This window comes from Rhinopithecus roxellana, chromosome 5 (genome assembly GCF_007565055.1).
Source record: "Rhinopithecus roxellana isolate Shanxi Qingling chromosome 5, ASM756505v1, whole genome shotgun sequence".
Lineage (NCBI taxonomy): Eukaryota > Metazoa > Chordata > Mammalia > Primates > Cercopithecidae > Rhinopithecus > Rhinopithecus roxellana.
In genome coordinates this window covers 102,697,863-102,842,041 of record NC_044553.1, presented here as the reverse complement: position 1 = coordinate 102,842,041, position 144,179 = coordinate 102,697,863, and the positions used below count along the sequence as shown (strand labels likewise).

Here is a 144,179-nt window from a genome sequence, read left to right as displayed (position 1 = left end):
ATTAAAAAAAAATCCTAAAATTCACAGGCAACCAAAAAGAATCTGAATAGCCAGAGCAATCCTAAGAAAAAAAAAATTCTGGAGGCATCAGACTACTTGACTTCAAATTATACTGCAAGGCTATAGGAAACAAAACAGCATGGTACTGGTATAAAAGTAGATACCTAGGCCAATGGAACAGACTAGAGAATCCACAAATAAAGACAAATACTTATAACTAACTTATCTTTGACAAAGCATACAAAAACATAAGTTGGGGAAAGGACACTCTATTCAACAAATAGTGCTGGGAAAATTGGATAGCCACATGTAGAAGAATGAAACTAGATTCCTATCTCTCACCATATACAAAAATTAACTAAAGGTGGACTAAAGACTTAAATATAAGACCTGAAACGTAAAAATTTTAGAAGAAAACCTAGAAAAATCTCTTCTGGCATTGGCTTCTGGCATTGGCCTAGGCAAATAATTTATGACTAAGACTCCAAAAGCAAATGCAACAAAAACAAAAATAAATAAATGATACCTAATTAAACTAAAAAGCTTCTGCACAGCAAAAGAGGTAATCACCAAACTAAACAGACAACCTACATAATGGGAAAAATATTTGCAAATTATGCATCCAACAAAGAACTCATATCCAGAATCTACAAGGAACTCAAACAAATCAGCAAAAAAAAACAAAAACAAAAACAAAAAAAATCCCATCAAAAAGTGGGCTAATGACATGAATAGACATTTCTCAAAAGAAGATATATACAAATGGCTAACAAACATATGACAAAATGCTCAACATCACTAATCATCAGACGAATGTAAATTAAAACCACAATGAGATACCACCTTACCTCAGTTAGAATGACCATTATTAAAAAGTCAGAAAACAATTGATGTTGGCATGGGTGCGATAAAAAGGGAACACTTATACACTACTGGTAAGAATGCAAATTAGTACAACCTCTATGGAAAACAGTATATAAATTTCTCAAAGAAGTAGAAGTAGATCTGCCATTTGATTTAGCAATCCCACTACTGGGTGTCTACCCAAAGGAAAGTCAGTCACTGTATAAAAAGACACCTGTGTGCATATGTTTATCATAGCACAATTACAGTTGCAAAGATATGGAATCAACATAAGGGCCCATCAATGGATAAATAAAGAAAATGTGGTTATCTGTCTGTCTATCTATCTATCCTGTCTGTCATCTGTATACAATTGAATACTACTCATCCATAAAAAGAATGAAATAATATCTTTTGTAGCAACTTGGATGAAACTGGAGGCCATTATTCTAAGTGAAGTAACTCAGGAATCAAAAACCAAATACCACATGTTTTCATTTATAAGTGTGAGCTAAGTTTATCCAAAGGTAAAATGGAGTGATATAATGGACATTGGAGACTCAGAAAGAGGGAGGTTGAGAGGGGGCTATGGGATGAAAAACTAGCTATTGGGTACAGTGTACACTATTTCGATGATGGGTGCACTAAAATCCCAGACTTAAGCACTATACAATTTATCCATGTAATGAAAACCCATGTGTACCCCTAACACTATTGAAATACATTTTTTTTTAAATTCTATTTTATGATCAGCATCCTAGGACCATTCTTGGTGCCATCTGTCTTAGATCAGGTTTCAGGAAATAGACTCTGAGACAAAGAGTTGCTTGCAGGATATTTATTGGAGATATTATTGAAACAACACCTGTAAGAAAGTGAGGGAAGCAGGATCGGGCAGAGGGAGAAGCTGAACTGCAGTGTGGTTGCAATAGAGACATCAGCCAATCCCATAAAAAATGCTGGTGCTGGGATGGCCCTTCTGAGTTATCCCAAACTGAGCCAAGGGGGCCATGTTTTTGTACCACTGCACTAGATGTGGACTGGACCTGGGGAGGGAGTGTGACATTGGGCAAGACAATGTCTTTGGTTAAATCAGGGTTTCTCTACAACAATACTATTGACATTTTGGACCAGACAGCTCTTTCTTGGAGGAGGGAGGCTGTCCTGTGCATTGTAGGACACATATCAGCATCTCAGCCTCTAAGTACTAAATTTCAGTAGCATTCCCCCTTGGTAATCAAAATGTCTGCAGATATCACCCCGTGTGTGTGTGTGTGTGTGTGTGTGTGTGTGTGTGTACATTTGTGTTTGTGTGTGTGTTTCCCTGCCACGTGAGGACACATAAAGAAGTATCCCTCTGCAAGTTAGGAAAAGGGCCCTCACCAGAATCATCCACCACCTTCATTTTGGACTTCCCAGTCTTCAGAATTGTGAGGCATACATTTCTGTTGTTTAAGCCACCCAGGCTGTGGTATTTGTTATAGCAGCCCAAACTGACTAAGGCAGACCTTCATCATTTTTCACCTTGATAACTGAAATAGCAGACACTCTCTACAGCTTCAGGAGACCACTCCCCATACATCTTCCTTATGTTCTCAGAGTATCTTTCATAAATGCAAGCATGAGCATGTCACTGCTGAACTAAACACCTCTCACCTGCTGTAACATTTTCCAAAATGGGGTGTGCATCTGGTATGCTTTTCAAAAATGCTGATTCCAAGTCCTAACTCATCAGGCTCAAAGTCTCTGGGCGTATGGCACTTAAAAATTACAGTTAGACAACCTTAACTCCTTTTTATTCTAAGTGCAAACTCCTTTTCATGGCACAGGGTACCCTTCAGAAACAGAAGAAATCTCAGCCTATCTTCTTGGCTTCATCTCCACCATTCACTCTCCTGTTTGTACTAAAAGCTGCGCCCAGCTGAACTACTTGTGTTTTGTTGAAACATGCCAAACATGTCCCCATATCTGCACCTCTTCACACATTACTGCCTTCTTTTCCTCTAACTGCTAAAATTCCTGTGTGTTTTAAAACTCAGCTTCTCCTTGAAGCCTTCCATGATTATGTTCTTCACCAGTGTCTTCCTTTCCTTGGGGCTTCCATAGCACTCACCCTGATATTCTGCATGTTATTCTGTTCCTAACCTCACCCCTGGGCTATTCCCCTGTAGATACCTGCCTCTCTCCTGGAATGGCAGCCCTCTGTGAGCACAGCCTGGGTCTTTATTCTAGCATGTTAGTCACTCGATAAATGCTGGCTGAGGGAATGAATGAGCATTATGATACTCACTCTGGGTCAGTACTGTGTAATTGAAGTATAATGTGAAACGTGTGTAATTTTAAATTTTCTGGCTGCCACATTAAAAAGAGAAAAAGAAACAAGTGAAATTAATTCTAATTATGTTTTTATTTAATCCAATCTATCCAAAATATTGTCATTTCAACATGCAGCTCATACAAAAAAGTATTGATATATTTTGCATTATCTTTTCCTACTAAGTCTTCAGAATTCTAGTATGCTTTCATACTGAACACATTTCAAACCAGACTGGCATAATTCACATGCTCAGTAGCCACATGTGGCTAGTGAGTACCGTATTGGAATCACTAAACAGCATGATTCTATACTAGAGAGGATGCTATTGAGATATCTGTGAGAGCTTTTGCCTATAAAGTAAGCAGTAGTCTAGTCCGGGGTTCGTACTTGGTGGTTACATGGCACTTGAATGGTTTTTACCAAGACTGTGTTAACCTTGGTCTCCTTTGTGTGCTGCATGTAGATGCAAGAGCAGGTCTGACTGAGAGAGTCCTGCGTGTGAGCTATGCACGGCCTACAGAAAGTCAGCAGGACTGTCAGCAGCTAAAAAACCTACTTCTCAACCAGGCAGTTGGAGCTGAAATGCACAACCTATTTTGGGAATATTAAAGGCATTAGATGAGAATGCGACATTCTTTGGCGTGCAAAGCCACACCCTTCAAAGCCATCATCACTGAGGTTCTACTTACCAAAAGAAAAAGCCACAGAAATGTAAATACAGTTCATTTGTAGATGCCTTGGTAGAGGTGTATCCGGGACATCATTCCATCTAAGGGAGGAGATAAAGAACATTTCTTAAGCAGGAAACTTAGGACCATTTCAAGATGTGAACTGTTTATCTTGCTCAGGCCTGTCTGCTGGTTCCATCTAACTCAGACGGCAGTGAGTGTTTGCTGGGCCCAACCTCTACTCTCTTGGAGTCAGAAATAAAAAAAGAAAGTGATTCTCCAACTCCCGGCCCCACACTCTGGTGACCTCAATTGAGAAGCCTGGTGCCAACTGGCACCAAGCATAGGGTGGAACTGAGAGACGACTTGGCACTCTCATCGTGGCACCCTCTTGGTGGGCAGAAACCCAAAGCAGCCTTTCCTTCTGCTTTTGCTCCCTTAGAGCAAGAGGCCTCATTTTCAATCAAAACAGTCAGATACACAAATTAGCCTCAGAAGCAAAATGGTTTCCTGGGAAACTAATGACAAAAATTCCAATTTTAAAACATTTTCTTTGCATCCTAGAGAGAGAAGCCATGTTTTTCACAAGGACAAAAGTCCTGTGCCAAAGAACTCCATCTCATATAAAGAAGTGTCATTGACCAAAGACTCTGGAATAGATGAAAAGTACTATTTGAGGCTTTCAGGACATGCTTTATGTATTTTTCTATACCTCGTTGCCATATAATCCTGACCCATTCACTCATGCCTGTTTTTACAGAAGTGAAACATTTCCTCATTAATTTCTTTTCCTAGCCATCCTTTGTCCTGTAAGAAATTGAACTTTTTAGCATGCAAGCAGCTGGAGAACAGGTCAGAGATTTTAAAAAATTATTAGTAGGTAGAGAAGACTTAGAATATCATACCTCTACCCATCAAAACCTATCCCTTGGAAATTATCTAAGAAAATAATTCACATTCCAATGATAATAATATACATTTGTAGAGTGGTTGATAGTTTTCAAAATGCCTTCACATATATTTCCTCAATTCAACAGTTTTCTACTCAATAGTTTGAGTAGAAATACAAGGTCTAGTCTTTATGTTCTGTCTCCTAGGAGCATTTATTCAACTGACAAACACATACTGAGAGCCCTCTCTGTGCCTGGCCTTGAGGAATGCGCTGGGGAACAGAGCCATCGGGCATCATACCTTCTGGGATGAGCTGAGTCTTGGGAAAATAGAAAGCAATTAAAATTCATTAAAAATCAGATGTATATACAGCATGCTGCAGGAACACATAAGAAGGGCCCTCAATGCAGCATTTTAATATTGAGAAATCTCTTAATCTAACTCCTTAAGGGTGCAATTTCTGGTATCCTAAAAAACCACTAAGGGGAGTATTGGCAGGGAAGCCTTCCCAAGGTCCTCTAAATCACGCAACACTGGCAGTGTCTTACCTGAGGGTATAACGATGGTATGTGTGTAATATGTGCATCAGGCACACCCCCCTTTTATTGTGCTTCACTTTAATGCATGTCACAGATATTGTGGTTTTCACAAATTGAAGGTTGTGGCAACCCTGCATCCAGGAAGTCTATTGGTGCCATTTTTCTAGTAGCATGTGCTCACTTCCAGTCTCTGTGTCCATTTTGGTAATTCTGTTAATATGTCAAACTTTTCCATTATTATATCTGTTATGGTGATCTATGATCAGTGATCTTTGATGTTAGTTACTATTGTAGTTGTTTTGGGGCACCATGAACCATGCCCATATAAAATGGTATTCTGACTGCTCCATCGACCAGCCTTTCCCCATCTCTCTCCCTCTCCTCAGGCATCCCTATTCCCTGGGACACAACAATATTGAAATTAGGCTGACTAATAACCCCTACAATGGCCTCTTAGTATTCAAGTATTCTCACTTTAAATTAGAAGTTAGGAATGATTAAGCTTAATGAGGAAAACATGTTGAAAGCTGAGATAGGCTGAAAGCTAGGCCTCTTGTACCAAACAGCCAAGCTGTGAATGCAAAGGAAAAGTTCTTGAAGGAAATTGAAAGTGTTACCCCAGTGAATGCATGAATGGTAAGAAAGTGAAACAGCCTATTGCTGATACGGAGAATGTTTCAGTGGTCTGGATAGAAGATCATACCAGCCACAATATTCATTTAAACCAAATCCTAATCAACAGCAAGGCCCTAATTCTCTTTAATTCTATGAAGGTAGAGAGAGGTTAGGAAGCTGCAGAAGAAAGTTGGAAGCTAGCCGAGGTTAGTTCAGGAGGTTTAAAGAAAGAAGCCATCTCTATAACATTAAAGTACAAGTGAAGCAGCAAGAGCTGACAGAGAAGCTATTGGAAGTTATCCAGAAGATCTAGCTAGGATCACTGAGGAAGGGGGCCACACTAAACAACAGATTTTCCATGTAGACAAAACAGCCTTATATCAGAATAAGATGCCATCTAGAATTTTTATCACTAGAGAGAAGTCAGTGCCTGGCTTCCAAGCTTCAAAGGACAGGCTGACACTCTTGTGAGGGGCCAGTGCAGCTGGTGACTTTAAGTTAAAGCCGATGTTTCTTTACCATTACGGAAATTTTAGAACTCTTAAGAATTATGCTAAATCGGCTTTGCCTACGCTCTATAAATGGAACAACAAAGCCTGGGTGATAGCACATCTATTTACAGTATGGTTTACTAAATATTTTAAGCCTACTCTTGAGACCTATTGCTTAGAAAAAAAATGATTTCCTTCAAAATATTACTTCTCATTGACATTGTACCTGGTCATTCAAGAACTCTGATGGAAATGTACAAGGAGATGAATGCTGTTTTCATGCCTACTAACACAACATTCATTCTGCAGCCCATGGATTGAGCAGCAATTTTGACCTCAAGTTTTATCATTTAAGATAGGGATATTACTGCCATAGATAATTATTCCTCTGATGGATCTGGGCAAAGTCAGTTGAAAACCTTCTGGATAGGATCCACCATTTTAGATGCCATTCATGATTCATGGGAGGAGGTCAAAATATCAATGTTGACAGTTTAGAAGAAGTCGATTACAATCTCATGGATGGTTTTTTTTTTTTTTGTGGTTCAATAGTTCAGTGGAGGAAGTCACTGCAAATGTCATGGAAATTGCAAGAGAACTATAATTAGAAGTGGAGCCTGAAGTTATACAATCCCGTGATAAAACTTGAACAAATGAATGGTTGCTTCTTATGGATGAGCAAATAAAGTGGTTTCTTGGGATGGAATCTATTCCTGGTGAAGATGCTGTGAACCTTACTGAAATTACCACAAAGGATTTAGAATATTCCATAAACTTAATTGATAGAGCAATGGCAGGGTTTTAGAGGAGTGACTCCAATTTTGAAAGAAGTTCTACTGTGGGGGAAAATGCTCTCCAACAGTATCACATGCTAAAGAGAAATCTTTGTGAAAGGAAGAGTCAATCGATGCAGCAAACTTCATTGTTGTCTTATTTTAAGGAATTGCCACAACCATCCCAACCTTTAGCAACCACGACCCTGATCAGTCAGCAGCCATCAACATCAAGGCAAGATTCTCCATCAGCAAAAAGATTACAGCTTGCTGAAGGCTCAGATGATCATTAGCTTTTTTTAATAGCAAAGTATTTTTTAATTAAGGTATGTACTTTTTTTAGATGTAATGCTACTGCATGCTTAATAAGCTATAGTATAGTATAAACATACCTTGGCCTTGGCCACTGAGCCCGGCCAAGCAACTACTTCTGAATGTAGATATTGCTTAAAACATTTTATAATACGCTTTTATTGGCATTCTCTTCAGAGTCTGGAAGTAGTCTTTCTCCTATTCTTTTTCTCTTGTTTTTTTTTTAATTGCACGAGTAATGCACATACTCATGTAGACAATTTATTATTACACAAATATACAATTTTAAAAACAAAAATCTCACAATCATCTCCCCAAAAACAATTAACAGTATGTGATATATCCTTTCAGGGTTTAAACATGTCTGTGTTTACACATATTTTTTAGGCCAGAATGGAACCACATTGCACAACTTCCTTAAGAGACATACAGCTCGATGCTTATCTTAAATATAGATATCTTTCTGTGTTGGTAAAGACATAGCATTCTTTTAGATGACTATATAGTCACTCAATATATAGATGCACCATAATATATTTAAGCAGTCTTCTACTGATGAACCCTAGGTTGTTTTTATAATTTTTCACTCTTATGAACAAAACTGACTAAAATCCTTATACATATTGATTTAGACATTAGTTTGAGTATTTCTAGAAAATAAATGTCTAGGACAAATTCCTAGCATATTATTTACAGATCCTCAGTGTGAGCAAAGCTTTAAATTTAAGACTAATAAGTCATTTAAAAGTATTTTTGGTCAAAATAAAACAACAGTAAGTGGGGTGACTAGGGACTAGGCATATTGAGCAGCTGAGATGCCTATACCTCTCATGCTGCTAGAAACTAGCATTATCTCATCACCGCTGGAAATTCTGACAATTGTGGCATTACTGTTCCCATTTTAGAGATGAAGAAATTGAGACACCGAGAGGCTAAGCTTTTCCAAGGTTATGCAGTTAGCAAGGGGCAGAGCCAAGACTGGACCTAGGTCTTTCCAATTCTTTTGACTATAGCACCTGCCTCTTAGTAGTATAAAGCCATGTTACTGGTTTCTTGGTTTAAATTCCAACTGTCTCTAAGGAAAATATCAAAAGTGTTTTAGTCAATTTCAGAAATGCTGAAATAAATGTGATCTTTCCAAACCTATGTATAAAAAATACTTTGCATTTGAATACATAAATTTTGCTATGTTAATTATAAAATGTCTCAAGTTTAGTCACGTCATCTCCCTTTTCTTACTAAATAACAGTGCTGTACTATAAAAGACAAGGCACCCAAATACATACATTTCTTTATTCTAAAATGTTTCAGGTCTGGATTTATACAAATTATATTATTCAAAATTGATAGTAAAGAAGCAAGCTCATTGCGAAGTCAATTTGGCTGCCAGCTTCATTGTACTTAGAACTAACCTGTCATCTGAGAGTCTGTTCCTTGCTGTTTAATTACCTCTTTCCTTTCAAGCCCCTTTTGAAAATTCACCAGCTCTCTAGTATTTTTCAGAGTTTCTCTCTAGGGACAGGCTCCTCTGGAAACAAAATACAGATACCGTGAGAAAAGATGGGTTAAAAAAAAATAGGGAAACTGGGAGGCCTAAAGAACAATATTCAAATGCTACTCTTCAGAATGATTGTGTTTCAGTTGCTTCATCTTGGATTGTCAACTCACAAGGCAATACTAATGTTTTCCAATGAAATGGTTTAATTGTATATTGTGTGCTCATTAGCACTGAGTTCCCTCTTTGTCCTAGTGTCTTTCCTGGTACCTCATGTGCTCCCATAGCACGCTGTGCATGCACTCATCATATCATTGACCACAGTTTCTCATCCTCCTTCCTCATTAGACTGAGAGTTTCTAGATAATATAAACCATGTTTCTGTTATCACTACGTTCTTAGTTCATAGCACAGCATCCAGCTCATGATAGCTGCTCATTTCATTTGTTGCTCAAAAAAAAGTCAGAAAATTTAAGGGCACCTTTCCCCAGATGCAGTCTTTGTTTCTACCTTTCACCAATATTAACACAAAGCTCAACACTTTTACATTCCCCCAAAAACAATTCATTCACACCACGACCATTAGTGAGCAATGTGGATTTTGCTGAAGATTTTGTAGGCATATTAGGTGAGGGTGAGCCATGTAAAACTCAGGATCTAACATATTTGTTTCCTGCAGTTGTTTTTCCCCATTGTACTTCAACCTCACAGGCTTCCTCCTTCTACTAGACAGAACAACTCAGTGCTTTGCCAGACTCTTCCTCCAAACTCGCATAGCCATGTCCAGCAGAGCCCATGGTAGACACATACCTTTAGAAGTGGTGGGTGGCTGTGTTTAAAAAAAAAAAAATTCCCCATTACATCAGCATTTGCAGCTATTAGTGCTTAGATTTTCTAAAAAACTTTATGATATCTAATGTAAGCAAAATCATGCCTCTTCCAGGCATACCATTTTGAAAGTCACCCTCCACCTCTCCAATCCAAAGAGGAACAAGTCATTATGAGTCAAGTGAGGTCCTTCCTGCTAGGCCCTCAGCTGTGTTCACATCCACTACCCCTGGTGCTTCATGGTTCCTGGTCTCCAAGGAAGAAGGCCTTCTCACCTGAGGGCCTGAGCTCACCATGCCAGCCGAGGCAGAAACCTCTCACCTTATGACTGATGTTTCCCTCTCTCTGACCTCTAGGAAATCTTCTTTTCTCTTATTAATTATAATTAATTAAATTGATACATAATTATATTAAATTATGTCATTTAATATATATAATTATTATATTAAATCCATTGCTATATTAAATACAATGAATAGATGTAATAATATATTATGCTGCAAATTTACTAATCTGCTGCTGTGTGCCAGACACTGTGTGCAGCACTTCTTTATAAGTTGCCTCATTTAGTTGCCAGGGCAAACCTGTAGATGGTTACTACTACTCCTATTTCAAAGATAACAAAACTTAGGTTAAGGAAAATTAAGTTATTTGCCTAAAGGTGTTTCACTTATGTGGAATTTGAACACAGTGTGTCTGCAACACCTGTGTATGCTTTGACCCCTCACTCCCTGTATAGACCCAGCATTACATCCCTGCTACAAGCACAATCTGAGTGTTCCCTTTCCTTTTACTATCTTTTGTGGATCTAAGAACCTTGCCCTGCCCTGCAGGCCACCTCTGCCATGGTCAACTGTCTTGCTGTTAACTCAGGCTGTGTCTCCCCTCAGGATGTGTTTTCCTCCCTAGTCATTGTCATAGCCAGTTCTGAACTCTTCTTTTTCCTTTTTTTTTTTTTTTTTTTTTTTTTTTTAATGCTATGGCCTTGGCTGATTTGCTCTCATCTTTTTTCTATCTCCTCTTCAGTATTTCTACCAGTTACTGGATACCTCCTGAGAAAGATTTCTGGCTCTATTCACATCCGGCCGAGCCCCAAGAAACTTCCCAATTTTCCTTTGTTATAGCATCTTGGAAAGTTCCCTGCAGTTCTTAAAGGTCTCCCAGTATTTAGTCTTAAGGTTCCTAAAGAAGAATAATTTTTATCAAAAGCATAGTAAATGAGAAAAGATCTCTAAGTCATATTACTAAGTGAGAAAGACAGAGTGCAGAAAAGTAACTATGATATGCTACCAACCACATACAAAGGACAGAAAAACTACCTGTTTTGGGTAGTTTTGGAGTGAGATGATTTTTACTGAGCAGATGAAGAATAGGAGCAGGAGGAGATTTCACTGTATATCTTTTACAGTTGACGTTTGAACCATATGAATATATTACCAATGTCAAAACTACATGACTGATTTCTTTTCCTAAAGAAATGCAAGTAATTTTCCTGATGGGGAGGAGAAGGCATTTTGCTACAGTAGTTTATGAAAAATAATAAATGAAAAAATAGTTTTGATAAGGAAGACAAACAACTTGTTCCAGAAGAATGTTCAGGTCAGTAAATATTTCACATAAATCTGGCAATCCAAAACACCCAGCATTATGGGTAATTTGGACAATGGTCTAAAAGCAATCAGTTGGTAATGCAAAGTACCAATCCAACTATATGTGTCCTGTTTCTTGCACTGTACATGCCTAGGGGTTAGGTGGTTTCCTCTCTCATACAGCTAGAACTCAGTGAGTGTTTAGTGGTAATAGGGAAAAATTGTCCCACAGAATCCCTTCAACACTAAGGGGAACAAGAAGCCATTTCAGTGTGATTTGTTGGGTCCTAAAAAACAACAGAAACTTTTAAGCACAATCAAGTTGATGTCAATTCAATCTCTGCTTAATAGCATAAAATAGAGGGCAGTTGAATAAGCAACTGTGCCCTCGCTCACATTCCTAACCCTAGTCTTGGAGAGTGCATAATAACCATGCTCTAGCCCAGTCCCACATAGTAACCAATACATGTGATTGAGGAAGCTAGGGTCAGTTCTCAAGAGCCTGAAGACTACTAGCATTCACTTCTTACCTCCAAATACTCTTGACCACATCTGAGGATAGAATAAATCCCCAAAGCCATCCCCCAAAATGACTGGACTTCTTAGTTTTCTTTGGTTTGGAGATGACCAAGGGTTGACCTCCACCCTGAGATTGGAATAGATTGGACATGACTCCAGGCCTTTTCTACATTTAGATCCATCTTCCTGGGAGCAGGATAAATGGTAACCAATTCCTGTCACATTATTCTTCTAGCAGATGGGATTTCATCCAGATAGTATTTTTTTTTTAAGCAAGAGAAAAAATTCCTACCTTTTTTCATACCATAGGTGCAATTAACACTAAATTGGAAAAGCACAGGGACGCCTCAGCCTTTTATTTTTAAAAAGTTTTAATTGACAAATAACAATTATCGTATATATTTATTGCATGCAACTGGTTGTTTTGAAGTATGTATACATTGTGAAATGGCTAAATTGAGCTAAATTAACATATGCATTACCTCAAATACTTATCATTTGTGTGGTGAGAGCACTTAAAATCTACTTTCAGCGATGTTCAAGAATACAATACATTGTTAGTAACTATAGTCATCATGTTGTATAATAGACCTCTTGAACTTATTATTCCTAACTGAAATTTGTATCCTTTGACTAACATCAAAGAGAGATGTTGGGCAGATAGTGTTAAGCCTTATTTTAGACATCTTGAAATGACTAAAAACAATAGAAGCTATGTGGGTAGAAAGCTGATTTTCAACTCTCCCTAATCCTAAGAGTTGTAGACAAAGTCTAATGAATTAATCGAGACCCAAGTCATTCCAGACTAGGAACACATGGGAAATTGCCAATGGATAGTTGGATCCTCTCATTACAGAAACCTAAATCTGAGATAATCATTGAAATGTCTAATCACCAATCTGAATTTTTTTAAAATAAGAAGACTTTAAAAATAAAACAATTCTACAAAATCTATATGTGGTTGTGTGCAGAGTTTATTGTAGGGATGCTGTCAGTAATAGTACTTATAAGGAAGTGAGGGAGACAGGATGGGGCAGAAGGAGATGTTGAACTATAATTCAGTCACAACGGAGACTTCATCTCATCCCTTGGGAGGCTCTGAACCTAAGATGACCCTTCAGAGCTTTCCAAAATTGAGATAAGGGGGTGTGCCTTGTACCACTCGATAGACCAATCACTGGATATGAGCTGCCAAAGAAAGTGGGTATAACCTTGTGTAAGGCAGCTCCCTTAGGCTGAAGGCAAATCCTGGGGAGGGACTCAGCTGCAGGTCTTCCCCAGGCAGTGCTCCTGGTGGCTGTGAGAGTAAGCTGGTAGCTTGGTCCTCACTGGGGATCTTGGCAGTGTGCAAGATCCACTCCATAATCAAATGCCAAAATGAATACCAAACAAAGGCATCCTGGTTTTGAAAGTTAGCCCAGAAAATACAGTAGTATGAAATTCGATGTAGTAGTGCCCTGGCTAAATATGTTAGTAAAATTCTTGAAGCCATAATTGTCTGTGTATGATTACCTTCTGACTGAAATTGCCAGTTCAGTAAGCAAAAGGAGGCTGATTAAAGTCATATCTATTCTAAAACCCTCAGAGGCAGGGCCTCTCAGGAACAATTCAAAAGGATCATTCTTACTACAGATTCTTCCACATTTTTTTCCAGTTCTGTGTATTCCGTGGGCAGGTGGTCACTACCTGCAGCTCATAATTACAGGCTTTCTGTATGCTGCATTATGAAAGGAACCTGTTTATGCTGCCAGGGCTGACAGGGAAGCATGCAGCATATGTTTGACCCTGTAAAAGGGGGGAGACTCTTCTTTTATTATGGGCCATAGGGTTTTCAAGGCTGCTATCCATGGCAAATGTTCACCATGTTCAAGGGCTAAGGGCCAAGCACATGACCTTTTAAGAGCTTGTCAGCAGAAATTCCTTTCACTGAAAGCCTTGGCTGTCCCACACAATCGGCTAGTAATCAGAGCTACATTGTGCACCCTCTTTGTAAGAAGGCAAAAGTTCTATAGCTTCCACCACTGAAAATATTTAATATTGCACCTTTAATTTTCAATAATAATAACAACAATAGATAAAATGCTGCCATGGACCTCGTAGATACAAATGGAGGTTTTGATCTTCAGTGAAACATTTCCTCTTCTAGAATGGAGCAAAGCAACCATTTTGACAATAACTAAGAAAATTACACAGAAGTTCTGGGCAAGAATGTTGTGAAAATGCCACTGAAGCTGGGCACGGTGACTCATGCCTATAATCCCAGCACTTTGGGAGGCCAAGTCAGGTGGATCACGAGGTCAGGAGTTCAAGACCAGCCTGGCCAACATGGTGAAACCCCATCTCTACTAAAAACTACAAAAATTAGCCGAGTGTGGTGGCAGGCACCTGTAATCACAGCTACTTGGGAGGCTGAGGCAGGAGAATCACTTGAACCCGGGCAGCAGAGGTTGTGGTGAGCCAAGATCTCATCACTATACTCCAGCCTGGGTGACAGAGCAAAACTCCATCTCAAAAAAAGAAAAAAAGAAAAGAAAGTGTCACTGAAGCTACAAGAACAGTTAAAGCACTGGTCCCAACCTGGGTAGTTATGTCTTCCCCTCTCACCCCACTCCCAATTCACATCCACTGATAGCCATCAAACTGACGTTTATTTATTATGTGTACTGAACAATATTGCATTATTGTGCTATTATGATTAGAGTGTTTTATTCAGTATTAATAATCAGATCATTTATAATAAGATGCTAAATTAGGTCACAAATTGATAATAGGGAAAAGTGGAGTGAGTGTTTTCTACTGTGACGGCAATAATTTTGTTCTTTCTGATTTCTAAAATGATTACTTGAAAATATGAGAATGTGCTGAAAAATCACATACTATTTATTCAATCATATGAATATTGGGGGGTTTAAGACAAAACTGTGAAATTTTAGACTTATAGGTTACCTTTGAGATTACTAGATACAAGTACATCTTTTACAAATGAGGAAAGAGGGTTTGAATTGCTCAGGTTTCTATTCTCAGGACAGTGATCCAGGCCTCTAGTTCCCTGGCAATCTTCTTTCCACTGGAAGAAACATTTGCTCTGGTTGTTAATATTATATGTACATGTTAGTGGAACATTCTCATTGGCTAAAAATAAAAAAAAAGGAAGGCTTAGATGCCTTTTGACTAGACTAGGTTCAGAGAAAATTCAGACAGTGTGAATCTCAGATTGATTTGACCCTTAGGCACACCTGATTACTACCTTGACTCAATGAAGCTCATTGACATGTGACTCCCAGCATACAGGCCAGAAATTTCAGCATTTCTGGCTTTCACATCCCAGTGACCAGAATCCTTGCGGACCTTAGAGGGTGATTATGACAGCAGCACCTAGTGAGACTTCTAAAACTTCTAATAGATACCAATGTATATGGAGATTCCTGTGTCTCGTTTTATTTGGATTCCCGCTTAATGGTAAGCATTCATTCTGCCATGGCTTGGATGGTTTCTTCTACCAAGATTCTATCATTCTGCTATCATTGTGTTCTGCTGAGGCTAACCCTACAGATCTGGCTCTGTATACTCCAATGTCTAGAATGGTGAAAAGACAGCCAGAAAGGTCAGGATGCAAGTAACTTGTATGAAAAAGCTCCCATCTTTAGTGTATAGCCTTGAAAGTGGTACAGAGACCTTCAAAATAAAGCACTAACCTTGAGAGCGTATTTCTTACTTTTTATTTCACAGGACTTTTCCATAACTGCTAAGTTCCCAGTTCTCTGTATGTCTTGAAAAATCCAGTTTGGGAGGTGAAGGTGAGCATGAGATTCAGGCATTTCCTCTAGAATGATATGCAGCTCATCCTAACTAATCCACCTGCTCTGCAATACCAGATGATAGTGCATGCTGATTAGTAAGCAATGTGCATATTTCTTTAAATGAAGGAGTTGCAGATTTGTGTTGCCAGAGACAGATGACAAAATCTAACGACTGATGACTGATGCAGTACCAGTTGAATTTGTGTTAAGTCTGCAAATACTAACTTAATGTGCCTGTATCTTCTGACAGTCTGCAGTTTTCACAAATATCCCTTCCTTTCCCTTTCCTTCTTGCTTGTTCCAGGGTCTCTATCAAGAAAAAGAGGGATCCCTGAGAGAGCCTTCTGACTTGTGAGTGTGAACTACAGCCAGAACATTTCAGCCATCCTGAGCTTCACATGAAGTTGGAATCTTGGCATTAGGATTTGTAGCAGGTTCCTAGTACTGCTGTAATAAAGTACCACAAATGCAGTGGCTTAAACAGAGAAATCACTTGTCTCACCATTCTGGAAGCTAGAAGTCCAAAATCAAAGTGTTGGCAGGATTGATTCCTTCCGAGAGCTGTAAGGGAGAAACTTTCATGTCCCTCTCCTAGTTTCTGGTGGTTTCCTGGTAATCTTTGACATTCTTGGCCTGTAGATACATCATCCCAATCTCTGCCTTCATCTTCACATGGCATTCTCCCTGTATGTGTGTCTGTTTCTGGGTCCAAATTCCCCCCCTTTTATAATGATACAGCCAATTGGATTAGGCCCAGTGCTAATCATCTCATTTGAACTTGATTATGTGCAAAGCCCTTATTTCCAAATAAGGTCACATTCACAGGTTGGGAGCTAGGACATTAAAATCTTTTGCGGGGACATAATTCAGCCCATAACAGGGCTTCTAATGGAGGTCCAAGGAAAATGATATAAGCCATTGGATTGTGCAGATCCAGCCTTAATCTCCCACTTTCGTGCCCTGCCAGCTGTTTCTTTCTCTACCCCCACCCAGCCATCCCATGGATGGGCTTTCCCAAATGAAGCCTCCTATTGGCTTAGGCTGGAGGGGAGCTTCCCTCTGTCTACTGAGGCCTTGGGCCTGTTGCCCAGATTCTAGGCCTGGATTCTAGCTCTGGTAATACCCAGCCTCTGCCTAGGCTGCTGACATGTAGTGGTGTGGATGAATTGTCTGTTCTCCTGGCCTTTTTCATCTAAACTTATCCATGACATAATATAACCTAGGAGCTAAGAACATGGACTCTGAATCCAGCATCTCAGCTCTGAAACTTCCTAGATGTGTGACCTTGGACAAGTTCCTTAAGCTGTTTGTCCTGCTTCCTCATCTGTAAACCCATCACCTCAAAGATTTGTTAGGATGATAAAATGAAATAATTCATGTAAAGCAGTTTGAACAATCCCTGGCACATAATAAGCACTCTCTAAAGTTAGCTGATATTATTATTAGCTTTTCCCTGACCCAGTGAATTAACACTGGTCCTTGGAAGGACAGGCCAGGCAAGGATGACAGGGGAAGTGGGATGAGCAATGAAGAAGATGAGCCCCTTTAGGACAAGCATCTACAGTGAGGATTAGAGGAGGCCAGGCCTTAGCAATGAAGGAGTAGAGAGGGCAGCAGGGCTCAGGGCCCTTCTGCGCAGTGGACTCCCAGAGGTAGCTAAGCAAAGAATCTGAGGAAAATCTCCAGGACTTCTTGTCTGCTTCCTTACCACAAACAGAATGACCTCAAGGTGTGGGCAAGCTTGGGCCTCAGCAGACACACATAGAGGTAGATCAGTAGCACAGGTATGTGTGTGTATGTGCATGTGCATGTGTGTGTGTGCAGAAGTCACCAGGAAGTTCTTTGTCCCATTACCCTATTACCTGAAGTGCTGTCCTATATTCTGTACTTACAGTTTAAGAAGACTTTGGGGACCATCCTCACCCTTTGAGCTTTCCTTTCACTCTCCTCAGTGTCAAACCCATGTCTTTCCCTCAGGACAGCTGCCACCCTGGGCTGCTGCTGCCAGCAGAGGTGCTGTGCTTGCAAAATCCTCTGTTTGGTTGTCACTGTTTGGTTATTACCCTACTGCAAAGGAACAACTCAACAAATGACTTTAAACTATTCACTTTTCAAATATTAGGTTAAGGCTATCTGAAGTTTGATCAAGATATGGTGGATAAGAAATCACTGCCCCTCCTAAAAATTTAGGTTATGATTCAAGTGCTCTTTTAAGAGACATTTCAGAACGTTGACTGTATGCATTATCCCAGTGCCCAGCAACCGTGGCATAGCTACATTTAGGCAGTCTTTTGTGATGAGACATATATATGGGTGAAGCATTTGGTCTTTCAAAAAAGCACCAAACTTCCCCTGACCCTGCTGTTACCTTAAGGTACCACCCTACCTCTTACTTTCCGTCTACTCCCCAAATTGTCAACTAGTGCATACTTGCTGTTTCCACTGCCTCCCCACCCACAATCACACTGGACTGTATAATTCTTAACTCTTTGCATCCTCATCACCCAGGTATAATTGCTCTTTGGAGGTGGTCTTTACCTGTCTCATCACCAAATCCAGTGGCTACACAATAATCTTTAGACTTCTTAACTACTCTTAAAATCCTCTCGTCCTGAGGCTTCAGTGACCCTGAGCCACCCTAGGCTTCCTGTCTTCCTGGCAGTTCCTTCCCTGGATCTTTCTTTAGCTATTCTTCCTTCTTCCTCCTAAATGCAGGTACATCCAATGGGTATGTCCTCATGACCTTCTTCCCTCTCCTTCTACCATCTTCCTAACTATGTTTAGTTTATTGGATATAGAAGCCCTCCCTCAACAGTGGGCTGTTGGAAACACAGACTATCCAAAGCCAGATACGTTTAGCCATGAGACTTTGCAGAATCTCCTACCAGGAAATGAGAGTAGGCACTGGCCCAAACACCAAAGCAGAAGAATCCAGCATAACAGTGCAGCCCTGGGACACCGTGCTGGATGCAGCTTAGGACAGGGGATGGGCATCAAGGGGTTTGACCATAGAATAAAGGAGAGGTCCAAAGCTGTAGGTCAGTCAGTGTGCTTGAAGAAGCTTATTTCTAATGGTTGTGTATAGTAGGTTTAAGTGTTTCCCAATCTTTTCACAGGGGTTGGGTATCCCTCTTGTACTTCTCCATCATGTCCTTTATCACACTGGATGCAGGGTATTGTATATTTGCTAGTCTGTATCCAGCTCTAGACTATAAGATTTGGAGGGCAAAGACCATAGATATCTTTATCATCATTATAGTTCCAACACCTAGGCTAGTGCTTGTCCCAGAGAGGGTGCTAAATGAATTTTTATTGGAAGAGTGAATGAACAGGATTTTTAAATTTGGAAATTAAGTTAGTGGGAAGTATGGGAAAGAAAACATACGTAAACCAAGATAAAATTTGTACAAAGTGCATACCATACAGTCATGTATTATTGTTAGAGGTAGACTGCAGATTTCACTCTGAATTGCCTACCAGTGAAAGCAAAGAAAAAATATCAGTGATAAAATTTATAGTGACTGTAGGATTTTAAAAGATAAGCTGCTCAGATGAAGTACAAGTATCACTGTGTTGACTTAAGAGAAATGTCTCCATGGATCCCAACAGAGTGTTACTGGCTTGGCCACAGACAATGTCTAACAGGCCATCTTTGTAATAGTGAATGCTATAGGGCTATTTTTTACAATGTCCTTCAATATAGGCTAATCACATACTATAAATTTAAAGTAATTCTATGAGAAGGGAGACCAGAGTAAAGTAATCAAGTGCCCAGAATGCTGATGACCTGGCATAAAATTTAGAATATCCAGTAGTATAAGGTGTGTCCTGAGGCACATGAGTATTTTTTTTCTTTCTTTCTTTCTTTCTTTCTTTCTTTCTTTTTTTTTTTTTTTTTTTTTTGAGATAGAGTCTTGCTCTGTCACCCAGGCTGGAGTGGTGCAGTGATGTGATCCCAGCTCACTGCAACCTCTACCTCCAGGTTCAAGCGATTCTCTTGCTCAGCCTCCTGAGTAGCTGGGATTATAGGTGTGTGCCACCATGCCCAGCTAATTTTTGTATTTTTAGTAGATACAGGGTTTCACCATGTTGGCCAGGCTGGTTTTGAACTCCTGACCTCAAGTAAGCTACCCGCTTCGACTTCCCAAAGTGTTGGGATTACAGGCATGAGCCACCATGCCCAGCCACACATACATATTTCTCATAATATTATCTAAGAGCTCTGTGATCAAGTAAATTTGAGAAATACTGCCTACTCAGATTCTTATTTCTTGGATGTTTACATGTACATTGACATATACTAATGTTTCAAGAAGTTCTTCAGTAAAGAAACTTTGTCTAATCTGGAGTGTTACCAAAACAATTTGATCATTTTATTATATACTACCTGTTTACATTTCAGGGAAATTTAAGGATGACACTTGGGGAAACAATCTTCTAGGGAAATTATGGACTGCATGTCTACAGACAACCCTGTGTGAATGTTGTTTCTCACAATTAAGTTCTTGATAAGAATCTGTCCACAGAGTGTTCCAAGTGACAGTCACTTGGCAAGAACTTGGAGTGCAGATAATCTGTGCTGTTATTTACAAATGGGCCTTTGACAGTTAACTGAATGGCAGGTCATCTGAGGAAATTAACAGCTTCTACTCAATCTTTGTTTCCATACCCTTCCCAGGGAGATCCCAAAGGAAGCTGAGTATTATGTTAGAAAACAGTCATGACTCCATTCTACTGAAACCCAGTGAAACCATCTCAGTAGAGAACAATCTGAAAATCTAAGCTAGTCTGAACCTCAGTAATAGTATTCTTCCCAAGAACTTCCACGTGCTTCTAGGAGTGGTGAAGAATACACTGCTGTTGTTATTGAAAATAACATCTATTGATTATCTTAATCAATGACTATTCTCTATGGGTTTATGTGCCAATAATTTAGGCTGCTCAGTTTTCTGCATTGAAACTTAAGATTTAAATCACTAGATCATAAAAAAATCATACAATGCATTGCCCCTTCTATCTGGGCAGGCATGCTTCAGATGAACAACAGTGGGAAAATATAATTTCTATGACAAGAGGGAGGAGAAACAAAGTTTATGTCCTGGTATATTCCTTCCTTCTAACTAGCTGATGACTTCCCTCTGTAATAGGTCAGAAAACCGTCAGCTAAATGAGGAACCAGAGAAACACACAGTCCAGATCATCTGAGCTCTTAAGAAAGAGGAGAAAGAACTAACCTTCATTTTTTTCTGTTACTAATCTCCTTAAAACTTCTAAAATATTTTCTACTCTAACTTACTAGGCTTCATAGAATCAAGAAAGGTAAAAGCATCATATAAAAGTATCACATAAGTGAGCTAAAAACATTTTACATTTCACTCTAGAGTTCATTATATTTTTGGCAGGAAATTTATCTTCCTAATTATGTTTTACTTATGTTGAAATTAATTTTAATTGGTATTTCCTGTGAACACACTGAGTAGAAAGCAGGAAAGCCTGCCTAAGTTTAAAAATTGGCCTTGGATAATCCAAAATTCACACTCATTCTGAGTGATCTCATCTATGCCCACAATTTCACCTAGTCCTGATGCTCTGAGGACTTCCACATCAACATCACTCCTCCAGTCTCATTCCTGAGCTATGCAGTGCATTTGAACAGACTCTGGGGCAACTTCGCCTATATGTTGACATATGCAATGTGAATTCATCATCTTTCTGGCCATTTCTTACCTCTGTTCTCCTCTCCCTATAATTCCAGCCTCAATAATTAGATCCACCTTCTACCCAACTGCCCAAGTCAAAATCTAGAAGCTTCTCTAGACTCCTTATTCCCACTCACCACCCTTCTTGGGACTAAAATCCATATCCTTTGGCATGATATTGAAGGGCCTTCACAGTTTAGCCCCATGTTTCCCAGTGAAAGCCGTGTTGGCAATTAGGGCACAACAGTTCTTCTGTTTGCAGGATTGCCCTTCTCATTTCTAGTCCCACCCACTAAATGCCAACAACAATCCCCATTCCCCATCATAACTGGAAAACAAATTTAAAAAGATCATCTACATTTCCTAATGCTACTTGTAAGGTAATACAGCCTCTAGCTGAGAATCACGCCTCTAGCTGAGAATCACAAGTCTAGCTTCGCCTACCTTTCCAGCCCCATCTCTCCCTGCATTCCTCCATAGACTTGACATTCCAGCCACACTGAATGATTTGCACTTCCTGTGTGTGCTGTGTTCTCTCGAGCCAAGCCTCTGTGCCTTTGCACATGCCGTTTTCTCTGTCCCTCGTGTCACCCCTCTCCTTACTGAGGGTGATGGCTAATTTTATGTGTCAACTGGACTGAGCTAAGGAATGCCCAGATAGTGGTAAATCATTCTTTCTGTGTGTATCTGTGAGGCTGTCTCTGGAAGGTGTTACTCTCTCTGAGCAGAGAGTAGGCTGAGTAAAGAAAATCCACCCTCACCAATGGGGGTGAGCATAATCCAATCTGTTGAGAACCCAAACAGAACAAAAAGGTGAAGGAGGGGCACATTCTGTCTCTCTTCTTGAGTGGGACATACATCTTTTTCTGCTCATGGATGTCAGAGCTCCTCATTCTCAGGCCTTTGGACTCTGAGACTTACATCAGCAGCACCCTCTCCTCTCAATTCTCAGAACTTTGGTCTTGGACTGGGAGTTACGCCATCAGCTCCCCGGTTAAGATTTGGACTGAATTACACCACCAGCTTTCCTGGTTCTCTAGCTGGCAGATGGCAGATTGTGGAACCTCTTGGCCTTCATAATCATGTGAGCCAATTCCCGTAATAAACAGGTTTTGTTTCTCTGGAGAATCCTGACTAATACATTGGGCCAACCAAAAATCAATACCTCAAGATTCAATTCAAACCCTTTTGTCCTGGGGAGTTCCCTGCCCACCCTCTACCACAGTAACCTCTTGTCCCTGTAAACTGTAGCTCCCCTTTGGACTGACCCAGACAGACCAAGCTTCAAAATACCTGCCATAGGCTGGATGCGGTGGCACACACCTGTAATCCCAGCACTTTGGGAGGCCAAGACGTGGGGGATCACTTGAGGTCAGGAGTTCGAGACCAGCCTGGCCAACATGGCAAAACCCCATCTCTACTAAAATTACAAAAATTAGCCAGGTGTGGTGGCACGTGCCTGTAATCCCAGCTACTCAGGAGGTTGTGGCAGGAGAGTCACTTGAACCCAGGAGGCAGAAGCTGCAGTGAGCCGAGATCGTACCACTGCACTCCACACTCCAGCCTGGGCGACAGAGAGAGACTCCATCTCAAAAAACAAAAACAAACAACAAAATACCTGCCATGCCCACATCCCACTTTGGGAGAACTGCCCTCTCTGTAGCCCTGCCCTATGTCGATCAGGCCTTTGTAAATACTGTGATATCCTTACAGCTGATGGACCAGGAGTGGTACCTGAAGCAAGGGAGGCCAACCCATAGGCCAGTGCCCTGTGATGTGCCCTAGCTTGAAAAGATGAACTGGGCCCATCAGATTCTCTTTCTCTTTCTCTCTTTCTTGGAAATTTCTAGGAGGAAGCACTGTTTCTTCAATTGATTCATACTGTTTGTATGAGTCAATTGTCACGAGCTGCTATCACTGAGGAAAGGGCCCTAACTCAAGAGTCTATGTGGGCCATGAGAGTGATGGGGAGACCAGCAGCGTCACACAGGTAGCATGTGGACTGGACTCCTCTCCTCTATTGCTTCACCAGTCCATGGAAACACCGCCAGTAGTATCTGGGGACCCTAAGGAGAAAGAAGCACAGAAAGAAAACAGGGCACCAGGAGAACTGAGCAGCAGAGAGTGAGCCCTATGCATAGAGATGAAACTTGTCCCTGATCTGCCTCCAAAGAGCCTCCCAAACCCAAATGTGACAGGGCTTTATTGCACCATACTGACCCACAGAGGAAAAAGTAGACTGAAGGGGTAAGCTGTTTCCTAGTTCTGCTTCCACCAATTTCAAACCCCATGGCCACAGGCAAGTGTTTCTGGAGCACTTTTCTGATCTGTAAAATGGAGGTTCTAGTTTCTTCTCTACTTTAAGACCTGTTCAGTGATTAATTAACTGTATTGACCTTGGACAAGTCATTTGGCCTCTATGAGGCCAGTTCCTGCAATTTTAAAATAAAATCAATAAATTTCACTTTGCAAAGAGGGTGCAGTAATCAACATAATGTATATAGAAAGTGTCTTGTACTATGACTTCTTTTTCCAAGCATTGCAAAAATCATAGAAGACATTTTTGTTGGTATCTATAGTTATAAATATGTATATATAGCATATTGATTAGCATTATTCTAAAATCTTACTGAAGTCTGCTGATTTGATGTTACTTAAATCTTATACCAGTTACAGCTCTTCTAGAATTTGTCCAGCAGTTCTCCTGGATTTTACAGGAAAACCCCACACACCAAAAAACAAACAAACAAACAAAAAAGCCCACCTTACACCTACTTTTATACTATTCTGTAACTGAAGAATTATCATTACAGTTGAGCAGCCTCAAACAAGGGATTGCTATACTTCTAAAAATGATTTATCACTTGCTTTTTATTGCAACACTTTGAAATCCTTCTGCAGGCTATAAATCAGTGCTCTTTTTTCTGCTTACTACCTGTTATTTCAGTTTTACTATTAATAATTGCTTTAAAACCCTTATAATAGCTGTGGAACAATTTTTCTGAAACTGCTTATTATATGATTTCCATTAGTAACAGCTGATTTTTTTTTCTAATCCTTTTGGACACCTAGAACTCTGAGAGTCCCTGAAGTCTGGAGACTCTTGACCTTTCTCTTTCCCACCATCCAATCAATTATCAAGACCTGTTTTGCCTGTTTTAAAAATATCCCTAAGTGAGTGCACCACTATTAACCTAGGCCCGGACCACCAGTACTTCTCACTTGAATGATTACAGTGGTCCCCTGACTGGTCTCCCTACACTCAGTCTCTCATGATGGTGCTCTGGATATGCCAGTGAGTAACACAGGCAAGATATGAATTTCCAATGCCATGGAGCTTTTTTATACTAGTGAGAGAAAGACAAAAAGGGGTTCCTCAAGAAAACCCCAACTTGCAAATTGTCATGAGTGCTATATAGGAAATAGGCAAAGTGCTGAAATAGAGAATATGGGGAGAGTGCATTGTAATTATGAGGTGGTCAGGGAGGACCTCTCTAAGGAGGTGACTTTCAAGGTAAGACTACAAGAGTAAGAATGAGTCAACCAAGTGAAGAGTATGAGCACTGCAGGCAGATGCAAAGGACCCAGGAAGAAAGGCATGTCTTTTTGACTCTAAGAGAAGCCAACATATTCTCTATGGCAATGAGCAGGGTCAGCACCTCTCCATCCTCCAGCACAGACAACTAAAGTGTGGAAATGAGAGGAAGCATCCTACCCAGATGGATGAATGCCTTTTCTACAATATAAATGTGATTAGGTACTTAAAGAGCTTCATGATTTCCCATAACCCTTAAATGTTCAAGCAATTTAATTTGTAAGAACCTTCACACTCAGGTCCCTACCACTTTCCCACCCTTATCCATACCCATTTTCCTTGTCACCCTGCAATGATCACCTTTTGGTGATCACCATGCTTTTCTGTGTTCAGTACTTGCCTCCTCTGTCCCACTGACTGAACATGATTCCCCTTGCCTTCATTGATGGATCCTTTCTCACTTCACCTTTGAAGCCTCAGCTTAAATATCACTTATTTCGACAATGCCTCTCATAGCACTGTGTGTCTAATTCCAGTCATGAATTAACTTCAGATCTCTGGGAAGGAACTTCATCGTGTCTTATTACGACTGCCCCTGGTGTGGTTAGCATTATATTCATCAACTATTCTTTGGCCGAGGATCCCAAACTGCTCTATGACCAACTCATTGTTTTTAAAACCCTTTTAGAATGCACAGATGAAGTACACTGTACCTTGCCATTACAATATTGAGAATGGCATGTCTATCTAGGCTCTAATCCAAGGTGGTTACAGATGTACCAGAAGAACACCCTTCTTAAATCAACCCAGGGACAGAGTATGGCCAGAATAGCTTCAAATTAGCAAAGTCTGTTTGGAGGTTGCAAGCAGTGGAAGGAAGAGAAATTAATCCAGGTTTCTAAGATCACATTCCCAAGCTAAATACAGAAAAAAATATTCTAACATTCACTTCTGATGGCAACCTTTTACAGACAGAATCCAAAGGCTAGGAAGGTGGATTTCAGCTGCTTAAAATCCTGCTACAGTGAAACAATGATTTATATTAATTTTCTTTCACTAAAATTTATATGCAGCTAGCCTTCTTCTAAAGCAACTGATTATCAGAAATATGACAGCATGTTTATATGCCCACATCTTTTTTTTTTTTAACCCACTTGGCTTTAGATTGCTTGAGACTAAACCTTGAAATAATATAGAATGTTTATAGTTCTGAGCAGAAATGCCATAAAGTAATGCAAATTAATCATTTATTAGTCAACCAGTACCTCATGCCTGACAGTTTGCTATATAGCATATGCAGAAAAGACAAATGAGAGTATGATGATGTGTAGCTAGCTGCCTTAAGGGACTCACATGATCTGAGAAGCCTGCCTCCCATCACTCTGGTAGGAAACCACTTCCATGTTAAATTCCAGAGGTGGCTTATAAAAGATTTTCCTACTGAAATGTCAAGATTCCTATGCTGGTTCTAAAGCCACCAATTGCATGAACCCTATTTATTTTATGTATATCTGACTTGTTATAAGAAAGAATTTGAGATGATATATGTGTATGTGTGCAACAAGATCAAAAGTAAATTAAGGAAGAAGAGGCAGAGATAACGGAGGGTGGAAAAGTAGGATGAAGCTGGGAATGAGGCGTCATGTTATTTCCATGTCTTAAGTTTCACAACTATTTGGCAGATTAATTTTTATATATATATGTGTGTGTATGTAATGAGATTTGTTATTATTTCCACATTATATATACCCTTAAAAAAAAAACAGAAACAAAACCAAAAATCCCTCTTTTTAGAATTTATCAGGTGGACACAGTGGCTCACACCTGTAATCCCAACACTTTGGGAAGCCAAGGTGAGTGAATCATTTGAAGTCCAGAGTTTGAGACCAGCTTGGCCACCATAGTGAAACCCTGTCTTTACTAAATATACAAAAATTAGCCAAGTGTGTTGGCGCCCACCTGTAATCCCAACTACACAGGAGACTGAGGCGGGAGAATCACTTGAACCTGGGAGGCAGAGGTTTCAATGAGCCGAGATCGCACCACTGCACTCCAGCCTGGGGCACAGAACAAGACTCTATCTCAAAACAAACAAACCAATAGAATTTATCCAGATCTTTTTCTCTAATTTTGTTTGTAAGCACCTAAAAGTAGACTCTCACTGATTCTACTATCAGCATTTGGTTCATCTAGAGCAAATTTTTTCCAAATCCCTCTATCTATTCTAATACAGTCAATGAATGTAATATTGGTGATATTTTAATAGTACTCTCAATCATCTGAATGACATTCCCTGTTAAAGGGAAAATAAATGAGACACTGTTAGTCAGATAGTTTGTTTCTCCAAACAAAACCCCAAAGCTCCTAATTTATGACAGGTGGGCATCAACCCTAGGCAGAACAGACAACTTCAGTGCTGCCTACAGTATGGCATCATGTGCTCTATTTCTCAACAAGCAGAAGCTCAAAATTGTGGCCAGGTTTAAAGGCACCATAATGGCAATTTCCTAGAAAGTCACTAGGTGGAAGGGATTTTTATTATGTCTTCTTTCACAAAGACCTTTGTTCTCTCAACCAAAGTCATCCCCTCCAGTATACAAGAGTTTTAGATTAAGTATTTGTTCTGATTTTTTCATCACTGCATTTTCCAGATACATTTTTTTTTCTATTACAAAGAGACTCGTTCTTTATAAGGAATGTGTCAGCACTTTCTCACCAGTTACCCTGAAAGAGGAAATGTACTTGAAATAAGAAGCAGTAATTATTGAGATTTGTCTGCTTTTCACATGCTAGGGCTGTGTTCAGGATACTCTGTTGGTTAAAGAACAGCAGTCAGGTTGCATGTGACCCAGGAAGGTGGAGTCCTTATGGCCATGGAAAAGGTGCTTCTAGAAGCAATGGAAAATTGCTTGAGGGTATTAAGAGTGTGTTGGACAACACTGCCTGATGCGAATAGTATTAAATAGCAATATGAGGACAAAACAAAAGGAAATGATGAAAGCATTTACACTTTAACTATAGGAAATAAGAAAAGAAAGATGTTGTTCCTCCTTTGTATCCCATTTCCTGTCAATATCAAGACCCATGAGGCAAGTATGTAGGCCTTAGGGTAACAGTCTTGGACTGCAGGATTTGGTTCAATGAGCTAAGGAGGCCTTCAGAGATTCCATGGTTCGTTTGGGGGTGTTTAATCCCAGCCTAGGGAAGTCTTGTCTAACTGGCTCAAAATACAGGCATTTTCCCCAAGTTCTGTTCTACATCCTTAGTTTCACATTAATTGTTGTCAGCGTACACATTTGAAAAAGGTGATGAGCAAGTCTGTTCCAAGATGACCAAATAGGAACAGCTCCAGTCTGCAGCTCCCAGCATGATCAACACAGAAGACAGGTGATTTCTGCATTTCCAACTGAGGTACCTGGTCCATCTCACTGGGACTGGTTGGACAGTGGGTACAGCCCATGGAGGGCGAGCCAAAGCAGGGCAGGCCATCACCTCACCTGGGAAGCACAAGGGGTCAGGGGATTTCCCTTCCCTAGCCAAGGGAAGCCGTGACAGACTGTACCTGGAAAAACGGGACAATTCTGCCCAAATACCATGCTTTTCCCACAGTCTTAGCAGCTGGAAGACCAGGAGATTCTCTCCCCTGCCTGGCTCAGCAGGTCCCACATCCATGGAGCCTTACTCACTGCTAGCGCAGCAGTCTGAGATCAACCTGTGAGGCTGCAGTCTGGCGAGGGGAGGAGTGTCTGCCATTGCTGAGGCTTGAGTAGGTAAACAAAGTGGCCAGGAAGCTCGAACTGGTCAGAGCATACCGCAGCTCAGCAAGGCCTACTGCCTCTATAGACTCCACCTCTGTGGGTAGGGCATAGCTGAACAAAAGGCAACAGAAACTTCTGCAGACTTAAACATCCCTGTCTGACAGCTCTGAAGAGAGCAGTGGTTCTCCTAGCACAGCATTTGAGCTCTGAGAACAGACAGACTGCCTCCTCAAGTGGGTCCCTGACCCCTGTGTAGCCTAACTGGGAGACACCTCCCAGTAGAAGCCGACAGATACCTCATACAGGCAAGTACCCTTCTGGGACAAAGCTTCCAGAAGAAGGATCAGGCAGCAATATTTGCTGTTCTGCAATATTTGCTATTCTGCAGCCTCCACTGGTGTTACCAAGCAAATAGGGTCTGGAGTGGACCTCCTGCAAACTCCAACAGACCTGCAGCTGAGGGACCTAACTGTTAAAAGGAAAATTAACAAAGGAATAGCATCAACATCAACAAAAAGGACATCCACACCAAAACCCCATCTGTAGGTCACCAACATCAAAGACCAAAGGTAGATAAAACCACAAAGATGGGGAGAAACCAGAGCAGAAAAGCTGAAAATTCTAAAAACCAGAATGCCTCTTCTCCTCCAAAGGATTGCAGCTCCTCACCAGCAATGGAACAAAGCTGGACGGAGAATGACTTTGATGAGTTAACAGGAGTAGGCTTCAGAAGGTCAGTAATAACAAACTTCTCCGAGGTGAAGGAGGATGTTTGAACCCATCGCAAGGAAGCTAAAACCTTCAAAAAGATTAGAAGATTAGAGGAATGGCTAACTAGAATAAACAGTGTAGAGAAGACCTTAAATGACCTGATGGAGCTGAAAACCATGGCACAAGAACTATGTTATGTATGCACAAGCTTCAGTAGCCAATTTGATCAAGTGGAAGAAAGGGTATCACTGATTGAAGATCAAATTAATGAAATAAAGCGAGTAGAGGAGTTCAGAGAAAAAAGAGTAAAAAGAAACAAACAAAGCCTCCAAGAAATATGGAACTATGTGAAAAGACCAAATCTACATTTGATTAGTGTACCTGAATATGATGGGGAGAAGGAAACCAAGTTGGGACTCACTCTTCAGGATATTATCCAGGAGAACTTCCCCAACCTAGCAAGGCAGGCCAACATTCAAATTCAGAAAATACAGAGAACACCACAAAGATACTCCTCAAGAAGAGCAACCCCAAGGTACATAATTGTCAGATTCATCAAGGTTGAAATGAAGGAAAAAATGTTAAGGGCAGCCAGAGAGAAAGGTAGGGTTACCCACAAAAGGAAGCCCATCAAACTAACAGCAGATCTCTCGGCAGAAACCCTGCAAACCAGAAGAGAGTGGGGGCCGATATCCAACATTCTTAAAGAAAAGAGTTTTCAACCCAGAATTTCATATCCAGCCAAACTAAGCTTCATAAGTGAAGGAGAAAGAAAATGTTACAGACAAGCAAATGCTGAGAGATTTTTTCACCACCAGGCCTGCCTTACAAGAGCTCCTGAAGGAAGCACTAAACATGAAAAGGAACAGCTGGTACCAGCCACTGCAAAAACATGCAAAATTGTAAAGACCGTCAATGCTATGAAGAAACTGTATCAATTAACAGGCAAAATAACCAGCTAACATCATAATGACAGGATCAAATTCACACATAACAATATTAACCTTAAATGTAAATGGGCTAAATGCTCCAATTAAAAGACACAGATTGGCAAATTGGATAAAGAGCCAAGACCCATCAGTGTGCTGTATTCAGGAGACCCATCTCACAGGCAGAATCACACATAAGCTCAAAATAAAGGGATGGAGGAAGATCTACCAAGCAAATGGAAAGCAAAAAAAAGCAGACATTGCAATCCTAGTCTCTGATGAAACAGACTTTAAACCAACAAAGATCAAAAGAGACAAAGAAGGCCATTACATAATGGCAAAGGGATCACTTCAACAAGAAGAGCTAACTATCCTAAATATATGTGCACCCAACACAGGAGCACCCAGATTCATAAAGCAAGTCCTTAGAGACCAACAAAGAGACTTAGACTCCCATACAATAATAATGGGAGACTTTAACAGACCACTGTCAATATTAGATCAGTGAGACAGAAGGTTAAAAAGGATATCCAGGACTTGAACTCAGTTCTGCACCAAGCAGACCTAATAAACATCTACAGAACTCGCCACCCCAAATCAACAGAGTATACATTCTTCTCAGCACCACATCGCACTTATTCTAAAATTGACCACATAATTGGAAGTAAAGCACTCCTCAACAAATGGAAAAGAACAGAAATCACAACAAACCATCTCTCAGACCACAGTGCAATCAAATTAGAACTCAAGATTAAGAAACTCAAAACCACACAACTACATGGAAACTGAACAACCTGCTCCTGAATGACTACTGGGTAAATAATGAAATGAAGACAGAAATAAAGATGTTCTTTGAAACCAATGAGAACAAAGACACAATGTACCAGAAACTCTGGGACACATTTAAAGTAGTGTGTAGGGGTAAATTTGTAGAACTAAATGCCCACAAGACAAAGCAGCAAAGATCTAAAATCAACACTGCGCCATCACAATTAAAAGAACTAGAGAAGCAAGAGCAAACACATTCAAAAGCTAGCAGAAGGCAAGAAAAACTAGATCAGAACAGAACTGAAGGAGACAGAGACACAAAAACCCTTCAAAAATATCAATGAATCCAGGAGCTGGTTTTTTGAAAAGATCAACAAAATTTATAGACTGCTAGCAAGACTAATAAAGAAGAAAAGAGAGAAGAATCAAATAGATGCAATAAAAAATGATAAAAGGGATATCACCACCGATCCCATAGAAATACAAACTGCCATCAGAGAATACTATAAACAGCTCTACGCAAATAAAATAGAAAATCTAGAAGAAATGGACAAATTCCTGGACACATACACCCTCCCAAGACTAAACCAGGAAGAAGTTGAATCTCTGAATAGACCAATAACAGGCTCTGAAATTGAGGCAATAATGAATAGCCTACCAACCAAAAAAAGTCCAGGACCAGATGGATTCACAGCCGAATTCTACCAGAGGCACAAAGAGGAGCTGGTACCATTCCTTCTGAAACTATTCCAATCAATAGAAAAAGAGGGAATCCTCCCTAATTCGTTTTATGAGGCCAACGTCATCCTGATATCAAAGCCTGGCAGAGACACGACAAAAAAGAGAATTTTAGACCAATATCCCTGATGAATATCAATGCAAAAATCTTCAGTAAAATACTGGCAAACCGAATCCAGCAGCACATCAAAAAGCTTATTCACCATGATCAAGGTAGCTTCATCCCTGGGATGCAAGGCTGGTTCAACATACACAAATCAGTAAACGTAATCCATTACATAAACAGAACCAATGACAAAAACCACATGACTATCTCAATAGATGCAGAAAACACCTTCAACAAAATTCAACAGCCCTTTATACTAAACACTCTCAATAAACTAGGTATTGGTGGGACATATCTCAAAATAATAAGAGCTATTTATGACAGACCCACAGCCAATATCACACTGAATGGGCAATAACTGGAAGCATTCCCTTTGAAAACCGGCACAAGACAAGGAATCCCTCTCTCATTACTCCTATTCAACGTAGTGTTGGAAGTTCTGGCCAGAGAAATCAGGCAAGAGAAAGAAATAAAGGGTACTCAATTAGGAAAAGAGGAAGTTGAATTGTCCCAGTTTGCAGATGACATGATTGTACATTTAGAAAACCCCATCATCTCAGCCCCAAATCTCCTTAAGCTGGTAAGCAACTTCAGCAAAGTCTCAGGATACAAAATCAATGTGCAAAAATCACAAGCATTCCTATATACCAGTAACAGACAGAGAGCCAAATCATGAGTGAACTCCCATTCACAATTGCTACAAAGGGAATAAAATACCTAGGAATCCAACTTACAAGGGATACGAAGGACCTCTTCAAGGAGAACTACAAAGCTCTGCTCAATGAAATGAAAGAGGACACAAACAAATGGAAGAACATTCCATGCTCATGGATAGGAAGAATCAATATCGTAAACATGGCCATACTGCCCAAGGTAATTTATAGATTCAATGCCATCCCCATCAAGCTACCAATGACTTTCTTCACAGAACTGGAAAGAACTGCTTGAAAGTTCATATGGATCCAAAAAAGAACCCACATTGCTGAGACAATCCTAAGCAAAAAGAACGAAGTGGGAGGCATAATGCTACCTGACGTCAAACTATACTACAAGGCTACAGTAACCAAAACAGCATGGTACTGGTACCAAAACAGATATATAGACCAATGGAACAGAACAGAGGCCTCAGAAATAACACCACACATCTACAACCGTCTGATCTTTGACAAACATGACAAAAACAAGAAATGAGGGAAGGAGTTCCTATTTAATAAATGGTGCTGGGGAAACTGGCTAGCCATATGTAGAAAGCTGAAACTGGATCCCTTCATTATATCTTATACAAAAATTAATTCAAAATGGATTAAAGACTTAAATTTGGACCTAAAACCATAAAAACCCTAGAAGAAAACCTAGGCAACACCATTCAGGACATAAGCATGGGCAAGGACTTCATGACTAAAACACCAAAAGCAATGGCAACAAAAGTCAAAATTGACAAATGGAATCTAATTAAACCAAACAGCTTCTGCACAGCAAAAGAAACTACCATCAGACTGAACAGGCAACCTACAGAATGGGAGAAAACTTTTGCAATCTACCCATCTGACAAAGAGCTAATGTCCAGAATCTACAAAGAACTTAAACAAATTTTCAAGAAAAAAACAATTCCATCAAAAAGTGGGCAAAGGATATGAACAGACATTTCGCAAAAGAAGACATCTATGCAGTCAACAGACATGTGGAAAAATGCTCATCATCACTGATCATCACAGAAATGCAAATCAAAACCACAATGAGATACCATCTCATGCCAGTTAGAATAGCGATCATTAAAAAGTCAGGAAACAACAGATGCTGGAGGGGATTTGGAGAAACAGGAATGCTTTTGCACTGTTGTTGGAATTGTAAATTAGTTCAACCATTGTGGAAGACAGTGTGGCGATTCCTCAAGGATCTAGAACCAGAAATACCATTTGACCCAGTGATCCCATTACTGGGTATGTACCCAAAGAATTATAAATCATGCTACTATAAAGACACATGCACACATATGTTTATTGTGGCACTATTCACAATAGTAAAGACTTGAAACCAACTCAAATGTCCATCAATGATAGAATGGATTAAGAAAATGTGGCACATATGCACTATGGAATACTATGTAGCCATCAAAAAGGATAAGTTCATGTCCTTTGTAGGGACATGGATGAAGCTGGATACCATCATTCTCAGCAAACTATCACAAGGCCAGAAAACCAAACACCTCATGTTCTCACTCATAGGTGGGAATTGTACAACAAGAACACTTGGACACAGGGTGGGGAACATCACATACCAGGGCCTGTTGCGGGATTGGGGACTGGAGGAGGGACAGCATTAGGAGAAATACCTAATGTAAATGACGAGTTGATGGGTGCAGCAAACCAACACGGCACATGTATACCTATGTAACAAACCTGCACGTTGTGCACATGTACCCTAAAACTTAAAGTGTAATTTGAAAAAAGAAAAAGGGGATGAGTGGAAGAAGGATGCCAAGGTTGAGAAATGTTCAGATCAAAGATATTTTGCTACGTGTCAAAAGCTATTGATGCTTTTCTTAAAAATCCACAGCATCTCAGCTTACCTGATTGACTGAATGAGACATAACTGAGGATTAAAAATTCACTGGTGTGAACAGGGTACCCAAGCCAACCAAGACAAGTTTTGGGTTGGGACTTACCAGGATGTCTGATATGTGAAAAGCTATTGTAAAAGCTTTATTGAGTCAGAGAAGCTAGAATCCTTCAGCTTCAAATTCAGAAGTATGACAAGTCAAATGAGCTTGGACACAAAGTCTGAGGCCCACTTTATTGTATGCCCCTGGGTATAACAAAAAGCAATCCCCTTTTCTTTCTCCTTCCAGGTATGGGAAGTAAATTTTACTAAGTAACAGGAGGTTGTAAGGAAGTAGGAGAAGGGAGAGAGTGGATGGGAGTCTCCACTTGGAGGTGAGGTCCATGTAGGGGAACAGCTAGAGCTGTGCTACTGAAGGCTTTCCTACTGTCAGCTCCATTGGCTGGTATGCCCTGTCTGACTCTCTCTGCCTCACCTCAGAGCAGGTACAGGACTCCTATATTCTCACAGCCAGGAGCATCCAAAAGCTGATGGGACCTCATCCAAGTTCTGGCTGCAGGACACTTCCCTCACAAGAGCATCAGCTGTTTCAGCTGTTTCAGCTTATTTTCACCTAACTGTAGAGGGATATAGAAACAGCATAATACAAAATGCTTACCCTGTAGAATTTATGATCTAGCTAGTGATGTGGAATAGAGAACAGATGACAATCTATGGTCATGTAAAGTTAATGAGAACAGTACAGGCAGTCTAGTCCATACCTGCAAAGTACAGTGAAGTCAGTCAAGGAAGGTTTCTTGAAGACATGAATTTTGGGTGCTGCTTTGGAGGATGATTTAGATGGGAGCAGGAGATTCCTTGGGGGTCAAAATGGAACTTGCCAAGGTCAAATCAGGGGAGTGAGTAGGCTCATCCTACCATGGCACAGAACAGCTGTTTCTGGGATGGAGGCAAAATGGGCTCTGGAAATACACTTCTAGCTCAGCTGGCCAAGTTCAAGACGGAAGTGGGCTATCACCCTGTATGAACCCTGAATAATGCTGGCCTGGTTAGGGTAGGGGAGAGGTCTACATTGAGAAACAATAAAAGTAGCAGTCACTGTGGAGGTTAGAAGGTTGGCCTGGCTAAATGAGTTTAGATTTAAAATGATTGACACTAGGAAGCCCATGGAAGTTCTTGAGAGAGAAGTGACATCATGCAAAGGGGTCTAAAGAAGCCAATTCTAATAACTGTGTCCAATGGGTTGAAGAGGAAAGACTATGTGTGTATGAGGGTAGAAAGGGCACTAGCTCAGGGTTGTCTTTGTAGCCCAGGAGCACAGTTGTCCATCTGACACTAAAGCAAGTGTTTGCTGATTTGGGACCAAACCACAGGATTAAGCTTTCTGGTGTATTATAGTAGGCATCAATTTTTCAAGTTAAAAAAAATTGATGCAATCTATTGATCTCTTGCCTCAAGAAATAGGGTAGGAAAAAAAACATATTAGACAAAAAACAACATTGAGATTGTGGCTGCTCGGGGTCATCCATTATGCCAAATAAAATGTTTTTATAGGGCCTGAAGTTTGCTAAACATGACTGCTAGTACTCTGTATCCCTGCTGAAATAGAATGTTTATCCAGAGGGGATAAATGACCTCACAAAAAGGTCAATTGTATTAATTAAGAGGGTTCTACTTTTGCTAGAGTGGGCAATATTTTGGTAAAAAATAACACTATTTTAAAAATAAGCCCCGAGCAGTAAATTTACAGATCCAAGAAAGCAATGACTATATTCCATATATGCAGTCAACCCACGTGTAGTCTTGTCACCACACTGTAGCATGCAGCTGATTGACACTCAGCAGGGCACAAAAGCACAAGTGGAGCCAAAGATGTAATGATGAGGGTCTCCAGTGCCTATTTTTGCTTAGACTAGTGATTCTCAGCCCTGGTAGGGGCATCCTAATCTCCTGGAGAGCTTTTCAATGATAGAGGATGCAGGGCCCTTGCCAAAATCTGAGTCTCCAATGATGGAGCCTAAATGTATCTATGTGTATGTCATCTTTTTAGGTTCCCCAGAGGACTCTGGCATACTGCTGGAGTTGTGAGCCACTGACTTAGATGGTAAAGCTGAAATTGTCTCCCACAAAATTGCATATGCTTGGGTGCGTGCACACACACACACACACACACACACAGACATCTGGGAAGGCCAATCAATCTTGCTCATTTTTTCATACAAACAGAAGTGTTTGTTCACAGATATTCTGGGGATATTGGTGTCTCAGAATCTTTACATTCTTCAACCATTGTAAGATCAGTCTCCAGGATTTTCTTAAAACTGAGTACTATTGCGACATAGGATTCCCAAACACCATGACCTTCTTACAGATAAGTTTTCCTGAGAGTAGATGAGCTCTCCCTCACTGTCCTGTGGGATAACTGGAAGGAAAACCCTTCATTTGCATTCTATCCTCCGCCCTGCAGTATTCTCTGGAATCCACATTCCTTCCTGATCCCTCTTCCAAGAAATAAGAATGGGGGAGGGAAATAGTCTCTGAGGGAAGAATCTGTGTCCCAGGAACCAAGTCACAGAGGAGCTGCTAAAATCCCTGAGGTAATCTCCATTGAATCAAAACACAAAGAGGGAGGTTGATTCAATTAGCAAGTGATGCCTTCTCCTAGAATAAACTTTTTGGACTAATTTGGGGAGGGAGCCCCGAAGACTGGTACCCACACTGCAAACAGAGAAAATACTAGAAATCCTTAGAATCTGCCATCTACCTGGCAGTGGCTGTTCACCTTAATATTCTTTCTTGAAAAATGCCCAATGTGTTGGACTCTAGGACACAGAGCTGTGGTCACAAGATAAAGTACACAGATAAAACATGGAGATATGGAAGGGATAAAAATACTCTTAAGGGAAATGGGGGTCTGCAGTACAAAAGTTGAGAGCTTTAGGGGAACATTTCATGTTCTGGCTTTTAAGTACACTGAAAACACACTTCCTGAAAGAAATGCATCTTGAGAGTATACTCAGCAAGGAGGAAGAAATCCTTATAAGACAATTTTTGGGAGGAAAGGAAGATTATTTATTCAAGTCAACATGGTGTTTTGCATGTAATAGAACCAGAAAAATATTCGTTAAATTGAAAGTTATTTCAGTGTAGATTGTGGTCATGTTTCATCCTATAATTTGAAAAAGATCCTCAGAATATTAGAGATGAAAAAGATCTTGATATTGTCAAACGTCTTTTCTAGAGCCCCAGTACTTACTCGATTCAGGTGGGATGAGCATCTCACTGAGGGTCTGGGATCTTCCTGCTGTGTCTTCCTTCTGCAGTGGCCCCTGAGCAACCTTGAAGAAGCCCAAAGGCTTGGGTGATCATGGTTTGGAAGCCTTCAGTCTAGCACCTCAGTTTTTACAGATGAGGAAACTAAATTCAAAAAGCGTGAGAGTGTAAGCCAACTGCTCTTTTCACCATATCAAAGTGAGGTTCTGCTAGAGGGACCCCTGTCCCTTTCTTTTCCACACCTGTGGATATTTTGCCCTGGACTTGTGAAGCAGGAATGCAGTGAAAAGAGTATGGGCTTGGTGATCTGTCAAACCTGGGTTTGAATGTTGGCTCTGCACTTATTTGCCCTGTATTCTGGGACAAATTATTTATATTTTATAGTATATATGTTTTTCTTTTTTAAAGCTTTTTTGAGGTACAGTTGATAGACCTAAACTGCATGCATTTAATGCATACATCTTAATGAGTTTGGACAAATCCATGCACCTGTGATACTATCACCACAACCAAAGTATTAAACACGTCCATCACTTTGAAAAATTTCCTTGTGTTACTTCCGTGTGTGTGTATGTGTGTGTGTGTGGTTTTATTTGCTTGTTTGGTAAGAACACTTAACATGAGATTTATCCTCTTAACATATTTTAAAGTGCACAATATTGTGTTGTTAACTATAGGTACTATGTTATGTAATAGATCTCCAGAACTTATTCATCTTGCATAACAGAAACTTTATAATTTAGACAAATTATTTAATCTCACTGAGCCTTCACTTCGTTTATCAAGTGGGGATAAAATTCACATTTCAGGTCTTAGAAATGTATAAAAAGTGCCTGGTGTGTGATTTGGGCTCAGTATGCATTAACACCGTCTTTCAGGCAGGCAATTGAATCTTTGAATATAGAGACAAGAGAGGTGGGGGTGCCGTCATAATCGTAGTAATAATAATGATACATAATATTTAATACTATGCACCAGGTTCTACTCTTGGCACTTCACATAGATTAGCTCATTTAATCTTCAGAACAACCTCATGCAGTAGGTACTATTCTTTAATCCCCATTTTACAAGGAATAACGCTGGGGCACAGATTGGTGAAACTACTTGCTCAAGGTCACAAAGCTAACAAGTAGGGAAGTTGGAATGCAAATCCTGATGTGGCTCCGAGTCATATTCTCAATCAGCATATACTATTTCTGCAAAGGTGCAGGTAGAAGACAAGAGAGGGCCAAAGTAGGGGGGAAATGGAGATGATGCATGGTTGGTTTGGTGAAAGAAATATGTAGACTTGGCATTAAAAGGCATTTTTCCATGGACAGAAACATCTATAGAGCAGCGAGTTCAGAATTCTAAAGTAGAAAAAACTGAGACCTCTCTTTCTCTGTCTCTCTCCAAATATGTGTTCAGTCATGTGCTTCATAACAATGGAATGCATATGCAATGGTGGTCTCATAAGAACATAACGGAGCTGAAAAATTCCTACCTAATGATATCATAGCTGTTGTAACATTGTAATGCAATGCATTACCGTTTTTCCGTGTTTAGATATACGAATACTTACCATTGTGTTATAATTGCCCAGAGCATTCAGTATAGTAACATACTCTACAGGTTTATAGTCGAGCAGCAATATGTTACACCAGAGAGCCTCAGTGTGTAGTAAGCCATACCATCTAAGTTTGTGTAAGTGCACTCTACGATGTTCACATAATGAAGAAATCACATAACAATGCATTTTTTAGAACATATCCCTGTTATTAAGCAGTACCTGATGGTATAGTTTATATATCTCTATCTATCTATCTATCTATCTATCTATCTATCTATCTATCTACCTATCTATCTATCTTCTATCTATATTTCAATACTTCAAACTATCATATATTGAGCACTTACTGTATGTCAGTGCTTTCATGTATTTCCTTATTTAATCTTCACAACAGAATCCTGTGAGATAGGGCTTTTATCCAGACCTTAAGAGGTAAACTATCTTGCCCACCACCACACACTTAATAAATAGTGGCGCTAGATTTAAGGCAGCCAGTGGGCTTTAATGCTGTGTGATCCCCAAGTGTTTTTCCCTATACTAGTTATGAAACTAGTTTTCATACCCCTTCTTTGCTTCCAAATTATTTTTATCTACCAGCACTAAAATAGTGTATCGATGTCAATGGTTATATAAGTCTTCACTTGTGGCCTCCCAGGCCCTATTCTAAGTTTACAAATGACATTTTAATATTTTCCTTTTCTAGGTAGAGCCTCTCCTAGTGGGCCACAGTCTCAAACTTCTTTAAACATATGACCTTTGCCCTATTGTCACTCTTTTGTACAGCACCACAGTGGGTCAAATTATCTCCCCTGTCCATAAACAACTGCACTTGTAAAGTAGAAATGACTATTAAAAAGAGTGGTGGGACCCCCATTGGGAACTCTAATAGGCTCTGCCAGGGACCAGAGAACACTACTATCACATCCATATGTGTCCTCTTACCAGGGTCAGCCTCATGGAAACAGGCACAATAATAGCTTCAGACAAAAGCTGAGGATGATACCGAACTGACTTTCCCCGGAGAATCCTTTCTCAGAAGGGCACCACATTCTTGATTAGAGGCATTGAGTCAAAGAGGAGGAATGGATGTGAGGTGTTTTTTTTTTCATATTTAAAGCTGGTGAAATTAATTCGTACATGCTCTCCCAGGGCTCTTTATTTTTTTTAACTGAGCCTTTAGTTTGGTCACTCAAAGTGAGGTGCTCATCAAACACAAAGCCTGTTCCTTTCACTGTGAAGAGTGTAACAGAAAGTATGTTGTTACTGGTATCCATTGTTTAAGCAAGACAGGCAAACTAAAAGCTCTGCAACATCAGTCATATCACCTACCTTCACTCTCATCATAGTTTTACAACTGCATGCTTTTTATTTGACTGATCGGAGGCCAGGTTCACAAAAACTTTTTAAAAGATGAAGCAGGTTATTTGCACCTGGATTAAAAAGACCATTTGTTTTAAGCTTAGGATGCTAACGATGATTGAAAATAGAAACATCTTCATTTCTATGGAACACATGAAGCAATTCCACAAGGACATTTTCTATATGGATCCAGTTTTCTTTTCTGTTGCAATGAATGTAATTTTATTGTCGTGTGTCAAAGTTTATACTCCTGCTGTAAAGCATCTCTTCAACTTTAACAGCATAAGTGAAATCACTCAAGTGTATGGCCTCACTGGTAATATGGCTTTTAAAATAGTTAAGCCCTTCTCCTTTATACCCCTTGTCATTAACTGGTAAATTACTAATTTATTTCCTATTAGAATTTATATAGTTTGCAGCAATTAAGAAGAAAGGGATAATTGCTGACAAACCCAGGGCACTATTTAAATCACTTCCTTGTTGACAACATATTTCTCTTTCCTCAAACTGAATGTCACTGAAATCTGATTTGTACAGAACCCTTGTGGACGAGCATGCTGCACCTGTCACCTGGGCGCTAGCATTCTGCTAAGGATCAATTTACATAACCTCATTTAATGGTTCATAAATCATACCCATTAAGCCCAGCTAACAGGAACCAAGGGTTCTAATTTATGCTGCCTTTCATAGCAGAAAATTGGGAGGCTGGAGCCTGTGGATAAAGAACCCAGGTCTTGCCTTTGATTGTTGATTGTGATGGTAAATGTATGGATGATGAGAACAGATTTTCACTTTATTGATTTCCTGCCAAAGCACAGCATGCTTTATTGTGAAAGGGCGCCTTTTGGCAGCAATGCTAAAAGTGGCAGTTGTTTAGGAGCCCTTTGCCAAGATGAGGTCTAAGACAATACAGAGTGGTAAATACTAAAATAATATCAAGATGAAATGTTATTCTGTAAAAGAAAAAATAAGAACCTCTAACCTTTTGGAAATCAGTGACCTTTTCTCCTCAGTAGCGACCCTCCCCCACAAAAGCATGTGCATCCAAGAATCAGGACAAGATGGTTTTAAGAAATGAAAAAAAGCAATGTTTCTATATCCTGTCCTAAGTTACTTGCTGATGGTGGCTCATGCAAAATAATGCAGATGTCTAGAATCCTTCAGATAATGACATTTCAGCCAGCATGCTCTACTGGGCCAAGTCTGCAGACTCCGCACTCTCTCTTCTGCCATGTACTGCTTTTTGGTTGAAAATCCGGAAGCACCATTTTTCTTTCCATTTCATTTTTCCCTTTTAGGTCAAAATATTGTATCCAACTATATATAGTTTTCTGCAAAATGCAATATATAAAGGTCATCTTCTCACAAGTGCTTGGGCTGGATTTCAAAAGAGCAAAAGTGGTTCTAAGATCATTTTCCAGATGAAAAACATCTCTTAAGTATTGCTAAGGCATATTGATTCCCTTCTCTCATCTCAGTTCTGCCCTATAATGGACAATGTATATTCTCATTTTAGCTGGTTCTCAAAATCTTTGTTAAACATGGTGATTTTTTTCCGATAAAATGTAGTGCCTTCTTCCCACCCCCCCAATCCCCATTTCTCTCCTCAATACAGGCTTTTCTGAAACACTTTGACTTTTATTCCAGGTTGGACGTCACTGAGGATAGTCACTGACATGGATTACAAACACTGTGGACTCTGCCCCACCCCTATCTTTAAATTCTGAACCTGCCCTGTAGAATATTGTTTGGAGCCATGCAAGACAATAGAAGCAAGCTTGGCAATCACTTCTGTCTGCTTTGCTGTCCAACATGAAGTGTCTACTGCTTTATTACACTGATCCTTCTTCATAAGAAAAAAGTCAATGATATCTACATCTTCTCTGCTATTTCAGTTGGTTTATCTATAGTTAAACAAACCCTACAGCTAGTGCTACAAACAGAATGTAAGTAGACATCTGGAGTTTTAGTGTATCCAGAACAACTTACCTCCCCTCTTCTGGTAACAGAACCCTCTTTTCCCAGAGGACTTCATTCTATATGATGATGACATTGGCCCTGCTCTCCAGCACCATCCAAAGGGATAGTGACTGGTTCAGGAATGGGCATTGGACATGACCCTAGGAATTATCTGGAATTGCTATCAGGAAAGACCAGTCTGTTCTCTGGAGTTACTAATCTGGCAGTGAATAGAGTCTGTCCAAGAAAGGGAAGGAGAGTGGCAGAACTTCATGAATGTCATTTGAGCCTGTGGATCCAGCCATATCTAAAATTAGAGGCACCTCTGAACTTGCCAGCTTAGTGAATCCATAGATTCTACCTTTCCTCTTTTTTATTAAGCTAAATTTGGCTGGGTTTCTGTCATGTGAAATGCTAAAAGTTTGACTTAATTCAGAAAGAAACTCAATACAGAATAATTGAATAAGTGTGGAAAATTGAGCTTTTTTGTACTAGGAGTGAAAATAGAGATTCCAGTCATGATATTGTCAGTAGGTTGCAGTTTTCTCACTTTAAAAAAGAAAGGGCCATACTAGAGAATGTATAAGGTCCTTCAAATCTACTTTACTCATTCATTTATTCATTCACTCACTTATTTAAAAAATGTTTAATACAGACTATTGACTGGCACTATAGTAAGCACTAGAAACACAGAAATGAACAAAATAGAAAAAAATTCCTGCCCTCATAGCACTTACATTCAAATTAGTAGTGACAGACAGATAAATAATTAAGTAAGTATCAGGAAACAGTTGAAATTTCAAATCGTGCTTCAATTATCTATTACTGTATAACAAACCTCCCCAAACTTCGTGACTTAAACAAGTATTTGTTATTTTTGCACAATTCCACGGGTCAATAATTAGGACTGAGCTCAGCTGAGAGGCTTTTCTGCTGATCTTGCGTGGGGTCACTCATGTGACAGCAGTCATCTGGCAGCTTGGCTGAGGCTGGAGAGTCTAAGATGGTCTCACTCAAGTGCCTGGGGCTTGATGCAGGCTGTCTGCCAGGCCTCTCCCTTGATGTAGCCTCTTATCTTTCAGCATCTAGCCAAGCATCCCAAGAGAGCAAAGGCAGAGTCTGCCAAATCTCTTGAGGCCTAGGCTCTAAAACTCATAAGCATCACTTCCATCACATTCTGTTAGTCCAAATGAGTCACAAGGTCAAATAAGATTCAAGTGGTGGGAAATAGATTCCACCTTTTTCTGAGAGGAGCTGCAAAATATGGCCATGTTTTTCAATCCACCACAGGTAGCGTGGCCAGAGAAGTCCTCATTGAAAAAAGTGATCTTTGTATAAACTCCTGAGCTATCCCTGTATCTGGGGGAAGACCATTCCAAGCAGAATGAATGAGTATAAGGACCCAAGGTAGAAGCAGGAATGTATTAGTTCATTCTTGCATTGCTATACATACCTGAGACTAGGTAATTTATGAAGAAAAGAGGTTTAATTGGCTCATGGTGCTGCAAGATTTACAGGAAGTGTAGTGCTGACACCTGCTTCTGGTGAGGGTTTAGGAAGGTTACAATTATGGCAGAAGGCAATGGGGAGCCAGTATGACACATGGTGGAAGTGGCAGCAAGAGGGGCGGCAGGAGGTGCCACACACTTTTTTTTATTTTTTATTTTTTATTTATTTTTATTTATTTATTTATTTATTTTATTATACTTTAAGTTCTAGGGTACATGTGCATAACGTACAGGTTTGTTACATATGTATACTTGTGCCATGTTGGTGTGCTGAACCCCTCAACTCGTCAGCACCCATCAAGTCATCATTTATATCATGTATAACTCCCCAATGCAATTCCTCCCCGCTCCCCATGATAGGCCCCAGTGTGTGATGTTCCCCTTCCTGAGTCCAAGTTTCCTCATTGTTCAGTTCCCACCTATGAGTGAGAACATGCAGTGTTTGGTTTTCTCTTCTTGTGATAGTTTGCTAAGAATGATGGTTTCCAGCTGCATCCATATCCCTACAAAGGACGCAAACTCATCCTTTTTTATGGCTGCATAGTATTCCATGGTGTATATGTGCCACATTTTCTTAATCCAGTCTGTCACAGATGGACATTTGGGTTGATTCCAAGTCTTTGCTATTGTGAATAGTGCCGCAATAAACATACGGCCACACACTTTTAAACAACTGTATCTTGCATGAACTCAGGATGAGCACTCACTCATTACGAAGGGTAAGGCACTGAGCCATTCATGAGAGATCCACTCGCATAATCCAAACACCTCCCACCAGGCCCTACCTCGAACACTGGGGATTACATTTCACCATGATATTTGCAGGGGAAAAACACCCAAACCATATCAAGTAGGAGATGCGGGAGGCAGAGGAAGAAGGCCAGTGTGGTGGAATGAGCAAGGTAGAAAGTAGGAGCCTATGAGCTCAAAATGATTATGAGGAGCTGGGCCTTGTAGAGGGTTTTAAGACCTCTGCCTTTGAGTCAAAGGAGAAGCCCGTGGGTTTTTGAGCAAAGGAGTGATATCATTTGACTTACATAGTGGAAAAGGATCGCTCTAACTACTGGGTTTGCAAAAATTAAATGGGTCAAGAGCAGAAGGGAGATCAGTTAGGAGACTATTGCTACGAAACAGGAAAGGGAAGAGAAGATGGTGACATAGCCTAGGTAGCCATGGTGGCAGTAATGAGAAGTGGTCTGTTTCTGGGTATATAGAATTAATATAATTTGCTGATATAGGGTGTGAAGGAAAGAGAAAAGTTGAGAATTTGTGTAAGGTTCTTAACCTAAGCAGCTGAAAGAATAGAATTGCCATTCATTGCAATGATAAAAACTATAGGAGGAGCAGTTTGGGGAGAGAAGATTGGGAGCTTTGTTTTGGACGTGTTGCATTTGCGATGTCTGACAGGTATACCAGTCGTGCTGTTGAGTAAGCAGTGGCTGTTTCATCAGATTATTGCGAATGTCCACTCTAATAGCTTTGAAAAGTATGATTGTGAAAAATGCTTATCATCACTGGCCATCAGAGAAATGCAAATCAAAACCACAATGAGATACCGTCTCACACCATTTAGAATGGCGATCATTAAAAAGTCAGGAAACAACAGATGCTGGAGAGGATTTGGAGAAATAGGAACACTTTTACACTGTTGGTGGGACTGTAAACTAGTTCAACCATTGTGGAAGACAGTGTGGCAATTCCTCAAGGATCTAGAACTAGAAATACCATTTGACCCAGAGATCCCATTACTGGGTATATACCCAAAGGATTATAAATCATGCTGCTATAAAGACACGTGCACACGTATGTTTATTGCGGCACTATTCACAATAGCAAAGACTTGGAACCAATCCAAATGTCCATCAGTGACAGACTGGATTAAGAAAATGTGGCACATATACACCATGGAATACTATGCAGCCATAAAAAAGGATGAGTTCATGTCCTTTGTAGGGACATGGATGCAGCTGGAAACCATCATTCTCAGCAAACTATCACAAGGACAAAAAACTAGACACCTCATGTTCTCACTCATAGGTGGGAATTGAACAATACTTGGACACAGAAAGGGGAACATCACACACCGGGGCCTGTCATGGGGTGGAAGGAATGGGGAGGGATAGCATTAGGAGATATACCTAATGTAAGTCACGAGTTAATGGGTGCAGCACACCAACATGGCATATGTATACATATGTAACAAACCTTCTCGTTGTGCACATGTACCCTTGAACTTAAATTATAATAATAAAAAAATTTTTTTAAGTATGATTGTCTATGCAAATACAATTTTTAAACCATATTCCTATAAACACAGTAGAGCCCATGTGTTTATGTCAGCATTTTCCAAAGGGGCATATCCATCTGTTACAGGTTTCCAGGTACATCTGCCTATATATTTCATAAGCTTTTAAAAACTCGCCAATCACTCTAAAAAAATTATCATATTGCAGTTTTTTATTGCCACTCTTTAAAATCAGCATCTGTTGATTTTGTTGTTGTTGTTGTTTTAAAATCCTCCTTGTCCAACTATTTCTTTCCCTAGACTTAAATGGGAAAGAAAAAGTAAGGTGAGCCAGTGAAGCATTGTGTTACAGAAGACAAACTCTCCCAGGTAGAGGGTAGAGATTTTTCATAGAGATTTGGTACTGTGGATTGTGGCTTATGGGTGCTTATTCTGTGCCAGACTCTTGATAAGCACTGGGGATATGGAAGTTAATAAAATAGTACCTAATCTAAAGGGCTCACATTGTGGTGGAAAAGACAGATGGTAGTAGATGATTATAATATTTAAAATTATTACAACTGTGGTAGAAACATGCACAGGGAGAACAGGAGATGGATAACTTGCCAAGCCTGTGAAAGGGTGTAGTTAAGGAAGTTTTCCAAAAAATAAAATGCCTGAACTGAGAAAAGGTAAATGGAAATTAGCCAAGGGAAGTGGGTATTCCATGAAAGGAGGATGGCTCAATCAAAGGCCCAGTGACAAGAAGTAATCTTGTGTATTTAGGAAACTGTAGTTCAACACAATAGAACCAAAAAGTTGGAGACAGGTAGTAGCACAAGGAGCAACTTGAGAGGTAGGCAGGAAGCTCACCATGAAAGACCTTCTGTGCCTTGGGAAGACCTTGACTTGTATCCTAGAGGTGACTGGGAGACACTGAAGGTAGAAAGAAAAGGAATAAAATGGTAAGATTTCTATTTGGGAAAGATCACTGTGGTGATTAGATTGGGGTGGGGGTGAAGGTGTCAAACAGGAAAGTGAGTGGGGCTGCTGCAGTGACCCTGAGGAGAGAGGATGAGATGGGTCTGGAGGGACTGCTATACAGAATGGAAAAAAGGGAAAGAACCAAGAAATATTTAAGATACAAAATTGTTAGGACCAAGTAACCAATGGGAGCTAGGGGCTGAAGGAGAGAATTTCAGTGGATATTGGTGCCCAAACTGATAGAGAGAATTTGGGAGGAGGAACTCATTCAGGAAAAAGGAGATGAACTCAAGTAGAGACAAGGGTGAGTTGGTACATCCATGTGCAGCCTTTATTCAATCTGTACAAAAAACTTGCATTTGAGGCTTTAAAATGGTGAATAGATTTGCCCAGGTTTACCCAGAACCAGGATTACCAACTCAGGCCTTCTTGACTCTAGTCATCACCATCCCTCACCTCAGCCTGCAAGTACATGCAGCACCTTGAAGGTTTTGCAGAGCTAGAATAATAATATGATGATTCATTGAATACTCATTCAGCCCCTAAAAATCTTAAGTTGCTCTGGTAACCCAAAAGTGAATTGGAGACAGTCTCTACCCACCAGAGTTCATACTATATTGAGAGATAAGAGATACAGATAAATTATTATGATACAATAGAAAAGAGAAGTAGAGAAAAGCAGTCACAGTGTTATATTAATTTAGAAAGGAGAAATTATCTTATGCAAAGACACTTGTGAAGTGCTTAATGCTAAGTACTAAGCCTTATGGATATCCAAGCATACAACACTTGTAATACCTACGCTCAGTGGTTATTCACCTCAAACTTGTGGGAACAGTGGTAAGTCTCGAACAACATGTGGAATTTAGATACAAATGCAGGATGCAGATGGGGTTAGAAAAGGCATTCTGATGAATGGAGCACAGGAAGAATAGCATGGAGATGTGAATACTTCCCAGTGACTTTGGCAGGTGAAAATGCAGGAATGCAGAGCTGTCGGATTTAGCTGGCATGGAAGGAGCATTGAAGGAGAAGAGTGAAAAATGAGCTCCAACAGTAGTTTGGAGCCAGTTTGTGGAATATCTGGAATGCTAACGAGTGGGTTAGCATGGGCAATGTGTTCCTCACAGTTTGAATTCTGAATTTCTTGTCACACACAAAAGAAATAAAGGAGGATAGGTAGTGGGGAATAGTTTCAGTCTGTGAGTTATATTCACTATTTCAGAAAGTTTAAAACATTAGTTTTTTCTTTTGCTTTTGGTTAGAATTATGTATTACCTTTTCCTTAGGGAAACTCTGGTTAGAACCTGTTGGGAGAAGCTTGGCTTGACCGTTGCTGGCTTCATAGGCATTTGTGAGATGGGATTGGGACAGCTGGCTGTGTTATCCTACCAACAGGCTGGCAGTCACTGCAGAGCATTTCACAAGCAATAACTTCATTGCTTTTTCACATTGTAGGTTAATTATTTTACATGATTGTGCAACTCTGATAGCCATTGGTTATTCATGAAAACTTGACTTGATATTTAAGTGGAAAGTATGCCAACACTTACTAAATGCTGTTTGTTTGGTACATAGCTTTCAGAACATGGTGTCCATAGGCAGTGTGGATGTTGTCCAGGAAAGTAAGTGAAAGAGGTCCTTAGTGGAAAAAAAATTAGGTAACACTAATATATGCCCTGGTATGGGGACATTTCATAAAGAAACCTTTTAACTTAAATTGATTGCTTTTAGTTTAAGAGTAATAATGGAAGATATTGATCCTTTATTGTAATTCTTGTCGGACCTAGATGAGGCATAAGTTATAAATAATGATGTCCAATATGTCTGTTTTTTTAGTTGTTATATAGTTTTGGTATCTTAGGGGAGAAAATAGAGAGAAAACAGTCTTCCTCCTTTTGATTTTGATCTATGAACAATTTCTTAGAGTCACTAACCTGATGGAATTACTTTTCAAGCTATTGAAACTTTCAAAGGTCATAAATATGTAACACTAGGGGATTAACTGATATATTATGGAACATTTGTAGTGGGAATACAAGATAGCCACTAAAGATGATTTTGTAAAACATTTATTGAGGAAACAAATTTAAACTGCAAAACCTTGGACATTTTATGATTACATTTTTTATAAATGTGTATGTGTGTGTAAATGTAAACATACACATATGTGCTTTGGAAAAACAGATAATTGTTAACAGTAGTTATTTCTAGGTGGTGAAATATAAGGGCTTTATTCTAAAAATATATATATATTTGTGTATAATGAGCATGTGTTTGTATAATTTTTACTGCTTGACACAAAAAATTAATGAAGAAGACATTAATATGGTAAATTTACCTTTTACACCAGCTATCTTAACTTTGGCTCATCAGGCAAGATGAGTTATTACAAAAGGCAGCCGAGACCCTCCCACGTGGTTCCTTCAACCACTGTGTGTGACAGGGGTCTGAGGAGTGCCTTTTGGCCATCTGGAATCTCACATTGAATTCTTTTTTATAAAACATCTATTAACATCATCAAGGACTGGGGTTCAAAGAAATCCAATTTGTGAAACCCGATCTAGACATTTTCAAAATTGCAAATCATGGCTATCGAAAGCTTTCTGGAAAACGCCTTGCAACAAGACTGGTTAAATACATTGCATTGGGGAAGGAAGGGCTGGCAAAGGTGAAGGAGGTGAAGAATTTTTAATAAAAATTATAATTGAGGAATCTGAAAAATAGAAACTCTTTTCTTATTTGTACATATCTTAATCTTATAAACCAGAGCAACAACACATTAATAAAAGAGATTTGGTTGAATCTGCTAGATTGAACTGTTAAAAACTTTTATTTAGGAAGCTTTGTAATAATAAGAATTAACTTCCATCTCCCTTTGTAATAGAAGTACAGTTTTAGATTTAGATTTACTGCCGGTCTTCTTTATTCATGACCTTATTCTCTTGCTTTCTGCCACATCTAGAGAGTATAGTTATGGGTTCCTTTGAATCAAGAGGCTAAAGAAGTACCTGTAGTTCTCAGGAGTTGAGTGATACTTTGGAACAATGCAGAAATGAGTTGCATATGCTTTATCCTTACTCTCATGGCATTCACTTAGGGCATTAGCACTATGTTTGATATCATCAAATAAATAACATTCTATATTCATACAGATATTATTTTATTAATGTTGATTGTTCTTGATCAGGGAAAATGCAGTCTTTCTCTTTAGGGAAGGATTTTTGGCCAGCTGATCTTGTGAGAATGGAGAGGTTTAAGAACAATGATGTCTGTGTTTCCTCTTTTAAATCAAAGTAGCCTGGATATCATTTAGCAATTGGATTATATGAAAAATCCCAACACAGCATAGCTCTTCTGTTGAAATTGGATTGATTTCTTTAGAGACCATCTGATCTCAACAGCAGTCTGTAAAAAATCCTCTGGACCTCAAAAGAAACTAAAATTAATGGATTTTTAAAAACCTAAGCTCTCAGTTTTTTGAGCATGAAAAGACCCCTCCTCCCAGTAATTTGCATCTAAAAACAAAAGTGAAAGTGTGCGTGTCTGTACATATAAAAAACCTAATACTTCACTCTTACCTTGTGCTGAATTTTTTGATTTCTCTATTTACTGAAGAGAATAGCCATATTTTCAAACATACTAAAAAATGTTTTGAAATACCTCATCAGCTCCAAACTCCAAAGTTCTCTGAATTGCATATACTTTTTAAAAAGTGAAGTACATACTTTTGTATTGCTTTGTTTTGTTTTTTGAGACAAGGTCTCACTCTGTCACCCAGACTTGAGTGTGGTGGTGCAATCACAGTTCACTGTAACCTCAATCTACCAGGCTCAAGTAATCCTCCCACCTCAGCCTCCTGGGTAGCTGGAATTATAGGCATGTGGCACTACAACTGGCTAATTTTTGTATTTTTCATAGATTCGGGGTCTCATCATGTTGCCCAGACTGGTCTCGAACTCCTGAGTTCAAGCAATCTGCCTGCCTCGGCCTCCCAAAGTGTTAGGATTATAGGCGTGAGCCACTGCGCCCGGCCTGCATACACTTTAGAAAAGGAACTATAATGTGCCAGTGCAGAGACTCATTAGGTATCCTTTCACCCTACATTAGGACTCTAAATTGGAATGCATATGTCCTTCTCTTAAAGCAACTTCAAGTCAAAATATGAAAATTTGAGACTTTACTATAAAGTGATTATATTATATTAATAATTCAAGTTACAAAAAGATTTATTATAGTTTTTAAAATTAGTGACCTTCCCTAAAAATTTTAAAGCAATTTAATTTAATTTGGAAACTTTTTGTACTTTTTAGAAATACATATATTGTGTGATGCAACATTTCCCAAACCTCCATTTTTTGCATATCACGTTTTTTATGTGTGTGTGTGTTTTTTTTTTTTTTTTTTTTTTTTTTTTTTTTTTTTTTTTTGAGATGTAGTCTCGCTCTGGCACCCAGGCTGGAGTGCAGTAGCACAATCTAGGCTCACTGCAACCTCCATCTCCTGGGTTCAAGCGATTCTCCTGCCTCAGCCTCCCAAGTAGCTAGGGTTACAGGTGCCCACCAGCATGCCCGGCCAAATTTTTTTTTGTATTTTTAGTAGAGAGGGGATTTCACCACGTGGGCCAGGCTGGTCTCAAATTCCTAAACTCAAGCGATCCACCTGCCTTGGCCTTCCCAAAGTGCTGGGATTACAGGTGTGAGCCATTGTGCCCTGCTGCATACATTTTTTGCCATATCTGTACATCAGTCATTTATTATTTGCATTATGGTGTTCTTTAAAAGGCTGTTAAACAAAGTCACTTTTGTTATTGTTTTGTAACTTAGACTCATCCTAAGAAATAATATCCATGCAAATATGGGTTTGATTATGTTCATTATTAATTCTTCTGACATAAAGATATAACCATTAAAATAATTATTTTCATGGATATATACTCTCAGGAACCAATGATATACATATTCTAGTTTGGGAAATGCTGGCATTGAGAAGCTCCTTCTGTACCTCCTTGCCTTTCTTCAACAGTAACATGAGTTTTCTTGTTTGCAGGTGGCATATGTGGGTAAGTCTTGTCCTAAACCTTCCACAGTTAACTAAGAGTTGCAATTCAGTCTGCCGTCTTTGGGCTAGAGGCCCATAGTGAGGTCTTGGTATAAAAGACCATATTTCCCAGCATTCCTAGAGTAGGCTCTGCACACCACCTGCAGTTCTCCACACCTGCAGCTTCTCACTGCTCAGGACAAGGAGTCCCACTTACTTGGACAAGTGTCTCACTTTCTTATGGTGATTTTGGGTCTATACAGAAAACTAGAGTTGTCGGCTTTTCTAGATCTCTGGAACTGCCTTGAATTTCTTTTAAAATGGGTCCAAATGACCTTGGCAATATGTATCAAAAGCCTTGAAAATGCACATGTTTTTTGACCTGGCAATTCCACTTCTAAGACTCTATTCTGGGAAAGAATCAGACATTTGGACAAATATTAATTTATAAGGATGTTGATTGCAGTATTGTTTATGCCAGTGAACATAAGGAATGTGAGAAACAATCTGAACTATAGGAGATTGATTAAAGTGCTGTTCATACATGTGATGGCATATTATGAAGATATTTCAAAAATCAACTTACAGCATTTACAAAAATGTTCATGACATAGCAAGCAATATATAAAGGTCAGGGAGGGATATGGGAACTCTCCATACTTTCTACTTATTTTTCTGTAAACTTAAAACTGCTCTAAAGAATAAACTCTATTATTTTTTAAAAACTCTGTGAACTATAAATAAACAAATGTTACAAAGCAGTATGTTTTGTATGATTCCTATTTATAAAGCCAAAAGTCTATGTTTTGTATATGTATTTTTTGAGACGGAGTCTTGCTGTCGCCCAGGCTGGAGCACAGTGGCACAATCTCGGCTCATTGCAACCTCCGCCTCTCAGGTTCAAGCAATTCTCCTGCCTCAGCCTCCTGAGTAGCTGGGATTACAGGTGTGCACCACCGTGCCAGGCTAATTTTTATATTTTTAGTAGAGACAAGGTTTCACCACCTTGGTCAGGCTGGTCTCAAACTCCTGACCTCAGGTGATACGCCTGCCTCAGCCTCCCAAAGTGCTGGGATTACAGGCATGAACCACTGCTACTGGCCTATATTACCAAAATATTAATAGCGGTTTTCCAGTATTACAAGTGATAATGATTTTCTTTTTTATATATTTCTACATTCTTCAAATTTCCAAATGATAAGCATAGCAATTTTAAAATCAGAAGAAAACTAGACAAGCAATAAATATTATTTTTTAAAAAGTAGAGTGGTAGTAGGTTCGGAGAGACTGTGTCCCGGGTGACTAAAAACTAGTCCAGACTTTAGGGACCAAATGGAGAAAACTCAGGACTGTGTGAGCTCTGCCACTGAACTTAGTGAAATTTATCAAGGGAAAAAAGGTCTTCAGAACTACAAGTTATAATTCCTAGAGGAATCCTTCAGAATGTCACACTACTCTAAAGACCAGGACTCTATTTCAGCTCACCTCATACCATCTGTAGTATCTTAATCTACACCATCCTTTCTTGCAGTAACCTCTCAGAAGATCTCTTCAAGGAAATTGTCTTGGGCAACAAGGACAGTCTAGAGAGCTAGGAGCCCATGAGCAGGATATGGATTTTTAAAGTTTTGCCTTGGGCTTAAGGGAGAAACTCTAGTTTCCCTCAAGGATGCTCCCACTGGTTCTTCTGAGAAGGAATGAAGGCCAGGGTTTCTGGCAGAAGCCCTGTTCAGAAATGAAGTTTTTGTCTTTGATGCAGATGTTTCTGTACTGGTTTGGAAATATGTCCAGGGTACATTGTTAAGGAAGAAAAATTGGGCTTAGAACAACGTAGAGTATGCTAATTTTGGCTAAGAAAGAAAGTAGAAAAACAAAATAACAACAAATATACATATACACTTACATTTCCCTAAAGAAATATTGAGATAATATACAAAAACTAATAAAAGGATTTACCAGAGGGGAGATGGGAAATGGAGTGGGCAGAGATGCAGCTATGAGCTATGAGCAAGTTTTCTCAGTGAGTATCTTTATATCATTTTGATTTTTGAACAACATTGTCTATTCAAAATAAACAAAATTCTGCCAAAGATTAGGGGGAAAATAAGAATTATCTCTTTGATGGGGATGGCCATGTGCATATCTCTCAGAAATCCCACATGCAGAACAGGAGGCTAGGACTTCCAGGTGGCACAGCATTTTCAACACAAGTCATTTTCATCACAACGTGGGGGAATTATCAGAGGGTTCTTTTGATGGATGGGATGTGGAGGTGGTCACTTAGGGTCTGGAGGTCAACCTCACAGTATGCTGGGAATCTATTTGGCATCTTACCAGATTCTGACCGTTGTTGCCAGCTAGATATTTGGACCCATAGCTACTTCTCCACAAGAGAGGCCAAAAAGGCATGTAGTGCCTGGGATACAAGCTACTGACCTGCTACTCGGGGATGCACAGAACCTGGGATGTGTCTAAAGCAGAGCACCTATAGCTGGGCCCAGATTATAGGCCACTTCCAGTTTAAGAGGCCATGACCTGCAGCTTCCCCTGCTAATTCAAAACCGCCTGGGAAATCTACTACTGCCACTGCACCTTACTTGTTCCTGAGCACGAAAAGATTGGAAAATGTGACTCATATACCCTTAGGTATATGTGTTATGTTTATACTGATAGTCAATTCTTGGTTACCTACAAGTGGAATTGTCTGGCTGGCAAGAATACGGTCAGTCAGAAGAAGGTTGGGGCTGAATATGACAAATTGGAATTTGTGTATAGGAAGGATAAAAAAGTGAGTGTACTGAGGAGGAAGGAGAGAGGGATTAACTGCATGCTAAAAACAATAGAAAGAGTTCTGCTTCCCTTTTCATTAACCTGGATATGGAGAGGTCAGATCAGACGCCAGAGAAGTTTAGGTGTTGGAGAGATGTTAGAAATAAACTAGTGGAGCTGCTTCATTTTATAAATGAGGAAACCGAATATAGAACATCCATGCAGTTGGTGAAGGAAGGTGTATACGTATGCACAGAGATAGAAGACGTATGTATTGTCTACTCAAAGATACATCTTAGAGTGCTTTCCCACTTCTCAGGCAACTTAATGTATCCTCAGTTTCCTTTAAAATTTTATTATTAGCTCATTCTCATTGCCAAAATGAGTCATGAATACCAGGTTTCAATGTCCATTTATTATTTTGAAGCAACTGCCAAACACTGTGGAAATGGTTCCACTTACCTCCAGAATTTGCCAAAAGAAAAAAAAAGTGCAATGATGACTGAAACCAGTAATGACTATTTTCTATTTTCTTTTCCCTAAGTAATTGACCATTAATTATAATATCAATAGGCAGTGGGTAAGGAAAGCAGACCCATGTAAGGGCTACATTTCATTTGTAACTGTTTTGTATATATCATAAATCTCTAATATTGGGCTATTGTCACCCTTGATGAATTATTGTAAGCATGTCAGCACATGGTGGAAGTCAAGTACATTCAAATACTACTCAGTCAGAATTGAATTTGGCATGATAGTCTCATAAAAGGGGGCTCAATTGAGAGTTTCCACTTGCCTGCTCTAAACTTGTCACTTGTAGGTGCTAAAGAGCTTGTTGTGTTGGTTTAATTAGTCAACAAATCGGTCCTTACTTGATTGCGTGGTCGTATCACATATGTTAACACTTCAGTGTTTGATGGAGATATTAACAAGTGACAAGAGTCTCTTGGTCTGTGGACTTTAAAGAAGAGAAGCTCTTCTATATTATTTCATTTGGCCCTGCCAATATTTATTAGATCATGCAGCCCGCAGGCTGCCAGTTAAAGAAAGACAACACAAACATTTTTCAGGGTTATGCTCATCTGTATCCCAAAGAAGGGTCACAGAACAATCGATGGAAGAAGAGCATAAGAAAGATAAGTGTTTTCTTCCACCGCTTACAAATTCATTATTTGATACAGTTTGCTGCAGACCTCCTTTGAGCTTTTTTCACTTAAAGATAATTTATGACAAGAACAGAGAGGTTCTTGAAAATGCTATAGCAACTGAAGCTGAATGATACCGCTCTGGTGCAAGACGCAGCACCAGAGGCTGGTAAATAGGAAGTTTGCATTTGTATGAAGAACTGTATTAGTTAAGCATTCACCCATGGTGGATAAAACAATCATATTAATAGTCAACAAGAGAGTAAAGGGAAACAAATTAATAATCAAAATGATTATTTCCAGAAGTGGGGGTAGGAAATAAAAAGTCAGCACCCTGAAAGTTTGCAAAAGCCCCGTCTATTCATTTTTTTCTATAGCAGAACAAACAAAAAGGCAGTGCTTACTTTAAAGGACAGGCTTCATTTGTTCCGTTACTGTTCTGTTATGACTTTTATCTGTGCATTAGCAAGAATGAGGTCTCCACACCATGTGCAGTCATGATGTGTAGTCATGATGTGTAGTCTATGGACCAGAGCCACCAGATAGTTCCTTTGGGCAGGACATTGCTTTGCAAAAAACACTTAAATGACTGCCAACAATTCGAATACTGCTAGCACTGACTTAACTAGTGAAGATAATGGGACATAAAATCATGAGTCAAGAGTTTTCTGTCAAGACTCCCTAGTGGGAACTTTTAAAATCCAATTTATTTATCTCTCTTAGGAAACTGCTTGACAACCAAAAGATCCTTGTCTCCTTACCTCACAAAGTAAATAATTTGCCATTCCTCTCCTTGGAAGAGCTCATGTTGATTTATTCAGGTTTTTTGTTTGTTTGTTTTTTGTTTTTTGTTTTTTGTTTTTTTTGAGACAGAGTCTCACTTTGTCACCCAGGCTGGAGTGCAGTGGCTCCATCTCTACTCATTGCAAGCTCCGCCTCGCGGGTTCATGCTATTCTCCCACCTCAGCCTCCCGAGTAGCTGGGACCACAGGCACCCGCCACCACGCCCGGCTAATTTTTTTGTATTTTTAGTAGAGACAGGGGTTTCACCGTGTTGACCAGGATGGTCTCAATCTCTGACCTCATAATCCACCTGCCTCAGCCTCCCAAAGTGCTGGGATTACAGGTGTGAGCCACTGCACCCGGCCAATTTACTCAGTTTTTAATTATCTGGTGGTCACCACATTGTCAGAGGATCGAAGCCCAACCCTTGTCCCTTCCTTAATTACCATGTGGAAACTCCCCTGGGCCTAGCCTAAATGTTCAACTACTGACAAGTGGGAGGAGGTGGACAAGAATAATTAAAACAACGGCATCTTTACACAAATATTATCTACACATACAAATGTGAAAAGCACAAATAGCAATTGGTTTATGAATATTTTATCTAGGTTAAAAAAAATACTCTTCTGATAGTTATAGCATCTTCCCAGGGCCACTCCAGTTTTAGCCAAGCCCTGGGATTGGAGCAGCTGCAGCCTGCCTGATAATGCTGTTTTCCACTCTTGAGTTAGCAAAGAGAGAGCTCAAGGAGGGATGCACTCTTTGTCACTTACCTTCACCTCAGTTTTTGCTTAACCTAAACTGCAAACTAAGGCACTTTAGAAAGTGATTAAACTTCATAACTTCCTTATCCCACCCTCCATCATTGCAAATATTTTTCATTAGAATAATAAATCAACCCCCCAAACCAGCCAATCAGGTTTTACTGAGAAGCAGGCCTTCAGTGAATGCTCGTTGATTAATTGATTGATTGACAAGGGTAAATTATGGGTGTTAGCCTAACCAATAGAAACAAAAAATAATTTGACTGAATGACAGTGTTAATTGTGAAAGGTTAAAGAGGGCAAGATGGGGTGCAGTATGAGGTAACACAGATTCTTATGTTAAGAATGTGAAAGCTTTGGCAGAATATTTTACTTTGAGGAGAAGAAGGAAAATGGGTTGGTTGGCCTGCAAAAGATATGGGTACCCTCAGTGCAAGAATTTTTCTTCACTGAGCTCTAAAGAAAAAAAGAAGAAAGGCAAAGGATACAGAGAATAAAAAGCCATTTGATGTGAGGTGAAGAGGGAGGATTAGGGGGAGGGGAGGGCAGTAAAAGCTGTTTAAGGGAAGCAAAGGAAAGAAGAAGGGAAACAGGCTCCTGTGTGACTTAATTTAAAGCTCAAACTCCTAGTGTTTCCCATTTTTTTTTCTATTCTCACTATGCTGTAAAGAACATCCTTATGCATATAGCTTTGTGTACTTTGGAAAATTACTGGAGGGAATGGAAATATAAGAGCCTTCCTTACTACTTTCTGTAATTCTTTAATGTTCGAATTTCATATAATCAAAATGTATTGTTTTTCAGTCAGAAAAAAAACAGTTCAGAAAAATTAACTTTAAAAAATCTTCAGAGCTGTGACTATTCTTAAAGAGAAGAAAGTAGGAATATTAAATAGGTTTAGCAAGTAAAAGAAGTCATGGCTATTAAAATTTTTAATTTACTCAGAAATATTTATGTTGGCTTCCAGAAAAGGTTTTCTTTCCTTAAGCATATCTGCTTTCAGAAAACTTTGTAATTTCCTTCAGTTCTTTGCTTACTGCCTCAAACAAGAATGAAACCTTTCTCAAACTGGTAGAAAAACCTTATTTCAATTATTTTTTCTAGTCTTATACTTCCAGAATCTGGGAAACTGTTCTTAAAAGTGCTGACAGAAAGCAGATCCGTGGTTGCCGCCAGGGCTGGGGGAGGGGATCAACTGCAAAGGGGCACACGGGAATTTACTGGGGTGACAGAAAGATTCCACATCACAATTAAGGTGGTGGCTACATGATTGTATACCTTTACTACATGTACAGTTAAAATGAGTGGATTTTGTTGTACATTGCTCAATAAGACTACTTTTAAATAGCTTTAGTAATAAGTGAACTAGTGTTTTTTTAGTGATCATTTGCAAGAATACTCCAAATTCAATAAGAACCAGAATTCTCTTTTCAAAAGTCCAAAAACTAGTACCAAGTGTTGTGTTAGATTTGAAGAGCTGGAAGGACTTTACATACTTAAATTCCATTTTAATCTAGTTGAAGCTCGCATAGAAAGAAGAAAAAAAATACATTTTTAAAGTACAGATTTTTATTCAAAAATTCTTTAGTTCTTTTCTCTTTTAACTTCCCTGGGGAGAGCAGGGAACTCTCATTCTGGTACCGATATTTTGATTAAAACAAATATCCACCCATTCATTAAAAGTTTCTCTCATATAAAGGAATTCATTTTTTTTTTTCTTGATTGGTGCTAGACTCACAGACAGACAGAAATAAGCTGCCATTCTTCCATTTGATAGCCAGACGCTGCCAGTTGTAGCCAGGGCAGTCATGCTGTTAAATTAGGTCTAATGAAGGAGTAATTGCTTTAGATATAGTGAACCATTTCAAAGAAAACAAGGATTCTAATTGATTTGCAATTTGTTTGGCACATTGCATTGTCTGCGGCTATTGATTAGTCTTCTGGATTTCACACTGCATGTGTTTCCCTTTATTAAGGGAATAACAGGTTACTGATTACTTTCTTTCTGGGTTTAATGTAGCGGTTAATGTCTACTTTGTTCTTGTGTCATGTCACAGGCGAGGAAGAAATAATAGGCAAGTGGGTGGCCCTTTGCTAAGCAACTTCCCTGCTGCTCTGAGCTGTGTGCTCCGAGACAGGCTGAAAAGCAGATCAAGAGAAAGGGTTAGAATAGCAGGACTCACAAGTTAAGGCCTGAGTCAGGCTAGACCCAGCTCAAAACTTGGCTTTCCCCTCCCAGTCAAAGCATAGCATGGGACAAAGCAGCTGGTGGTAGATTTGTTCTTGTATCATTCGATTATTTGTAGACAGGATATGAATCTATGCCCATTGTTTTGTTTAATAGGTATGCATACTAAATGGGTGCAGAAAAAGAATATTTGAGGGTGAGGCTCTTTTGGTTCATTTAACCCTTTGGAAAGTGACATTTTGTTGGCACCTGGGAAGCACTTGTTGCTGAGGTGTCGATATGATCATCAAAATGGCTCTTATGTTTATACCAACTGCAGGGGAGGGAGAAAAAGTTCTCAGGGTTGCAGTCATTTCATTGCCCTCAAAGCACAGCAGGAATTATTAGCTTACCCTGGCGTGCCCCTTTGTTTTCCTAGGGCTTTGCTCCTCCAGCAGATACTCATTTAAGACGAATCTACTGCTTTCTGAAATGTGTTTTGCAATGGTGCACAGAACAGGCACTCACTTAGCGGATCTAATCCTTTCACGGCTCAGCTTGTTAATGTAGCAAACTGCTGAAAATGGGAAATGGATTCTTTAATGAGAACAGTCCCTTCATGGCTTTATTCTCCCAGTCCAACCCCCAGGCATTCATTCAAGTCCCCTCACCCCCGACCTCCCATGCCAGGATCAGGCACCCCCACTTCCCACCCAGCAAGCAGCCCATTTTCCAGCATGAAGTCCCCCATCTCTAGGCCCCTTGCTTCCCCACGACCTTCCCAGAGCCCTTGGAAGCTCACAAATAACAAAGGGGTGTGGGCAGTAAAAGATTCCCTCTCTCTGCTTCAGTTACCTCCTTCCTAAGCCTGAGCCCATCTTTTCCTGTGCATCAAATCTGACTTGGTTATAGACAGGAGCTTTTTCCTGATAAATTGCAAAGTAGCTAACACCCAGGGATTACATTTAAATTGATCAAATAAACACACTTTTGATATAAACATACTATCCAAGGTATTACAGATTTAATATCTTTCTTTAATATAGCTTTTGTACTGTACAGGTTGAATATCCTTGATGTTTTGGATATTTTTGGATTTCAGACTATTTGCATATACATAACAAGGTCTCCTGGGATGAGACTTAGGTCTCAACATAAAATTTATTTACGTTTCATATACACCTTATACACATAGCCTGAAGGTAATTTTAGACAATACGATATTAATTTTGTGCATAAAACAAAGTTTGTGTTAAGGGCTATTAAGCCTTTTTTAAGTGTTAAGACTTTTCCACTTGTGGCATCATGTGAGTGTTCAAAAAGTTTTAAATTTTGGAGCATTTTGGGTTTTGAATTTTCCGATTAAGGATGCTCAACCTGAATTGGATTTTATAATGATACTGATTGCCAAGGGTTTCAAAATGGAGCCAATCAGTGAAAGTTAACTTGGACTCTGGTCTTAATTATTTTTCTTTTACGAGTTTTACTCCTGGGGGTCTTCCCGAAGCCTTGGTACTTCTCTAGAAATCCACTCCTAAAATATATATATATATATATATATATATATCAGGCCCGGCACAGTGGTTCACACCTGTAATTCCAGCACTTTGGGAGGCTGAGGTGAGAGAATCACCTGAGGTCAGGAGTTCAAGACCAGCCTGGCCAACATGGCAAAACCCCATCTCTACTAAAAATACAAAAATTAGCTGGGCATAGTGGTGCACACCTGTAATCCCAGCTTACCCGGGAGACTGAGGCAGGAGAATCACTTGAACCCAGGAGGTGAAGGTTGCATTGAGCCGAGATCGCCCCACTGCACTCCAGCCTGGGTGACAGAGGGAGACTGTCTCAAAAAAAAAAAAAAAATACTCAAAGCAAGTAAAATTTAGGTGAAGAAGATATTCAAGATTCCTTGGAAGTCATGACAGGGCAGCCTGCAGTTTGAAGTGTGCATTGAAAAGAGAAAATGAGGATAGTTATGCCCATTTTGCCTTAGAGATAGGAAAGTAAATTATGTATACGTGAGCTCAGGTCTTTCTCTCGTGCAAGTTCTTAACTTTGTGTGTGTGTGCCATGGAATCCTTTGGCAATCTGGTGAAGCCTGTGGACCCCTTCTCAGAATAATATTTTTAAATGCATAGAACAAAATACCCAGAATTACAAAGAAAACCAATTGTATTGAAATAAACTTATTAAAATATTTTAAAAACAAATTTATATTCAGCAAGTTCTTTATTGTTATTTGTTATTAATGAATTTATTGCTTTAAATAACAAGATCTATGGATGGGTGTAGCAGCTCCCATAATTTTGAAGTAAGAATGAGTGAGTAATTAAATGTTAATATCTATAATAACTTTATGTGTTATTTTTAAAATCTGTGATTTCTCTTGGTGACAGTCACAGGTACTGATAACGATTGTTTTCGTTGCCCATATCTGTAATTGAAAAAAGTTATGAAAATAAATAGAATTTTTTTCCATCTAAATTTATGGGCCCCCTAAGTTCTGTCTACAAACCCACAGGATTCTGCCTCCTGCAGTACTAGCCTCTTCCAGTGCTCCATTAAGTGACTGTCATCAGAGCTGTAGGGAGAAGAAACCCAAGAGAAATGGGCATTGGAGGTGCCCAGTTGGTGATGCCCTAGACCTTACCCCATCCCACATTATGACTGTCCTGACTTTCATGGAGCAGAGATTTTTACCAAATCTTCCCAGGCTTTTGCTCCTCCCCTTGTCCCCCCATCTATAAAACTCATGTCTATGTAAGTCAAGCACATGCACCATGACACATAAAGAGAGGAGAGACTGGCAAAAGCAAAATAGAACAAGCAATAAATTGTGCTTCTTTGCGTTATAGGCACCTGATTACAAGACTCCTGCAAGTTTACAAGAACACCTACAATTCAATGAATAAAATCTTTGCAGAGATTAATAAAATGTGAAAGTGATATAGAGATTATCAAGGAGAACTTAGTTCACATTTGGTTAACGAGAGTTGCCAGATTTAGTAGATAAAAATACAAATATTGCATGGAACATACTTATACTAAAAAAAAATTCTTGTTTATCTGAAATTCAGATTTAACTAGCTGTTCTGTATTTTATCTGGAAATCCTAAATTAACATATTATATGTGACAAGTAAATCCAAGCAGAGATTATAATTAAGTGACATGAGAGAATTTTTATCAGTCAAATAATTTGAACTAAATTCAGAAGTAGCAAGTAAAAACTGTGCAAGTAAAAAGAAAGATGATTTGTTTAAAAATTAAAGAAGATTTTGAGAATAGAAGGAATAAACAGAGGAGAGGGAGTTAAAGGGTGAGAAGGAAGAATAAGGTTCGTCAAAAAGCAGGATGGAGGATAGCTAGAAACAAGCATAGAAAAGTGTCCTGACCAAAAACCCAGGGAAAGCCAACTTCTGGCAGCACCTTACTCACTAACTTCCTGTCTCCTGACCACCACTCTGCTGGGATTCTTCTGAAATGGAAACCAATGTTGCCTGGGTTTCTGTTTAATCCTCTCAGAGATAAAGGAACCAAGGCTCAGAGACATTAAGCAATTTGCCAGAAGTTGCCCAGCCGGGAAGTTGCAGAGCTGTGATTCAAATCCAGGGCTGACACACAGTATCTTGCTGCCTCTGTAGCAATTAATGCCTGAGGATTTATTAACCCTACTCCTTCTATTGCCACCTCTCCTGTTTAATATAGAGGATGGAAACTGACAGGGCCCAATAGGTTTGTACCATATGTCAAAAACTCTGAAAGCCCTGTTCTCTGGGGGCCTTTCCATTGTCCGAGGAAGGGCAATTCAATTAATCAGCTGGAAAGCTCACTTCCTGGGAAGGAAGAGACAAGCTCAGTCTAGTTCCTTATTAGCAACAACAACAACAAAGCAAAGCTACATCGTGCCAACATATCCCAGCTTTTCATTTACTTCTGGGTCTTGTGAACTTTAAAACTTTGAGTTTAAAAATGAAGAGGGCAGTCTTAGATCTCAGTAGCTGGTGGTAGATCTGTGGGCTTCTCTTCCTTGCCAGTGCTGCATCACAGAGATATCTGGAACAACAGGTTCTAGAGGCCCCAAAATAAAGATCCCCTTATAGCAAGGGAAAGTGTTATTTTATTATTTCTTTTTATGCCCCAGAGCACAGGAGTAAAGGCACACTTCAGCTCTTCTCTTTGGAAGTCCAGACTTCCTATAAAACACCTAAGATGATGTGGGGTCATCTTAGGTGTTTTATAGGTGTTCGCATCTTGGATGTGATGTGGGGTCAGCCCAGCCAGAGCCCTGCCATCTCCCACAGGGAGCATGCCTGTGTTTAAAGCTGCTCCAAGGAGAAGCTCCCCTGAGTGAAGCTCCAACCATCTGACCTTATCTAAACCCTGGATCCCATCATCCCATTTGAGATTCAGATATTTCCCCTCTTTGTAGAGACATTTTTTCTTGCTTTATTACAAGTGGTATCAATAGGTTATTTATATTTTGAACCCTATTGAAAAGAGGATTATACCAGGGCATTTAATTTCAGTTAAGAAAATATAGAAATTACTCCCACGTATGAAAAGCAGTGCTTTAAAATGAAAGAAAATAGTTCACTTCTCGCTGTCACAGCAGTTGCACTGGTAAGTACTTCTAAATTGCTCCACTTTGCTATTGTCTGAGGTCCTTGATAAGCATTCTGCATTTTAAAGCTTTATCTATTTCTCATCATTAAAAAGCTCATTAGTTAGTCAGCATACTGGCACTTTCTTTACAGTTCATAAATTCAGATTAAAACCTTGTTTCCTCTAAATGGTGCCACTCATTAAATCATCCAAAACACTAGTATGAAGATATCTAATGGTAAGATTTAAAATTAGATTTCTAGATTTAGAAGTCTCAATAAAATACCCCAACTACCTAAAAGTTTTTAAAATGAGATATAAAATCAACAGGATTTTTGTATGTGACAGAATTCTGAGCTTCTCGACGTGCTGTTGCAAAGATGAAATGAGATCACCTGTGATCAACACTGCATGTGTTGTACTTGAATGAGGACATAGGGAGTTAGTGCATCCAGGACTAAATTTCTAATGCCAATTAGAAATTTCTAATGCCAACTTCTAATTTTCTTTTCCTGATGTAATGTAATAATACTTCCTGTTTCCACAGTGGTCAAATTTTGTAGTGATGTGCCTTCCAATATGACTTTGTTGTGAAGTGAATATGTCCTCATTTGAACCCAGGTTATTTTTTTTAATTTTATTTATTTATTTATTTTTATTTAATCTATTGAGACAGAGTCTTACTCTGTCACCCAGGCTGGAGTGCAGTGGTACAAGCTCGGCTCACTGCAGCCTCCACCTCCCGGGTTCAAGTGATCCTCCTGCCTCAGCATCCCAAGTAGCTGGGACTACAGGTGCGCACCACCATGGTCGGCTAATTTTTATATTTTTAGTAGAGACGGGGTTTCGCCATGTTGGCCAGGCTGGTCTCAAACTCCTGACTTCAGGTGAACCACCCACCTTGGCCTCCCAAAGTGCTGGAATTACAAGCGTGAGCCACCACATCTGGCCTATTTATTTTTATTGAAGTAAAATATACATATAAAATTTACCATCTTTACCATTTTTAAGTGTACAGTTCAGTGGTAATAAATACATTTATATTCTTTTCCTCATTAATCTCCAGAATTCTTGAACACTATTTGGACAGTCTATGTACTGGAAGCCCATCAGTCACAGAGCAACAAACCATGGGGCAGGTAGGAATCCAGTGACCTCATTGGCCCTGATTCACCCCTGGTAACCTCAAGATGTGGAGAACCTGCCTGAGGATATGGCATAGTGCTGGATATCTTGTTCTGACAGTAGTAATTGGGAGGAAGAGGGGAAAGTGGCAGAGTGCCTTGGTTAAAAGTGATGTACATAGACAAAACATTATCTGTCATTCTAGCTTAAACCAATGAGCAAATGCAGCCATGTCAATCTGTGTCTGAAGTGGAAGTTGAGAAAACTAAGCTCCCATAAAAACCAAGATTGACATTGGACGAAAAAGAATCAAGAGAACAAGCATTTCTGAGAGTCCCTAATACATACACACACACACACACACACACACACACACACACACACACACACACAGCTCCTTCATATTCCCCTTTTTTCCTTTTTTTTCCATTTTGTTTTGAGACAGGGTCTTGCTCTGTCATGCAGGCTGAAGTGCAGTGGCGCCATCACAGCACACTGCAGCCTCAACCTCCTGGGCTCAAAGCGATCCTCCTTCCTCGGCCTTCTGAGTAGCTGGGACTACTGGCACACACAACAATGCCTGGCTAATGTTTGTATTTTTTGTAAAGACAGGGCCTCACTTTGTTGCCCAGGCTGGTCTAAACCCCCTGGCCTCAAGCTATTCTCCTCCCTCGGCCTTCCAAAGTGCTGGGATTATAGTTGTGAGCCACTGCACCTGGCCTCTTCTTTCCATTTGCTATTTCACCCTGAGCTGGGTACTCTTGACCCACAATCGATCTATAACACATTTATACTGCATCTTTCCCTCAAGTGGCCTACCCGGTTCCATTCCGTGTCCCCACGTAGTGAACTAGCTCCTGGTGCAGAGGGGTGAGATAACAGGGCTGAAGGAGGATGGCAGAACAGCGTGGGGGCAGGGGCACAGGTGGGAGTGGTTCTGGTTATATACCTAGGAAGTATGGTGTCCCCCAACAAACTGCTGTAGGCTAGGTACAAAGTTTTTTATGGTGGAGAACTTTAGGGATTGTGCCTATGTCCTGTGCTGAACTTGACAAGTGGACAAGTTAAGTTATTGGAGGATGAATAAACTTGACTCTTATTACTGCGCTCACAAAAAACTATCTAGAGTGGGGAGAGTGGTCCCTTCTCTGGCTACTTAGCCCCTTGTCTTTCCATGTCCTTCATGGTGACTTTTTGTTTTCTTTCTGAATGGAATCCTCTATTTTATTTTCTTACTTTATTTTGTTACTTGACAAATACAAATTGTATGTTTATGGTGTACAAGTTATAGTGACTTGGCAGTTTCTCTCCTCAGCCATCCCTGACCACAAGGTGGCATTTAGTGGATGGTTAATCATTTTTATCCATTGAAGCTTGTCTTTAAGAATCTTCTGTGACCCCCAAGACCTGGGGTTGCATGGCCCCTTGCTTTGGAAAAAGCATGCATGGTTCATTGTTTCCTAAATACTATCCTCTCCCTCTCCGCTGCCACTTCCCCACCTTCCATGCCCATATACCCTGAACTTCTTCACCTCCTCCACCCCCATATTGTGAACATGAAGCCCAAAAAGACCAGTATGAGAGTACAAGTTGAGAATTCTAGGTTCTCTTCCCAACTCTTCCAAGCATCTGGGAACCCAAAGTATTTTCTAAACCACTGTCTTGGCATTTCTGTCTATAAATTAAAAATAATAGTAATAATAATGACTTGGAGAATTGGTAAGATGTCACCAGTGAAGAAATACTGCTAGTTCTTGGAGAATGAAAAAGGCTGTCTGCATGCTATAAGCCACTGTAGCTCTTCTACATAAGCCACAGTTGTTCTTATGTGAGATAATGAAAATCCTCTGGTAAGCTACCTTCAAACTGGAATACATGTTTCCTTAGACATGCTGCCCTGCTTTAGTGCCATCATTCTAATACCTTACTTCACCACTGGAGGGGTATAGCCTCTCCCAAACTTTCCTCCCACATCTTGGTAAGCCTCTTGAGCTGCGACACACACCTTGAGAGTTTAGCAAAACATTTTGAAGCTTTGGTTCCATCCTTCCCGAAAGTTCTCTTGGTTCACTGTTTTTCAGGAACCTTAGCTTATATGGATATATGGATAGCTCACTTTATGCAATAGATGTGTTTTTGGGAGTGGACAATACATTTTTTGTGTGTGTATAGAATTCTGTGTTACACACATAAGAGAAGCTCACTGTATCAACAACCTATTTATGTTATTTTATTTTATTTTTTTTGAGGCAGCGTCTCACTATATCACCCAGGCTGGTCTCGAGCTCAAGTTCAAGTGATCCTTCTGTCTCAGCCTCCTGAGTAGCTGGGATTACAGGTGTGAGCTACCACCCCCAGCTTCAACAACCTGTGTGGTGAATTATTTTATAAATCAAAGTATCCAATACATTTCTATTTCAAAGAGTAGGTTTTCTTAAAACAAGGCACACCTCCATACCCCGTGTCTTTTTGCCATTTAACAAGGACCATCTTAGGCGGTGTGGTCTCACCTTATTGAAACTCAGTAGTGATTAGCTCTCAGGATGCCTGCCTACCTCTTCTGGGCAGATCCTACTCATTCCAGTTTCCTCCCACTTAAACAAATAGAATGTGTTGCTGTGTTTTCTCACCACAAGGCTGGCTCCAGCCTCTTTCACAGCTCACTTCAAACTGACCTCTCCTGCTAAGCCGGTCCCTCCTGAGACTCCGCAGCCTGCAGCAGGTCCCAAGATCCAGATTCTCTGGGCCTTGCTGAGAAACATCTGTCAAAGCCGTGTTGAGCCCTGAAAATCAACTCACACCTGGACAAGGTGGCAGCACTTCTCAGGAATGCAGCTGTACCTCCCTGTCGCTACATTTTAGTAGTTAGGACTGCAATGGGCAGAGTTCCTTATGTTGTTCAGGGTTTCTGTGGGCAGCAGCCTGTATCACTCATTCTCACAGTAAGTAAGCCAGAGTGCTGCAGCCCAACACTGTAATAAAGCACAGAACACATGATGATAGCTCTTAGCCAGGCCAAGCCTGCACTCTGAAAAGTGCCACTTCCAACAAGAGGGTGAGAAGGCCCTCCAAAGCTCAGGAGCCTGGGAGTGGTAGGACAAAACACGACCTGCACTGGCTCCATCTTCAGTTGGGGGATCTGGCACAGGAAGGCCAGAAAGAGTTTATTGTCTGTGGAAACCATGGAAATCCATTATCCCACCCTCACCTCACCACTTCCAAGTAATTCAATCCCTGACATTAAATGTGCACTGACTCTCTAGGGTAGAACAGCACAAACTTACTCTATGTATATTTTCATTGGTTTGTGTGACAGGCCGAATAATGGCCCTCCAAAAACATCCGTGTCCTAATCCCTGGAACCTGTTACATTACATTACATGAGAAAAGAGACTTTGCAGACATGATTAAATTAAGGACCTTGAGAGGAGGGGATGAGCTTGGACTACCCAGGTGGGCCCAATGTAATCACAAAGGTCCTTAAAATTGGAGAATTTTCCCAGCTGTGGTCAGAGGGAGGCTTGGCTGCAGAATAGTGAGAGAGATGCAATGTTGCTGGCTTTGAAGATGCAATGGTGTTTGGCTCCTTTGAGCCAAGGAGTGAGGAAACAGGAAACAGATTCAGCCCCAGAGCCTTAAGAAGGAACGCAGCCCTGGCAACATCTGGATTTCAGCCTAGTGAGACCTGTTTTGGCCTTCTGACCTCCAGAACTGTAAGCTCTTAAATGTGTATTGTTTATGCCACTAAATCTGTAGTAATTTTTTGACCACGATAGTTTGGAATTAACAGTTTGTTAAATTTTTTGCCACAATTTATCTTACTTGAATGCTGTGAGTGCCTTAAACACGTTTCTGTCTTCCAGAGGATTTCTGGAAACAAATGATTCCTTTGCCTTTAATTTTTTTCCTTCGGCATGTAGGCTGAGGCCTTCTTTATTCTATCCATTAAAAGGCTCTAGCAGTATTATCTCAGCATACACCCCTGACGAGAACAAGCCACACAGGATGCTACATTTTCTCAGTAAGGGCGGGTGCGGGGGCAGTGAATGCATTAACCAAAGACACACTCCAGGGAAGAGGAATGAAAGGAAGATGTTTTGACCAGCTTGACTGTGGCACTTCATCCCTGGAGTTGTTCCCTAGAGTCTAAATTGCCGCTGACTGGGCAGTTTTCCTTCTAAAAGCTTCAGGATGGCTGAGTGTGCCGGCCGGGGAGGAAGGCCCTAGGGAAGAAGACAATAGCTGTGAGAGAATCACAGATCTCGCCCCTACCACTCCCTCCCCAACAATGAAAAGTTCAGAAAACAACCAAATGTATGCCTCACAAAAATGCCTAGTCAAGCAGTTGTTTCACTTCTGCCTGTTGAACATTTGGGTTGCCCGATGCAAATGTTAAAGCTGTGTTCAAACCAGAAAAAATAAAAATAATAAGCTGTCAGAATAATTACTAAGAACATACAAGGATTCTACAAAGTAAACTGCAGCCTGCAAAAAAGAGAATTGCATGTTAGCTAATTGTTAATTTTAGCGATCGCAGTGGCTAATTACCGTGGCACACATTGACTATTAGCTTGACGCCCTAGCACCTGCTTTCTCCAATGAACAGATTTCTTCATCGCTAGCACAGGAGCAAAATGTGTAATTATTGGCCATCATCGGGGCGATTTTTCAGTGATTCTTTTGTGCAATGTGAATAAAGCATAATGACATATTTTATTAGAGGGCAAATAGCTGTTTGTTAATGGAAATGATTTGAAATCCAAAAAACTAGAAGCTAGGAGCATGTTTTCGGTATCAGCGTGAATTCAAATGTATTTTCTTTTAACTCTTTATAAAAGGAGCATAGAAATCAAATCTAAACTGAGCATAATATATTTAATGATATGTACAAACACAGCATTGATTAATTACCTCAAATGCTTTCAGTAGTACACCATTTATTTTGTTTCAGTCATGTGTTAAATTTTAGTATTTCATATTTAAATCCTTATTTCTTGGTCTGAGAGTCTTGGCGAAGCTGGCCTGCGTCACACCTCATTTCCTGAAGAACTCTCTTTTTATTGGTGTATGTGACACTTGCAGAGAGTGCTGTATAAATCCAGGCTTTACCACTTCCAGAGCTAGGCATGCCAGCATCACCCTGAAGAGAAAAGCATGGATTAGGTTATCAACACCCTACTTACTGTCAGCCAAGGGGTGGAGTGTACATTGTCAATAGGGTGCCCCAAGGACAGTACCGGAATTCTTGCAGCCTTGGAAATAACATTCTTTTCCTTTTCATGACAAAATTAGTAGATCATTGCTACAAGGTGCTATAAAAGCATAAAAGCAATATCTATTTTCACTGATAGCATATATGATCACATATGAGAGAGAGAGAGGGAGAGAATATGTCTAATTGGAAACTGAAGTTTCATCAATAAAGATGCAGTATAGGAAATAGGGTCTTTCCTTTCACCTCTGTTCCTAACCTGGCTCTCAGACTTCTGTCTACCTCCATTTTCTTTTTTTCTTCCCGATCTTTGTATTTTCATAATCCATATTCTATTAATAATAGAATAATAGTTCTAAATATGGTGCTATGAAGCTTAAGTCTAAAGTTCTCTGGAACTCTCAAAAAAACATTTGAGGATGGATTAATGAAGAAATAATACTAACTGATCAACATATCCCTGTTTTGATCAAGCTCAGGGAAAAAACTGGTTTGAAGAGAGTGTTTAATTTCACTGCATATTTAGGCCTTATTTGTATTTCTAACTCTGAACACTCCATGCTGAATTCCTCCTAAGCCATGACACAAAAAAACGCGCCTCTTGTTCTCAGGAAAGATTAAAGGGCTGCACTTGGGATGTGTTTGCCGAGCTTTCGTCACTTCGTTCCACTCTTGGGTTTGGTTATGAAAGTTGTGTATTTTCAAAGGTCATTGAAAGGCAACCACCTCTGTTTTCTGAGCATGGGGAACTTGCTCCTAATGGCCATGCTTATTGTTTTATTGCCACTGTTTACAAACAGGGAGAAACTCCCTTGAATGGGCACTTCCTTTTTTACCACTGGCTTCCCCACTATTTTAAGATGTAGATAAGTTCAGTATTCAGGTTCACTGTTTGACCCATTAAACTGGTATTGAGGTATAATTTGTGTGTTTTCCCAGTACCGTTGCACTTAGAATGGGGTTCATTTCCACACGTTTGAATAAATTTATCCAGTTCAGTGAACCTGTTGTGAAGCTCAGCAAAACTCAGTAGGTGGCTTTAAAGTCCTGTAATTAGCCCATTATAGAAAATCTGTACTTTAGATTTTTGCACATTGGTTAATAAGCATAACATGCTTCATATATAAATAACATTACATTAAATGATGTAATATAAAGGAATTAAAGGCCAATGGAGTTAAACAAAATACTTAAAAGAGACCTCAAATTAGCATGTTTAATTCCAACTCACTGCACAGGAAAAGCTGCTTGCCCTTACTGTACCAGTTCCACACCAGCTAACAATAACATGGGCTGTGCCCACAGTGACCAGCTCTCTCTACAACCAACCTGTCTTCTGTCAGCTCTATGAGCTAGGGATGGACTTACCTTTACCTTATTTCCTTTCATTTCTGATCATGGACAAGGAGGTGAGCTGAAGGGGTAGAAGAAAATAAAAGAAGTCCCGCCATGACTTTTTCGTGATGCTTGCCTGAGCACTTCCTCTGATTCACAGAGGTAGATGGGCCTGGCCAGGCACTTCCTTCCTCTGCTTGCTTTTCTCACGCAAGTCAGCTTGGCAATCATTTCAGAATGAATTGCTGTGCAAATGTCACGTATGCAAGAACTTACCTTTAGGGTTTTAAACATTTTATTAGAAATTTTACCCTCGGCCGGGCGCGGTGGCTCAAGCACTTTGGGAGGCTGAGACGGGCGGATCACGAGGTCAGGAGATTGAGACCATCCTGGCTAACACGGTGAAACCCCGTCTCTACTAAAAATACAAAAACTAGCCAGGCGAGGTGGCGGGCGCCTGTAGTCCCAGCTACTCGGGAGGCTGAGGCAGGAGAATGGCGTAAACCCGGGAGGCGGAGCTTGCAGTGAGCTGAGATCCGGCCACTGCACTCTAGCCTGGGCGACAGAGCAAGACTCTGTCTCAAAAAAAAAAAAAAAAGAAAGAAATGTTACCCTCAAACAACCCTGTGGAATAGTGGAATATTGCCTCACTCTGGCCTATTTGAAAAGATGTTTTCATCTCTTTATGGAATGGAGTTATAATTTCATTCAAATAGTTCCGAAATATGGTATAACAGTAAAGTTAACATGTTCCTATGAATCCAAGAATAAGTGAACATATAGAAGAAGTTGCACTATAGTTATGTAACCAATAACAGAAAAATGGCTGGACTACAACTCACTCTACACTAGAATGTAAGCTCTATGAAGCCAGGAGCATTGGTGGTTATATTTCCTTTTGTATTCGCCTCACTCAAAACCATTCATTCATTCATTCATTCATTCATTCATTCATTCATTCATCAACTATTTATGGAGTACCTACTATACCAAGCACTACAGCAGACTTTGGAGATACAATGGTAAATAAACTTAACCCTATCCTAAATAAAACAACTTGACCAGTTGGCCAAAAATCAACACACAAAATCAATAAGTGATCAATTTATTGAATCACTAATTTGCCAGAGTTACCAAATGCAATGATTTACCAAAAACATGTTTCTTTTAACTATGTCCAAAATTTGCAACAATTTGTATAGGATTGTTTTGGTTGACCAGTTGTTATTTGCTTTCTTTAGCAACATTTTAAGGAATAGTTTTTGTCAAAACTAAGAATAATTTCTTATGAATAAATTTTATTTATTTTTTATTTCTTATGAAATTATTTTATTTATGAATAAATTTTATTATATATTTAATCAACAGATAATATACGTGTTTTTAAGTGGTATAATGTGATATTTTGCTATATGTTTGTATTGTGGAATGACTAAATCAAGCTAATTATCATACCCATCACCTCACATACTTATCATTTTTGTGGTGATAACTTTTAAAGTCCAATCTTTAAGTAGTTGTGGAAGATACAATGCATTATTATTAACTACAGCCACAGTTCTGTGTAATTAGATCACTGAAGCTTATTCCTTCTATCTCACTGAAACTTTGTACCTTGTGATCAATGTCTCCCCTTTTCCTATCCACCTCACTCCTCTGGGCTCTGATAACCAACATTTTACTCTCTACTCCTATGAGTTGAATATATTTTATAGTCATAAAATATTTCATATTTTTACCCAAAATTATAATTATTTTCTCTAGAAATATTCAGCCTTAAATAGATTTCTTTTTAAAGTCATTTACAGTTTTGTCAACTACTTAGCACTTCTACAATTATTTTCTGTTAATTTTAATTAATATTTTTAAATTTCTAATTTTAATTTCTAAGAGTGATAGTGGCCTTAGTATATGATATTATTGCTTCATTGTTTCCTTGTTCTTTCTCATTTTTCCTACCTTTTAGGATTTTTAGAATTTTAAACCAATCTTTTAAAATCTTTTTTTGGTTTTTGCAAGTTTAGAGTTATGATAATATATAAATCAAATTTGAGGTTTTATCATTCATTTCATTATGCCAATTCCTGTGATTCTCCTGACTTCTTTTATGCATTTTAAACATGTATGCCCTTTCATTTCAAATATTTTGGTGCATTAAAACCAGGCAAAAATATCTCAATTTCTGCTTGTTAGAAAACAAAAACTGGGCATTTCATCTTCAGCTTCTACTTCTTTTCTAATTTTTTCAAATTATAACAATGATTAATATTCTTTTCATAATTGTTCAGTGGCTGGTGGACTTAATTTTAGCCTGTAGCAATTAAAATTTTAAATTTCAGCATGACACATGGAATGAGATTGTTTCAATTGACTTAGAGTTTTTCCCTATCTTTTTAAATGTAATTTACAATTTCTCTTCCAGTGCTTTTATATTTTTTCACCAAGTCTTGATTTTATATTACTAATAATTAATACCCTAAATCTCTGCAATTCACATTGATTTAGTTGCTCTGAATCCTTCTTTAGTAATTTAATGCTTAGGGAAATAAATATCAGAATTGGGATACTAATCTTGAGTACACTTTTTAGGACTGATTTCTAAATACACTTTCCTGAACAATTAAATATATACTCTAAAAGGCTAAACCATTTTATCACTCTTAGCTGTTAACAAATGAACCTCTTTAAAATGATACTATGAAGGCAAAATTAAAACCAGTCAACTAAACCTTCACAGAAATCGTCAAAGGCTGTTAAAACATTCTATCCAATACAGTTTGGTGTTTAATTTATAAACAGAAAAATAATCTACTCTGTTAAACTGGTGCCTTGCTAAATGTGGCAAAGTGTTATTTAGAAAACTGTATTTTAGCAAATTATTTTTAAGTGACTTAGAGTTAAAAATAACGTGATCCCTGCCCTCATGGAGTTTACAAGCAGTGGAGAGAAGGGCATTAACTCAGGAATCACATTTGACAGGTTTATGATGCCATCAGGGCACAGCCTGGTGGAACTGACCTCATTAGGAAGGGCAGACCTGAAGGAGTAAAGTTAACTGGGTAAAGCTGGAAGATAGGAAGAAAGAGAAGCTTAAGCAAGGCCCAGGTACTGAAACATAGTGCAAACAAAAGAAGTTCTCTACAACTGCAGAATGAATGAATGATTGGTTGTCAGAGACTTAAGATACTCTGAGTACTCCTTCATAAGACAGTCCTCCTTGAAGTTAAGGGGTGCTGCCTCATTCAGAGTGTGCCTGGAAGCCTGCCCAGCCAAGACCATCAGGGGACACATCAGAGTATCATCTCACCCACCCTCAGTCCTGCCTAAAACTTTTCCTAGAAGTAGACATTGAAGGAATGTAGGAAACTTTGGGGCAGTAGCCACAGACATGGTCAACCACTGCTAGTTCTTCAAAAACGAGCATTCCTGGAGAATAATATAATTAATTAGGCTTTATAGCCTGGCATGGTGGCATGGACCTGTAGTCCCAGCTACTTTGGAAGTTGAAGCAGAAAGATCCCTTGAGGCCAGGAGGTCTAGGCTGCAGTGAGCTATGATCCCTCCACTGCACTCCAACCTGGGTGATAGAGTGAAACCTCATCTCTAAATAAATAAATAAATAAATAAATAAATAAATAGGCTTCACCTTAGTCCCACAGAATGTCAGCTCTCCAAGGACTCACCAGCTCCAGGGTTGTTTTCTCAGCATTTACCTCTCTGATGAGGGACATGAGAATCTCTTTGTGTGTTGTCCAAAACAGAGTCCAGGAACCCACCTCAAACCCACAGAATCAGAATTTTAGGGGATAGGAACTGGGTAAATGCCTTTTAACAACTTCCCCAGGTTATTTTGCTCCCTCAAGTTTGAGAACTGCTAGTATAAATGCTAAATAAATAAAACTTGAAGAGAATATTGTGTCAGGGTTTACCAGCTGGGGTCTGACCTATTTCTTTGAGAGAATTGTTCAGTTTCACTCCCTCCCCCATATTGGAAAATGTGTTTTGGGGCAAAGGTCGTCACTGTTTTCGCTTCCTCCCCCTACCTGCTCTAAGTATTAGATATTATCTCCTAATACCTAGAAGTCCTCTCCAGGAGCTGAGTTCTGGGCTCCGTGGGTCAGCATGGATCTACCTTGGCCACACCAGGGTTTGGAGTATCCTGGGCCTCAGGTGGTTCAGAGCCATAGCTGGGCTAGGGGGTCTAGGGAGTCCCCTCCTACATGCCTGGGCCCTCCTTTCTGGTGTAAACCCATTTCTTGCTCATCTGGGTGACTGTGCTGTCCCTCAGGCATGGAGAGAAATGTCTGTGCCTTCATTCTTTGTGGGCTATGGAACCACCCCCCGCAGCTGGTTCGTCTCCTTTTGTTTCCTAACTGCCCCTCCCACACAACTCACCCTTCGCAGAATTAAGTAAACATGAGATTTTGTGACAATTGTTTTTGGTTGAAAATGGTGTGTTTTCCTGGTTTCCTCATGTGTCATTGCCCATAAGCCACTGGAGGTGGTGAAAAAACTTTGAAACTAGAGAGAAGGAAGAGTAAGGACTAAGAGCTCAGACTCTGGGTTTGCACAGACCTGGGGCCTGTACTGCTCTCTCCCAGAGTCGCCATAGAACTTGAGAAAGCCATCCAACCTCTGGGCTCAGTTTACTCACCAGTCATGTGTGAGGAAGAATAATCTCTCCCTCCTGTGACTGTTGTGAGGACCATATGAGACAATTTTTGTAAAGTCCTGCCACACAACCCTCAAAAAATGTTAGGTAACTTACTATTTTTTTTTAAATAAATGATGTTTTCTGCCAGATGACCAGAATGCAAATAAACATTCATGAAAGAAGCTAGGGTTTGTTAGGGTTTGTCTGCCTTCAACAAACCATGTGGAGAGACTGCCACAATGTCACCCCATATTGTACACCAATTTTGTTTTGCCATAGGAAGAGGGGCACTTTAGAACCTGACCATTTCTCAAGGAAAGGAGCATAACAGAAGCACAATTGAAACTTTCAGACTCTAAGCAGCATGAAAAACCGGATTCTATAAAGCATAATCATCAGGAATGAATTGAAAAATGTTCAGACTTATTTTGTGGTTATTTAATATATAGAAATTGCTTCTTAAAATGTTTAAAATTTTGAGGGAAGGAAAAGCCAAGTCTAGAAAGGTCTTCAGAGCCTAGAACTCTAGTCCAATGGGAAGACCATTTGATAAGCCTCATCTGCACACCTCCACAGCCTTCCTTCTGAAATATGCACCAAAAACTTGTTCTGATATCTTTCCAGAAATCTCACCTCAGAGAAGTGACCAGAAAGCCAAAAGTAAGAGAAATGTGATTTTCCCCTTAAGACAATGAAGTGGCAAAATCCCCATCTAGAACACTATGCAGAAATTCAGAATGTTAATTTCAGAGATTCACAGCCCTTTGTAGTAGCCTGTGGTTGTTTGATAAACATTTAAAAAGTACTTTAATCGCAGGATGCATACCCTATACAAGAGAAGATTGATTTCCTCCAATGGTACCATCTCTCAATAATCCAGGATTAAAACAGAATAAATTGTATTTCTTGATTGTATGTGAATGAGCTCTCACTTTGATGTATACCTTTGTGGGTGTGACTTATTTTCTGATAATTACATCTCAACTGCTACCTCTTGCTTGTATTGAGAATAAACAGGTAGCTAAATTGTGGCAGAGGCACAACCTCAACTCTTCATTCGCTTAACTAGATTTCACTGAGCACTTACTATGTGCCAGGACTCAGGCACTGGGGATACAGAAATAAATAAGAGCTTGGCCTTGCCCTCACATGGTACATAGTCTAGTGATAGAGACAGACTGTTTTCAGATTATTATAATACAATGAGATATGTGTTCACAAAAGTGGGTGATTCCTTGGAACTTATTTTTGACAGCCTTGCCATAATTTTACCATTTTTCTATCCATTAGGCACTTTTATCTCATTTAATCTAATTTAACCATGTGAAACAAGTATTATTGTCTCCAGTTTATAGCTGGGGAAACTAAGGCTTAGCAAGATATATAGCTTGTTCAAGGTCACAGAGGTCCATCTCTGTGACATTCATGATTGAGGGCTGGTTGAAAATAATTGTTAATCTATGTTTTGAATTGCTTGCACAGCAGCTCTGTAGCAAAAGTTTCCAGCTGAGTTTGTCTTTGGTTGCCAGCTAGTTTGTCTTTGGTCCAGATAAATCCAAAGCACCAGAAATCGCCTGCTTTCTGAAAACTTATGAGAATATTAGAAAAGCTCAATGCTGTATTCTAGAGACTGGATAAAGTCATTCCTGGAATGTTTGTATTTCCTTGGTTGTTTGGAGCTTTTCACCATATGTAATAATGGATCGCATTAAATTTTACCAATTTTTTCATTCAAGAAGTATTTTGTATACACTCACAAAGTATAAGGCACTGGAATTTATGCAGACTTGAATCCTACTCCCAGGAAGCCAGTAGTCAAGCAGGGGGGTTATCAAGTGTACATAAATACAAGAGGAAGAAAGGTAAATTGCTCTTCTGGTTTAGAAGAGGAATTCCTTCCAACTAGGACAGCAGAGAGAGCTTAATGGGGGAGAGAACATTTGACCTAGGTGTTGAAAGAGAGAAGAAACTGGACAACCAGGGGTGGGAATGAAGAGAAGACTCCCAGAGTGGAGATCCCTCCTAAGGGAAGGCAGGATGAGGAGAGTAAGAAGCAACAGGGAAAATGGTGAGTCATTCAATTTGGATGAACTGCAATGAAGCCCTTTCCTAGAGTTTCCTTGGGACAGAAGAAGGTTCTTTTTTGAAGTAGACACTCAAAGCAGGAAGCACCCCCTATATAGGTATTCTGCTCAACTTTTGAAAAAGAAAGGTTATATCCAAGTAAATGTTCCAGGTGAGAATACTGTCATCCAATTTTATAGCAATAATGTAAAACTTTCAGTGATACTGAGAATAATAGCTTAATGTACAACCAATTTTCACTACTTGTACCATCCCTTTTTAAAATGAACTATCCTTAAAATCACCTGCTTACCTCTCAGGATATGTTAAAGAGCTATTAGGTGACCAAAATGACCTGAAGTATCTTGAAAAGAGTTATCAGCTGGGTGCAATGGCTCACACTTGTAATCCCAGGGGTTTGGGAGGCCAAGGTGGATACATCTCTTGAGCCCAGGAGTTTGATACCAGCCTGGCCAAGATGGTGAAACCCTGTCTCTACAAAAAATACAAATATTACCGGGCGTGCACACGCCTCTAGCCCCAGCTACTCTAGAGGTGTGTGCACACCGTGAGGCTGAAGTGGGAGGATCTCTTGAGACCAGAATGTCAAGGCTGCAGTGAGCCATGATCATGCCACTGTACTCCAGCCTGGGCCACAGGGTGAGACCCTGTCTCAAAGAAAAAAAAAAAAAAGAAGAAGAATTATCCAAGGCATTTTTTTCTTAACAGCAGCAATATGAAAACACAGTTAACATTTCTTTCTGTGTTTTAACGTACCAATATCTTTACCCATGGAGTTATCTATATTGCACTTACCTATACCTCACAAGTATGTGGAGGAAATTTTGCTCTTAGTCCTCTACATTCTTCTCCTTTGGAAAATTTCATGAGGAACATTTCAGAAAGGAATAATTAGAAAGAAAAATGTTATATCTCATGTTCTTTAATTTCACATATATAATTTTAAAAATTAAATTTATTCTTGTAGTCAACTACCTGAGTCTACTATAAATCACTTCAAATGTTAAAAATATGATTGATTGTGACTTGGTGTTTGCCCCATTGGAAAAAAATCTTGAGGCATTAAAGTGGGACAGAAATCATATACAATTCTTTCTGGCCAGTGGCTATGCAATTTTCTGAAGATTTTGAGCATGATCATTAGGCAAAGACAGTAATATAATGGCCCAGCACCCTCCCTGAGGCCTGATGTGAAGTCCAGCTGATAAGCCTTGCTTACTGAGCAATGAAGGATTGATATCTACTTACTATGTAAGAACCTCACTTTACCCAGATTAAATTAACAGTGACTAATTGGGGTTATTTCCAATTTTGTAGAAACACAGGTTGGATTTAACAGATGAGTTTCATCATTTGATAATCGGTGCCTTCATTATAGCATTTGGCAGAGGAATTTTTGGCACCACTCAATTGTAGAAAGAAAAGTAGTTTGAGTAAAAAGTTTTATATGCTTAGCTTTTAAGTAAAATGAAAATTAAGATAGACAATTAATTTTGTGAAAAAAACTAAAAATGTAAGTTTAGAGATAAAAATAATTCTTGGGCCAGAAAAGTTGCCTAGGGAATTTTTTTAAATTCTTGAAATTTAAGATATGATGCAGAATATGTGAAATTAGAATATGTAAGTAGAATGTGTGAGGGACTGGAATAAAAAGAAAGAATTTGAAAATGTAGAAACAGAAAACACAAGAAACTTACTAAAGTGATTACATCTTGTAGGAGAACTGTGGACTGGTAGAACTAGGGACTAGTGGTAGCCAGTGGGCAAAAGGGACTTTTAAAAAACTGTTTGAATAGTTTATCTTTAAATTATTTTAAATTAAAAATAACTTTCAAGGCGTTAGTCAAATGTTCCTGGTATTTGTAGGTTTGCCTTTTAAATTATTATTTACTACGTGCTTATCTAAAATCAATTTTCAGAAGTTGCTGGATTATAAATAATAAATGAAAAATTAAATACACAAAACCTTGTTAAGAAGGCTATTGGAGTAGGGTGGGCTGAGGGGGATTTTTAAAAAAGTATTTCTTTGCTCTAAATTTTTTACTCACCCCTTTTTTTTTATTCCACATTCTAAGCCTCATAGAATCTCTCTGCAGATTTCATAATTTCAGTTTTACCCAACTCATCTACCTTGTAATTATGAATATATGGACATAATTAACTGAATCACTTTCAGAGAGAAAAAAATACCCTACTTAAGGCTAATTAGATGGATCATGAATGCCTGGAAGACTGCATTTCAATAAGGCGAAAAACTTTTGATAAAAATTTAATGAAGTTTCCAATTGACCACAGAGAATATTGATAAGTATTCACTCCATACAGATTATTAAATTGTATTGATTTAGGATCCCAAACTCTAAACACTGCTGTTGCCTCCAGAGGAGACCTGATTGCACTTACATGTCACATTCATAAAAAACATGGTGCACTAATTGGGAGTCTCCCGCCATCTGCACACTTGCTTCCAGGCACACATGAAATGATCAATGGGAAAGCAGGTCAATCCAGGCAGACTGTGAGTGAAATTAAAATAATAAAATGTCTAAACATTTAACTGCAAATAGGAAATCTTTATACCCACCCACACCCTATTCTGTAGCATAAAGCTAAGGCACAATTATTCATATACCTCAAGTAATTTGCAGGCTCCATACAAAATCTCATTTAAAATAAGAAATTGCTATTTCTGCACATTTATTCTACCAAATGCCAGCTAATTGCTGCAATGGCCATTATAAAGAATAATTTTCGCTTAGTGAAAAAAAAAAAAGGAATGAAGAGAACATTTTCTGGTTTTGTTCCACTGCGAAGGCTCTATTCAGTGAATACTGAATGCACAGCGTTTCACTGCTACATTTATTATGCTGAGAGGTCAAGTATTACACAGCATCTTGTATTACGCTTTGCATGCTAAGTATTTCACTTCACAAATTGACCCTCCGGTGTACTTACTACATAATGCTTTAAAAACCCAGCTAAAACGCAGGACAATTAGCAATACTTTCACTCCCAGTTAACAATGGGAACACCAATGTAGGTGATTGCATTTACAGTGTAGCTTTCTTCACAAAACATTTTTGACACATTAAGGTGCTTTGGAATTGTGCAGTACCAGTCCTCTCTTATGAATGGCTTTCCAGCATTTGCAGAGAGAAACAGTTACTGTATGTTAGAGCTTAATTGAAAAGAATTCAGTCACGGCCTATGAAGCACCAATTAGGATGATATTATATCATAAAAAGCTGTAATATCCATTTTCAGACTTGTGCATCAGCCAATACAAAGTAGGACACAATTAAAAAGGTATACAGTTTAAACTCTTGAAACTGTTAAATTTAATTAGGAGTTCAGTATGAGGGAAAAAAAAAGTGTTGTTGGGGCGGTGCATGGTGATGGTGGCAGAGAAAAGGAAGTTCTCTGTAGGGCTGGAAGACTAGCAGGCATTAGCAGCCCAAGAGGACTACATAAGTTGGTCCTTCCATAAACCACCTTTAGTTCATGTAAGTGTCGGATGTTTACTTTGCCCAGCGACTAGTTTCTGAGGTCAGATGAATATTCATGCAAGTTAGAAAGTGCTGCTTTCCAGTAATTCTGATGTCTGCTGACATCTGAGAGGGAGAGAGTGCAGAACCTGCTCTGGACCAGGGAAGAGAGAGCATGATATTGAAGATCTCTTGCCCACACAGTTCAAACACAATTAAAAGGGAGTTAAGTGCATTGCTTTTCATGAAGAAAGACAGAGATAATTGTGACATAAAATGGACATGGCCAGATTGGTGTAAGTGTCTTTGCAGGCTTGGCTGTGAACGTAATATTTAAATACTGGAACCTGCATGAAATCCCACTTTGAGGTGACAGCCGGCAGGTAATTATCAGTAAAACAACATTATCAAAGTTCTCGTGCATAGCATGTTTGACTGACTGGAGTGCTTCTCCTTACAAATCCTGCTAATATCCATTTCAATCTGCTTTAATATGTTCACAAGTTGAGGCTTATTTTGAATTCCACTGGGTAAATGAGGACAGCACACTTTGAATTTACATACTATACACATTCCTTTCATTTATAAAGAGTTTCCAGAGTATTTTTAAAGGAAACTGCTAACCCAGAATCAAAAAAAAAAAAAAAAAAAAAAAAAAAAAAAAATACCTCCACTATAACTAGAATGAAAATAGAAAGTTCACTTATCTATTCTATTTATTCCATTTGAAGTTATATGACAGATCTATAAAACAAACAATCTGTATTTTGTTTGAAAAAGAAAAAGTTATTTTAATAATTTACCAGTAATAATGCAATTTTCTTTTTTCTTTTTTTCTTTTTTCTTTTTTTTTTTTTTTTTTGAGATGGAGTCTTGCTCTGTCGCCCAGGCTGGAGTGCAGTGGTCGGATCTCAGCTCACTGCAAGCTCTGCCTCCCGGGTTTATGCCATTCTCCTGCCTCAGCCTCCCGAGTAGCTGGGACTACAGGCGCCCGCCACCTTGCCCGGCTAGTTTTTTGTATTTTTTAGTAGAGACGGGGTTTCACCGTGTTAGCCAGGATGGTCTCGATCTCCTGACCTCGTGATCCGCCCGTCTCAGCCTCCCAAAGTGCTGGGATTACAGGCTTGAGCCACCGCGCCCGGCCAATAATGCAATTTTCTAACGGGATTTTTTAAAAAAGTCTGTGTTTGAAAAATGTCATTGGAAAAGTTCTCATTTCTGATCTGAGGTCTCTTTTCAGTCTATAAGTTTACTCCAGGCCTTTTTAAATGTCTGCCTCTTTCCAGTCCAACAAAGAAACAGAGCTGAAGTGATATTTTATTGATTAGATAAATCTTGAGTTTTGGGTGCTTTAAAACCAGATACTTCATGTCCGTTTCTTTCTCAGCCAACTCCTCATGACCTTTAAAATATGAAACAGAAAGACGTATCTCGTTGAAGATCCTAGGATGCCCCACTCTCAAACCCACTGTCGGTGCCAGATAATTGAGAAGACACAATCATTACCTTGGCACACTATCTGACACTCACCTTCGGTTTCCAATGCGTTACATTAATTTAGGATATTAATAAAATTGTGATAGGTACCATGGAAATCTGCAGGAAGATTACATCAAACTGTAAAGGCTGTTTTTGTTTCACTGGTTGAACATAAAACAAGAGGCATATTTGTACTGAGAAACTCTGCCTTTGAAAACTGGTTCAGTTAGCTCCCTAAGGTGGGAGTGGCATGAAGATGTTTCTTCTTTTAATGAAAATGGAGCCAAATGATGAATGTGATTAACATAAGAGGGATTTCAAGGGATATGAATGTGAAAGGTTTTAGATAATGCTCAAGCAATTGCATAGAAATTATACATTGAACAATCTAGATTCTAGACCTTTCTGTCCAATCCCTTTTCTGTTATCCTTCTTCCTAAATGAACAAAATGGGGGAGGGTCAGTTTGCAACTTTAAAAAGCAATTCAGTAGCTTGTTGTATTAAGATTCTTCCTAGGCAACAAGATATTTTGCAACTATTTTCCTAAGTTCATTTCTGACTAATGGTATTTCTGGGATTCTCACCCTATGAGGGGGCCAAGAGAATTAATTAGCCTGTGTGGTCTGTAATTGATTTGATGATGAAAATTGCTGCTGAGGTATCAAAGACCTATTTTTATTCTTTTCTGCAGGAAGAGAAATGTCTCTTCCTCCACTGACTGGTTTTATCAAAACAATACCAAATGGCTTAGTTATCAGTACCCTACTTTTCCCTCCATTGTAGCATTTTGTCTTCTTTGTACCTAGAGCTCACTATACCCAACTGCTGAAGAAACGCAATAGTCCTCCCTTATTCTTGGCTTAGCTTTTTGCAGTTTCAGTTACCCATAATCAACCATGGTCCAAAAATATTAAATGGAAAATTCCAGAAATAAATAATTTATAAGTTTTAAGTTGTGAACCATTCTGGGTGGTGTGATGAAATCTTGTATTTTCCTGCTTGGGACATGAATCATCCCTTTTACATCCTATCCACATTGTATAAGCTACCTGCCTGTTAGTCGCTTAGTCAACTGGGTTATCAGATGGAAAAAGCATAGTATATGTAAGACTTAGTGCTATCTGTGGTTTCAAGCATCCACTGGAGGTTTTAGAACCTATTCCCCATAGATAAGGGGGGAGCACTGTAATCAAATTTTAATTTACTATAAATCCCCAGGGGTCACCTATTCCTATGCAACTCTGAACCAATAGGAAATGTAAACGGGTGAAGTGAACTACATGGGTGTAAGACAGTAAAGGGTAGGGCCGGGTGCGGTGGCTCACGCCTATAATCCCAACACTTTGGGAGGCCAAGGCAGGTGGATCACGAGGTCAAGAGATCGAGACCGAGGCCGGGCGCGGTGGCTCAAGCCTGTAATCCCAGCACTTTGGGAGGCCGAGACGGGCGGATCACGAGGTCAGGAGATCAAGACCATCCTGGCTAACACGGTGAAACCCCGTCTCTACTAAAAATACAAAAAAAAAAAAAAAACTAGCCGGGCGACCTGGCGGGCGCCTGTAGTCCCAGCTACTCGGGAGGCTGAGGCAGGAGAATGGCATGAACCCGGGAGGCGGAGCTTGCAGTGAGCTGAGATCCGGCCCACTGCACTCCAGCCTGGGCGACAGAGCGAGACTCCGTCTCAAAAAAAAAAAAAAAAAAAAAAGAGATGGAGACCATACTGGCCAACATGGTGAAACCCCATCTATACTAAAAATACAAAAAATTAGCCAGGTGTGGTGACTCGTGCCTGTAGTCCCAGCTACTCAGAAAGCTGAAGCAGGAGGATCGCTTGAACCTGGGGGGTGGAGGTTGCAGTGAGCTGAGATCATGCCACTGCATTCTAGCCTGGTGGAAGAGCAAGATATCTCAAAAAAAAAAAAAAAAAAAAAAAAAAAAAACAGCAAGGGGTACAGGGTGCAGGGTAGGGAAACTCTGGTGAACTAGACAATGCAGTTACTTGGCTCCAGAGATTTTGGTCATGCAGAAATGTGATTTTAGGGTTGTAAGATCTCAGAGTTTTTTAAAGAGAAGCCAGAAGTCAGTGTGTGTGAGAGACAGTGTGTGTGTGAGTGTAAATGTATGTGTGTGTGTGTGTGCTTCTCCGATTTTTAAAACACTGTTGTCAAAATAAAACATGTATGGTCCAGATTTGGCCCACAGGCTACTAGTTTGCAATTCCTAATATAAATCATTATCTTCAAATGTGTTTTAAGTTTCCTTCCTTATTTTCATGGACTTTCATTTTAGCAAGGTGAAGTGGCTTGCATTTAGCAGGAATTAAACTCTTAACTACAGTATAGAGCAATGTTGAGCAGGCAGGGCAGATACTTCTTTTGGTATATGTATCTTCTTAACCACCTGAAATTAAACCACACGGCAGGAAAGTCCTGTCCTGTCTCCAGACACAAGGGTAGCTTTATTATTGTTGTTATTTGCTCATAATTTTAATTATATTGGCCAGCATTTATTGATATGTAAGTTGATTTGTGACTTTGGATATGTGTTTTTATGTATGTCATCTTACATAAGTCTCACAGCATTCTCATCTCAGAATGAGCTAGGTGATACTGCAGTAACAAATCACTCAGAATCTCTGTGACTTAACACAACTGAAGTTTATTTCTTGCTCGTTCTGTGTGTCCAACATAGGTAATCAGGGTGGCTCTGCTCATCTTTGTCACTCAAAAACCCAAGCTGAAAATTTTATCCCAACAAGTACTTCTGTCATCACTAAGGTAAGAAAAGAGAGGGAAGCAAATAACATACTGCTACTAAAGCTTCTGACCAGGAGAAACACACATAACTTCTGCTCACATTCATTGACCCTAACGTTTACTTAAATGAACAAATGCCTGAAAATATCATTTTAAATAAAAGAAAAAGAAGAATAATTAGAAAGGACATGCTTTACCAAATATCAGAAGATATTATAAAGGCTCTAAAAACAAATCAGGTACTTGCAGAGGAATAAACAAATCAGTGGAACAGGACATAGAACCCAGAAATAGATCCTAATATATATGAAGATTTAATACATGATGAAAATGATAGTTAAATTCAGTAGGAAAGGTGATTGTTTTAAAATAGTATAGAAAACTAAAGTTGGACTCATATACAAAAATAATTTCAGATGGATTAAAAACTTAGGCATAAAGATAAGAGAAGTTTTTCGAGAATGTACATATATGGGCAAGTCTCCATAAGTAAAACAGTAAACCTAGAAGTTGTTAAAAAAAAAAAAATGTAAAAGAAGCAGGCTTGTCCCACCTGCACCCTGTGGGCCACATGCAGCTCAGGACAGCTTTGAATTTGGCACAACACAAATTCATAAACTTTCCTACAACATTATGAGATTTGTGTGTGTGTGTGTGTGTGTGTGTGTGTGTGTGTGTGTTAAGCTCATCAGCTATCATTAGCATTTGTGTATTTTCTCTGTGGCCCATGACAATTCTTTCAATGTGGCCCAGGGAGGTCAAAAGATTGGACACCCCTCACAGATTTAGATATGTTAAAATATGTCTGTTTCACATAGTAATAAAAATCAGACAAGTGAAAAATTAAAAATATATTTTAACACAGATGGAAAATACAATATTAATATATGAGCTCTTTCAACATACAACCCCAAATAAAAAGAAAACAACTCACAACAGAGCAAAGCCAGGTGGCCTACAAACTTATGAAAAGGTGTCTAAACTTGCTAGTAATTAGGAAGATGGAAAATAAAGTAACAATGAGGTTTAAACTCATCAGTCTGGTAAAAATATAAGTGTGATAATATCCATTTTGGTATGGCTGCTGGAGGAAAATGGTGTTCTCATTGCTGGTGAAAATAAGAATTGTTACAATCCTTTTTGGAAAGCAATTGGGCAACATTTATTTTGTTGTTATTGTTAATTTGTTTAGACATTAGGGTCTCACTCTATTGCCTGGGCTGGAGTACAGTGGTACAATCATAGCTCACTACAGCCTTGACCTCCTGGGCTCAAGTGATCCTCCCTCCTCAGCCCCTAGAGTAGCTGGGATTACAGACATGTGCCACTATCCCTCGCTATGGGCAATGTTTATTAAAATTAAATATCCACCTCTCTTTGACTCAGAATTTACACTTAAGAAAATCTATCTTATAAAAGTGAAAGTCCCAGTACACAGGGACACATGTGCAAGGGAGTTAATCTGAGCATTATTCAATGTAGTAGAAAACTAGAAACAAAGTAAATCATAATACATCCATACAATAAATGAAGTAGAACTATATTTCCTTGTGAAAATGAAAAATCTGGGAAAAGAGTGTATGATATAACCCTGCTTTCCAAAAAAATGGCCCCAAAATTCTATGTGTGGGAATGTATATAGATTTTTTTGTACATATATATGCTTAGATGGGATTATATGAGCATGGATTTTTAAAATACTTGAAGATACATGCTAGTTTTGTAGCATGGATTGTGGCAGGGGTGGGGCAGCAGGAAAGGAGATGGGGAGGGAAGAGGTTTGCCAAAAGGAAAAAGAAAAAAGATAGTTTGCACAAAAAAAGCCCCAGCATGTGTGCTATAATCCCATCTATTCATTAATGCAGTGCTCACTTGACTATGATTTAGGCTTTAGATTGAGGGAGGTCAATCGCTTATCCCAGCAAACACTAGGAAGGACTTAAATTGTTCTTAACTATCTGATGGCAGGTGCCTCCCAGAGGTAGATGGCATCCATGAAGGCAGGCAAAGCTTCTCAATGCTCATGAAAGGATACCAGTTTGGCTGTGTATTTTTTGGATCTCCAAAGTTTATGGCTCTGCAGTCAACCAGACTCACTCTGTCTCTACTCTTCAGATTCTTGTCGGAGAAAATAACCTCACACTCCCCATTAGCCACATGGGCTGAAAGCTATACCAGTTGGCTGTCTTCAAATAGGAGAATGGCTTCATCATAGTGGTTCTTAGCTAATAATTTTAATAATGATGGTTTAACTTAAGTTTTCCTCTAATTGATAGGTCTGGCAAACCTATCTGGGCAAAAGTTTGTAAAAGGAACAAACCACTTGTTTCACAGCAACATAGACTCGAGAAAGCTGTTGAACCTGGTTGCAGCCTGAAAGTTTTAAATAAATAATAGTCTTGCTGTAGCTACTAAGGAATTGCTCTTCTTTAATCATGGACATTGCTATCCCTGCAGACAATTTTTCAGTCTCTAGTCAACCACATCGTAAGCACGGGGACCTTAACCAATGAAGAAAACCATTTTCAAAAGTTTGAAGTTTCCATTCTTAGTGCAGATCATTGGGCATCTCCCAAAGTGTCTCACAGGCTGCCCAAGGTTCCAAAGTAGTGCACAAGCCCAGAGGGGAGTTCATGGCTTTCTGATTTCTATCTAACCCTTACTATGGACCTAAACTTCACAGCTAAGCTAATGAGACAGAGAACATGTGACCAAGTCTAGTGCCAGCCCTACAGCACACACTCAGTGACTTGAGGCAAGTCACTTTTGCTCTCTACAGCCCAGTGTTCTCATGTATACTCCAACACAGGATCTCAGGGAACACTTTTCTTTTGTTTAATAGTACTTACACAAATTTGTAATTATATGCTTGTGTGTATGATTGTTTAATTGCCTATCTCCTCCACTAAAGCATAATCTCTATACAGATAGGGACAATATGCTGTATCCCTAACACCTAACATGATGGCTGGCACATATTCAAATTCAATAAAAATTTATTAATTTAATGAATAAATAAATACATAAAATGAGAAATATGATTTCAAATATCCTACCAGCTCTAACAGCATATGATTCTCTAAATGCAAAAGGCTTTTATTTTTAAAATTAGGTCATAGTCTTCCTTTGCCCAAACATCACTGAGTAGATTAAGTGCCTAAGTGAGCATGGCCCTGCTCTACATAATTCCTCAAAAAAAAAAAAAAAAACCACAAAACTTAACCTATTAATCATAGTTTCTATTAAGATTTGTTTGGTCCCGCCAAATCTCATTTTGAAAGTTGATTTCCAATGTTGGAGGTGGGGCCTGGTGTGAGGTGTTTGGGTCATGGAGTTGAATCCCTCATGAATGACTTGGTGCCATCCTCACAGTAAACAGCGAGTTCCCACTCTTAGATCCCATAGGAGTTGCCCTGAGAGCTAGTTGTTAAAAAGAGCCTGGCACCTTCCTGTCTCTCTTGTTTCTTCTCTCTTGACATGTGGTCTGTATGTGCTGGCTCCTTTTCTTCTTCTGCCATGCTCACCAGATACAGATGCTGGTGTCATGCATCTTGTACAGCCTGCAGAACCATGAATCAAATAAACCTCTTTTCTTCATATATTACCCAGCCTTAGTTATCCTTTAAAGCAACACAAATGGACTAAGACAGTCCCGTATATCTGAAAGCATTGTAAGATGCCATTTCACCCATAGCTTTGCCTCTTAGCTGAAGTACCATTTATGCAAGATAGATGTTTGTTGTGTGTCCTAAAAGATTTTCAATCTCCCTTGCTATGTTGTTCCTGGATCTTGAAATCCTAACAGTAATTGAAACATAGAAAGAAAAAACTTAGAATTGTCTGGTCCAGTGATTTTTCAAACTGTATTTTAGCAGAGAACCCCTATTTTGCAAAAAGAAATTTTATATAGAAGCACAATATTTCCATTACAAAATGTATGTCTATGTAAATAGATACAGTTTGGAGGGAGGGAAGGAAGGAAGGGGGAAAAAGGAAGGCAGGCAGAAAGAAAATATATGCCCTGGTTGACATGAGAAAGGGAACTGCAGAGCCCTCACCTGCAGGCTTTGCCTCGACCTCCCAATTGGGCCATACCTCCCCTCACTGCCCTCTGCACCTGCCCTGCCTGCCCCATACTGCCCTGTAGGCACCACTGAGACTAGTAGCCTATAAACAGGTTGAAAGCCACCAGTTTGAATGACTATCTCCTTTTAACAAAAGAAAACTAAGACTTAATGACTGAATCATATTCTTCTTTAGTGTTCCAAATCCTTCCTGCAAAAAGTAAACTGTCTTCTTTTTGTTTCTTATTAGATTATACAGCCTACCCCGAAGTAATTTCATATAAATCAGATTATCAGTGTTCAGTATACTCTTCTTATAGTTAAACCACCATCATTTAACTTTACTCATAACATTTTATTTCAACAAAACAATTTTTGAAAATATAAAAATTTCATAAGCACCATTTTCCTGTTAGATACAAAATGTATTTTAAAAACAAATAATTATATTGACCTTTACCATCACATGTCTAAATTTTACACATGTTTATTACAAAGACACAGAGGTGAATTAAAAGAGTATATCATTATACATTGTCAAATAAAGGAAAGGTTTCCTTATCCAAATAGAGAGAATATATAAATGATTACTTAATATAAAGCAAAAGCTATGTCTACCAAAGAACAGACATGCAGTTATTGATCTGGAATTGGCATGATTACAAACTACTCTGCAGTTCTTCCTCTTCCCAATTAAGGTGTCTCTCTTGAACTGATTGAAAGCTGTTTGATAAGTATACTTTTTTCAAGATGGTGTGCTCAGTTGGGGGTCTTTTTATTAAACTGAAATTCTATCATTAGCTCTGACTAGCACCAGCTGCTGTATAAATTCTGTGTTGATGTAGACCTCCACTGGTGTTCCAAATATTGCAGATGAATCTCTCTCTGCCTCCAAAATCCTCAGTCATGCAGTATGAATAATTAACATCTGATAAATGCAGAGCAAAAATGACTTTTATTAGAAGACATGGTACTGGGATCACAATTCCACCTTAACTCCTCAGAACAATGAACCAAATAGGACTTTAGCAGTTAAAACAAAAAAAAGTGTTTCTAAATCTCTCTATATTATGTGTTTCCCTATACCTGATCAGAAATGTTAACAGTAAGACACAGATTAAATGTTTTAGTCTTACAGCAAAGTTAAAGACAGAATCCAAGCAGCAGCACATTTTAACTAATGTTTTTCTGAACGTTCTAATTCCAGATAAATTCAAAGCATTTAGGACTCATGTCTGCCATGATTATTCTTTCTTCTAAATAGTTCATAATCCGTCACTTTTTTTTTTTTTTTTTTTTTTTTTTTTTTTTTTTTGAGACGGAGCCTCTCTCTGTCATCCAGGCTGGAGTACAGCAGTGGCAACATCTCGGCTCACTGCAACCTCTGTCTCCCAGGTTTGAGCAATTCTCTTGCCTCAGCCTCCTGAGTAGCTGGGATTACAGGTCTGCACCACCACATCCAGCTAATTTTTTGTATTTTTAGTAGAGACAGGGTTTCACCATGTTGGTCAGGCTGGTCTCGAACTCCTGACTTCGTGATCCACCCCCCTCAGCCTACCATAGTGCTGGGATTGCAGGCGTGAGCCACCACTCCCAGCCAGTCCATCACTTTTAATAAAAATATTTCCTATTCATGAATCTAATATTATTTCTACAAGATGTATGGTATAAGTACAGCACAAAACAGTTACATGAAATGTCTTTATAGAGTTGAACCTATAAAAACATCTACCTTGTTTGGGAGATGTGCCAAGTGGGATTTTTCCTTAATGTTTTTGATAGGCTTTAGCAGACAGATTTTTATTTTTATTTTTATTTTTTAATTATTATCATACTTTAAGTTCTAGGGTACATGTGCATAACATGCAGGTTTGTTACATATGTATATTTGTGCCATGTTGGTGTGCTGCACCCATCAACTCATCAGCACCCATCAACTCGTCCTTTACATCAGGTATAACTCCCAATGCAATCCCTCCTCCCTCCCCCCTCCCCATAATAGGCCCCGGTGTGTGATGTTCCCCTTCCCGAGTCCAAGTGATCTCATTGTTCAGTTCCCACCTATGAGTGAGAGCATGCGATGTTTGGTTTTCTGTTCTTGCAATAGTTTGCTGAGAATGATGGTTTCCAGCTACATCCATGTCCCTACAAAGGACACAAACTCATCCTTTTTTATGGCTGCATAGTATTCCATGGTATGTATGTGCCACATTTTCTTAATCCAGTCTGTCACTGATGGACATTTGGGTTGATTCCAAGTCTTTGCTATTGTGAATAGTGCCGCAATGAACATACATGTGCATGTGAGCAGACAGATTTTTAAACTTGTCAAAGGACATTGATAAACTTGAATCCATGAAATAATGCAATACATAAAGATAAAATATGCCATAATAGTATAGTGGCTAAGAGCAAAGCATTCTGGAGATCAATTTCTGGGCCTCAGTTTCTCCATCTGTAAATGAAGATAATATTAGTATCAGGCTTAAGACCGTTACTTGACGCACTAAGAGATCATGCGTATGATCATTAGCACAGCACCATGTATTTGTTTTCTATTTCTGCATAACAAATTACTGTACACTTTGTGGCTCAAAACAACAACTGCTTATTATCTTACAGTTTCTAGGTAAGGGCATGGCTTAGATGGGCCATCTGCTTAGAGTCTCACAACACTGTAATCAAGGTGACACCTGGACAGTGTTCTCATCTGGAGAATTGACTGAGGAAGAAACCCCTTTTTAAGCTCACTCAGGTTATTGGCAGAATTCATTTCCATGCTGCTCTAAGACCAAGGATCCAGACTTCTTTCTGACTGCTGGCTGGAGTTTGCCCAAGGTTCCTCACCATGAGAGCTTCCTTAACATGACTGCTTACTTCATCAAGCCAACAAGGAGAGCATCTAGAGTGAATCTACTAGCAAGACAGCGTCTTATATTATGTAACACGATCACAGGAAGAACATCCCACCACTTTTGCCATATTCTGTTGGTTAGAAGCAAGTCCCAGGTCCTGCCTACACACAAGAGTGAACACACCAGGAAGTAAGGATCCCTGGTGGTCATCCTAGAGTTTGTGTGCCAAATATAGTAAATGAATGAATAAATGAAAGTGTGAGTGAATGAATAAGTAAATGAGTAGGTGAATGATTGAAGTTGGGTGTGAATGTTCTAAGCCCCTTGGACAACAAAAAACATGACAAATAGTTGTAAAGACAGGATAAATAGGTAGGTAGTAGTACTCTAAGGTGACTGCTCAGTTGAAGTCATAACACAAGCATCTAACCTTTGTGAAAATAATGTGTTGAATAATTATGGGGCCTGGGCTGTAAGGCCCAGAGAATGTCAGAGTAAAATCTCAGGGATGGTGGGAAATAGAGACCTAAAAGAATATATAGGGCTTTTAGTCTCACTTTAAAGTGATAATTTTCTTACAATTGGAGCAAATGGAGAAATTAGAAATGAAATAAAATGGTCAAATATAATTACATAAATTTTTAACTTCTAAGTAATGGAAATAACTAACAATAAAAACCAAAAAAATCAACACACATGAAAAATAGAATTATCAGCACCAAGTATATGAAAAGTTATTCAAACATACATGTGAACACTAATAATATTCCCAACGGATAAATGGGCAAAGGACATGATTATACGATTCATGCACAGGAAACATGAATAGTAAAATAAATTTGAAAAACAGTTTAAATTTAATATGAATAGGGGAAAAGCCTCACAAACAAAAAAATTCAAGTACCTATCCAATCCATCTTATTTTACCAGCTGATTACTTTAAGATGAGAGAGTAAACAGTAAAGTTAATTGCATTAGTATTGTTAAGCAAAACACCTGGTATAACTTATAACTCACCCTGGGTGGATGGGTATTCGATAATAATTAGCTGTCAGTAGTCAGTGGTAGGAGAGCTAGTATGGATAACTGCAGTCGCCAAATCATCAAAACACTTACTTGCAGACCATAAGACCACATTAACGTGAGGCAGCTAACATGGGGGGAAAAGCTATTTAGAATTCTTTCAATTTTACTTATACCACTTTGGTAGCTGGAATGCAGTAAAACAGATAGAGATCAGACCCCAGAAGAACAAGGAAACTAGGCAAACAGGCTGGATACTCCACAGGAAGAGAATCTGCCCAAGAACAAAGTCAGCGTTCCTACTTTAATGAACATTCTGGTGACAACACCTCGGCCTCGGATGAACTTCTTTGTGACAGCGTCGTGGGATGCCTCAGGGCTGTATGGACTGTTCCTGGACTTGGCACACAAACAGCGACACAGGTGGGTATCCAGTTTTCCCTCTCCCTTGGGCCTGTTCTGGGTAGACAGGGAAAATCAGTTTTGATGCCAGTGATGATATACCCAATATGTTTGTGCACGTGTGTCCTCAGGTCTCTTTAGGAGTAAGTTATGGCATATCTCTCATCATGGCCAGGGGTGGAAGGGCCAACAATTAAATGAATAATAGTAAGCACTCACTAAGTATTTGTTGTGGTTATTAAATGTTGCTTTTACCTTCAGTGGGAAGGAGGCAAATAAAGATGACTTTGTTCCTGGAATCTAGATGGCTTCTCTTGTGGTGTCAGAGAGGGCGGACACCCATGGGACCGCTGCAGCAGAGGCGGGAGGAGGAGGCCCACAGGGGAGCCCAGCACCTGAAGATGATGACGGGCAGCAGCAGGTGGTGTCTGGGAGGTCTGACAGCCACAGTCAGGGCCTGTGGTTTTCAAACACAACTCCAGGCTGACACACTGAGGGAGATCCAGTAAGCTCTTCAAACCAGTGCCATCTACCACCCCCACAGATTAAGGGCAGGATTCGTCAGGGACCTGAGGCAAGGCTAGGGGACAGAAGGTGATATGGCAAAGAGGAATCAAGAGGGAAATGGGGGAGGAGGTTGGAGAGCCAAGCAAGTGGTGGTCACAGTACCTTTCTGAGAACAGTCATTGGTTATTATGCTCTGGAAGAGAGGAGGAAATATATAACAACAGAGACCTTCGGAGGGAATGAGCAGACCACACATTTGTTCTTTCCATATGTCCAGGTGAAGACTGGATGTCTCAGCTGGTCCCCACTCATCTCCTCCCCTCCTCCATCTATAAAATAAATGTACTTTGGTCCTAATATTTTAAGCGCAATTACCCTACACTCATTTGGAGGTCCATCCATGGGGTACTTTTAATAGTTCTTGTCTGCATTTGGTGAATCTTCACATCAGTGTATCTTCCTTGGAATGTACACTTTTGGAATGAAGGAATCAGAGCTATGTAGTTCTCTGAACAGTGTATAACACTGCAAACAATTAGATGACTTATATTTTTAAAATGAAGATGATGCTACTTATAAAATGAATGAGATTCGTAAAGCCATTCTTTTTTGCTGTAATATCAATGGGACTTGAAAAGTTAGTAGTCTGCTGGTGAGAAAACAGCAGTATCACTTCTTAATGTGGTATCAGTTCTTAATATGAAACTAGCTTTTGTATTCCTCTTAAAATGCTTACCATTGTAATCCCACTTCTAGAAGCCTCAGGTAGGGAAATAATAAACAATGTGAACAAAAATGTATGTGTAAACACATGAGCACCTAAATGTTTGATTATAGGAAAATGGCCAGATGAAGCTTGGTATAGCTGCTATATCTAGCAGTTATCAAAATTATAGTTAATAATTTTAACAGGAAAATAGTTATGTTAAAATAGCAAGTGAAAAAAGGACATGCAGTAATTTTTCAATTATATTTTTCCAAAGCATAGAAATAATTGGAAAGAAACATATTGAAATGCTAAGAAAAAAAAAAAAGAGGGCATGAGGAGGAGGGCCTGTATGGCAGAAAAATGGCTAAGAGGTGAGCAATGAGGAAATGAAATGTGTCAAACAGAACTCAGGAAAGGAAAATTCAGTTTTTTGAATACCGTGTGCAAGCAATGAACTAAGCATTTAATAATTCTTGTTAATAATTAAAGATAAACATTGGAATACGTCTATGAGGAGAAAAGAGCCTCTTTCCACAATGAACAGAAACCTCCCATCTTAGCTTAGTTGAAAAACTGGAAAGCTAAGGTAGTTTGAAGTCTGAAAGAGTACATGAGATGACTCAGGTGTGATTAGTAGCCCATCACCTCTGCTGAGCAGCTAAACATGACAGTGAAAATGAGAGTACACATTTGAGAAATGGGATTTGCTGAGGCCATATATGGGAAGAGGGGACAGGCAAGTCATTAGACCAATCTCTACTAGTTTCTAAACCTAGATGTCCATCCAGAATTGCATGGGTAACTATCCAAAACCACAGGTATGCAGCCAAAAAGGCACAGGCCAGAGTAACTATATCAGGGCACAGATGAAACAAAATGGGGGATGGGCAGTGCATAGAGAATATAGAGAATGAAAGGAACGAACAATGGCGCAGTCACCACTCACTGCAGCCTCAACCTCCTGGGCTCAAGGGATTCCCATGCCTCAGCCTCCCAAGTAGCTGTGACTACAGGCGTGAACCACCATGCCCAGCTAATTTTAGTGTTTTTTGCAGAGACAGGGTTTTGTCATGTTGCCCGGGCTGGTCTTGAACTCCTGAGCGCAAGCTATCTGCCTGCCTCGGCCTCCCAAAGTGTTGGGATTACAGACGTGGGCCACTGTGCCCGGCAAAGCATAATGCTTTACATGGGCTTACTCACTTATCCCCTTACAACAGCGTTCCATACTAAGTGTGGGTTTCTGTGTTTAACCCCTTCATTATTTCCTCCCTTACGTTTGCAGCCTTTACCTTTCTACTGACTCATCTTAGTAATGCTTAAATACGTTCTTCATCCCCTACTCTTCTTTCAGCTATTCTGGAAATTCCCCTACTCCGTCCTCCCCTTCAAATCCCAAATTCTCTAAATGATTAAGTACCCATGGTCATTTCCTCATGCCCACACGCTCCCTAGCCCATTACCATTGAGCTCATGTGCCTACCTGCTTTCTAAAGCTGCTTTCACCAATGTTACCAGGGACCTCCTCATTGATAAAATTCATTGCATCCTTTCCATTCCTTACCTTATATGACTTTTTGGCCCCTTTAACCGCTGAGATCCAGTTTTAGAGTTATATGTCTAGCTACTTAATGGACATCCCACAGCTTCATTAGACCTCAAATTCAATATATTCTAAGTTTACCTCATCTTTCCAAAGCTACTCTTGTTCCATGTTCTCTATTTCAGCAAATGACACCATCACCAAAGCTGGTCTTCCTTCTTTCCTTCACCCCCAAATACACTCGGCCACTAAACCCCTATACAGTCTACCCCCTACCTGCCTCTCAGAGCTGATGTGTACTCTTCTCTATCCCTATAGTACTAGGCTCATTTCACCACTCCCTTGGTAGCCCCGTCACTGGACTTCCCTACCCTTCACGCTTCCACTGCCCTACCACCATCTCTATTCTGGTCCCTGGAATGCAGTCCAGGGGATCTTTCTAAAACACAAGTCTGATTTTGTCAGTCCTCTACTTAAAAATTTTCCATGGCTTTCCACTGTCCCTAAAATGAAGTCTAAACTTCTTAACATGGTTAACACGATCCTCTCCAAGTTTCATCTTCAACACATCCCCTTCTGCACGCCACACTCCAGCAATACTTCTTGCTGTTACTCCAATGCTCCTCTCTTCTCTCTCTGGTTGTTTCCAGTGCTTGAAACAGTTCTTCTGACTTTTCTTCTGGCTAAGTCCTTCCACACCTTTAGATCTCAACTTATGTCACTTCCCTTGGAAAGACGTTCCTCAATCCCCAGTCCAGGTTAAGCATCCTTCTTCTGGACATCCACTGTATTACAAATGCTCTTAAAGTGGCCTCTATTTAACCAGCTTACTTGATACATGTAATTTCGTTTGTAAAGCACACTGACTACTGCCCTGCCCTCCCCAATGCTCAAAGCTGATAAGCTGCTGTCTATACACTCATCTTACTACTGCTCTCACCAGTTGAATTGCATTGTATGCCTACCAAGAGTCAGATGTGTTTGGTCTAAATTATTTTATAATAGTTTTACTATGGTTATAGCTATGTTATTTGAGGAAATCTTATGTAAATTCATAAAATATAAGTACAGAAAGTTGTTTCTATAATGTACAAAGACATAAATGTAAACTTCTAAAAGTTACTCTCATGGATATAAAATTGGAAATGGAAAGAAATCATTAAACATCTAAACAGATTCTACTCTGACATAGATTTGTCAGTATCCAATTTAAAGAAATTAAAATAGAAATAAAACATGTGTATATATTACGGATGTGGTTTATATCAGAAAGATGACCGGGACTTCAATTACTGGACATATATTTAAGGAAAAGTCCTTAGCCTTGCATCAAAAAATTGGCAAAATAATATACGTTTATATTTTATTGAAGTGAAATTTATATAGCATACAATTAACCATTTGAAAATATACAAGTCAATGGCATTTAGTGCAGCCATGATGCTGTGCCACTACCAACTCTGTCTAGTTTCAAAACTTGTTCATCACCCCAGAAAAACGCCCTGTACTCTTGAGTAACCACTCCACATTCACCTGCTCCCATCTCCTAACAACCTCTACTCTCTTTAAATTGAAATAGAACATTTAAGGCATGTAGATAACATTTTTAATGACTCTCCACTTTACTGACTTTTTGGATGAGTCTATTAACTATTGGTCCAACACAAGTTGGATGAGTGGGCATATGCACATCTGATTTCCTTGCAGCTCTGTATTAAAATTGCTCATTTCGTTGCCTCCCCTGCCTCCTAGACATTGCACGCTTTGTAGGCAGGGGCATGTTTGAGCTGTTTATACATGGGTCTGTAGTACTTGGCACAATGCTTGGCACACAGTGGGCTCCATATTTGTAGGATTAATTCAGATTACCCAGAAATTAAGTAATATGTCCAAGGACATTAATGGTGAGTCACAATTTAAGCTTAAGTCTCTCTCACAGCACACTAAGCAGAAAATGAGACCTGTCTGGGAGGTGAACTGAGGCAGCAGTCATATTAGAGTTAATACTGAAAAGTGCTTATTATGTGCCTGGCACTGTGCTGAGCTCTTAACAAGTATTACACTGTTTAATCCTCCTAACAACCCTACAAGGTCAATATTATTAACCCAGAAATTCTGGGGAGAGAGTCAGAGATTCCTTAATCCAATTCAAGTATTATAGGACACCAAAGGAAGGCTGTGAGTTCAAAAATAGTTTAGTCAAATGACTGGAAAGGACAACCATTTTATTACTTTAGTAACACTTTTTAGGGCTGGTTTTAGGAAAGAGGAAGTCAGGTCAGATGTCTGCAATGGAGCCCTCTCTAGAGTTTTTGCCCTTCTCCGCACACACACAGACACACACATGCAACGCACATGTCTTGGGTTGTGTCTTGCAAGTACTTGGTTATAATTCTTGGGAAAGATGCCACTCTTACGCTTTTGTTTTTCTCTGTTGATTACCACTGTGTCCTACAGGTACAACCACATCTACTGTAAACCGGAATACTTCTAGATCCCACTGCACTTCAGGGCTCTATCATGTCTGTGCCTCTCTGGAAACCACTACATCCTGTATAGCACCAGGCCACTTGCCCCTCTGCTGGCCACCACCACTGCATGTTCTACTGGTGCTGCCACCAATACCCCAGAGCACAGATGGGCCAATGCTGCTCAGTGATTTATGGTGCAGTGGAGAAGAATGCCTCCTTCTATTTATTCTCTCCATCGAGTTATTTCCAAAGCAATATTGCCTGCCTTGCCAAAGCCTCAGAGGCTTGGGTGAAGATGTGTCTTCTGATTTTTATGTACCATCCACTCTTTGTCCCAGGATCCAGAACTGAGTCCATGGAAATCTGCACCTGGAGCAAAGGCAAACAACCTGAGGTACTTAGGGTAACTGCTCCACTCCAACAAGTAAAGTTTGATGACTGGGCCAGACTTATCCCACTTGATCCCTCTCCACTCAGTCCCTCAGATGATCCTGAGTTCTAAAGGTAGACACTTTTAATGTAGTGCTGGAACCCCAACTCCCTTACTTTTATGACCAAGTGTGGGAAGTGGAAGTGAAAGAGAAGCAATTCGAGACCCTGTAAAGGATGGAGCTCAGGATTTGGTGACAAAGACTTTTAGTGCCAACATAGATGACTTGGTTAAAATGAGTGTGTTGAGTAACACCTCCATGCAGACCACCATAATAGGCCTCTTTGGGGATTCTGACAGAGCAGGATGAACTCTGTTCCCTCACAGAGCTCACAACTCACGTGGGGATACAGTGCAACACAAACTAGCATCTCACAAGCATTCCAAACCTCTGGGCAGGGAAGAGTTAGGGGTGACTGTTAAGTTCTCTTTGTTTGCTTATCTATATTCACTAGTTTTCTGTAACATGTATGTGTTGGTCATAATAAAGCCTGAAGTAAAATTCAACAAGGATAAATACTCTCCAATCAGAGTTGGCACCCAGTGCTCAGATAGCTCAGCACCCCCACAGTCTTCACCAGAGCTGGCCTGGGAGCTCCCTCCACCCTTCTCCTTGAGCATAGGACACAAGTGCCAAAAAGGAACCCTAGGGCATACAGCCCACCTCTTCTCTTGCTCCATCCTCTCTATTATCACTGAACAAATAGATACACTCAACATCTCCTCAAAGCCTTCACTATGCACTGAAAACTCCAAGCTGATTATGGCAGTAATAATAATAAATGAGTCTGAAAAGATCTTGCTAATGCTTTTTATAAAATAAATAGGCTGAGTATCGAATGAGTATTGACCCAAAAATAAAAGTAAATGGCTTTAAACAAAATGTTCCTCAGTGTTCTTCTCTGTTATCCATGATTTCAATGTGATCCTAAATATTTTACTCTAAACATCCCATTTTTAGACACACAACCTTTTAGTTAGCTGTTTTCTAAAAGTACGTGAAATTGGGTTGGTTTTTGGTGTCTTTTTTCTTTTCTCAACCCATACAAGAACAATACTCTTATATATATAGTTCTTGTGAACCAAGTAGGTAGTAAAAAAATTGAGAGTCAAAATTTAAATCTCTTTAATAATTGACTTGTGTAATGTTTATGTCTTGACCATCATCTTCATCATCACCACTGCAAGCATCTGGATTGGACTTGAAGTTTACAAATCATTTCTACAAATAGTATGTATCTTTTGGGTGGCCCTACTATCCCTGTTGTATTGAGGAGGAAACTGGCAAGTCACAGAGGCTAAATGACTTGCCTAGGATCTTACAGCTACTTCTGGTACAGAGCTAGGACTTGATCTCAAATCTGCTAACTCTACAGTTTTTATTCTTTATCCTACCAAATTGCTGTTCCTTTTCTTTAGTTCCTGTATTTTAGTAGTAGTGGCATTTGGTTTAACTGAGAAAATCTTAAATTAAACCTTTGAGTAGCTACCTTTACCACAGTTCCAAGAGACCAATCTAGAGGTACAAACTTAGTCTGAAAAGCACTCTCCTATCTCATTTCACATCTGTCTACTCTTTAAAATTTAAGCACCAAACCGTAAGAACATGTTTTTGAAAAATCAAAATTGGGCCAGGCGCAGTGGCTCATATCTGTAATTCCAGCACTTTGAGAGGCCAAAGTAGGTGGATCACTTGAGGTCAGGGGTTCAAGACTGGCCTGGCCAACATGGCAAAACCCCGTCTCTACTAAAAATACAAAAACTAGCCAGGTGAGCTGCATGCACCTGTAATCCCAGCTACCCAGGAGGCTGAGGCATAAGAATCACTTGAACCTGGAAGGCAGAGGTTGCAGTGAGCCAAGATAGTGCCACTGCACTCCAGCCTGGGTGACAGAGTAAGACTCCATCTGAAACAAAAAGAAAGAAAAATCAAAATTACATTTAAGTTCAGGGAGAGAGAGAGAGAAAGAAACTTAGATGTTCAAATGTTCTCTGTATTACATTTAGCAGCAAGGCAATTGATGTTTCTCTTCAAAAACAAATATTTAAAAATGTCTTTGAAAATATGTGGTATAAACAAAATGTTATATGGGGAGGGAACAAGCTTAGGTAATAGGCAATATCCAATAAAAGATCTAGACCATAGAGCTAGATTGAAATTCTGGATTTGGTCCGGGCGCGATGGCTCACGCCTGTAATCCCAGCACTTTGGGAGGCCAAAGTAGGCGGATCACGAGGTCAGGAGATGGAGACCATACTGGCTAACACGGTGAAACCACGTCTCTGCTAAAAATACAAAAACAATTAGCCAGACATGGTAGGGGGCGCCTGTAGTCCCAGCTACTCCGGAGGCTGAGGCAGGAGAATGGTGTGAACCCGGGAGGCAGAGCTTGCAGTGAGCCAAGATCACGTCACTGCACTCTAGCCTGGGCGACAGAGTGAGACTCCATCTCAAAAAAAAAAAAAAAAAAGAAATTCTGGATTTGAGGATTTCAAATCTGTAAGGCATTTTATCTCAGAGAGTGAGTACATAAGAATTTAAGCATGTGTCTGTATGATTGAAAGATCCAAGTTCAGTCATGGCGGGCGGGGAAAGGAGGTATTTGAGTGTTCTTCAGCACCCGTGGGATGCCAGATTTAGAAAAAATGAAAATAAAAAATGTCCAATTACATTTGAATTTCTAATAAACAACTAACTTTTAAATGTAGTATGTTACATTCAATATTTGAGACATATTTATACTTAAAATGTTTTACTCTTTATCTGGAATTAAATTTAACTGAACATCCTGTACTTTTTCTGGTCAACCTACCCTAGGGGCTAATTCATAGGGCATCCCTGGGCCAGGCTCAGAGAATACTTCCTTGGGGCCATCCCTGATAAGCCAAGAACTAGAACTGAGCTAAAATGAGAAAGTCTGAATTAAGTCCTTGGTTGTATACATACATCTTTTTTAAGTGTTTCATCATCTGCTTGGGCCTTTTGTCTTTGATTGAAAGTCTCTATAAACTGTGCCTGAATACCACAGCGTTAATCACAAGCCTCCTGAAGTATTTTCATATTGTGTGTAATAAATGCCCATATACTTAGGATTTAAAGTAAGAACTACTCACCACAATATTTAGTTAAAATTACAAAGGGAGTACAAATTAAGCCATCATTTTGTTAAGGTGTATATTATAAGTCTTATTTAATTTCCCCATGTTCTTATGTGTATGTTTGTGTAACTGTTGTGTCAAGACTTTCACTGATAAAGTATTTCAGTTAGCTGCTAAAAGAATACATTGAAGGAGTTACAACTGATGTACATTTGGGCTAAATACCTATAATCAGAGTTGTTTCTCACCTGAGTCCCTCTTACTGATGTTATGTAACAAGTGGTCCTGATTGCTAGCAATAACTTGCTTAACATGTTCACATTTGTGTGATAATCACATAAAAATAAAATGACTCACTAGTACTTCAAAAAAGAAACTGATACTAGGTGTAGGCTAGATATGTTATATGGTCACTTTATCATATCTGAAAGCCTCATTCCTAAATCACTAGGATTTTTCAGACTCTTGTCACAGGACTGATTTGAGACCAGCTGAGAGATGAAATTTGTGGGGGATGAGGGAAGCAATGAGAGAAACTGGTGAATGGAAGGCAGGGAATCACCCCTTCATGCTCACCTACCCCCATGCTTCCTGGGTAACCAGAGCTTATCACCTGGGTATAGTCTTATGGCCAAAAAGGACTAAAATGAACTGGAAAGTCAGGGAAGTCATAGTAGTAATGAGCTTTGGTGCAGAGATGTACAGGGAAGTAAAGTCCTCCTCATCCACCAGGGGCCTTTTATGTCCTTGTGTGGCTCCTGTGATGATTATATCACTCTTTAACAATCTTCTGACATTATAATCATGAAATCATCATAAACATTTTTCCTCACAAGTTATTTATTCTCTACCACCTTCTTTCAAAACTTCCTGATTTCACTTTATGGAAGAGACCAGAGAATTCTCAAGATCTAATTCTATCCCACAACCTTTCTATAAATCACTTTAATGTGATGTTCTAGAAAATTTATGGGACACATCTTTGTTAAATAAAAGAGGCATTTACTTGGTAAGGCAGCCAATTTCTCTTATTCATTGATCGGCATGAAACCTTTATTTAAAGCTTTTTGTGTGTGTATGACAGGGTCTTGCTCTGTTACCCAGGCTGGAGTGCAGTGGCCCGGTCATGGCTCACTGCAGACTCCACCTCCTGGGCTCAAACAATCCTCCTGCCTCCACCTCCCGTATAACTGGAACTACAGACCCATGCCCCCACGCCCCACTAATGTTTTGATTTCTTATAGAAACAGGGTCTCACTTTGTTGCTCAGGCTGGTCTCTAATTCCTGGGCTCAAGTGATTCTCCCACCTTGGCTTCTCAAAGTGCTGGAATTATAGGCGCGAGCCACCATGCCCAGCCTATTTAAAGCTTTAGGAAGAAAAGTTTCACATTGCTCAGCCTCATGACTTAAGCAGCTCAACTCAAGGTATGGGTAAGTCATGCCTTTCCTACCACATCATCATGGGAAACCTGAAGTGGCCACTCTCACAGCCTTGCCTATAGGATGCTAAAAGAATGAAACATCTGAAATTATTCCCATATCTTACATGTATCCTGTTTATAAGAAATTTCAGGTTGGGTGCTGTGGCTCACGCCTGTAATCCCAACACTTTGGGAGGCCGAGGCAGGCAGATGATCTGAAGTCAGGAGTTCGAGACCAGTCTGGCCAACATGGCAATACCCCATCTCTACTAAAAATACCAAAACAAAACAAAACAAAAAATTAGCCAGGTGAGGTGGCACATGCCTGTAGTCCCAGCTGCTTGGGAGGCTGAGACAGGAGAATCACGTGAATCCAGCAGGCAGAGGTTGCAGTGAGCTGAGATAGCACCACTGTACTCCAGCCCAGGTGACAAGAAGGAGACTCTGTCTCAAACAAAACAAAACAAAAACCCAGAAATTCCATCTCTCAGAATTTTGTGAAGAATATCTATTCTTTCCCCTAGCTCTGCTCAAAATCATCTCCATGAGATAGTGGATTTATGAATGTGGTAAGAAAAATTCAGTGGACTCTAAGAAAATTTCTTTATCCTGTTTGGAGCCTCCCTTGTCCAGTCCCCTGTAATGTTCTTTATCCCAGATAAATGTAGCCAAGGACTTCCAAACACCTCGGGAAATGCAGAGGTTGAAGAGGGGGAAATCTTATTTTACTATGTAAGTTTTGAATATGCTATTTTTGACTAGATAATGCAATCACGTAGCCCAAGAATTAAAATGACATTAAAACATATACATTGAAAAGCTGTATTATGTTCCCTTTTCCTATCCACCCCCCTAATCCCTGATGCCCCCTATAGGTTAACACTTGCCCTTTGTTCCTCCGGGCTCTTCCAATGTTTTTATGTATATACAAGCATTAATGCATATTTTTATTTCCTAGATTTCTTACACAAAAAGCAACATACACCATATGTCTTCTGCAGCTTGATTGCTCATATAAAATATATCCCGAAGATCACTCCATGTCAGTATATAGGACTCATAAAATGTCCTTGTTGACAGGGTGTTTCTTAACTCTTCACATAACATGCAATGCTACAGTGAACAACTTGTCTATAAGTCCTTTTGTATGTCTGTAGGATAAATTTCCAGAATTGAGACTTCATAGAATTTTTTAATTAAATACTTCTGTTCTAATGCTTCTCAGAGTGGCTTGCATTTGTTAGTGCTTCCTCCTCACCATGGTATACACTTCTGAAGGCATGAACTGTGTTTTATTCATCTTTGCACCCACAGGGGCTACCATAGTGCCTAGCATGTTAATGCTAAATACAAACCAAACTTCTAGTGTAACTGCAACCCTGAGAACATTCAAGTAACCCCTCAACGTAAAGGCTGAGATCTAGGTGTAGATTAAGAGGCACTTCCCAGTTTCTATTTCAAGATGAAAACAGGACTTATAAAGATAAAAGTATTGAATAAGGAGTCAAAGTTTCAAGGATGAGACTGTCTCTTCAAATCCGGGGACTGGGTCAATGTCGGGCAAATTTTCTGGGTTAATCACGCAGAGACAAACTAAGTGGTAAAATAGAGAGGAAGCCTAGAGAACTCCTGCCCACTGATGAGCAGCCACAGGTGACTGAGAATAGCACTTCCCTAAAAGCCAGGATGAGCTATGGAGAAAAGGTAAATGCACACGTGGATTAGAATCTGAGCAGAGATGGAGAGTGTGCGCAGAAAGCGAGGCTGCACGTGGTGCTAATGTAGCTGCTTCTCCACTCTTATGACAGCCTGTGGGAATGGCTCCTGGTTTTGCTCTTTAGCCCCCACCCTTGTCAGGAAGGCTTTTAGGAAGTGGTCTTGGTGAAAACTCAGGCCCAGTCCTAAACTGATGGCATACTTCCCTAGCCGTACTTCCCTAGCTATTTCTCTCCCCATCCCAGTGCTGCTCCTCCCAGCCACAGCTGCTATTCCGAGCACATAGGCCATAGGAGGATTATTTCTTTCCACGAGATAATCACTAAGCCTCCCAGCTGCCACTGAACTCTGTTTAGCCAAGTTTGAAGACATGAACTAGAAGGCAGATGTGTCACACACAGAACTCGTCTCAGTGCTTGTCAAAATCCTCACCTCTCAAAAATTGTCAGTGAAAAATAAATGGTTACAACTTCTTATGTCAATAATGTGGCAATATAATTCAAAAATTGTAAATGTGTTTTTATCTAGCAATTCTACTTCAAGGAATTGATTCTGCAAGTACACTTATAGAAGAACAAAAAAAAAAACCCATATGTTTGCTGAAGTATTATTTGTAAAAGCAAAGAAATTAAATAAAAATTACCTACATATCTGTCAACATTGTAGTGGTTATATCTATAATACTATATTATATAATATCTTTTGCAGCTCTAGAAGAATGAGATAAACCCATGTGTAGGGCATGGAGCAATAGCCACATACACTGAGGTGAATAAAAACAAGTTTAAAATAGTAAATATATTGTATGATTTTATTTGTGATTTAAAAGATGATGTGCTTGCATATGAATTTTTAAAAATTGGTAAAAATATGTGAGAGACTATTAAGGCCACCAGTGGGGAATGGGATTGAGGAGACTAGGGGAAAAGAAAGGAACAACTTTTTATTTTTTTAACTTCATATCCTTTTTGTATTGCCTTTGAGAATTAAAAAGTTCACTTGCAGCCCACATATTATTTCTAAGATTCCTGTGGTATATAGATTATGTAGGATTTGGTGATTTTCTTTTTTTTGAGACAGGGTCTCATTCTGTCACCAAGGCTGCAGTGCAGTGGCATAATCACAGCCTGCTGCAGCCTAGACGTCTGAGACTCAGGAGATCCTCCCACTTCAGACTCCCAGGTGGCTGGACTATAGGTGTGTGCCACCATGCCTGGCTAAGGGTCATACTGTATTGCCCAAGCTGGTCTTGAACTCCTGGGCTCAAGTGACTTGCCCGCCTCGGCCTCTTAAAGTTTTGAGATTACAGTTATGTGTCACTATGCCCAGCCCTAGTGATTGTTTTTGGTCTTTTTTTCCCCCTGAAACAGAGTTTCGCTCTTGTTGCCCAGGCTGCAGTGCAATGGCGTGATCTCCGCTCACTGCAACATCTGCCTCCCAGGTTCAAGCAATTCCCCTGCCTCAGCCTCCTGAGTAGCTGGGATTACAAGCGCCTGCCACCATGCCCAGCTAATTTTTGTATTTTTAGTAGAGATGGGGCTTTACCTCGTTGGCCAGGCTGGTCTCGAACTCCTGACCTCAGGTGATCTGCCCACCTTGGCCTACCAAAGTGCTAGGATTACAGGCATGAGTCACCATACCTGGCCCCCAGTGATGATTTTTTAATCAGAATAGCTATCACTTAAAAAAAAAAAAAAAAAACCTTTTAAAAGGTTCTTCTTGGCTGAGTAAAACATCTGTGGTTGACCTTAATTGAGGTTCACAGAACCAACTTCAGCTTTGTGGGCATATACTCAACACCCAAATCACACAGAAAGCCTAGTATAATTTTCTATGATTAAAAAATCAATGTGTTGAGTCTTCAGACTATTGATTAGGTTGTCAACAATTTTAGTAACACCCTTGACCACCCATAAACTTCCATTTGTCACTTACCTGAACATATCTTTTAAAGAATGCTTTTTAGTTCTTATGTTGCATTTCCTGCAAAATCTCCCATGCAGTGGACTTATTAATCATGAAAAAATTTTGTCATATTTTACAAGGTCAGAGAGAAGTAAAGAAGAAAAGATGATCCCATATTATGTAAGTGTCCTGTTGCTAAAGAATACACTGCTCAGGGCAGACTTACACAAAGTGGTAGATTCTGATACTGGGTTTTCAAATCCTGATAATTGGAGCCATTCAGTCAGTCTCTGTGCCTGATCCTGAATAAAAAGAACCTGAGACGAAAAGCAAGAAGATGAGAAAATGTTCAGACAATAAAAAACATTTGGCAGATGCAATTGGCAGTAGACTCAACATACATTCTCTTGAGGCAAAGCTTTAATGAAGAAGCTCAAATGTAGCAGAATATTGTTTGGAACATCAATTTCCAGGTCACCTACCTTCTCCAAGATTTTCTGTTGCTAAGATGATGATGTCTTTGGTTACCATAATTTAACAAAGTTTTCCAGTATCAAAAAGTTTTAGCAATTTGCCTTTCTGCAATGCAGGGGGAAAAAAGCTGTAGGATGTGCAATGTTTATTCAATTGCCTTGTTGTGTTATTGCTCTTCTTTCTGGAATAGTATTTTGGGTTTGCAAATGTAGAGAAACCTACCTTTTCCTGGTATAGACCTGTGATGACAGGTCTACCGTATAAGCAAATAGACAGACATATCAAGCAAGTTGATAATTCATCTTGCTGTAATTAACCGGATATAGTTTATGGAAGTGATTTAAGCCTAAAATTCACAAACAACCTCATGAAATTTTCAGAAGCAATGTATACTTTTGAGGTTAGCCTCAAAACCTTTGAGAGCTTCCACTTCACAGCTAAATGCTAAAGCACAATAATCATGGGAATAAGGCAAAGGGAGATTAAATGATCAGCAAATGAGGAAGAAACAAAGAGAAAAATAGAGAAAGCAGTGATGTAGCTTAACGAGAGCCTTACATGCCTAGTTCACTTATTGTCAGACAATTCATCTTCTACAATAATAAAAATTGACTGTAGCCTTCCTTCCAAGAAAAGTTGCTTCTTCAAAATGAATAGGTTCTAAGCATGTTTGGTAATTTAATTTCAAATAGATGTGTTGGTATAATTTGGGTTTTAAGGCACTAGCCCTCAATATTTAGATCTTGGTCTCCAGAAATAAATTACCTTGACAACTAACATGAAGGCCAATGTATACCGACCCCAATTATTGGAATGGTATGAATGAATGTATATTTTTAAACTCAATTATCCAGGTAACTTGCACATAAATATAACAAACCAAAGACCACAGGGTGGGATACTGCCTCAACTTCATTTTAGTACAGATTATTTTCTCCTTTGAACCACTAATCAACTTTACTATATGCAGTTTCTACAGTACAAGCCTATTTGCCTCAACATCTTAGCATCATAGTATCCTCTCATCAGAATATTGGTTAGGTTCCCTAGTGTGAATCACTTATCCAGTTGCTTGCCTGATTATTCACATGTTTTTGAGATTTGTGAAATGTAGCAGATAAACAGGTTTATGCTGTGTGCAACTTGGAGGGCAGCCAATGTCTGTCTGCCTATACTGTATATTTACTCTCCTTCCTCAATCTCTCTCTCATACAGAGAAGCTGTATTTTAAGACTAAAATCAGGGTAGAATGCAATCCAGTAATGTCACTGCAGAAAACAGCAGGTGCTCATCCACTCATTTGCAGTGATTCTTGCAGTGAGGAAAGTGAATCAATGATTCATCTAATGGACAAAGAAACGCCACAGTGAACATTTGGAAAAATCAAATGAGGGAAAGGAACATTCTCTTATAAAGGTGGGCTCTGATTTTGGAAAGCAAAACCTCCCACATGAAAATCAGGAAGTTTGTTGTGTTCTGGTTGTAACTGTAGTAAGCAATGGCATGTTCCCTCTCTCCCTGCTTCCTCTGTTTTATTGCTTTTGTGTTGCACTTCTAAAATAAATATCAATAAATCATTGCAGTTAGATACTCTAATATAGACAGAAATGTACTTGACTCCCTACAGTCATTACAATTGGAGGGGACTCTGATTAGGATGCTTTACTTAATTAAGTGATATCGTCTAAAGAGAGTTCTTCCCTCCATTTTCTGTTTAACAGTCTCACAAAACACCAACAGAGGAAATTCATTCTGTTGTTTGCTTTTCTTATTGTAAATGGTTTCTCCTCATTCATATTTTGCAGAAGATGATGTCGTGTTGATGAAATGGCTAATAAGCCAAAGACTATGGTTACACACAGAGTCTTGTTCAAATCAACCCAGGCTACATAGACTGAAAACATTTTCTCCCCTATCTCAAAAATGTGTTTTTAAATTTATTTTTACAGCATCTGTAACCTAAAATTAAGAAAATCCAAAAGAAAATCTTTTCTAAAAAATCACATTTCACCTAGTTTATGTATGGTTCAGCAGAGACCTTAAAAATCTGTTTATTTGAGAAAGCAGAAAAAAAAATGGGCAAAGAATAAACAATCCTTATGCATTAAATGTTATTTGTGAGGCACTTTGATTTTACTGAAAGAAGTCATTAAATTTGGATTGCCAATACAAATATGATTATATATGTTTTCCAAATAAAATGTTATTATGTTGTAACTGAACTCATCCATTTATTGTTTGTTTACCTAGTGCTCAAAAGCATGTTTTATTCATAGATGTCTGGGAGAAAAAAATTTTACTTGATAATCACACCAAGCATATTTAACAAAAGCGAGTCTTCTTTTATTAGTGAACAGGTTTAAGCAGAATGATTTCATTTTTTTTCCCCATTTAGTTAATTCAGACTTGCAGGATCCTTAGCTTACAGCTTTTGTTTCTCCTCCCACGGCCTTTTATGCCTTTAATGTATGCATGCCTATCTACTGATGGGAAAATATCATTTCCTGAAACTCTTCCTTTTTCCCTTCTTGACTATTCTCTCCGTTGATTTCTAGCTTTGGTTAGTTTTCACTAGTTAGTTCTGTCAAATCGCTGTATGTACAAGACAGATACATTGAAGCCAAGCAAATAGTTAATTATCCTGTTGAAAAATTTAAACTTTCTCTCCTTAGAGTGAATTGGAATTCTAATTTGCTCATTCCTTTAAAAATAAATAATATATTTATATATTTAAAGCAATTAAAAAGTGTATAGGATAGAAAGTCATAAAGTGAAGATTTATTAACATCTATGAAATTTTTTATTGCCAGAACATTTCAACAAAATTTTTGCAACTTTAACAAATTAACAATTGCCTTGTATTGAATTTAGCAACTTTATTTCTGTCTATTAAAAAGCAACATTAAATGTAAACACTCTCTTAAATGAACTCAACTGACCTACAATAGATTATTTGCACCTTAATACAACATGCAGCTAAAAGCAATTAATAAACTGTAAAATTTAAATGCATGTCTCAAGATATAAAAGTGAATATTCATGAATCATATGCAAGGGGTTTATAATTAATTGCTAAATTATTAAAAGAACATTTTATAACACAGCTAGAAATCTGAATTATTTGAATTATTTAATAGCTTGGTCATTAATCAAACAAAATAATAATAGCAACAATAATACATAATTGCCAAATGAGTTAATTAATGTTGTTTGACTCTAAGATTTTGTCTTGTCTTGTTTTAACTGGGTACCATCCTGCATAAAAATGTTTCCTTAAGCTGGATACATTCTGAAGTTACATAATTTTTCTTAATTAGGAAGTTAAGAAAATCACAGAAGAATAGTAAAACAATGTGCCTGCTCGACATGTTATCCAAAGTAATTCCAGAAATTATTCATAATTGCTTCTATTATTTTTAAAAGATGTTCTTTATTAAAAATTAGCCTCACATTAGTTTTAAAGTTCGTTAAATGTTAGTTTTTTTCCCCCTGGTTTTGATCATTTTAACAACTAAAAGCTTAGTTAGCCTACTATCTGTTAAGCAAACTTCTTTATAGATTTTCTTTAAGCTCTTCATTTTAAAAGGTGCCTTTGTCCTGAAACTAAACATATGACACCACTGTCCCCTAAGAAAATTTTTGAGAAATTGAATAACAGCAAGTAAATCTGATAGAGAAGTTTTATCCCATTCCTGCTGTTTACTTATTTTAAAATAATTGTTTAAAGATAAAGAATGTGTCTTTTTTCTTAAGTCTTTAAGAAGAATGAGAACTGGGTCTAATAAAGCACTACTGAAGTTAGAATAGCCACTGAATTATTATCTGGCAAAAAAATGTGAGTTCTATTTTGCCTGAACCAATTATCTTTATCAAATGACTTTTCTACCTAAATTGTTTGCTTAAGATATTATAGATAAGCAGAGTTATTGTAATATGCATTTTAGGCCATTATTATTTAAATTCCTATAAATCAAACTGGTGTAACAGAGCCAATTTCAGGTTATTTGTTGAAACTGCTTTTCTTTGGAGCAGTTAACATTTGGGGCTAATGCTCCAATCCTAATGGGCAAATATATCAAATGTTTAAAATACAAACACAAATATTATTGCCTTTAAAAGGCTAGTTAATAAGAAAAAGATTTACATCCTAACATGGGCTTTTTTCTGTGTTTGTAAGATGAGTGCTCTAAATAAAGTATTTGTCATCAAAGCTGTCTCTGTAAATTAGTAGAAAGAGTAACTTTTCTAAAGAGAACCTAGCTAAGAGACACCTCCTGCAATGGAAGTAGATCAAATCTGTTCAAAGAAAAGGACAAAGAAAAAAGTTTATTTGCTAGCGTGAAGACAGTTTCTTGAAACTATTTTTTTTTTCCTACGGAAACCAGAGTGTTCAAGAAAGACAATATTTAGCAATGGGCTTTTGGGAGTTGGGAGGAGAAAAACATCTTGTGTGATGTAAAGGGAGAAAACATACAGACCACAACGAAATAAACAAACGTTTTCTTTTGGCAAGAGATGACTGCAGAGTTTGAAGAGTAAATTACTTCCATCAGCGAGTTGTACCTTATAAATTTAGGAGAGTGGATCATCAACTCATTTGGAAGACAATTCTCTTTTTAATAGCAACAGTTTCACAGCTAGTTTTGTCTCTAAAACGATACCTGCTAGACATCCATAAATTAGCTTTTAAGAGGAAGCAAAACTTGATGACAAACTATTGTCAAGTTGTATATATTTCTGATTCAAGTTAAACATGTTTTTAACAAACTGTTTTGTGAATCTGTTTTGAAGCATTTCAGCGGCCCAGAGGGAGCTCTACCTTTAATATGTAGACAAAGTTACAAAGACTGTCAAAAAAAAAAAAAAAAAAAGAAAAGAAAAGAAAAGAAAAAGTAAGATGCAGGGAAGAAAAAAAGGAAACAAATGTCTATAAGGAACAAATTATGAACTTAACAAAAATATGACAAAATCTATACAATATTTTTTCCTAGTAGAACAATTTGTGAGTATAATAAATGAAACTAAAGCAAAACTTTTCTGGGTTGAACCAGGCATTGAATAAATTGTAGAAACAGAATGGTGTTAAATATTGCATATTCGTTTAAAACATTTATGATGTAGATGTTAATGTTAATGCAGTTAATTTAGTTCAGTGTTCTGTTAATATGAAAACAGCTATAATGTAGTACTTCATTATTTATAGTGTACTAATTAATCATTCATAATATGATGGTTTACCCAGGAAAAGCTCAGTTATCTTTCACAAGTTACAACAGCCATATATAAAACATGTAATAAATAAAATTCATGCCCTAAATATTATTCTTAAAAATCAGTATTTTTCTCAGGTTCAAATACAGATAAAATTAAAAGAAAACAAAAAAGGTAACTAAGATTATCTCCCTTAAAATGCAAATAGAACAGCCTTTGCGGATTTTCAAGATCTTATTTTCATAACAGTAACTTGAAAATAATTATTAGAAAGCACAGTTAAAAAGCATCATATATTTTTGATGAGTCAAATATTTATTTCCAGTCCTTTTTGCATCAAGACTGTGGGAAATGTGTAGTATGAAGATCAGATGGTGCACTGATGTGAGAAATGTTGCAAAGCATCCTGTTGATTGGTTCTAATTAACTGCAATGCTCTTGTGTTCTCAGTTTTAGCCGGCATACACCACACAATGCCTTTTATTTTGCTTTGAATGGATTTTTACTTAAAAACAGCTGATCTCAGTAACCACAGTATTTTGGGATTTTTTATTTTTGTGAGTTTCCCTGCAATGTTTTCTTTTCAATTTTAAAAGACAAATTTGAAAATATTTCTAAATCATAAAGTATAACCAGTTGAACTACCAGCACTCATGCGGTCTTCCACATGTATTTTGCATGTTCTGTAGTATGTGACTATATTCTCAAACTGCATTTCAATCCCTCTGTAAAAGTTATATATCTGAGCAGTGGTTTAAGCAGAAAATTCTGAAAAGCAATTTAGAACACACTGCTAATTTTTTATTTTTGTAATCAGACTGTTAAGTAGAACAGAGCTAAAACCTGGGACCATGAGCAAGGAATGAGAAGGATTCCAGAATAAAAGTATTAAATAAAATTCTTTGCACTCACCTTTCTCTGATGATTTAAACTCAAGCAGCTCTGACAGAGAGGTCATGAATTTTCATCAACTTCACACATGTCATACATTTAAAAACATTTTGATTTGCCCTGGGACCCCTGTATGTCTCTGAAGCATAGTAATAGTGCTGGGATGTTTTCTAGGTACAAACCCTATAAACTCCCAGGGCTCTATATTACTAATGTAAACAGGCCCCTAAGTGGAAAAAAAATTAAATAACAGGAAATTTCCAAAGAAATGCAGAATTTAAAATAAGGAGGCTATTTTTAGAAGCAGCATACTTTCTATGATTTTAAGGGTCACAACTGTATCCATACACTAGCCTTTTGAGAACATGCAGTTATTTGTCTTGAGAAATAGAATCATTTTGGACAGGAAAATCTATAATCTAAAAATTATAGCTAAATCATTCATTAGCCTGGTAGACCTTAAAAGTGATTAAATAGTCATCTTTTTGTTCATGTAAGGATAAAATGTGACTCGTGAGCAGTCCAGTGTTTCAAAATGGCTACCAACACCCTTACTCTTTCCAGGAGAAAGGCTAACTGTATAAAGTGGAGTACAGTCAACACAGAGTTTTACCCCACATAATACCTCTAAAAGTTATCTTCCAAATATTTCTGTCCCTCTTAAAATTGTAAAAAAAAAAAAATCATTAAGATGGAGTAAGAAATAAACATTAGGAGAGATTAATAAGTGCAAACAAAGCTGCCAATATAGAATCATATAAATAAAGTGCCATTACAAATAATTTACACTGTGCTCCTCATTTTACAACTGGGGAAATGGAGGCTAAAAGAGGTACAGTGACTTTCCCAAGGTCTTACAAAGACGGAGGTGTAAAGTTAAACTACAGGCAATTCTTGAGTCCTGGTAATACTCTTTCTACACTACTACACAGTCTTTCTTTTATTTAATACAGTAACAAAATGTCCTCAGGTGGGTGTCAGTCATATAATTAAGCAAAACAAGTATATATGTAAAAGGTATGTGCAGGTCTTACCAAATTAATTGGCCATCTTTACCCAGTGTGAAGTCTTTTTCTTTAAAAAGATGTTTCTTTGGAGAATATCTTTACGCCTTCATTCTTGCCAGGCTTTGAGGATTTATATTTATTTGATGGAAGGTGATTCTCTTTAGCACACTTACATCAAGCAGGCAGGTGAAAACAATCACCAGATAGTCTCACTGTCACTAATTTGCCCCATTTCCATTCCATTCTTCACTCTGCTGACTGGCTGGCCTTTCTAAAATGCACATCTGATTATGTTTGAGTTTTTTTCATTGGCTTTCCATCTGCTACATAAGATAAAATCTACACTTTTAGGCTGGCATTCAGGGGTCTTTGAAATGTTTAGCCTGTACCACCCCTTCAGTTTCACTCCTAACACTCTCCTCACATTTTATGTTGTGGCAATGCAAACTAGGTATGATTCCCTGAACATGATATGCCTTCTCATTGCCCCTGGGCCTTTGTGCATGCTGTTCCCTCCACCTGTAATGTCTGATAAAACCCTGCTCCTCCTTGAAGAGCTCAAGCACCACCTTTTCTCCTCCTGCCAAACATAAATACTTCTGGAATTCCACGGCATCTTGCACAGACCTCACATTGCTCCACCCATTGCATTGAACTGTAAGTGTCTATTTACATGCCTGTTTCTCCACACACATTATCTTTGAGGTTAAAGACATATCTTTCCCTCCATGCCTACTACTTTGCCTGGTGTAAACACTGAGTGGATGTTTACTGACTAAATAAATGGATCAGTGTAAAGAGACCACCAATTTTGTTTTCTTATCACAAAATCTGTAAGCCTTGGGGTAATATCCCCCAGCTCTTTTTTATAATGTCTAAAATGGGTGCACATGACAAAAGAATATTTTTACCAACCTCTTTTTAAGCTTTCTGTTATATTAACCATTGCCTACAAGTACAGTTCTTAAATCACTCTTGCTTTATAGTGAATTGACTTGACTTTGGCATCAAGTTGGTAGTGAAATATGAATTGATGTCTTCATGTGAATGAAGAGGAGAATTCTCGGGTAAACAGTGGGCCACTGTTGTTCCAGATGTTGATAAAGAGAATTGCCTTTTACGGCTCCATTTCTTATTAGGAACACAAGTTAAAGGATAACCTGCAACCCATTAAGCCTGTAAATGCACATTTGGGTATAAACATGAAGTGGCATCAGAATTTTTATGCCAAGTGAGCGCTTTAAAAGAGAATTTTTGTTCTGTTTTGTTTTGTTTTTTTACTAGAGGCAGGGTCCCAGGCTACCATGCATTGGCTATTCACAGGTGTGATCACAGTACACTGCAGACTTGAACTCCTAGGCTCAAGCAATCCTCCTGCCTCGCCTCAGCCTCCCAAGTGGCTGGGACTACAGGGGTGTGCCACCATGACTGCTTGAGAATTTTTAGTTTAAACTAATGGAACTTAGATTTCAGATTTAGCTTATTTGAGGTTCAATTGCTGTTTGACTCTGTCCAGTCTTCCGCATTTTGCTGAACAGACACTGCCAATGACGCAAATGTCTTCTAAAGGAGCCTGCTCAGCTGAAGCCAGGGATGCCCTTGATACAAAAACACACACTTTCCACTTGCAATGATACCCTCATATTTACTGGTAAAATAATTTGCATTTAAATTAAAAAGATTTTGCCAGCATATTCTTCCTCTAACATGTAGATAATCTTGAACCAGCCCCCCAAGTTAATGACGAAATGCTTCAGTTGTTTAGGTTACTATAAGGCACAGGGCATCTCAATCCTGAAGCCACTTCCAATCTTGTGATTCCCCCTGTCCAGCTCCACGACATTGGCTCCATTGTGCCCCAAGGCAATAGCCCCAACTCACATGTGAGGAATGTTTACCAAGGGACAGCAATTAGGAGGACAGTAATAGTAGATATTGCTTTTATGTAATGAGTTCCCCTTGGTCATGAGATCACCTTCTACAGAGCAGCCCTATGTGGCATTATCATTAACAATTAACACTAGTTTTTAAATTCTTTTCTGGTCGATGAAAAGAAATTGTCAATTCCCACGTCTACTGCCTACAGAATGATAGGATTTGTGACCCCCTCATCATTTTAGAAGACTGTTACCCTTTAGAATCTTAAAGGTCTTGAATGGTGGGTGTGTTATGGAAAGCTTAAGTCTGGAATGTAGAAAGAGATGAACTCTAAGGATTTTCCAAGTTATTGTTAGAATTTGTTTTGTGTTGTATCTGGGATTTTGTTTGTTTTAAACAGCACAGCATCACCTCACATAGTTTTAATTTGTGTAGCCAGAGAAATATAAAAGACTCCTCTCTTACTAACTAACAAAGAATTGGCCCTCTTTTCTGTCATTTTGAATCAAACTGATTTAGACTTTTAATAATGTTTGTTTACATAAAAAGAAGAAAAATGCTAATAATACTTCATTATCTTTACATTTTGTGTATCAGAAAGGATTACAACAAGAGAAGTACTGAAAAATGTTTTCCTTCCAACTTCCTTGATTCAGAAAGTATTTACTGAGCAAATATTATGTGCCAGGATCTATAAGAAGGTACTAACAGCAGATTAAAAGCAGATAAAGAGAGAAAGAATATGGTTGTTTACAGCTCTAAATTTAAGAATGTAAAATGTGACCACCTATCAAATCACATAGTCTTGGAATTTCCTTCTACTTTCTTTCTGCTCTCATAAAAGAAAAAGCTTTATTCTTATTCATTAGGATAGTTTCAACTTTCTAACTTAATAAGAAAAAGTATATCTGTGTCTCCAACTTGGGTGGGGCCATTTGAAGTTCTTCGTAAAGGTATAAAAAAAAATGGGCTTTGGTTTTCTTATAGGTCAAATGAAGCCATTACATTAAAATGATTTTTAGAGCAAAAGCAAGTAATGATTTGTATTACAAGCTAATAAAATGGGGGTTTAGGCATATTTGTACAATAAGGTCTTTTTAAATTCACTTGTATAGATATTCCTTCTCATTTCTGCTTAAATGAACTTGGAAGATTGTTCATCATTCAGTATTGTTTAAATTACAAGGCACAAATCTGTCATCTGATTTTAAAATATTTTTCTCCCTTGGTAATGTAGATGACTAATGTCTATCTTTATTCTTCAAAGAATATGATAATGTGATAACATAATTTGGGGAAAAATTAGTTTTTTAATATCTCACATCTAAAGACCCCTTGGCATGTTAGAAAATATAATATTCTTCTAAAAATACATTTTGCTAGCCCTCCTGGCCACTCATACTTCAATAAATTGTGCCTTTCTTTTCTGTTCAAAAAGTGCCACAAGGCCTCTCATACAAGCCAGTCCCCTTCATTGATGAAACCAGCCTACTTTCCATGGTACCTAATAATAAGTGTTACGGCTTTGCCTTTAGTGATGGTAGTTCATTTTAGATCCCCAAACCACTTCCAATGTAAGAGTATGAGAAAAGAGCCTATCTACCAACAAAGGGAACCCAGGATGTCTTGTCTCAGCCTTACAATTCTTTTATGTTACATTCCCAGATTTTACATCCTCAAGAACACAGCGCTAATATTTGAGAGAGATGTGTTTTGCTTTTACAATGCCCCTGTATGCAAGGTACCTGCTTGTTTTAATTCGAGGAAGAAAAGAACTATGTTTATCTAATTTCAATTTCACATTACTCCGAAAGTTGAGTATCTGAATCTTATCCATGTAGTAATAATTTCTCTGTTAGTGTAATTGTTAAAAGCCAGAAGTTTGCTCTGTAAAAAAAAAGTGATAGTCCTCCAAATTTCATTGAAGGCTCTTGATTTTTTCCCCTTATTACTGTCTGATAAGGGAAACTCTTCCTGATATTTGTTCCCTATTAGTAATGAGAATCCTATTTCTATTTGTGACAGTTTTCAAAACTGGAACTATTAAGTAATGCACTTAAACTTACTTTCCAAGGAAACTGAGTGAGAGCTCCTATACCTAAGTTACCTCTTATCATTCCCCTCCTTGCCCTTCCCAGAGTGAATTCCCCCAGTGATTTATTATATGAGATAGCAGACTTAGAGATGGGGCCGACTGGTGGACCTGCCCACTGCCACTGGTTTTCCTCGTACCTTTTAGATGGTCCCACAGGATTTCATGAGTGATTCACTCCTCTCCATGTCTCCTGGCAGCTAAGTGGGAATATTGGAGAGCTGCCAGAAGGGTAGGTAGCCAACCTGCTTGCCCTTAATTGTGCCTGCCAGCTTTTTAATAACAGAAGTAGGGTCAAGTAAGTGAAATCACGAACTGAGGAGAGTATTCTGAGAATGCAAAGGCAGTTAATGTCCTTCCTCAGATGACTGGCAACCCTTGGCAGAGTAATCTATGATTTGTGGCACCTGACCCTTCCACTATGACTGTTATCTGTGTATTCACTACAAACATATTTACAGAATCTCTCCATTAGCAAAGATGCCTTGTGTGTGATTACCCAATTGTCATGGTCACACTAGGGTTTTGATACAGTTCCTATTCACGAATGAAAAACTGCACTAAACTGCACACAGGATTGGTTTGAAGCAGGAATCCTCAATCAATAGACCAAGACTTCTCCTGGTAGATCTCAAAGAGATTATTACACCATGGCCTTGCTCCCCTTCCTCTCTAAAACCGCTTTCCCACCTCCCCACCATCCAATCTCAAGACAGAACCTCTCTTATTTATTCCCGTGAATTCTTAAAGATTCTTAATAAAGTTAAGAGTAACTAGCAATAAGAACGATCTAAAGAGGTGGATCTGTTTTTAAGCAGACTGCACCTCAGAAAGTATTGGAAGAGAGGACTCCCTGCTTAAATCAGTTACAATAGCACTGCATTTACATAGTACTTAGTCTCAGCAAAGTATTTCCTCCCCAAAATTTTTTAGTCAGGAATACAGATAGAGATAGGTTGCAGGCTGACTTTATTCTTACGGAATTAAATACAAAATTTTTAAATTTTTAAAAAATATCTTCTTTGAGTCAAGTGACCATGAGAGCACCTGTTATTTAAAAGTTTATTAAGTAGTTTAAAAAGCGGTGTCTCCCTCTTCCCCCTGCAACAATAAATGGCATTGAAGTCCTCCGTTTCTCTTGTTAAATCCTGCAGTTCGCTCGCTCATGAATATTAACTGAGAAAGGTGAAGCAGTAATTTAGGGAATCGAATCAAACTCACTACGAGCAAATAAGTGGTCCTGAATCAAAATGGAACAAACGATAACCCAAAGTCATTGTCAAGTCTCCCAAATGAAGAGATGTTCTGGGTAAATAAAAGTGACAAAGTCGTACCACCTAAACAAATGTAGAAAATAGATGCCACAGATCAAGAAATACTACTAAGGTGACCTGACTTGATAGTAATTGCAGGCAGCTTTTGAGAACCGCATCGGGGTTAAACGACAGAGATCCTGACGACCTGGGCGACCGGCCCTGTGCAGCCCGGCAGGAGGCTGGGCCCAGAATCCTGGGCTTTGGGCCTCTGGGGCCCAGCGAGGAGATGAAGAAGTCAAGTCTCGAGCTCTCGGGAGGTGCGACGGCCGCTGGGCCAGTGCTGGCTCAGAGGAAGACCCTGCCAAAAAGAGCGCTCGCCCCCACCCCTGGAGCCGACCCTGCGCAGTAGGGCCGCAGCCGGTCACTGCGGGCAGCTCTGCGGGCGCGGGCGGGAGGCTACCGGAACACACGCTGAGGTCAGGCTGACCACGCCGCCCCCTCAGTCGCCGCATCGGGGGGCTGGCGGCCAGAGCCTTAGAAGCGCCCGCTCTGCTGCAGGAAGAAAGACCCCCGACTGGCACCCACTGCCCAAACCCACGCGGGGACCAGTCAGCTCCGCGCGGCAGCGGGACATAGGATCGCCATCGGGGACCTGGGCGACGGCCGGAGCTTGGGCGCCCCTCCAGTTGGACGTCATCTCCACGCGGTTCTTCCCAAGCGCCGCGAATTCAGCCCCCTGTGAAGATGCGTTGGCGAGCAACAGGGGGAAAAAAGGAGTCACTTAAATGGGAGAAGGAAGGGGGTGGTCATGAGGACTTGGAGGAAACCACACGGAAAAGAAATCCCCATCACTACCAAAAGCATTTCTAAGAAGTCCTAAGGTTTTATGCCCGGAGATTTCACTTTAAAAGCTGGAAAAAATTATTCCACTGCTTTTAATTGAAGTAAACAAAGTGCAACAAATCCTAACTCAAATATGATTGCAGTGAGATTAGGGTCTAATTGCTTAGGGTTCAGGTGGAATCTGCGGGCTAAATCCTACAGGGCCAATCTGAATTTCACAATCATTCTGTCAAAAGGAGAGCGATGAGAGCCCACACGCTTCCTAACAAGTCATTTTTAACAGTTACAAGCTTCGCACAAAGACCACACAGGGCGTCTAAGAGATGCAAATCTAATCCCTGGTCATTCTACAGGCCTTCAACAAAGATGTGCTAAACCCTAATAGAAAAGAAATCAGTTCTCTGTCACCAGCCCCTGGTAAAATCTATTAGAGAATGGACAGAGCCGCATCTACAGCAGTTGCTGCAAAGGTTAAGGACAAGTACAAATAAGAGGGACCCAGTTTTGTTTTCCGTGTGAAATATCGGGAGAAGCTAACCCCCAAAGAGTGACGGGATTCGATCCGTGGCTTCGCATTCATTTGAATGCTAGAAAAAATAAACACACATTAAGACTTTTGAAGGCTCTGTTTCTGAATTCAAGAGAGATGAAACAAATTCGCCCCAAAAAATGGAAATCTTTGCCTCGGAAATTATCGGAGAATATTAACCGGGAGGGAGGGGAGCGCGCAGGTCGCCAAGGAAGGATGCGGGTGCTGCCCCTTGCTTTGGGGTGACAGAACTGGGCTCAGGAGCCAGCCAAGCTGACTTCGCGAGGTGGCGCCTGGGCCTTTCCGGGGAAAGCCCCGACGGCGGAGCCGCGGCCGGGAGGGGACTCAAATGGCGGCCTCTAGGCTGGGGCCAAGCAGAGGGTGCCGACCATAGGAAGTCTGGGCGGCCGCCCTCCCACCCAGACTAGCCGGTGCTGGGCCGCGGTCCCTCTCAGCTACCTCGGTTTCCCGCCTCGGGGCCCATGGAGAGGGTTCTGTGCCTGCCAGGCAGGGAAGCGTCTTGATGTGCACCCCGGCGTTCACCAACCAAATAAGGGCCTCGCTCACACAGTCGGTGTCATAGTGGGCATTAAAAGGGTTGTGTTGCAGCTAAAATATCTCACAGTGTGTTGAACCTCATAAAAAGGAGTACCCGGGTTCCAAGCCCCTCGAAGTCCCCAAGCAGCCTGGAGGGTGCGGGGCGGGGGACTCCCCTCTCCTTCTCTCCACACTGAGCCACCGGGCAAGCCCAGGCCTCCCCCTGCGCCGGGGTCCCCGGGCTCCGAAACTGCGAGAGCCCTGCGGAGCCCGGCCAGCGGGGCAGGGGGTGGGGGCTGGGGGCGGGGACCTGGGGGGTGCAGCCCAGCCAGAACCTGCGGCCTAGCCTGATCACGGGGAACCGGGATCCACCTTCCATCCTGGGAAACGACTCGGGTTAGGGAAGCGGGGTGGATTCCGCTCGGAGTTCACAGGCAGCTGGGGCTCCCTCCAAGTGACGCCTTTGTCCAGGCCGCGCTCGCGGAGAATAAAGGGGGCGCTGTCTAACCGCAAGGTCGGGGAAAACCAAGGGGCTCTTTTCCTAAAATGCCCTCTCCAAACTACAGGGAGGAGGGATGGGACACGTGTGCAGAAAAAGAGTTTTGCCTGTCTCCACAGAAGTTTCTAGAAGCTATTTCCTCTCCCCTGGCCTTGCCCTCTGCCCCCAGCTTCCCTTGAATCTGTTCCTCCACAGAGTACAGAACCCGGAGCTGTCCAGGGTGGAGGAGCAGGCTGGGGTTCCGCAGACGAACTCCTGGTCCTGCCCCCTGGACTCCACAGTCTTTTAATTTGCTCTGGCAGGACAGTTTCCCTTCTTAAAGCCTGGAAGAAGGGAAGGCCAGCTTTTCTAGGTTTTGCCCCTCAGCTCAGAGACAGACTGCCATACACACATCTGCTTCCTCCTTATCCCTCTCTGTGCACCTCCAGGGGAGGCATATGCCTTGGGTCCCGGCTGTACTCATTCTTCCCCATCTACTGACATTAATTGAATTTCTCCACGCTGCGGCTTTGCTTTGCTTCCATCATTTTTCTCCTTAGTCCTCTGATAGGCTGACCTTGGCTGTTCTCTGGTCTTCTTACTCCCCAACTGATCTCCCATATGGACCTTACTGACTTTCATTCTTTATTACTTAGCCCATCCACTTTCTCTACTTTTCCTTTTAGTACTGACATTAGGATAAACAATACCGAGTTGCCTATAAAGTAGGACTGCAGCCATGACTGGAATTGGACAAGAAAGCAAAGAAAACATAGGCATTGCAATAAAGAAATGGAAAATGGGGAAGGATGAAGAAATAGATGAAAAGTAGATAATAAAGTCACACCAGGCTGTAAATACAAGAATAAGATGTTTGATGCTTCTGCACATGATCTTGGGGTCCTAATGAGGGTCTCACACACCTACACTGGGGAGGCAGGAGGGGTCTTCCTGAGGAGGGCAGGCTGAAGTTTCTTCTTTCTGACTGGGATTGCACCTGAAGATTTGGGTTAGCGAGCGCCTGTGCATCCTGGGCCTGGGAGCGTGTGAAGGGATCAACACAAATCACAACCACTTCTAAAAATAGTCATGTGGGCAATGTATCTCTATGGGGCTGTCAGATGACTGCAACTTCCTGTCCTGGATCTCTGCTGCTTTGGGGCACCACATTCCTGTCCACCCAGCCAAGCCTGGTCTGAGGCTGTGTCCTCAGTCATGGGAGCCTGTTTCCCTTTCCCCTATCAGACTAGGTCCTGTGGGTCCCAGCATCCCCCTCACCTCCTGCCAGTTGTAGGAGTTCTGTCCTCCCAGTTTGCAGAACCAGGGAGCTTGTGGGAGGCCTTACCTCCACTGCCACCCCCACCTCACCCCAGGGCAGATTAGTGCCTCTGGGTCACTCTCAATTATCCACAGGATGGGTTCTAGAGACAGAAAAAAAAAATCTAGAATTTATAGCTGGGGGTGGAAGGCGCAGTGAAGGAGGTATAGGGAGGAAGAATGAAATATTTAGATCTTTGGGGTTCTTGCCATTTGGCCCCTATTAAAGAGAACTCTGGGCTTTTAGAATGAGTTTTGCATGAAATTGAACAAGCAGGGCCATGAGCTGTAAAGAATCCCACCTCCATCCACCGACATACACACACCTTATCTATTGGTTCTTCTGAGATCTTCCCAGAAGCAAAAATGCTTTACAAGGATATCCAAAAGCACAGCACCTGCCTACGAGGCACCACTTTGAAGAGGCTGATAAATTATCCTTCTTTGAAATAAAAATGGAATTAGCATTAAGCACATACTATTATTAATTTGAGTTTCAGTCTCCTAGAAAATTCGTTAGATGTTGGTATCTGGGCAGAGACGGAATCTCTCTTTTCCTTAAGAAAATTCCCCAGGGAAACAGCAGTACTTCGCTGGCTTTGTTTGGTTTCGTTTATTTGTACAAAGAAAGATTGTGCGTTAAGATCTTTTTTTTAAATCCCTACAAGTTGGAGTTTGCATCATCGTCGTGACCTAGTGAACTAATATTTGTATATTCTGGGATCTAAATTCCCGGGAAGTTTCTACTCTTCCGCACACCAGACTTGCCGGTGTGATCTCCAGGAGGGATTGGGGGCCGCGTCCGCAGGGGGCGCGCGGCCGAGGCTGTTCCCAGCGCGGGAACTGGAGGAACAGCCTGGGCAGGGGCGGGGCGGGGCGGGGCGCGGGGACGTGGGGACGCGGGGACGTGAGGACGCGGGGACGCGGGGCGGGCGGGGGCCGACAGCCAGGCTGCCCGCTGGGTGTCGGGAGAGAGGCCGCGGATGGGCGGGGTAAGGACTGGGACTGGGGAGACTGAGAGGTGGGGGATGCAGGGAGGATGAGGCTGCGGGGCAGGAAACTAAGCGCCTGGGACAGCTGCTTCTCTTGGTCCTGGAAATCAAACTTTCGCAGCGAGAGACCCTAAGACAGCTCGCGATTTCAAGTGCCCACACTTCTAGTTTAGACACTTGGCAACCCATTTGGAACAGCTGGGCCGCGAGGGGCCCCCAGGTCTTTGGAGGCGTCGTTGGGAGGTCGCAGAGTTGTCCCTGGGCTTCCCTGAAGGCCCCGCAGACTCCCTGCCAGTCCTGGCCACACCCAGCCAGGGATTCGCAGCTCTAGCCTGAGAATGTTAACCCCGGCAACCCCTTCTGGCGGCCATTCCCTTAAAAACCAATTCAATTTTTCCATCAAGTCTTCTACCCAATGGGTAGACTCTTCGTTAAATGACTGTTAACCAGTACCGCGGAGAAGCACAATCAACAAGGTTTCTCTGTCACGTTTCTTGCCGGTTTTTTCCTCCCAACCATGGAGTCTCCATTTTCTAAGCAATTAAATTATATATTCAACAGGAATATTCCGTTTAAAATACTTCGGGACCGAAGACTGATGCCCAAGGTCTGAAGCTGGAAGAAAATATTTAGTGCTTGCCTACAGATTCTGTCACCCATCATCTGCTCGGAATGCGCTCCGTATCTTTCAGCGTGTCCGGCTCTTATGATTGCAAATGGCCCTGTTTTCAAATGGAAATAAGACTTGCAAACTGATTATGTGTATTGAATCAGAATCACTCGCTAGATCCTCTTGTTTAAAATGTATTGAAAAAAGGATGATGGCTGCAGACCTCTGTAACCAGCTCTGTCTCTTCTCTGGGAGGTCGATCTATTTTGCAACTTTTTGCTATTTGAGCATGTTTCAGCCAGATAATTACATTGCCATTGTGTTACCGCCCCAAAGTTCAGACATGGTACACACACCACCTCCCAGCCGTCTCCCAGGCCCTTCTCTCTAGGATCACCCCCCAAACACCACAGGCACAGTATATAAACAGTCATCCACCATCACCCCCACCTCCCCATCACTTTGACCTAGCTATATATAACCAGCACTTCTCAGCTGCTGCAGCCTCCCTCAGAAGCCCACACACTTTCAGCAGGAACAGTTGTTTCTCTTTTCTCCCAGTCTCCTTTCCAGCCGCCTTTCTCTCTTCTGTCTTTCCAGTGAGCAGAACCACATACACAGCCTCCAACTAGCTTTCACAGGTGCACCACCAATACAATCTAAGTATTTAGCCATGTTGAGAATTTTCAACAACTAATTGTGTTGATGTGGCATTGTAATTGATAGAAAATGATTAATACAGGAAGGTTAATGTGAACATGTTTGCATGCTACCATATATCTCAAAGGGTTTCTCTTTCTCTTTACCCCCACCCAGTGCTAAATGATGGCCATGAGTGGGTTGGCTTTTTGTTAAATATTTCTAAAAAGTTTTTCTGTTTGATTTCAGTATGAAGTGAATGGACTATGTAGATGTGTAGAGAGATGTCTGAGCTTTATCTATTGTGTGAGTTGTAGGTATGATACAATGCAGCACTTCCGGAGTTTACTGCACCCAGGCCCAGACTCAGGAGTCCTGCCAGGGAACAGTACGGCCAGGGAGCAGTAATCAACATTTCAGTTAATACTGCCAGGTCAGTGGGTAGTGATGAACTAGCTACAACTTCTGTTTGCTGTGGCTTGCAGTAGGAATGTGTGCTGTGTGCACCACAGTGGTTTGAGAGTTGCAATTCTTTCTGAAGTAGAATCAGAAGGGAAGGAAGAAGCTGTCACTGCACAGCCCCCCCAGGCCCTTAGTTGCAACCCAGGTCTTGCAGACCTTGAGGCACCATCAAGTGGCCAGGTAGAGAGAGAGATTTAATCCTCTGCGGCTTGAGTCTCCTCTAGAAAAGTCTGTCGCTGCAAGTCTCTTTAGAGATCTAATGCTCTGGAAGCCTCTGTTGGGACCATAACTTTGGAAGGTTCGCTTTACACATAGGTATATCGAGTTCCTTTAGACACTGACTGAGTCTCCAGGTTTATGGCAGAGCGTGCAGTCAGCTCAGAGGAACTAGCTCTCGGTCCTCTTCGTGTCATTACGGTAATTCCCAGGTTTTCTTCTGCGCGCGCGCACTCAGCCCCGTGTGTGCTGGAGAGATCAGGTAAATCAGTAGCACGTGAGCCAAATAAAGTCTTGTTTTCCTAGAGCTTTGGACCTTTAGAGCAGTAGCATTAGGAGGGAGAATGCAGAAAAGGTAGAGGCCAACCTGTTGTGGGTCATTTTCCATAGACTGGATCCAGAGCACAGGGAAAGGGGAAGGATATCCAAAGATACTTCATGGCCTGATATCTCTGAGTTTTTAGAAATGAATGATCAGCAATCACCAATACTCTAGAAATAGAATATTTAACACTCCACCAACAGCCTGCTGTTACTAACAGCAAGGTCTAACAATCAAAGACCGGATTCTCTAGAAATGTGTGAAATAGAGGGGAAAGGGGAGAGGAAAAAAAGTTTGCCTTTTTCCTTGCTGTCAGACAACACTCAGACCTGCATTCTTATTTCCACTACTATGTGAAGGCTTAAAGGCTGAAATCAAGAGGACGTTTCCAACAAATGCAGAGCAGAAACAGTTTTCATTTGTTTGTTGCTGTTGTTGTCCCAGGGCAGTAGTATTTATACCCATGATTTTTATAGGTGGATAAGTTCAGCAAGGGACAATATCTTTTTTGTTACAGAATGCCTCAAGAAGTCTTATCCACAGCTGTGTCTCAGACACCAAGTTCAAATTCTTTAGGAAAAAATTTCAATATTTCCTAAAACATAATTAGTTATCCAGAGTTTCACATGACAATAAATAAATATTCTGACTTAAAGTGGGTAAAACTAAAGGGTTTTGGTCTATCTGAATTTTTCAGGGAAGCTAATGAGACACCTTAATTGAGGTAGTGAATTTATTCAATGTTCTTGCATCTAACGGGTTCTGTAAAATCTCTGAGAATTCTATATTACAATTTTTCCCTTTGAATGTCTTATAAAATAAATATATGCATGTAAGATAGATCGATATTTGTATATACGTGTGTATAAGATAGATACATATGTATATATACCTCTTTACACACATGCATATAAATACATAGAAATCTGTGTGCAATCACTTACAGAGTAAGCAGAATCAGATGTGAATTTTATGTGGGAGGCAAGAGTTTTCTTTAACAAGTCCTTTTGCCTGCTACATTTATGTTATGTTTTATTTATATTTCAGGCAGAGCACTGTGATCAATTTATGTTGAAGTGTCCTACAAATAACAAAAATAGACAAAACAGCAAAATGGATTTAAATCTAACCCTTTCCAAAACTTGGCTACAACTCATAATAACAAGGGTAATAAATGCTTAGGTAGCAGAGGTCAAACGGGAAACATTATCAAACGAGGAGAGGCACAGGAACCCAGGATCATGCCTCGATGCCCACCAAGTTGGGCATTAGGTCACTATCAGAGAGAAATGCAGCCAGCCACTTCAGCTATGGCTTCAGCTGAGGCAAGAGCTGTGCTGCCAAGTTGCTGAGCCTGCTCTTTCTCCATTCCTTTGAGATTCATTAAAGAAAGTTCAGAAACACAACTACATGAGGTGAGGATAAGGGCACATGCAGAACCCCTTCAGTAAAACTTACTTTCATCTACTCCCATCCATATCCAATTCCCTCAGCTTGGGTGGACAAACTTTCCAGACAGGGTGACTGAAAATGACTCCTTCTAGAAGCAACTGGCCGAAGGGGCACCAGAAAACTTTCCTGTGCTCCAAGTTGAGGTAAGCTACTAAATTGGGCCCCACAGAGGGTGGCCTGAAGTCTCAGAAACACAACTGCACGAGGAGGAACGCGCCAGCCAGGAAGGCAGGGAGAGCCAGAGGAACGTGGTGTCCAGCGTCTCCTAACCAGGATCTAACAGCAGAGAAAACATTCAGCCTCCTCCCTCCCAATACCCGTGTCTGTCACTTTCCTTCCATTCGAAAAGAAAGTCCTAGTTGAACTAAACAAGCCAGTAGCCCATGCCTGAGAACCATATCATCTCAGATTCTCATCTCCCAATAGGCTTCCTACTTCTCCACAAATAAAATCGTCTACTCCGCTTCCTCGCGCTAATAACTGGGGGGTGGGGAGCAGGGAAGGGAGAGCGATGTCTGGAGACACACGATCAGAATTCAAGGCAGCTTCTAACAACTCTCTTGTTTATAGAAAATGAATGTCTGCCTGGCTTGCTTTTAGTTCAGAAAAGGGGTCAGTCTTTATCAGCACGGTTCACACAGATCCTGGATTTTTTTTCCCTTATCTTAAATTGACCCGCTTTTAAGATAAAGACATAATAGAGAAAGCATTGACCTTACCTGGTCCCTAATGAGTTGGAAGTCAGAAAACCCCGCTCTCATTTCCTCTTATCTGGATCGCCTGAGAAGAGATTCGCGCTACCTTTTGTGCAGTCGCGCCTCGAGATAGCCCCTCGCTGACGCCTGGACGCGGTGAGCGCGCTGAAGGCTGTGCGGCCTCTAAGTCTGAGAATTCTTCTCTGCGGCCTCAAATTTGGAGAGTTGGATGCCAAACCAAGACACTGTCACTAGAGCTCGCTCCCTAGCCCTGGCCCAGGAAGATTTAAAATTCCTTAGAAGGCTCCCGAGCAAGTCTTTCCCTATGAAAGGCCAAACTCTAAGCTTCGGGAAGAAGCCTCCTACAAGGACACAGGTCTGGAGCGCCCGGGGCATCCGCGTCTCCAGGAGTGCGTGCCCAGAGCGTTTCTAGCGGAGACTGCCCGGGCCTGACTCGGATTTCATTCGCTGGGCCCCAGGCTACTTCCCACCGGGCCAGCAGCAGGGCCGAGCCCCTGCCCTGTTGGCTGAGGCATTCCCTGCCCCCATCCGCCTCCTGGCCTTGAGGACCGCAGTGTGTGCCCTTGTTGGTAGCCGCAACAGCCCGGGATCCCTGTCTCCCCTACTCAGAGCATATCTGTCTCGCTCTTCTCCCCTCTTCTGAGCTTGGCCCAGTCCCTGACCCCCTTGCTAGCTGAGAGAGCTGCTTTCCTTCCTCTCCTGCCCACAGCTCCCAGTTCCCAGGCTGGGGCCAGGGTGGGGAGCCGCTTTGGGATGCTAAACATCAAACAAGCCCAGTCTGGGGTTTCAGGGCCCGAAGCCACTAGAGCGGCTCTCCAAGGCTCTCGAGAAAGTCCTCGTGTTTACATGGCGAAGTGGGGGTGGGGAGAGGAGGAAGGGGGGGTGCAGTGTGCAAAATCTCCCCCACTCCTCGCAGCCGTTGGGGCCTAGGGATTGGTAGGGTACTTTGGCGGAGGCAAAGCTTCGCAGTGATCTCGGGGTGAACTGTACTTGCTCCCAAACCTCCGAAGCTTCCAAGCACCTCAGTGCCAAGGGCATCCTCAGAATGCCGATTTCTCCGAGAGGGGAGGCCAGAAATTGGGCATGAGTTGATGCAGGAGATTCCCGGAAAGGAAGACGGTCGGCTTTCCAGAAGCCGACGGTACTGTAGGGGCGGAGGGTGTCCCCAGGTTGCGGAACCCTCTTGCACTGCTCCCAGCGCCACCTATTTCCCTAATGAAAAGCTTCAGATTGCGTTCTAGGTCTCTTCCTGCAGCTGCGACAAGTCCCCTAGCCGGGAGCGGGAGCGGATGGAGCTAGCGTGATTGATGGGGAAGAAAGAGACTGAAGTCCTGTTTGTCTCGGTCCCCAAACCCAACTGAGTTCACCTTTCCCCAGGACAAGTAAACAGACTTCAAACTATGCCGACTCTAGACGTCGAGGAGAAGAATGTATTTGTTGGAAACTCCATGCATTGCAAAGATGATAAGGCCGAAGGTACCACAGCCTACTAAAATTGTGACTCCCAAAGGCTTGCTCCCGGCTAGAATAGGGTGCGGGGCAGCCGCCTGGACCACAGCCGGGCACTGCCAGCCAGGTCCCCGCCCGGGCTTGGGCTAAGCTGGGGCAGGTTTAGCGAAGCTCCAATTCCTTGGGATCCGGACCTAGAGCCAAACAGCAGCTGCAGTATCCACGTCCCCTGCCCGGCCGGCCTGAGCTGGGTGCCTTAGCCACCTACACTCCTGGTCCCGGAACCACAGCTGACCATTCCAACGCAAGTGGTCAAACTTTACGGGTTTTTGTTTGTTTTCCAAAATGTGAGACCTGCTAAAATCACCCTTCCCCGCCTTTCAACCAGCACACTCACTAGACCCAACCATCCTCTTGGGTATCTTCGAGTCCCTCTGGATATTGGAAACTGTATCTCAGCAGTGAGGCCCAGGTTTCTGAGGGAGAAAGCCTGGCCTAGCCCCCAGTCTTAAGGCACCACCCCAGAGGAGCCTCCAGGAAGTCAACAAAGAGGACTAATGGGACCGCAGCAAGGACTCCTGGCCAGTCTGCTTTCCTCACAAGTTGTTGGTGGGGGAGCGGGAGGGAGGGATTGGGAAGAGATGCAGACATAATGAAATGAAAGAGGGAAAGAAAGGAAGAAAAAGAAAGTTGAAAATCTAGGCGAGAAGTGAGTACATGCCAAATAAGAATCAAGTGCCCATAATCCAGTACTTCCAGGCCTAGAGGAAAGTGCTGGGAGGGGCATCTGACCGCAGCTCGCTCAGCTCGCTCAGCTGCCTTTCGTCTGTAGATTTGGCAAGGGTGACCCGGAAGGGGCTACAGCCCATCCAGGGACTACAGTTTTTCTATGTTCAAAACCATTCCTTCTCCCCTCCCTCTCATCCCTGATGGGTCTCCCAACACAAACGCTAAGCACTGAGGAAACCAGGAAATTAGAGGTTGGAAGAAGGAATCAAAAATGATTTTTTTTTTTTTTTTTTTTTTTTTTTTTGCGTGGCATGGGAGGTAGTGGCTGGGAGGTGACGAACCGCAAACAGGAGAAAGATTCATTACTACAAAAATTTAGGATCCCAGAGAGAAAAACCGGTACAACAAAGAGTGAAATCTCAGCTCACAAAGTCCTTCCTGGGACGTCCTCAGGCCTGTCACCCAGTGTTACTCCATTGGAGGCCAAAGGAGCCAAAAGCAGCAGGGGCTGTGGGTGTCTGCTGCTGGTCCCCGAGAGGGATCCCTGTTTTAGGGCAGAAAAATAAGACCCCAGAATGACTTCCTCACTTTTGAAAACAGCCTCGCACCGAATTCTGTGAAGGAGCTCAGCCACGGATTAGAAATAAAGATTTGATGTTCAAATCTACAGAGGCGATCCATTCGCTAAAAACCATAACTCACTCAGAGTTATTTAAAATGGGTGTCCTCTCTCACTGTTTTAAAACTTTGGCTCAGGTTTGTGAGACCACAGTAGATACTTCTGAAACTCCTATCAACAGAAGCCTGACTCAGAAAATGAATTCTTTGGTCTCTTTCTCTTTCTCTCTCCCTCTCCCTTTTGGTGGAAGTAGTTTGGTATTTCGGTCCTCCACTGCAGTCTCAGGACTGCTCCAGGTTTGGTTCCACACAATTTCTAAGGAAGAACAAAACTCCCTCTTCCTGTGGGGCAAGGACTCTCGGCCTGGCCTCCTTACCTCCTTAACCGGTTCAGAATCCTTTGAGCTCAAACCCAAACAATTTGAATCTCATCAGACCAGAGACAAGATCCTCCCAAGCCCCCGCCCTCAAAGCCATTTAAAGCCAAATCAAAACCAAACAAAAAGGAGGATTTTAATCAGAAAAAGAATCTTTTTAATTTGTATAATTTATTAGAAGCTTCTTAGGAACTATATTTAAGCCAAATATCTACATAAGTTACAACAGAAAAAGACTGACGCCGCAAATACCAAACTGCCAAATAATATACACAGATTTGTCAATGCCCATAAAAAAATGTGAAGGGCTGGGGACTGGGAGTGGTTTTTCTTTTTACAAGAAAATGTACAGATTACTAAAAACTAGGCATTTAGTCCAACTTTTGACAGCGTTTTACAGCTACAAGTTCACATCAAACAAACAATTTTCGCGGAGGGCAGTCACCGCTGAGCCTAGGCGGCCAGAGGGTGCTGGGGAGGGGGCACTTCCTTTGTGTCAGTGACAAGTGGGTTATGTCGAAGACTCTTTCCTCTCCCCAGCTCCTGTCCTCCCTTCAAAAAAAAAAAAAAAAAAAAAAAAATCCTGGTATTTACAAGCGAGTCCACTTTGCTGGCAGAGTGTGCCCAGAGTGAAGTTTGGTCTTTAGAGTCCAGAGCCATGTCACAGAGCCCTCTCCAATCTGTGCCCCGCCCTAGCGTGGGAAACCCATTTGAATCGCCAAAAACGACAACCCCAAAGCTGTTTTATGCCCTTCTCTGCTTAAAGATTCCTTAAGAGATTGGATGCGCTTGGTTGTTTTTATTTTCTTAAAAAAAAAAAAAAACCCACAAATTTTAGGGGGGGAAAAAAAGAAAGAAAGACGTCCAGCAGTTTGGCCTTTGTGGTTTTTTTGTTCCTTGGTCTAAACGCGGCCAGGTTCTTAAGAAAAGTCGAAGCGTGTGGAGCAGCGGTGGATGGTGGTCTGTGTGGCGGGCAGGAGGGAAGTGGTGAGGCAGAGCGCTGGGCTAGGGCCGGCCCGGCGTCCTCTCACCAGGTCCGACCATATAGCAAGGTGGAGCAGGACATGGTGCCGTAGTCCGAGCCCGAGGAGTTCAGGTGGGACAGGCTGGATACCTGGCCCTGCAGCGCCGCGGGGCTGGCGGCGTGGTGCGCCAGGTCCGGAGACTGGCCTGCACTGCCTGGCTGGTGGCCCGGGTGTGCGCCAAGGCCAGCGCCACCGCTGCCCACGGAGATGGCCGCTGCCGCCGCCTGCGCTGCCTGCGCCTGCTGCTGCGCCTGCTGCTGCGCGTGGCCTTGTAGGCTGGCGGCGCCCGGCGCGGGGGCACCCGCCTGGCACGGTTTGCCGTCTTTCACCAGGACCGGCACCGCCACACGTCGCGGCGACTGCTGCTGAGCCTGTTGCTGCTGCGGGCACCCGGCGCCCCCGCCGCCCCCGCCGCCGCCGCTGTCCTGCTGCAGTTGCTGCTGCGCCGCCTTGTCCTTAGCCTGGCGCTTCATTTTGTAGCGGTGGTTCTGGAACCAGATCTTGACCTGCGTGGGGGTCAGGTGGATCATGCTGGCCAGGTGCTCGCGCTCCGGCGCCGACAGGTACTTCTGTTGCTTGAAGCGTCGCTCCAGCTCGTACACCTGCGCCTGCGAGAAGAGCACTCGGCGCTTCCTGCGCGGCGCGCTTGGCAGCGGGGCCATGTTCTTGCTCACGTCCCCCAGCGAGCCCAGGCCGCCCATGCCGCTCATGTTCATGCCGCTCGCCGGGCCCATGAAGCGGGAGACTGTAAGCGACAAACGCACAGCGTCGGCCGGGGCCAGGCCGAGCCAGGCCACCCCTGTTTTCCGCGCCATTGGCCCTCCCCGCCCGCCCCAACCCGACGGCGCCCTCCTGACCCAGGCAGCCTAGCGCTGGGCCCCAAGAGGCCCATCCGCGGGGAACTGCCAGCGCCTGACCCAGGCCGTGCCGTCGAGGGCTGCACTAGAGCGCTTACAGCCTCAACCCTGGCTACCCTCCCTCAGTCTCAGTTCCCTCTTTCGAACCAAAAGACGCATTGGGGGAAAGGCCGCTTCTGCTCCTTTCGTGCCCAGCCCGGGTCAGAGCAATGGGATCAGCTGGCCACAGGCGGCGAACTGGGCTCAGGCCGGGATCTGGGGTCCGACGGTAGACCCCAATTTGGAGAGGTTAGGAAAGGGGGTGTTGACTTCCAAAAGCTGGAGCCCCCAGACGCTTTGCCTCTTGGCTTCTCTCCTGTCGGCCTCAGTGAGGGCACCTGCTCGGCCCCTTAGAGTCCCCTCTGGAATTGCGAGTCCTCCCACCTGCCCAGACTCCGCTGGAGAGAGGGCCGGAACGGGCGCTCTAACGCCTCGCAACAGGGCAGCCTCCCTCCTGGCCGGGCCTAGCCTCTCCGCGCTCTGCTCGCCCCTGCTCCTTGAGCTCGGGGTCGCTTCCCTCGGCTCCCCGAGGTCTTCTGCGCGGAACAGAACTGCCAGTCTACCGCGCCTAGGAAACGCCGAGTACCCGCATCTGACCGCAGGACCCCAGCGCTACCAAGTGCCTGTTCTTGGATCCCCAGCCGAGCAGGGGGAAGCATCCCCAGCTCCCGCACCCAAGTCCCTAGCGCCGCTGCCGGGCCGCCCTCCCTGATGCCCAGCGCGAAGCCTGCCGGCCCCGCGCCTTCTGGACGGCTCTCGCCTCATCTCTTGAGCTCAGCCCGCGGCCCCGCAGTGGGGCGGCCTCACTTACTGGCGGGGAAGCGCGGGTCTGGGTTGGCGCCGTACCATCCGGGGCCAGAGGCGCTGTTCCTCATGGTGTCCTGGTACGGCGGCAGCTCGCTCATGTTGCCCAGGTTGCCGTTGCAGTAGCCCCCCACGGCGGAGTGCGAGAGCTGGGGCACCCCCGCCGCCGTCATGTGGTAGGCGGCGGTGACTGCGCCGTGGTGCCCCACGGCGTGCTGCTGCATGGCCGCGGCCGGCGGTGCCGCCTGGCCCTGCCTGTACGCCGCCAGCGGAGCCCCCAGGCCGCCGCCCTCCATGCCCACTTTCTTGTAGCTTTCCTCCAGGGGACTCAAGATGTCAGACACTGAGAACGGAGTCGTGTGCTTTGGACTCATCGACATGATTCGGCGGCGGCTGGAGGAGGAAGGAAGAGGAGGAAAAAAAAGGGAGAGGGGGAAGGCGAAGCCTAGCTGCTTTTTTTTCTCCCTTTGCCAAATATTCTGGTGTTACCTTAACGCCGATCTTGTTGGATGTACACGTAACGGAGTGGACCGAGTCCTCCTTAATTGGCTTGAGTGGAGGCTCGGGGGCTGCCTCGCGTTTGTTTTAGCCCGGCGCCAGGTTTTAGGCAGCCACCAGAGGCGGGGCGTAAGCGCTAAAGCAACAAGACAATAGAAGCCTACATCTTGCCCGAGATAATTAGCTTACATGCTGATGACAAGGTAAACACCTTTAAGTTTCACTTGTCAGGATTTTTAGGTCTCAAAGAGAGAGAGAGAGAGGCAGAGACGAGAACCAAAGCATTTCCCCCCTCCCTTGGACACCCCCACCCCCATTTTTTGTGGGGTACCAGCGGAGCGCGGGGAGGAGGTGGAGGGGTGGGGAAGGAGGAGGGAACCGAGAGCGGGGAGGGCAGGAGGTGGGGTGGGGGAGTAACCGAGGAGGAGAGATGGTTGGGAGGAAGGAAGGTGAATGCTGCTTTGCAACCAACTTGCGGAGTTACAAAGTGGAACCACTTTCCAATTCGGTCGGGGTTCCCCGGACATGAACAGGTCTTTAGGAGGAGGGGGCCGAGGGACGGGGTGGGGGTTTCACCTGAGCCTGCCGGGGCTGCTCCTCCCTCCCGCCGCGGCCTCCCAGCCCCGCGCCTTCCCACTGCCTCCGGACCACATCGGGCTTCGCTGCGCTGAGCCCCAGTCGCCAACAAATGAGCGAGGGAGTCTGGGGACGAACCCTGGGGCCGCACTGTTGGTCTACGTGTCTGTCAGTCTGTCTGCCTCTCTTCTGCCGCCGTCAGAGGGACACCTCTGCTCCCCGCCCCCTTTCCCCCTACCCGAGAGAATCCGAGTGGGCGGAGGGGGCGCTGAGTAGGGGATCGACTGCCTCCCGGAGGCTGTCCCGGATCCCCGAGCCACCACCCGCCCCCGCAGCTCAGTGGTTTTTCAGTGGGCCACCCCCGCCAACACGCCTCCCCCCAGGTCTTTCCCCACCCCCACCCCCGGCAGAGCAAACACAGCACTGGCCCCCCGAGCTGGGAGGATGGGAAGGGGTCTCACGGGAGGGTCCGTCACTGAAGTTGCCCCACCTCGAACAAACCTGGTGTCCCTGACCCTCGCCCATCTCCCAGACACGCGGGGTTCTGGGGCTGAAGCTGACTTTCCGAGGACATCACAACCCCAGCACCCGAGCCCAGAGCCACGCTGTTTTCCCCTCTGATGCTTCAGGGAGGGCGCGGGCAGGGAGCGGAGTGAGTGCCCGCCAGTCTGTTGCCGGACGGAACTGAGCCTGAACCCCGGCGGCGGGAGCGCTGGCCAGGAGGGGGCGAATGCCGAGGTGCGGGAAGCTCAGCAGGCGGGAGGCTGGGCTGAGGCTCGCCTCCGCCCGCAGCTCAGCCATGCAAAAGTGCACTTGCTTCCCGGGAATAACCAAATATCTTTGTTTAAAGTGGTGGCGTAAATGGCCAGTCGCTTTGTGGCCAAGCTGGATATTAGTAGATGAGGATCATTCTGCTTCAATTGGGCGCCTCTCATCCGACGAGCAAGAAACTGCTTAGGAGGAAGTGGGTTTCCTGTCTGCGCGTTCCCAGGCTTCAAGTGTGGGCCCCGCGCCTTGAGGGTCCTTGGGCGTCTGGCGAGGGGGAGCTGTGGGCTGCGATCCCCAGCGGAGTCGGGGGTGTCCCCCGCGTTGGTCGGACCAGGCCGGGGCCTGAAGCCGAGTCGACTACCGAGTGGAGCCCTGAACGGCGCGGATTTTGAGACCGACTCCGGTTTTTGTCCGTGGATTTTAAACGTTTTTATTATTGTTTTTGTTTTGCTTTCTCTTTGGTTGTTTTAGCCTCCTCTGCGCGCCGGGGGCTAGGAGGGCAGAGCACTCCTCGGCCGGGCCCAGCGGGTACCTCCAAGACAACCGCGCTGGTCAGGGAGCTTCTCGAATTTAGTTTTTGTTTTCACATTTTCTTTCCCCTCCTTGTAGAGAGGGAGCTCCTGATGATGATGAAGAGGCAGTTTTGAGCTACTTAATTCATCCAGGCTCCCTTTTTAAGATTATTAATAGCAATTATAGTAAAGAAAGTTTTATTTGTTTTTGAAGATTTCAGCCCTCTCCTTGAAGAGTGTTCTTACTCCCTCAATACAAAGCCAACGTCTATACTAACGTTGGCTTTTCTCACAGCCTACCTTCTTTACTAGGCGAAAGAAAGCTCAGGGCACCCTCCACCCTCCCACCTGCGCCCACGTTTTTGTGCGGTCCCCACGGCAGTGCTGGGGAGGCCACTCTACCTTTGCGCAGGGAGACGCGCTCGCCGCTTGTGTTGCGAAAGACCAGCGCGAAGCCCCGCTCCTTACCCCTCCTTCCCAGGGGCTTCTCTGGGGGGCGCTCTCAGGACCGGACGAACTGAGCATTGATTACTGTGGTGGCTAAGCAAGGACGGGAGGCGACGCCGGGCTTAAGCGAACCACAGAGGAGAACTGGCAACGCTGAATACAGACCTTGTCTGCAGGCGAGACCTGGCCGGGCCTGCGTCCCGAATGGGGTCTGATTGCGAAGGCGGGGTGGGTTTCCCTGTCACCCAGCTTCTTTCTCTGACTCGCCATTATTTCATAGTTGTTGGTAAGTTTAAGAAACACCAAGTGTAGAATGTTGTACATCTCTCCCAGTCTCAACACCATTTAGAAATGGAGATCAATCTTCACAAGGTTTTTGTGAGATTCAAGTAAGATGGAGCACATCAAAGTGCTTTGAAAGCTTTGAATGTTTTTCAGCTCAGTGCCAGCACTGAAGATTGAGGTAGTTATTATCATGACGATCCCCATTCCCTCTTTAGGTCCCCAGACCTGAGTAAAAGGAAGACTTGGGTGAATCTTCCACAGCCCCTGGGTCTTCGTCCCTCGGCAGCTTTTCAACCTCTCAGCAAGCCACAGGCGCACGTGGCTGGCAGCTCCCTGGCCTCCGGCTCTGAGAGTCCCAGGGCAACCGGGCCTGCAGTTCTCCAGGAAACCCCCCTCCCCGTTCTGGACAAGGAACCCACTCCCCAAGAACCGCGCAGCAGGTGGCGAATCTGGGAGCTGAATTGCAGCGCAGCTCGAAGTGGCTGGGGCGGGCAAAGACTCCCGCTTCACTCTGGGACCAACTGGAACGGCGCTTCAACCTCTGCCTGCAGGGGTGCTTCTCGCGCGCACCGGCAAGCTCTCGTCTCCACCTCGCCTGGGCCTTTGCAGCGCCCTGCCGCCCAGGCTTCAGCACCTCTCCTACCCTAACCTTCTCAACACGCGGCTCTGCCTTCTTCCCCAGTACCGCTGCACTGCCAAAAATAAGCCCGGAGACTAAGGCACCTTTGGGGAAGAGAAGGATATCTGTATTTCCGAGCTTATCCAAGCAAAGACCTCGAGAGTCCCTCCCATGGCCCAAAACACCTCCTTTTGACCTAAGAGCGTCCTTTCTTTCCGCCGCCTCCTGGACTCATGCTAAATAGGGCAGACCCCGGCTAAACCAGTGACTTTTTTTTCCATGAATACGAATAACCCCAATTCCACTTCGCGAAGTCTGCGCGTCTTCCTTTATCCCGCAACTAACTTGCTCCCGGGTGGAGTGGGCACAGTGGGGAGCGGTCAGGGCAGGCCCCTGGAGGGCCCAACACTGGCCCCTCGCGGAGCTTTCCCTGGCGCTGCCTCACACGGTCGCTGCCTCAATTCCGACCACGCTCGGCTTCGCTGGCTGCGGCTCGGCCGGGAATCCGAGGGGGCGCAGGCCCAGGATCGGCCCTAGATGCGCGGAATAGCCATCAGCCTTTGCTTACACCAGCGTGGCCACAGGGAAACTCCCTTCTCTCTCTCCACTGTCACTTTGCTAGACAAGAACAGAGGGCTCATACAGAAGGCTAATTTGGGGTCTGTAGCTTGGACCGGGTGGAACTGTGAGGAGGAACCTCCTGTCTCACGGCCCCACTCCACAACTGCTTTTTCTAACTCCCTTTGTGGTCCTCCACTCCTCTTTAGGGCGCTGAGCGACTCTGCCTCTTGGTAGTGTTATTTTGCTTCAAGTTTTATCACAATTTTTTATTCACTCAACAGTATTTATTCAGCTAGGGCTCTGTGCCAGGGACTATGCTAGGCCTGAAAATTCAGCCTTAATCTAGATGCAGCTCCTACTCACACGGAGCTTACACATTCACAATAAATCACCCAAATAATATGTAGTTACTTTCTGACAGATGTTACCTCAGGATCCAGTGAGATAGAGAGGGTTGTAATGGAGGTTTATGTGTGTGTTTTTGCATCATTTCTTGATCTCCCAGCGTTCCAAGGTCGTGAGAGGAGCCCTTGAGTAGAAGTCAGTCCTAGGTTTGAACCCTGGCTTTGCCTCTTTCCAGCCGTGCAGTACCGCCCTTGTGGGCTCCTGCCACACCCTGGAGTCACACCCATCACAGCCAGACTAAACCAGTGTGTGTTTTCTGGCTTCCCTCCTTGAGAGTGAGCCCCATTTTTATCTTTGAACACCGCCCCCCGCCACCCAGTGCCTCGAGAAATGCTAAGGAAACAGCCTCCTAGCACCTGTTTCCTGAGTGTAAAAAATGGTCACAACCTGCCCTGTGTACTGGCCTGGTTTGTACTAGGGATCCAAACAATTCAGGATAAGATCATGTGCCTGAGTTTGTAGATCACAAAAGTCGCTAACAGAAGGAGTTATTCCTTCTGATTCTGTATTTTGGATTTATAGAAACTGAATCTAGGCCTCCCACCTTCGACAAGAAGCACTTGGGCCTCTTAGTTGCTACCGCGGGTCTCCCATAGCTAGGCACAGGCTTCTAGGCCGGGCTGAGCTGGGCTCGCGAGTGCCATCGAGGCAACCAGGCGCAGGGAGCGGAAGGCAGGAGTGCAAATGGGCGCTGGGAGTCGCTGCTCTGCAACCCCAAAATCTGAGGAATGCCTCCGGGGGATGATTTCTCTCTGGAGGGGTCTCGCAGTGCCCCCTCTGCGCTGCTTTCTCAGGCACCAGAACCGAAAGCCTCGGGAGGGACCGCTGGAGCCCGGGGCGGGCAGACAGTTGGCTTTCATAGACGCAGTGGAAGGAATGATCCCTCTACTGCTCCCTCTCCCGACTTGACCGTCTAGAGTCTTTGAGGGGACTTTCCTTTTGGGAACGCTTTTCTCAAGTCGTGGCCTGTGGGCAGGCTGGGAGCGGGGCGCGGAGACATCCGAGCGCGGCTTCTGCTTTTCAGTTTCCCTCACAGGCGTGCCCTGCAAAGGGAATGCGAGGCGAGGGCGCGTCTATGCGGGCCAGAGTCAGCCGAAGAGAGTCCGGCCCTTAGGCCTTTGGTGTTGAAGAATCTGCTTCTCTGTCGGGTCAAGCCCCACTAGAAGTTAACACCTGTGGTCTCCAAACTTGCCTATTTTCCTGTCGCGTAGTTCAAGCCAAGATTCAACTCGTCTTGAATTTTTGTGTTTAGAGCCCCTACCACCTTCACCGACTCCAGGGGCGCCCTCTGGCGGGAAGAGGCCTGGGGTAGGAGGGAATCTGGGGAGCGGGTTACAAAGCAGAGAGCAGCGGGAGCTCAGCAGCCCCCTTTGAACTGCGAGTAAATCAAGACGGAGACGGGAGGTGGGAGCACGGGCCTGAAGCGGTCAGGCGACGCTGCGAGGCCCGAGGTGCCGCCCTCCGCGGCGAATCCCCCAGACGCCCCCGTCGGAAGGGGCGGGGACACCCTCCGGGGCGCTCTAGGGCTCGTGAGGCTCTAAGGTAAGTTTCGCAGCTGCTCCAGATAATTAAAGGACAGATTCCGGAAGTATCCTGGTGGCGGCGCGGCTGTTATCGCCCCAGGACCGGTGCAGCCTCATTCAGCTTCAGGTAGTCGAAACCTATAGCTCTTTCTGCCCCCCATTCCCCAACAAATCTCAGTCCCAACAGTGTGAGCCCCTAGGCCTTGGGTGTTCGCGTTTCCCGCGGGCTTGCCAGCAGCGCTGGGGTTCCCTCCTCCGCTCCTTTCCTCCTCTCCAACCTCCCACCCCAGCCCGTCTCCCCCACACCCCCAACACTTGTCCCAGGCAGTTTCCGGTGGCCGCAGTACCGATCCCAGGCCAGTGGGGTGGGGGTGGGGGAAAGCTGGAGGGGAATCTCCGAGGCCCAAGGTTTTCTGGGACTTGACGGAGGCTGGATTCCCCCTCGCTGCCTAGGACTTGTGGGCTGAAAGTTGCAGACCGAGGCGAGCCGCAGCGCCCTCTTCCGGCGGCCGTCTGGAGAACTGCAGCCGTAGAGCGGTCTCAGGGAAGCTTTGCTACTAGGTCCCGGTCTAGGGAAAACTGGTAGTGGTCAGAGACTGGTAGTACATCCTCCACGCATTCGCTCATTCTGACTATCCACCCGACCATATGTCAGGCAGTCTATTGGTTTCAATATAAGTTATGACTGACTCTTTGGATCATCCGGTCTCCTTGCACCTGCTATTTGAAAGAGCCCAAGTGTAGATCAGGGCTTGGAAGCTGCTCTTATGCCTAAAGTCCTCTTTTAATTATGCTTTGCCTCGGAATCTCGTTATCAGAATGTCCTATCCATGTCGGAGGGCATTTGGAGGCATATTTGGTGACCAATGGAGTAGCTTGTACTTGCTGCATGTCCTTTCTGGAGGAGCAGTGGCCCTATTAGCTTGATAGCCTGACACAAGGAGTTTCTGCCTTGTGTTGGAGCAGTAGGAGTATAACCCCTAGAAAATATTGGAGTAAGAAAACTTCCATGACTAGCTACACTCGGTGGGTGCCTTCCAGCTCTCCATTCTATGGCACCAATTCACTCAGGCAGGCTTTCCCCCAAATTATTCCCCCTTCTTTGGACTCTGGTCAAAACCAGATCCTCTCCACCCTCCCAAAGCCATCCCAGCCAATATGCCCATGTTACTCTGCTTTTGTTCTTTTACACTTAGCCAGGAAATCATTCTTTCCAGCTCCACAACTAAGTCATACCCTTCTCTTAAAAAACCCAATTGCCTCTTCTGATAACTAA

General features: G+C 41.3%; 1 protein-coding gene, 1 long non-coding RNA gene and 2 other non-coding genes across 7 annotated transcripts; 1 reads left to right on the top strand and 3 right to left on the bottom strand.

Moving 5' to 3' along the window:
- The first annotated feature begins 24,044 nt into the window (after positions 1-24,044).
- Positions 24,045-24,105, top strand: LOC115897849. The gene has a single exon (XR_004057628.1). It is a non-coding gene; the product is annotated as a U7 small nuclear RNA (small nuclear RNA).
- A 68,948-nt stretch (positions 24,106-93,053) lies between these two features.
- On the bottom strand, positions 93,054-102,570 carry LOC115897717. Of its 2 annotated transcripts, XR_004057495.1 has the most exons (4): positions 102,533-102,570; positions 95,346-95,790; positions 94,992-95,147; positions 93,054-93,265 (listed from the first exon to the last, which is right to left on the bottom strand). It is a non-coding gene; the product is annotated as an uncharacterized LOC115897717 (long non-coding RNA). The 2 variants fall into 2 exon arrangements; XR_004057494.1 differs by lacking the exon at positions 102,533-102,570 and having other exon boundaries at positions 95,346-97,296.
- Positions 102,571-102,622: 52 nt separating this feature from the next.
- On the bottom strand, positions 102,623-131,576 carry LOC104663940. The gene is made up of 3 exons (XR_004057493.1): positions 130,815-131,576; positions 109,116-109,206; positions 102,623-102,654 (listed from the first exon to the last, which is right to left on the bottom strand). It is a non-coding gene; the product is annotated as an uncharacterized LOC104663940 (transcript).
- Positions 131,577-134,118: 2,542 nt separating this feature from the next.
- On the bottom strand, positions 134,119-138,028 carry NKX2-1 (NK2 homeobox 1). 3 transcript variants are annotated; one of them, XM_010365332.2, is made up of 4 exons: positions 137,784-138,028; positions 137,199-137,343; positions 136,717-137,102; positions 134,119-135,754 (listed from the first exon to the last, which is right to left on the bottom strand). In XM_010365332.2, the coding sequence occupies exons 3-4, from the start codon at positions 137,087-137,089 to the stop codon at positions 135,012-135,014; spliced, it is 1,116 nt and encodes a 371-aa protein (XP_010363634.1). In that variant the 5' UTR covers positions 137,090-137,102; positions 137,199-137,343; positions 137,784-138,028; the 3' UTR covers positions 134,119-135,011. The 3 variants fall into 3 exon arrangements, with proteins under 3 accessions (XP_010363634.1, XP_010363633.1, XP_030787474.1); XM_010365331.1 differs by lacking the exon at positions 137,199-137,343; XM_030931614.1 differs by lacking the exon at positions 137,784-138,028 and having other exon boundaries at positions 137,199-137,371.
- Between the last annotated feature and the right edge of the window lie 6,151 nt (positions 138,029-144,179).

Bases quoted from the DNA above. Each gene is read 5' to 3' on its own strand.
- NKX2-1 (XM_010365331.1), bottom strand. From the start codon at position 137,860: ATGTGGTCCGGAGGCAGTGGGAAGGCGCGGGGCTGGGAGGCCGCGGCG. The intron at 137,103-137,783 runs GTGAAACCCCCA...TTCCTCCTCCAG, and splicing joins AGCAGCCCCGGCAGGCTCAG to CCGCCGCCGAATCATGTCGA. The intron at 135,755-136,716 runs GTAAGTGAGGCC...TGTCGCTTACAG, and splicing joins AGACCCGCGCTTCCCCGCCA to TCTCCCGCTTCATGGGCCCG.